The 120,287-nt window shown below is 37.8% G+C and overlaps 4 protein-coding genes across 5 annotated transcripts; 2 read left to right on the forward strand and 2 right to left on the reverse strand.

The window, feature by feature from the left end:
* Nucleotides 1–336: 336 nt before the first annotated feature.
* On the forward strand, nt 337–13,514 carry LOC148646407 (chitin synthase chs-2-like). The gene is made up of 19 exons (XM_088609838.1): nt 337–552; nt 976–1,111; nt 1,584–1,766; nt 2,125–3,188; nt 5,083–5,175; nt 5,619–5,786; nt 5,952–6,135; nt 6,556–6,657; nt 6,757–6,898; nt 7,296–7,496; nt 8,641–8,925; nt 9,017–9,196; nt 9,530–9,947; nt 10,368–10,393; nt 10,559–10,611; nt 10,807–10,917; nt 11,212–11,429; nt 11,744–11,848; nt 12,201–13,514. The coding sequence occupies exons 1-19, from the start codon at nt 518–520 to the stop codon at nt 12,262–12,264; spliced, it is 3,768 nt and encodes a 1,255-aa protein (XP_088465964.1). The 5' UTR covers nt 337–517; the 3' UTR covers nt 12,265–13,514.
* Nucleotides 13,515–18,980: 5,466 nt separating this feature from the next.
* chs1 (chitin synthase 1) lies at nt 18,981–34,765 on the forward strand. Its single transcript, XM_088610550.1, has 19 exons — nt 18,981–19,119; nt 21,472–21,607; nt 21,881–22,063; nt 22,966–24,005; nt 24,329–24,424; nt 25,002–25,160; nt 25,335–25,482; nt 26,182–26,247; nt 26,584–26,818; nt 26,979–27,179; nt 27,699–27,983; nt 28,496–28,675; nt 29,006–29,528; nt 30,345–30,430; nt 30,799–31,142; nt 31,311–31,421; nt 31,872–32,086; nt 33,313–33,376; nt 33,923–34,765. Exons 1-19 carry the CDS (start codon nt 19,073–19,075, stop codon nt 33,992–33,994), a joined length of 4,191 nt encoding a protein of 1,396 aa, XP_088466676.1. The 5' UTR covers nt 18,981–19,072; the 3' UTR covers nt 33,995–34,765.
* A 3,950-nt stretch (nt 34,766–38,715) lies between these two features.
* Nucleotides 38,716–42,376, reverse strand: mpc1 (mitochondrial pyruvate carrier 1). Its single transcript, XM_088609658.1, has 5 exons — nt 42,167–42,376; nt 40,848–40,851; nt 40,315–40,411; nt 39,628–39,760; nt 38,716–39,211 (listed from the first exon to the last, which is right to left on the reverse strand). Exons 1-5 carry the CDS (start codon nt 42,235–42,237, stop codon nt 39,187–39,189), a joined length of 330 nt encoding a protein of 109 aa, XP_088465784.1. The 5' UTR covers nt 42,238–42,376; the 3' UTR covers nt 38,716–39,186.
* A 3,170-nt stretch (nt 42,377–45,546) lies between these two features.
* On the reverse strand, nt 45,547–111,038 carry rps6ka2 (ribosomal protein S6 kinase, polypeptide 2). 2 transcript variants are annotated; one of them, XM_088609657.1, is made up of 21 exons: nt 110,368–111,038; nt 82,641–82,757; nt 81,808–81,889; nt 78,135–78,215; nt 76,582–76,661; nt 71,875–71,981; nt 70,818–70,855; nt 70,569–70,711; nt 68,599–68,669; nt 68,122–68,210; nt 66,578–66,642; nt 65,057–65,159; nt 61,171–61,301; nt 56,485–56,607; nt 56,022–56,111; nt 55,403–55,561; nt 54,799–54,960; nt 54,366–54,442; nt 52,632–52,749; nt 51,153–51,290; nt 45,547–50,610 (listed from the first exon to the last, which is right to left on the reverse strand). In XM_088609657.1, exons 1-21 carry the CDS (start codon nt 110,464–110,466, stop codon nt 50,485–50,487), a joined length of 2,199 nt encoding a protein of 732 aa, XP_088465783.1. In that variant the 5' UTR covers nt 110,467–111,038; the 3' UTR covers nt 45,547–50,484. The 2 variants fall into 2 exon arrangements, with proteins under 2 accessions (XP_088465783.1, XP_088465781.1); XM_088609655.1 differs by having other exon boundaries at nt 56,485–56,610; nt 110,368–111,033.
* Between the last annotated feature and the right edge of the window lie 9,249 nt (nt 111,039–120,287).

The raw sequence follows: 120,287 nt of genomic DNA on the forward strand, positions 1-120,287 counted from the left end.
CCCAGCGCTGTGAGGCAGCAACACTAACCAAACTCACTGTGAATCAGGGTTATTCCACCTACTGTATGAAAAAATAATTAACAGTGCAGGAAATAATCTGCCTCCCAAGACTTTTGTTCTTAAACAGAAAGCTGTAAGAATAGAGTTTTGCCAATATTGTTAATTTGCATTTAATTGTTTTAGAAATTTTATGTTCTTAAGTTTTGTAAATCGACATTTTAAAGCCTCTTTCCCCAGAAAAGGTAGAGACCTTTTCATACAAAAACACAAAAGACACCAGTTGTTGTGTGTTGTTTGGTATGACGTTCTTTAACTGGGTGTGAAATTCCTACACTAATACAGCAACTACAAGAACTTTGGGGAGGGTCATGTATTTTTATGATTATTTACATGAATATGAAAGGACACACCTCTTTGTGTACAGCATAATATAACCAGTTATTACAGATAAGAGTAGGTAAAGCTACTGACTGATACTCACACCAGACAAAACACTTGTGCGCAGAGTAGAGGAACTATGGACGATGAAAGAACGAAGAAAGAAGAAATAAGGTAACATCCATCTTATTCTTTAAGTATTAAGTTAATTCATGCATTGTATAATTATTAATATTATCAGATACAACAGCATTATCCAAATTTAACAGAGCTCTATAAGAAAAAGTTAAATACTGTAGAAAACCATGACCAAATCATAATAAATAATGAAAAAAGTATATTTATTTATTATGCATATATATTAAAATCTAAAATAGAATACATTAGTATTTAATTACTACCCCAAAGCACATGTTGTACAATATCTTAAGCAGATCAGAAAATGGCTTGATTGTGATATTGAATGATGGAGAGGGAATTCTTAATTTTATGACATGAAACATATGGGGGGTATCATCAGTTAAAACATCTAACAGCAATTATAGTATTTGTTCACACAATTATTTTACCACTTGACTGTCTCTCTTCATCAATCAGGCAGTCCTGGGATCACTTCAGAGAGGTGCGCGACATTCAGGATGAACAGAAACCCAGGAAGCTGTTCAGGTTCATCCACTATGTTATCTGCACTCTAATTGGACTGATAGTCTTTGCTCTTGGCTTTTTCAGCAAGGTAAGGCAGTTACTGTCGATACCCCTCAATCCACATGATATCATACCTGATTCTCATTAATCAATTGTTTTTTTAGGGTGGAAAAATTCTGCTTTGTTATAAAACAAAGACTCATAAAAAAGCAGATTTATATACTAGTGTTATCAAACTTTTGCACACACAGAGGAACTGTAAAATCTTTAGAAGTTTCTTTGTGAAAGAGGAAAGAAGTTACAGCAAAATCTCCCAAAATGCTAAATCAAACCTATTCATATTCTTTGGTAACAGCTAGTGTTGTATACACTGTACTTGAAATTTGGTGTAACACAAAGCTACTGTAATTAAAAATAAATTAAGTGCTAAACGTATTAACAAAAAAATTTACCAATGAATGAAAAAAAACAAATTCTCTTTTGACGGAATTTCAGTTTTGCTAATATTTGCCATCCTTGACTATAAACGAGACGCAACTACTGTGCTCTTTTTATTACAGTCCTCCCTGCTCCTCCTAATAACAGTGTCCAGCAGTTCTTCTACCACCATCTCAACAAGAGCCTTCGGACTCCTGCTCTTAGGCTGCACTCTGATCGTTCCCAGCATCCTCACGTTGGCCAAGAGCCTTTGGAAAATTGCCTTTAAAGACTCAAAGACACCCTCAGCAAAGACCATCTTCTGGGTAAGACAATAATCACCACAACAAATGCTACTGTCTGTTCTACTAATTGTATATCTGGATTATTCTTATACTCCATGAATTGGGAAACTGTAAAGCATACAATAGACCAGGTTATTGATCCAGCTTCTGAGTACATGTAATTTGTATTTCCATTTTACTATACAATACATGAGCACTTTTAAGAATCATTCAGAGTAGAGAAACATGCTGTATATAAAGTAAGAGTGGTGAAAAGTGATTGTAGTGATGTGTGTTTGTCTCTCTCCAGTTTTCCAGTTTTCTAGCAAACATAAAACCAATTTTTCCATATGGTCTACTGTCACAGTGTTTATTGCTACTCCTTGGTTATGTCTCCTAGGTGCTGGCAAGTGAACTTCTGGTGGCTGCTGGTGCAGCGATTCTCATTGTCGTTGCTATGCCTCATTTAGACATCCTAACGAATGTGATGATACTGAACGGTGTTTGTGCATTGCCTGCAGTCCTGCAAGTGGCCAGTCGGGCTGTAACAAAAGATAGCTACAGATGGTTCATAGCACCTCCTCTGTTAGCTGTTGTCCTGCTGGTAGCTGGTTTTGTGTTTCTACTTGTTGGTTACCAAATTGAGATCAGTGGGCAGAAGGCCAGCAGAGATATGTACATGTATGCTGGCCTTGCTATAGGAGGGACATTGATCGTTTCCCTTAACTGGTGGGAGAATTTTTCAACCAGGTTTGACATCAGATTCCTTCGGGGAGTCATTAAGGACATCCACCACTCCAAAAATGTCTGCTATGTCATCTCCAGCACTGTCAGAATCCTGGTCACTGTGGCTGTTGTCGGGATATATGTCCCCCTGTCAGGACAAGACTGGGCTTCTGTCAAAGCAGTGTCAAGAAACACAGTCATAGTCACCCTGAGCCTGTTTGGCATCCAGGCCATTTCCTCAGCCCTCTGCCACTGGTTTGTGGTGGTGGCCTGTAAACTTCACGCTCTCCGGCGTGGCTTCATCGTGCCCACGATTCTCACGTCCCCGGCTGTGTTACTGGCTTTCGTGTTGGTGTTTGTGACACGTTATGAGACAGCTCTGAGCGACTCCGGTGCAGGCAATTTTTCACTGAGTTTGTTCTGTCAGACTTTTCGCAACTTCACAAACAAGGGGATTGTGGCAGTAGAAACTCTGACCAAGGACGTTACCCAGAGTATATGTAACAGGAATGCAATAGTTCAGGTGGATAAAGTGGGCTTGTCACTGCTGGCAGCTTCAGAATTCAGCTGGTTTGTCGGACTGCTGCTGTCCACAGTCCATGTCTGGGTCACCCCAATTCAGCGCATCGAGAGGACCTCAGAGCTCTTTGTGAGGCGCCTGTATGAAGCTGCCTTCATAGACCAGTCCCTGCTGCTCAACATGCGCTTTGAGATTCTGAAGAAACATTCAAGTGACAGGTAATAATAACAATAAAACTTTATTTTATATAGCACCATTAAAGGTGGCTTCTCAACCCTGCTTTACAGAATGGCAACAACAATAAATAAAAATAATACAAAAGATTAAAGACAATTACAGTACACATAGGAGAACCTGGATAGTGTTACTAAGCATAGTAGGAGCAGAGGGGTAAAGAATGGATCCAGTTAAGTAAAGGCTCTTCTAAAGAAGAAGGTTTTGAGTCTGGATTTGAAGGAGTTTAGAGAAGGTGGCTCTCTGATATCCTAGGGGAGAGAATGCCAGAGCTTGGGGGCATAACAGGAGAAGGCCCTGTCACCCACACAATGTAAACTGGCTTGGGGGACAGTTAGGAGACCAGAATTAGAAGGGTGAAGGTTGCAAGGTGGGGAGTAGGGTGATAGTCGTTCAGACAGGTTTTGATGTGCCGAGCCATGCAGAGCCTTATAGGCGAGCATGAAGATTTTAAAGTCCAAACGGAATTTGACAGGAAGCCAGTGCAAGGACTCCAGGATAGGAGTAATGTGAACACCTGGTCAGGATTCAGGATTCGCGTAAGACACGTCTCTTCACTCCAATATGATGGGTAGAGCAGTCAAGACAGCACAACACTCTTGAGCTTAGATTGTACTGTTTCCATGCGCTGGGTACAGTTTGCCAGTTAGTTGTCTGGGTTTTATTGTACTCTGTCTTGCACTTTCACTCCCCAACATACATATCTGGCCTTCTGTCATGCAGGATTTCTATGTTCTTTTTGGGATTATTTGAATATAGTAGGTTCAGGGATTACATCAGCCCCAATATACATGAACTTGCACTCTAATCATTGTGAGTGAAAAGTTACAGTATGGCTACTAGCGCATGTCTGAGAGTTATTTCATATTTAAGTCACTTCTCTGTGTGTGACTAATCATGCTTGAAAGAAGCTTTCAGGTAGGACAGATATCCCCTTACGGATACAATATGCAAAATAAACTACTTGCTAAGCTTTAGCCTTAAACGTAATTTGGTCATAAGTGTTTGCAGCATTACAGTATGTATCTAACAATGGACGATCCGTAAGGAAATGAGTGGAGACTTCCAGTGAAGGTTCCAGTTACATAATGCAAATTCTGAGGAAGGCTGTGAAAACACAACTGAGGACTCCTTGCTGTAAGGTTGTTTAGAACAGGACCCTATTTAGACGGTTTAATCTGGAAGTGAGTGGATTAGAACAATGGGGAGGAGACGAGGATCAGGGCAGGGTGACAGACAGGGGGGCGTGGCGATGGTGAACTGGTGCTCGGGGGGCGTCGCCAAGGCAGACAAGCCCAAGGAGTCCAGGGGGGAAAACCAGGGCGAAGTCCAAAAGTCCAAAATCGGGAAATCCAAACGAGACTAAAACAAGACACAGTTAAAACCCAGATCCGGTGCAGGGACTGGGAATAAAAGCAGGATCATGAGGCCAGGTGCTCTGAACCCCGGACTCAGCTGGTCAGGACGCTGGTAGGTGACCTATGCCCTCAAGCTGGGGATGTAGGGCGACTTGGTGGTTGGCGGGCCTCCGAGTGTCAGCCTTCCAATACAGAGTCGGGAGTAGCGCCAGGCCTAAACTGGGGCAGGATTGAGGGCAGGTGTGCGGAATAAGACAGAATGTGAAAAGAGCCGGAGCGCCCTTAAGAGGAGGGATTACGATCGTGACGCTTGCATTCAGTCTTTTATGAGAAATGCAGCAGCTAAAAAACCTTTAGAAATTTGTATTTATTCACCAAGCAATGTAAATGTCTAGAAAACATGAATCATCAAGAAGGTGAATACTAGATGTCCCAAAAGGTTATACAGATGACCTACATATTCTTTATACCACTGAATAACAGACATCTCTGTCTTGAATAGATTTTGTTGTCTCACCAGAGTTCACAAAGACCCAGTGAGAGTTTACCTGTGTGCTACAATGTGGCACGAGACGTATGATGAAATGACGAAAATTCTCATCTCAATGTTCAGGTAAAACAGTGGAAGGCAAATTATAACGAAAGAATATAGAAAGTTGTAGGACACGTATAGTAGAAAATCGCTAGTTTTCAAAGCTTTGCTATATACTCATTTCTTGGAAGGCAGAAAACTGAAATTTTAGATTTTGGAAATAATGGTAATGGTATACTTTAGAACTAGTTATGAAGTATTATGCTTAATGCTATCTTTGGAGTTTCACATTAGACAGCCTGCAATGTACTGTATAAAGTGATGTTCAAAACCCACAGAAGGTAGCATCATGCTTTGATCATCTCCTGATATTTGAGGGCAGCCAGGTGCAGACACTGATACTGAGTGGCGTGGGTGTGCTGGAGAACATTGTGCTGTTTGGATTGTGGGAACCAGGAACAACTGAAATCTGCACTGAGTGCACATCCACAGATTAAAAATAGTCTTCTGTTCTTTGTTACAAGGCTGGACAGACACAGGCCGAAGAAACATAGTGAGACAGACATGAACATTGAAGCCCACATTTTCTTTGATGATGCCTTTGAGGAGATCGAAGATGCTCAGGGTGTCAAGAAGCACTATGTGAATGGATACGCTGAGACCTTGGTGAAAGTTATCAAAGAAGTCTACTTGTGAGCACCAACCTCCGCCCTCTTTGTCAAAGACTATAGCTCCACTGGGTCTACTCAATTAGTAAAGTGCCACTTTAGTGATAAAACACATTTTTACTGGCTCCCCTCAATGCTCTTATTGACAAATAATTGGAAAAACTCTACTAATGTCTCTTGTTTTTACAGGGTGTTCAGTGATGAAACACACAACATATTTAATGGAGCCAAGCCCCTCTCTGGCGCTGGAGAACAGAAAATCATACAAACTCCCTATGGTGGCCGTCTTTGTTACAAACTTCCACGCGGAAACCTGCTGGTCGTCCACTTCAAAGATAAACAACTGATTCGGCACAAGAAGCGCTGGTCTCAGGTACGTCGTCCACATGTGACCCTTCCTGTTTAACTGTAAGGACTGGTGATAATGAAGAAGATGGTGCTGTGAGAATAGATTTATACTAGCACTAGAGGAAATGTTAATCCAGGTTTAATAATCATCTTTAGGTATTCTCAAATTATGTAGACATACAGAATGTGCTACAGTATATTAAAATCAGGTCCAGTGAAACAAAGTGGGATGATCCAGTTTTTGTCCTACACCTCCAAGATAGCAGCCTTTGTCATGATCATCTAGTCTCTGCATTTTGCACACATACAAGCCACTAGATTCTGCTGTGTCTTTGTCTGCCCCAGCCTGTGCTTGGTGTTGTGTCATACTGTATGTACAGTATATTATCTCCCTTTAGATAAACAGCATGACAGTGAAAACCAAACAGGTACCTTTCTATTTCAGATCATGTACCTGTACTATCTGCTGGGCTGGAAGCTTGACAGGAAGTACTTTGAGAAGCAGGAGAACGGCGAAGATGAGAAAACTCTACAGGAGCAGCTGAAGGTACGAATGACTTGAAAACACAGCAGAACCATGGATTTCTGGATTTCTCAGTAGTCGTAGTCCTGTGTTTCCTAAATCACTGCATCTTCTGGCCCACAGAAAGAAAGACACAACACATACATTCTAGCCCTGGATGGAGACACTGACTTCCAGCCTGCGGCAGTCATGCTGTTGGTGGATCGTCTCAGGCTGTATGCTGATGTGGGAGCAGCCTGTGGCAGGATTCACCCGACTGGCACAGGTATGAAGGGCTGCCTCTCTCGAGGATCAGACAGCTTCTCTGACTGCAGAGACAATGTCCTGAGCTCAGAGCGAGGTGTTCCCTGTGTTTTCATTCTGCCTTTATGGTGTTTAAAATTACATTTTTAAATAGTGTGACAATGCATATGAGCAGGTCTTTAAGGCATCATAACAAATTGAATTAACCTCAGATTTTGAAAATTATGTCTTAATTTTTTTATCTTTCTCTGTTCAGACAATATAAATATTTCTTTTGGAACCCCTCATTTGCATGTAAGAGCATATTTAATACACATTCATGCAGTCAGTTATAATTGTTGAAGCTCCAGGTATAAGAGTGGCTCTGCAGGGGTTTTATCCCTCCTGAGACGAAGCTGCAGCTGGTGCTGTTGTTCTAGGCCCTATGGTGTGGTACCAGAAGTTTGAATACGCTGTTGGCCACTGGCTTCAGAAGACAGCAGAGCATGTGTTTGGCAGTGTGCTCTGCAGCCCCGGCTGCTTCAGTTTGTTCAGAGGAGCCGCCCTCATGGATGACAACGTCATGAAGAGATACACCACCAAGGCCACAGAAGCAAGCCAATATGTGCAGTATGACCAGGGTGAGTGTCTCACAGGGGTCGTGAGGGGATCTCACATTTCCCAGAGTTTTACACAGCAGGTTCGTGAGGTACAGATACTCTTAAAGAGAGAAATAAATTAACCAAATTGGGCAGCACTGTGGCACAGCAAGCAATCAGTTTTAAAGTTAATTAATTCTGGTTTGTCAGGTTGAGAACAAATTAATTGATTGTCCTTATTTTACTTAAGAAATAAAGCAAAACAAAATAAGTATCTATAGCACTCAGATAATTACCCTATAATGTTAATGTGGGTTTTATTGAAAATTATTGAACACCCCCACTGATCAGGAAATAACAAATGACATCTATTGTCTTCTATAATTCTATAATTTCCCTTGAACAATTTTGTGCCTGTTGAATATATGTACAATAGCTTAAAAGACAAATGTTTATTGTACAAAACTAACACCAGATTCAGATCACACAGATTAAATTTGTAGACTCTGGACAGGAGGAATGAATTTCGGGGAACAGGAGATGACCAATCCAATCTCAGACATTCATTCTGGCCAGCACTAATTCTATAAGAGTTGATACAAAGTGAGACTGTTCCCATGAAATACTTTATTCTCCAAAGAAAAAAACATGTACTCCAAACTGAAGAGAAATAGAGACTACTATCGGTCCATTTACAGAAATGCTTTTTAAGACTTAGAGTGACAAATTGCAAAGCAGATTTACAATGAGAATTAAAAATCTCCACAAATCTGAAAAATACAACTCTTTTTGTTAAACTCAAGTATAGTCCCGTCAGTGCTCAGTAGTTGATAGGTTTTTGTCCATCAATGTTGATTCCAGTAGGTGAGCAATTTCAGGAGTTCTGGCTCAATATTGTCTTCTTTCTTCTCCACCTTCCCAAAGCTCTTCCACTCCCGTGTAGAGAGTACACATGAGCCTGGCTGGTCAGAAAGTTCAAGTCTCAAAGTTGGCCAGATTTCCAGTGTGCCCACTCACTTAGGGGCTGCTAACAGACCAGATAATGTGAGCTGCTCATACACACTCTGTCTAGCCACTCTGATGATCACTATTGAATTGTTTCATGCCATTCACTCCAGCGCCACATTGGGCCTCTAAGGAACTGAGACCATGAAAGTAACAAACTCATCCCAAACGTGCTCACCAGGTGAGGACCGCTGGCTGTGCACACTGCTGCTGCAGCAGGGCTGGAGAGTGGAGTACAACGCTGCCTCAGATGCCTACACCAACGCCCCCCAGGAGTTCAAAGAGTTCTACAACCAGAGGCGCCGCTGGGGACCCTCCACCCTGGCAAACACCATCGACCTTCTGGGCTCGGGCTCACTGACGGCACAGAAAAACAAGTCCATTTCCAGGCTTTACATTGTCTACCAGGTATTCACCATGATCTCCACCATCCTGGGGCCTGCCACCGTGTGTTTGATGATTGCAGGTAAAGAGCGCTTCACAGCACACGTGTGCATTTGCTGGTGTTCTTAACAGGAAGAAGGTTTAATTCTGTTCGCTTGATTGCTTGCCTGCAGGCAGCTTCTCGTTTGTCTTCAACATCAGTCTCAATGCGGCCCTTGTTTTGGCTATCGTGCCCCCTGCCATCTACCTGGTGCTCTGCTTCAGACTAAAATCTGACACCCAGATCTCCATCGCTGCCTTCTTGAGCGTTATCTACGCGTTCCTGATGACAGCCACCGTCCTCTCGATTATAGGTAAGTGATCCGGCAGGAAAACAGTGTAATGAGCTTCAATCAGATTTTTTTATTCAAAATGCTGTCACCAAATATTCAAACACACTAAGAAAACAGCACAATTTGTGCATATTTTTCAATAGAGCAAAATAAATCACACACAAAGGTTAAAGATGCATGTTTCTGATATGGTTGTTCTTCATTATCTTGTGATCTATTATGAATTATCCTGTTACTTTCCATCCCGCCATCAATTGTCAAGATAGTTGATTCATCACAATGTTCTGACTCCTCATATTCTCACAATCTGCATTGCAGATCCAGTGATCAGAACTTTTTCTTATTGTTCTTCAGGGCAGATGGTCAAGCAGCAAACCTTTGTGACTCCCAGCGGTCTGTTCTTCATATCTTTAGTCATTCTCAATCTAGTAACAGCAGCACTTCACCCACAGGAGTTCCCTTTGCTTGTACACGGGCTGCTCTACTTCATCAGCATCCCCAGTGGATATCTGCTGCTGACCATATACTCCATAGTGAACATGGACAATGTATCCTGGGGAACTCGGGAAACTGGCAGCCAGGCCAAGGCAGGCCCCCGCAGAGGCCCTCAGAAACATGTGGCTTTAGAAAAAATGTGCAAATGCCTCTGCTGGAACATCGAGATTCAAGTGAACAGAGATGAGAAAGTAGCAGCAGCTCCAGAGCTCCAACTACAAGCCCAGGAGGACAGAGCTGGAAGTGGAACTAGCCCATCAGAGCTCCACAACCTCAGGTGTGCAGGGCGTCAGATGGTCTTTCAGAACATCCACAGTATGTTTAGTGGCAGTGGTTTAGTGGTTTTCTTATTCTCTTTGCTAAAAACTTATTTTATTAAATTGATAAGTCCCATGCCGCCTACTTTGGTATTTTTAAAGTAAAACATACAAAACAAGTGAATTTTGTTTCATGAGTTTCAGAAAGAAAGTGTAAAGTTTGGTTGAAACAACAACACAAATATTGTAAAATTAATTTCATTTCCACAGTTCACTTCTTCAGGCAGATGAGATTTCTCAGAAAAACATGACATATTTTGTGAATGCATTAGTAAGGAGGATAAATAGGAGGGAATGAGTTTTGGAATTGTTAATGGTGGAATACTTATAATTTTGAATATCTCGAATGCTAATAAGTTATGTGTATATTTTTGTTTTAGTGATGAAGAGTCCAGCTCACTAGACAGTAAGTATGAAAAATATCTGCTGAATGTTATTCTTTAATGTGCTAGCAGATTATTCTTTAAACCAAATTAAATGTCATTTTTGATTGTTTAGTTTGTCACACTGTTTTCTTCTCACATTATTATATCAAGGTGCAATTGTTTAACCTACCTGTGTTGTTTTGAAGGTGGCATGTCAAAGCTACAAGTCAATCCAGATGATCTTCATAGTCTTGAAGAGGTGAGCTCCTTGGGTTTAATGATTTTCATTGTTCTTTCCCATTAGCTTTACATGATTTGTCATCTCAGGCAGTTTGTAAAAAGTAACCATGGACCGGCAGATTTATAGCAGTAACCTGATGGAACGAAATTGGTTGATTCCATAATTTTGCATGTATTTATATTTTTTTCCATTTGTTTCCTTATTTGTCCCTAGGATGAAGTGCTCTTCTGGGAGGAGCTCATAGAGAAGTACCTAAAGCCACTGTCTGAAGACAAAGCCAAGCAAGCCCAAATTAAAAAAGACCTCAAAAGCCTCAGAAACAAGGTACAGCTCTGCACTTTGGACTGATCTTCTGCACCAGGAAAGGAGAGATAATTCAAATATAGCTTGCAAAACAAAACAAGTTTGACTGGTACAACAAACTGACTCCCTGTCATGTGGTTCTTCCAGAGACAATCCGTAGTTGACAGCACCATCTTTCCCTACAGGTCACAATTCATCATCCACTGGGTTCAGTTCCGTTCCACACATTACTGTTTTACCACTTTCAAGTTTCTGTGAAACACATATATTGCATTTACAGTAATCATGGGTCTTTTCTTCTCTATTTCTTTACAGGTCACTTTCGCTTTCTTCATCATCAATTGTTTGTGGCTGGTGGCCACATTCTTCCTCCAGGCTATTGGCTCTCCAGTTATTATCAGCACTCCAAAGATTTTATCAAATGGATCAATAGCAAAAGACCAGAACATTTCTATAGATCCAATTGGGTTTATGTTCCTGTTGTCCTTTGCTGGCCTGCTGCTCATTCAGTTTATTGCTATGGGATACCACAGGTAAGTCAGTTACCTCTTCCACAAGAGTTTAAGCATTTTATTATTTTTCAACATCCTATTCTCATTCATTAGCTTCCCATTGTGTGAGCACACAGTACGATTTTTATGTTGCTCACCACTGAATGTAGGTCTACCAGTTTAATGGAACAGCCATCTCAGTAGGTTTTGCCCTGTGAATAAATTAGTAAATTGAAGTAATTACTGCCATCTCAGTTTGCATCAGTTTCAATGTATACAATTGTAATCAGATTACTCTTGAGATCCTTGTGAGCCTTTTATTAATTTAATGTGTTTGTGTCATCTGATTCCTACAGAATCTACACACTTATACACTTCATAGCCTATATAGGAACAGAACTTAAAGAATCAAAAAGAAACTTGTCCCAGACGTCCCTGGAAAACGTGAAGGATACTGAAAGGTAAAGGATTTTCTTACTTTTTCTGTCCGGTTTGCAGTGTTTTACACCTCCAGATCAAGAAGAAATCAGAAGATGTTGAAATTAGAAGTATTAAATCTGAGCAAATCATGTTTAAACACCATCTTCCAAAACCAGATTTATTTAAACAAAATGGTTAATTGAAAGACTGGTTTGTTTGTTTGAACAGTGTTTACTGCAGGTTTGGCCAAAGGCAGAAGCACATTTTCTGCGCAGTTCCACAAGATTTAAAAGAGAAATGTGTATGTCAGTGAAAAGTGTATCATTGCAGCATCATTGATATCGCTTATTTTCAGAGAAAAAGATGAATGTGAACCTCATATTTCTCCTGCAGTATTTTTTGTAAATGGCTGGGTTCAAGATCTCTTCAAGACTCCAAGAACTGCGTGAGAACCTGATGGCAGCTCTGACAGTTCAGCTCTGTTTAACTGAGAGTCCAACATCATGTCAATCAGCTGCACCTCCTTAAATCTCTTTCTGTTGAAGCACAAAACACCTGAAAAGAATCAACTGCCCTGCAGGCTGAATTAGACAAGTAACTTCCTTGTTTGACCAGTAGTCAAAATGAAGCTGAACAATGAGACCAAGTACTGTATATTAGTATTAGACTGTATTTACAGTACTTATTAAGTAAGTATATATTTTGAAGATTATATGTTTATTTAATATTAGTCATCATAAGCCATGCTGTATGTATTGTTTTCTCCTATTCTCTAATTGAACAACGTTGGTTTTTGTAGAGCTAAATAACTGTGAGTCTGTCAGGAAGTATTGTGTTGTGTCAAAAGGTAAATTTGTCAAATACTGACGTGTGTTTTCCTGCATAACCAAAGACAAAAAAAGAAGAAAGTAGCCTAGTGCTGAAAATGTCCTTTATCACAGATAAAGTCCTTCATCATATTCTTGTATTCCATCGAAGAGAAATACAGTTACTTCAATTGAAAGATTATATACACTACATGTAGAGTACTCTGTGCCTGTCACGCCCGACATCCCTCCCTAGAGGGCGCTCCACTGCTCCCATTATTGTCCGTGTGATTAAGCTCTCCAGGTGTACCCTTTTAGCGTTATTATTTAAAGACCAGCTCCTCCAGTCCTCGGGGCTCATCATTAGGGTAAGATGTCGCGAGGCCCGCCTAGCACCAGGAAACCCTACGTCTGTCTCCTGAGGGCACAGGCCTCATCCCCGACACCTCCCGCTCCCTGAGCCCGGGGTCTGGAGGATCTCGCCCCGTCACCCTTGGACCTCCATGTTTTGTTTGTCCGTGTGTTCCCCCCTCCCGGGGATTTTAACTTTGTCGCGTCCCAGGATGGATTTCCAGTTGATGGACTTTCGGACTGTGCTTTGACCTGCCCTTGGACCCGTTTGGATTTGGATGCCGTTTTGTCTTCCCCGTACACTGTCTCACGGACTCTCACTATTATTTTGTGCACTATTAAACCCCTGTGTGTTCCTTTTTACCACGCCTCCTGTTTTCTCCAGCTCTTACCGCATCGCATAGGGTCTTCTACAAGATCCGACACGGATTCCAGTCCGTGTCCGTTACAGTGCCATAGAAATAGATGTTGTATTTTTATCTCTTTGTATGTTTTATGTTCCATATGTTTAGATTTAATCAAATATTCCATGATTTATGTTTTGAATTTATAGATATGATGTGTTTAAGATTTCTTGTCTCACTGATGGCAATCTCATTACTGTGCACACTCTTACTGCTCTACAGTAAGTCCATAGTAATTTTTTTTTCACAAAATTTGAAGACGTATCTTAAAAAATATTTTTTCACATCATTTGCAAAATCTAATTCTGAATTTCAGGTATTTTAGTTTTCAAAGAGTCCAGTTGGTAAAGTGAAAATGTTGACTTAAAAATAGGTGTGGTGAAATGATTAAGGATTAAGGTCTAGAGATATCCTGTAGATATTCACCTTCATGAAAGTAAGCTGGAAAGACTGGATAGTGTCCCAGTGCTCTTATCCACTTCAGTTTGTTTAGGACTCCTGAATCCTGATTGGATTTATTGACTTTTAAATGTAAATAAGTCGATTTGTGTAAGTACTGTGGTTTCCAAATATTTACTTTTGACAAATTATCAAGTGATAAGTTGAAAACCTGTGAGTCATGATTAAAACAGCTACAATTCACAATTTAATAAATCGAAATATTTATTTAAACAGTATTGTTAGTTAGCACCCCTTTAACCAGCAGCCTGTTCAGCGGATCCAGTAAACTACACAAGATACAGGAGATGGTGACGTTCCTTGTCTTCTGGTTGCATTATGCACATTTACCAATAGGTGGCTCACAATACTGTTCAATACTGTTCACAAATAACTCTTCTCTTCTTGAGTTTTCTATGTGTAGATTCTGGCAACTACCCAATCCTTTTGATCCCTATTCAGTCACCATCCCCTACTGTACCTGCTGTACTAGACCTCTGGAGGGGCAACAGAGCCATCACTCAGGAGCTCTCATTGTAACTCATGCTGACTGGCGTGCACCCTGGTTGACTCAAAGACCATCTAACCCTGGTGTCACACATTGTTTCAAGAATTCAAATCGTAACTTAGAAATGCCATCGCCAAAATCCAGACTGGTGATTCCCAGAGCAAAAGGCTCGCCCCTTTGTGCTCTGAAGGATCATCTTTACTGGTTTATTCTTTTGGGAGCCTGTCTTTATTCATTATTGACAGTACCAGATTGTTTGTTTAATTAAATTCTTTATCATGTTAAAAAGAAATAGATAATTGATAGGGAGGAGATGCTATTTATTGATCATGATACAATTAGAGGCCTCTGTCCTCAACATCAGAACCGTGCTGATAATTTTGTTTTTTATGATCTTTGGAAACATGATGCACAGGAAAGCTACAATTTCAGTATCACTTATCCTTAATCCTTTGTTGCATATGTTGATTTCAAGCAAATGCTTGTATTTTTCTAAGTGCTTTGTAAATCTGCTGATTTTCATGCTATGAATGACAGAAAGTTATCTGTCATTCTGGGAGGGTGCCTGTGTAATATCTTCCAATATCGGCCCTTGAAGCAAGGTAAGGTTGCCATTGGATAGTATTGAGTCCAATGAATACTACCGTGATACAAAGAGGGCTGTAATTTTTCATACACTACTACATCTTAAAAATCAGGTGATTTTACTTCAATGATCAATTCAATTAATTAATCCAATTAAGTCATTTAATGCTTACATAATTTCTATTAAAAAATTCCACCTCATGCGAGAGGTGGAATGAAAATGAAATGGCCCTACAGTGATAGAACTGCCCATCCCTTTACATAGCTGATATATGATATGGCTGTGTGAGGAGGCAAGGCAATATCAAGGCACTACTTCCTTGTAAGTTAATGAATTGCTATGAGGTACATCAGTTAATCAGTGCTAATCAGTGCAATCTGTTTACACATAGATGGGATGAATCTCTACAGAAACTCTCAGACAGCTTTTACTGTATACATGTTTTTCAGTCTTCCGTTTCCTTCTGGTTATAGCTACTAACCCATTATAGCAAATGCCTGTATCACTGTACCTACAGTATTTTCTTCCTGAAATCTTTTAGCAGAGAGTTTCCTTACTGAATCTGAAGAACTGCAAGGAGTGGCACCTCCACACTTTATATATCTCCTCAACCTTTGTATCAGAGGAGTCTGTTCTGTTTAGAAGTTCTTGAACCACTCCACAAGAATAGAACATTTCCTCCCACTACTAAGCCATCATTTTGGACAATGTACTGAAATACTCTTTTTTTTCAAAATCGTGTGGTGCTTCTCTAAATTCTGAAAGTGAGGTGGCTAGGCGCATAAAGCTAAATCTTTAAACAACCCAGGTGAAAAGGAAAAACACCGTCTTTTAAGTGAGGTATTTTTAAAGACAAGTGTGTTGAAGCTTATTCACATAAAATATGCTTCTTGTACATACAGTATATGTCCTTTCTTCTTGAGAAATTTCAAATTTGTGGTGCTTGAAAGTACTGGTTGAGTGACACTCAAGACCTCCAAGGCAAAAATCATAATCAAGTTGCCATAGTGGTCAGCATTGCTGCCGCACAGTGCTGGGGTCCTGTGTTTGAGTCCTGGGGTGCAGAGAGTTTTCTCTGGATGCTCTGGTTTCCTATCACAATCCAAAGTCACGCTGGTACTGTAGGTTAATTGGTTCTGTACAAATTGGCCCGGGTGTGGGTGTGTGCATGTCTGCCCTGCGATGGACTGGCATCCTGTCCACGGTGCAATTTGCCTTAACAAGCATTGCTTGCTGGAAAATGGATGGATGGATAGTTCTGGTTAGATGAGTGGATGCAGTTGTTAGAAGTAATTATGTAAATAAAAGTGGAATGAGCAATACATTATGACAAAGGGACATTGTGACCACATTTGTGTTGCTTTGTTTTGAATTATGTATCTTAGAATGCATGAAGAATAGAAATTTGAAATGTAATTGTAATCAATTCACTACATTTTATATCTTTGAGGTCTGAGAAAATTGGAGAAACCCAGGAAGTAAGAATTACTGTATTTCTGATTAATTCAACAGAGTGACATGTAACCCAAACTATGAATATGGATTATTCTTCACCACAGGCCATCGCTGGTGTATTTCCAATGATTCAGGAAACCTAAAGCAATATTGATTTGTACATGTCAATGCTAACACTTCTGCCATGAACGAAATAACCTGGCTGGTTGCTAAGGGCTGTGGAAGTTATAAAACTCTCCATTGGTTACAGTAGCTAGAAAAAGTAATTCATGCATGTTTGTGCATGATATTGCAAAAGGTTCTGACATTGTTAAACTGGCAAAGAAGCACCTTATCGGTTGCTCTATTGCATTCCCTAAATAACAGTGTTTGATAAAAGACCATTTTTGGTTTTATTTGATCCAGATTTTCCATTGTCCACTGCTTTGTGATTTCAAACCTGAATTAGATTCCATCTTCTTCATGTGCAGGCCTGTGAATTTACTTGCCTGTGATGTAGATTTCAGAAAACACAAGAACAGATGTTTGACACAACTTCAAGATAAATATGAAACTGAGGTTACCACAGAGTGCTTTATATGTGATGTCAGCCTTAGACCTGTTAAGATTTTTTTTGTTAGACAAACTGTAAGACAATCCTACAGCGCACAGGCTGTAATAAAAGTTTAAAAAACAAAGTATCTGCCTCTAAAAGAGTTGCAGCAAGGGCATGGCACAAAAATGGATCAGTGACAGAAAAAGCAGAGTCACCAGGAGTCTGACATTTGTTCCCAAGTACAGTGAGCAAAGGACAAGCCTGAACAGATCAGAGCCTAAAGAATGTGAACATGGAGGAGTTCGGAAAGTATGATTCAGACCCTGTGTGGGGCTGGAGTGAAAGGTTAAAAGAGAGTGTGTGAGTTCTGTTACTGAAGTCCAAATCGTAAGGCAGTGCCGTGGTCAAGAAGGAGGGCAGAGCTCAGTAATCCAGAGAGCAGAGTCTGAAAACCTAATCCGATCCATGAGGCAGGTGCAGAGTCGCTGGGGAGGCTAACTCAGTAAACCAAGAGTCGGGAGAGATTTCCAAATCCAAATCGTGAAGCGGGTCCGTGGTCGGTGGTGAGGCAGAATCCGAAAACCAGAATGTTGCTAGGCAAACAGGCGGAAGGAGTAGCTCTGGTGAGTGAAACTCAACAGTGAGCATGGAAAGGTGCAGCAGAAAGGTTTAGGTGGGGAGAAAGGGGAAAAGAGGTTGGATAATTGATTAATTGTGGTGAACAGTGCATGTTGGAATGTGGCGGCGAGTGCGTGGATGCGTCTGACAGACCAGGGGCTTATACTGTAAGTCAGTAACAAGACCAATATGTGACTTTATAGGCAACCAATGACAAGATTTAAGAATAGGAGTAATGTGTTGCCACAGTCTAGTGTGAGTTAGAAGCCTAGCTACACAGTATTGACTATTGCATTTACAAAGGAGAGTGTTAGAGAGCCCATAGAGTAAAGAGTTGCAGTAATCAAAGCTTGATGTTATGAATGCATGAATCAGGTACTCTCCATCTGACGCTGATAGAAATTGCCTAATGGTGGCAGTATTTCAAAGGTGAAAAACGACTTCTTAATCAAATTTTCACATGGGGCTCAAATGAAAAAAGTAGGTGAAATAAAATTCTCAAAGCTCCCAAATTCCTGACGGTGGCTGACGCATGGATGGAGAAGCTATCCACCATTACTATGAAACTCTTCAACTTTTCCAGCTGACACTTGCTGCCCACCAGTAAAATGTCTGTTTTGTCACTATTAAGATTCAAGGCATTCAATGTCAATGAGAGTTTGATGTCACGCAGACAAGAGATTGGTGACCAAGGTGGGAGATCAGAGGGGGAAGACAATGTAATTTAATGTAAATCAGAGAATGATCTGCATAACAGTGAAACTGAAAACCAAGTTAGTGTATAATGTGAATGAGAGGAGGAATATAAATAATAAAAAGCAAATGGCCCAAGACTGAACCCTGCGGCACACCACGAATAATTGGAACCATGGGGGATGTATGAGGACCAAGTGAAACAAAATGTTGTCTATCAGTCAAATAAGAGTGGAAGAAAGAGCTATCAGGGGCTTTAATGCAATGAATTTATTAATAACAGAAAAAAGCATTTTGTAATTTACCAGCCCAGAGCTGAAGATATAAGAAATGTTACGAATTTACAGGAATTCAGATATTTCTTTCTTTTAATCTGCATCTGAAACCATTGACCCAATGACTGTGGATCTATACTGCAGTGGTGTGAATTTGAAACACTTACTTACTATGGTAAACTCCTAAATTTCATCATGAAGTTGTTGAAATTTTTTTACAAATTAATTTTAAACAATCAGCCATTGTGGCTACCATTTTTCATGTGACCTTATGTGCCAAGTGATTAATACTTTAATGATAAGAGTGACATTTGCTGAAACATTTTTTTATTGGAAAAGAAGCTGGCTGAGACACAAGGAAGTAAGGCTCATGATTAAACTACAATAATTCTCTTTCACACGTCTGGTCCAGACAGCTTCTTTCAACTGTTCTCTCGTTTGCATGAATATGAACAGTAAAGCCAGACTTTGACTGTGGGAGGGTCCAAGCAAAACTGATACAGGGTTAACAGCCCACTTTTAATTCCTTCTCTACTCTCACACCACACTCCCTGCAGATAGGTTACTGTATGGAACAGGACTAGCCGTGTCTAGAAATGGAGGAGCTCAAAAACAGATCAGTGAAAAGAGATGGAAGGCACAGGTCAGTTTGTCTTATGTTTCCAATTTCTTTGGTTGCAGCAACCGTTCTGTTTCAAGGATCATGGACAGATTATGGGGTTTCACCTTCTTGTCTTCAGAGTGAAATCAACAGATAAGTAAGATGGTTGTATGAACCTGTAGTTTAATGGTACTTCAGAATCAAAGCCAGTTTTATCATAGTAATTCACTGCTAATAAATAAAATAAAAAGAACAGTCTGCTTTAAAAGCTACAAGTATTTTGCAGATGTTTGTGCAGAGAAGTATTATTGTTATTGCAGATTAACTTCCTTGGCAGTGGGTAACACTGCTGCATTGTAGTGCTGGGGCACTGGGTACAATTCTTAGGGTGCTATCAGCGTGAAGCTTGTATGTTCTTTCCATGTTCACATGGGTTTCCTCCAGGTGCTCCATTTCCTTCCCACAGTCCATTGAATGGTTGGCTAATTGGCTACTGGGAAAACTGACTTGACGTGTGTGTCCTGCGATGGACTGTCCAGGGTGTATCCCACCTTGTACCCATTACTTGCCAGGATAAACGCATAATCAACAACCCTGTAGTGGATAAAGCAGTTAGAAAATGGATGGATTATTTTTTTAGCGTTCTAAAGTAAAATATTTGTATGAAAAATCAATAATCAAATAATCGATTGATTTGAAAATGGATCAAATCAATTACTTGTAAAAATTATAGAAAGAATAGTCTAGTATGTGAATATAGGACTCAAATAAAAGTCTTAACCTTCATAATCCCATGTTAAAGTACAGGTATGTTCAATTGGATGGTTTTAACAGTGTGGAAAAAACCTCAGTATCTCAGTAAATCTCAGTATCTTTGTAGTCAGGAAGATTTAGCTCTGAATAATTCACCAAATTGTTTGTAGATTTTGTGGTTGAAAAGTAATAGCTTGTAAAAATATAATTACTTCTCAGTGTTTCTGGATCACTATCCCATACATTAAGGGATATCTATAGTGTAGTAGTGCTTTATTTCATTAAAAAACTTTCAACTCTCATAAACCTGAAGTTCAACATATAATGTAATGTACAGTTATACCTAAAGTACTGTACGTTATATAATATTATGCCCATTTAAAATACACCATTTAATATACACCACATAAAATAATGTATACCTAAAGTATACCATTTTATAATGTACACTGGAAATAAAATTAATAAAACGTTCAGCAAATATTTATTCTTTATTACTGAAAACAACATTTATGCAAGTTTATAAGTTCTTAATGTCTAATATATACCTACAAGTAATAATTCTACAGCATACAATAGGTATTTATTACTGTTAATAAGGAATAATGAGAGCAGGGCAATAGTGAAGTACTTTAGTAACCTTTGTACAGTACATTAGCTATCCATGACGTGCTAAGTTCTGGCCATAAATAACTGATACTACAGTATCTTAATATGCTCCTAACTTATAGCATTTTCAAAGTACTGTTATATAACTAGACACTCAAATTTAAATGGAGTTTATTTAACTAAAGTGTGGGAGGGATGACAACAGCCACGCTCAGTCATCCCCAGCCGTCAGCGATCAGAGATCCCTCCCTTCGTCCTTCCTCCACCGAACGCTATAAATACCAAACGCGATCTCTCTCTCCCTCGCGTGCGACTTCTGCATCCCACCTCCACCCCAGCTCCACCTCTGCAGCTACTCCTTGGTCACCCTGCAGGGGGGGGGGGTCCTGGCCTCCTCGTCCTACGGCCAGGAGGTCAGCCCTCAGCCAAGCGGGCTAACCCAAATATTCGCTCCACAATAGTTTGTTATGCTTCGATTTTGGGTGTTGTCATTCCTCGTGAATTGTACACTCTCCTCTGTTGTATTGTGTTTGCAAGGTGGTTTCAACAAGTAAAAGAGAATGATGTACAGTGTTTCATATACTGTATTACTGTGCCTGTACCACAATACAGGGCTCTTATCATAAAACAGGGGCTGTAGCTAATGGACTAGATAGATAAAAAATGGCTTCATCTTATTAGTAACCATTCTTATGTTCATATGTTCTTACAGTTGTATGTTATAGTAGTGTAGGTATACCGCTTACAATATTTGTCTGCTTTTAAAAAATATCTAAACCATTCACAAGGTGTGGAATAAAGCCCACTGAAATGTTTTATTACATAATAGTCTAGTAAAACTAATTAATTGTTGTAACCACCAGTTTTCTGTACAGCGATGCAGTCGTTAATGAGTAGGGAAGCACCATTTCATGCCCAACCACAGACCATGGACTTTAAAGCTGTCCTCCTTCCCCTATGAGGCTTAAACCTCCTATAAGGTTTAAGGATGCATTTTATTAACAATCATACATTTATTCCCTTGCTTCACAGGGATACATGGGATCCTTTCCAATTAAATCCTATTGGTGCAGAAAAAGAGCAAAAAAGAAGATGCTTCATTTTAGCCCAGCATCTGGTGGCTGTGATTGTCGGGCTCTTTGTCCTTTTCTGCTTAGTTATCAGCAAGGTAAGGAAGATTTCACAGTGCAGAAAATCTAAGTGAGTTAGACGTTTCCTGCAAACGGCATTGTTAGTACGATAACAAGAAACAACAAAAGAGTAAACAAAGCTCTACCACAAACTTTCTCTCTCAGATGTAGCAAAATGAATTACAGTTTAATATAGTGTTTTCTCTCACAGATACACACAATTTATCTTTCTGTCAGACATCTGCTAACTAGCATCTGCTAACTATAATCAAAAACTCCACTCTACAGTATGTGTGTTTTCTCAAACGCAGGGATCGTTGCTTGTTATCTCCATTTTTGCAAGTCCAAGTTCTCTGAGTCAAAGGGACCAACCATTTTATATCCTCATGCTGGCATTCTGCTTGATAATACCGAATGTCCTCATTTTCCTGAAATCCCTCTGGAAGTGTGCGTTCAAGAACTTTGTCTCCCCAAACATGAGGACAATGGGATTGGTGAGTTTTCATATTTGATTTGATGTTTCTTTTCATTTCTTCTTGTCAAAGCCTGTTACCTATCATAAGATAAATTGAATTTGAAGCCCAGAATGGAAGAAAATTTTTACCTGACCAAGGTTAAAAGCAAAAAGAAGTGAAAAGGGACATACAGTACTGTACAAGTGACATGTATGCACCATGGAACTGTCTTCCACCGTATTTGTTCATATACAAAAATACACAAAGGCCATTAAAGCAGGTCTGATTTTTTACAGAAAGGTAAAGTGATATTGGCAATGGCAGTTAATGGCTTAAAGGAAAAAGACATCGACAATTACTATACAACCATCTGCAGTCAATTTACTGTATGTAAACAACCGAAAACCGGAAAATAAGAAAAATAAAAAAGGGGTGAAAAGGTCTTTAACTATTACATATGATTTAAAATGGGAATGTCTCCATGCATTAAAAGGAAAGTGCACATCCAGTGTGATGTGAAACATACAGTAGATCCTGAAATATAAATGGACACAGAAACTATTGAGGCTTCAAGATCTTGGGATGACGTGTGGTCAGAATAACAATAACTGACAGTGACATAAATGAAGAAAACAAATTTGGTGTCAAATCAACCCTAAACTTTGTCCTCTACTGCAAAAGAGGAATTTTAGACATACTGTACCCAAGAAGACTTTTAACATTCATGGTAACTGCTTTTTTAAAAGATAAAAATGTTCAGAAAAGAAGTTGAGAAAACAATATTCACAAAGTCAACAACTGCCTTCAGCAACAGGGCTCTGACCTTTGAGCCCTAGCTGGAAAATGTCACATTGTGTCCTAATATTGTTACGGCTAGATTGCCTTGTAAAAGTAAAAGTACAGTACCAATTGAACGTTTTATTTGTTGTTGTTTTTTTCAGGTGTTGCTAATTGAAGCCTTTGTTTCACTAGGAACATCTCTACTTGTGATAGTAGTCATGCCTCATTTTGATGTCCTGACGAACCTTTTTATCTCTGGAAGTGTTTGCTTTCTTCCATCACTTTTACAAGTCGTCTTCCAATTACAGAAAGAGAACTGGAAAATTGTGTTCCCGGCTTGTTCCGTCGTACTTGTGCTGATAGGCTACGTTCTCTTAGGAGTAGATTTTTACATTAGAAAAACTTCTTATGTGGCTAATGATCAAAATATATATTATCATTATGTAGGGATTGCAATTTTTTCATCCATATTAATTTCCTTCAATTGGTGGGAGAACTCCCTACAGGCTATCGATAAAATGAAGGACAAGCTGGCAGAATTAGATAGTTTCCGAGACTTTATGATGATAATCTCCAGTGTTCTGAGGACAGCTGTTGTTGGTGTGGTGTTTGCTGTTTATTACCAAATTGCTTATGATGGAGTATGGTCTTACTTCAGCAATATTAACAGTGACACACTCAATATAGGGGTTGGGCTGTTTTTCTTACAAGCTTTTTCCTCTGCTATCGGACATTGGTTTGGGGTGGTGGCTTGTAAGATTCACGCAATCAGAGGCAGCTTTGCTCTGCCTGTTGTCTTGACAACACCCGCTGTACTCATTTCGGCTGTGGTTATTTTTCTTACAAAGTTTGAAGAAATGGACAGAAGGCTGGAAATAGCAAATTTCACAATATCAACATTTTGCAGAAAGCTAAAAGCAGAACGAAACATCACTACACTAGATGAAATTTCCAACAGCATTTGCAGAACCCCAGTGCATAACTATTATGAGATCTGGCCCATCAGCGTGCTCGGGGTGGAAGGATTGTGTTGGTGGATGGCGCTGTTGTGTGGTACCTACTATGTCTGGAGCCTGAAAGTCCAGCGAATTGAAAGAACATCGCAGATATTTGTTCGCAGGCTGTACGAGTCAGCCTTTCTGGATCAGTCACTTCTCCTCAACACCAAGATGAGAGCTGTCAAAACCAGAAATCAGGAAAGGTAAACCACACATCTGAACTGGTGCTGTTACAAATTGTGTGTAGCAAAATTGTGCACACACAAATAACCGTGCGATTTGTCTTACCTTGTTTTGTGGATGGATGATAACAGCTGTATGTACTGTTTGCTGTATATGTTTTGCTATTGTTTAATGGGAAGATTTTACTTTCTTTAATTGGAATTAAACTTTGTAAAAAGTTTTTTTGATTTGTGCTTATAGCAAATCCAGTACTGAAGAATTGAGAAACTGAAGCTAGCAAGAATACATTGGTTGGACTTTCACACCCAGAATCCATTTAATGTGTATTTTTCTTTTATTGCAGTCAAGATGAAATTGAAAGCTGTGTGATATACCTTTGTGCAACTATGTGGCATGAAACATATGATGAAATGCTGAAGATCCTTACATCAATGTTTAGGTAAATTAGTGGCCATTTTTTAAGAAACAGGATAATTGTAAAAGACATGGCATACCTAACATGTTACATTTTAAATAAATGAATTGCCTAATACCATCCATTATCAAAAATCTGCTGGTGCCTGGGTCACAGTAGCCCAGAACTCATTAAGCACAGGGCCCCAGGTGGGATTACACCACAGACAGGGTACCACAGAGGACACAGGCAATGAGCAAAGCCAGCCAGTCTTTGAGAGGTGGGAGCACCCAGTGAAAACCCACATGGACTCCACACAGAAGGTGCCAAAGACCAGAATCAGAGCCGAGACACAAGAGCTTACTGCAACACCACAGTGACGCGGACCTTTGGGTTGACTGTATACTGTACATGGTCAGAAAAAATGGAAGATATCTTAACGTGATAGGTATAGAGCAACAACATTAAAATTCCTTTTCAGCACTTGAGTAAAAAACTATTTCTGTAAGCGGAGATATCCATTTTGTAAAATCTAACTACTGACAGACTTTCCTACTGACTTTCCAGTTTTTCTGTACAATAATATCTTCCATGACTTTCAATAATTTCTTTTTTTTTTCAGATTGGACAGATACAGAGGAGATCCAAAAGAGGAACATAAGGATAATTTTGACTTTGAATGCCATATATTTGTGGATGATTCATTTCAGAAAGACAAGGAAACCAAGTTTGTAAACACATATGTGAATGACTTAATGCATGTGATAATAGAAGTGTTCAGGTACGCCGTTCTTTTCGTTTCACATATGTAATCAATTGTGTATCTCAGGGGATAGCTCAGAAATTCAGAATTTCACAGATTTATTTTTAAATGCAGCCATTGTCAAAAATAGCTTTTGATTTTCTGGACTGATTGTTTTAAATGACAATGTCATGCGAGTGGTATATTTTGTAGGGTATTCACAAACAAAGAGCCCGATGACGTGTCTATCATTGAAACTCCATATGGGGGAAGACTGATGTTTGTACTTCCAGAGGGAAACATGCTATATATTCACCTTAAAGATAAAGAGCTGATCCGTAACAAGAAGAGATGGTCACAGGTAGGTATCACTTTCTTCTTTTCATTGCAAAAAAAAATAATGTGCAAATGTTTGAAAGCATATTTCAAGTGATGTTTCATTTCACGTTTTATTTTTTCTGAGCCTAGCAATGAGCAAAGCATAGTTGTGTTTTAAATATATTTTCATAGAACAGTAAAATGCTTTTTTCTTTTATATAACAAGTCAGTAGAAAACAAATTCCTATTTACAATAGTGATCTGGAAGCCCATATCTGTGACAGGGTTTTTACTAAAGCAATTTCTGTGTAGTTCCTTGCTCAAGGGTACAGAATCAGCCTCTAACTCAAGACTACATCGCATTATCTACCAGTTATAAAAGTCCAGTGCCCTTTGCATGCCCAGTGGGATGTTATCATTTTTTCATTTAGACTTTTATAAGATAGAAAGGCAATACTGAGATAAAATATCAAAGTCAGTTATGACATGTATTAATATAATTTGAAAGTTGCATTATGTACTATTGAAAGAGAAACAAGCATACCAATGGTAAGTCATGAGCTAAAATCAAACAGGGTTTCATATCCACTACTTCAACAATTCAGTCAAAAAATATATTTTACTAACTGAAATAGTCAAAAGTTTTTCTGAAGCCCTTATATTGTATTTAGATATGAGAAGAAAATGACGTGACAAAATGAATATAAACATTCTCTAATTGTCTAACTTTTATTTGTTTCAGATAATGTATATGTACTATCTGCTTGGTTGGAAAGGCTATATTTCAAAGAATCCTTCAAAAATAAAGGTAATTTTCTTCATGTTCGTTGTTTTTCTCATGGTAACTTTTTCTTAATTGTGGAGAACTTGTCATAAAAATAAGACCAAAACTGAAAGATAAAAAATAAACCACACCACTAAGATGTTCATTTTACCAGTCAGTAAATTAACTGAAAAGTGTTAGTGGGTCACTCAGTTCTACTGGCATGTAAAAGAGAGTTAGGGCAGAAAAGGATGAAAACTTTTTTTTGGTGTATAGTCCAATTTTCACATAAACTAGTCATAACCAGTACAAATGGCAAGAGTTATGAAATCCATTCATTCTTCTCCTTACTTTATATAACTTGTTTACTCTCCTACACAGAGAAATGACAACCCCTGTCGTGCAAGCCTTATATCCTTGGATGGAGAAAGTTTCCTTTTGCCAGGTTGTGATAATGACAACAAGCGAAAATTCATCTCGGATGAGAATGTATACGTCATGGCATTGGATGGGGACACAGACTTCCACCCCTCTGCCTTAATCTTGCTGGTAGATCGTCTTAGGATGTACCCTAACGTAGGAGCAGCCTGTGGAAGAATTCATCCCACGGGAATGGGTGAGAAAAATAAAAACTATCTCCCATCTATCTCCTTTTCTCCTGAACAAAAAGTGTGACATGGCCTACTCTATGTACTGCGTGGCCTGTCAGTCCCAGCTTTGTGAAACGCTCAGGCATTATAATCTAGGGGCATAAATGTTGCCCCTTTTCTTTCCAGGACCAATGGTGTGGTATCAAAAGTTCGAGTATGCCGTGGGGCACTGGCTCCAGAAAACAGCTGAGCATGTGTTTGGATCTGTGCTCTGCAGTCCAGGGTGCTTCAGTCTGTTCCGAGGATCAGCAATAATGGATGATAATGTCATTAAGAGATACACCACCAAGGCAACAAGGGCAAGCGAATACGTTCAATATGATCAAGGTAACCTTTTTTATTCTTTTCAGATTTGTATGTTCTTAGTTTCTTTTTTTCTGAATCTCTTTTTGTCTTAATTAAATTAAGGAGCAATAACATTGACATTGACATCGCCAATCAAGGCCTCAGCCTGAAACCTCTAATCGCATGTGTTTGGGCGGATTCCACATGGTGGGTTAGATGCAGATCACGGTGGAATTTAGTCAGCTAGTTTCCTCGCCCGGCCTTCCAAGCAGTAACCTCTGGGGACCTGCTGTGAGTGTGCAGTGACATCAGAGAAAGAAGCACTGTTCACCCAATCTGTGCTGATCCTGTTGAATGCAAGTGTGTGAGTTGGGGTTAGTGTGGTCCTTATTGTTACTCATTGTCTGGCTTGTATTGGTAATATTCATACTCAGGGCCAGTAGTGGTAGTCTGATTTGATTAACAGTGGGCGATTCCAAACTGGTAGAGTCTAAAAGTCTAAAACAATTGCAATAATTCAATAAAGATGAACATTGAGATTATTGCTGCTTGTCTTCGTAGGTGAGGACCGCTGGCTGTGCACACTGCTGCTGCAGCAGGGCTGGAGAGTGGAGTACAACGCTGCCTCAGATGCCTACACCAATGCCCCCCAGGAGTTCAAAGAGTTCTACAACCAGAGGCGCCGCTGGGGGCCCTCCACCCTGGCAAACACACTTGATCTCCTACACAGTGGAAAAGAAACCTCCAAAAAGAATACCTCCATTTCCATGCTGTACATTTTCTATCAGATCTTCACTGTGGGCTCGTCAATTCTGGGACCTGCCTCTGTCTGCCTCATGATAGCAGGTATGTGTCACCTTGTTACTCTTTTCTGAAATGCTTCATTTTCTGGAGGTTTTAATTCTCAGTTGTTTTTTTCCTAAACCTCTTTTAGCATGTCAGCATTGTTTCAAATCAGACAGCTTACTGAAGAAGATCTTCTGTTTGCAATAGGACTTGACAGTATCAAGAACAGGAACCAGGAATTTGTCTGGGTCTGAACACCTGGAACAGAGAACTGTGTCTCCACGGTGGCTGCGGTGCAAAACCCAACACCCAGCGCGACATCGTTCAGTGGACTTGCAAAAGAGAATAAAGCCAGAATTTAACGCACACTATCTTCTTGTTCTGATATGTGGGCTAATTCTTCAGCCAATAAATTAAACTGTTAGATGGATCATTCGATTCCTGAGAAGCTTGTTTTAGGTATAAAAACATCCTTGCATTAAGTCAAGAAAATGGCCTTACTGTAAATGAGGTAAAAAGTCTTATCTTTTTTAAACAACAACAGAACAACCATATTCTTCTTTTTATTGTAGGTGCGTTCACATTTGTGTTTGGAATGGAGGGAACCCTGGCCATCATCTTAGCTGTCATCCCTCCTGTAGTGTATTTAATCTTGTGCTTCACAACCAAGCCTGACTTCCAGATCAGCGTGGCAGCCGTTCTGAGTGTCATGTACGCCTTTCTGATGACAGCCTCTTTCTTTTCGATTATAGGTATGTAATGTTAAGCTTGTGTTAACATTCTTAGAGCTGACATTTTGACAACTTTCTGATGGGGTGCTGAGCAATCAGTGACATTGCACCTTGACAATCTAATACAGTATTGGTTATCATTTCAATTTTTACATTAAAGCAATTAATCTGTAGTGTATGAATTGCAACCTATACCCACAGTAACTGTTTTTCCATTATTTTTATTACCATATATTGCACTGTGTGAAAAAATGTATCTGTAAATACAACACATACAGGACCACACTTATTTTATATACAGTTTTATTGTAGCAGTATTTGACTGTGATTTTCTCTACTTTTTTTCCCCAGGTGAAATGGTGGAAGAAAAGACATTTATCACACCAACTGGTATATTTCTTGTTTCCATGAGCATCTTGTATTTTGTAACAGCCATTCTCCATCCCCAGGAGTTCTCAATGATAATCTATGGGCTGATGTACGTCATCTGCATTCCAAGTGGTTACCTCTTGCTGGCAATATATTCATTCGTCAACATGCACATCGTGTCCTGGGGAACCCGGGAGTCTAATCGGGACAAGGAGGAAGGGAAATCCGTCGGGGTTCTTTGTGACAGGACATGCAGTCTGTGCTGCTGGGATCTGCAATTAAAAGTCACGCAAGAAACCCAGGGTAATGTCCTGCTGCAGACCCAGCCGGCACTCCCCCCACAGCAGCCTGCGAAACAGAGCCAGCCAGACAGTCTAGAGGGCCAGCAGCGACCTCCACAGGTCTCCCAGCCCAACCAGCAGAATCTCCAGCACAATCAAGCCGGCCGGACCCAGCACGCTGCTCAGATCGCCTCTGACAATGAAGATGAGGAATCCACGACAAGGTAAACAGTGTTTAGGGAAGGCTGTTTTGTCTGGTTTCTGACTATCTACTAGACTACTTTTGATAGCAATTAGATTTCTAAGTACTGTACACTCATACCCCGGTATCCGAACCTAATCTGATCCTGAAAATCTGTTCGGAAGGCAGGAGACTGTAAATCGAAAATAGAAATTCCATTATTTCTTATTGGGAAAATTCCATCCCGTTCTGATCCTGTAGCTAGGAAACCTGAATTAGTAGCCCTAATCTTTCAGGAGTGCGATGGCATCTTTAATGACCAAGTAGTCGGGTCTTGATTTAATGTCTCATCCAAATGGTGGCACCTCTTCCAGATGATTGGATTCTGATTCATGTAATTCCACTTACAATGTATAATTTGATTTCATTATAGCTAAAATATTTATTTAGGTTTTTTAGATTTTATGTTAGTTTTGGTTTATTTTAATTTTTATTTATTTATATTTAATATTTTTACACAAATATGACCGTTTCTTAGATCGTGCTAAAATAAGTACAACTGATTTGGAGTTTAATTTAGAAATTTGTTGTGTACTCCAAATTTTATTAAATCAAAATGCTTACATTTTAAAAATGTTTTATTACCTCGGGGTAGATGTTATGAAAATAAAAAACAGGTGCAGCTGTTTGTTTAAAAAAAGAGCTTGTTCATTTTTAGCCATTCTTGTCTGTAAACATGATTTCAAAATGAAAGTTAAAATATTGACCCCTGCAGTTAGTGAATATAATGGAACCCGTTTCTTTTGTGATCTAATTTTTCCTGCCTTTTTAAATTTAATGTCTTGATGTTTCAATGTAGTGAGAGCGATGAGGATAACAATAAAAAATACGATGATGAAGTCTATGATGAAATGGATGAAGAGATCAAAGACGTACCTGAAAGTGGTGGGTGGAGCATTTAAATATAAAAAGCTTTTAGTCACAAATACAATTCGTCCTGTATTTCTTTCTCAATCTCGTGGCTTAAAAATTAAACAAAAGCAAAAATAAAAAAAACAAAATAACAGAATTTGAGGCATGCAAATATTATATGAAGTCATTTTGAAAATAGAAAATGCCATTACTCTAAAACATGGAGAACAAGACAGTGAAAGTTAACTTATTTCATACACTTCAGGCTGACTTTATATCCCAGCATAATCTAGTGGCAAAATGTGCAAAAATATTTAAAATAATGATTTTTTAAATAATATATATTATAAATATAATTATATTATTAATATAATATACATTTATATTTTTTTTTTCCAAAGCTTGGGTTGTACCTGTGAAAAAAGAATTCCTGAAGAAGCTGTCATATGCAAATATGAAAAGAAACCTGCAAGAACAAATAAGGTACACGCTGAGGAATAAAAACCAACACGATGTCTGTGAAGAGCTGGTCCAGACGCTGACAGACACTGTGAATGGAGAGCTGAAAGACAAAATCGGACCAGAAGATGTGCTAACTGACAGCCTTTTAGAAGAGTTGCAGCATGTTCTCAATGAAGACGCAAGAAGAACTCTGAAAGTAAATAACGTGGAAAGACTAGAAAGAAGGGTTAAACGAGCCATAGAAAAGACTTTGACCGCCCCACAGGTGGATAAGTTGTCTGAGGTAAGCCTTTCTGCACGTATTATCTTTGTGCGATGGGACTTTTCTTCATCTCAAGGTTGCAGCTTTCAGCTTTGAGGGAGTGTAATGTTGAAATTGGCAGATCGTCTTCCTGCAGGCACTAAGATACAGGAACATTTGGTTTCAATACTTGCCTGTGTGTTTTCACAGGATGAATATGACTTTTGGCAGAAGTTAATTGAACGATACCTGGCTCCTATAGTTGACGACAAAGCACATAAGGAAGAAGTGACTAGAGAACTGAAGTCCCTCAGGAACAAGGTATGACAAATCGGGATTTTCTGTCTCTAAACGTTTTTAGGTCATAAGATGTGTTCAATTTTAGTCCCTTGTACCTTTTTCAGTGTTGTCCATGTGTGTTTGTGGTTATTACAGTCCAATTAATTCCACTTTCTGTCTTGCTATTGGATCTGTAGCGTCAATATCATTCCCCCATGTGAACTTGCTCACGATGCACTGGTCTCAGTACAACTCCTTACGTACAGTATACAGTAGTTTCTTCCATTATGATGTTTGTTTCCTTAAAAAAACTCAACCATTTCACTGAGATTTGTCGGGCATTTAAAAAAATGTACTAAAAATAAAGTTTGTGACTAAACAAGATTTTGATCCTTCAGCAAATGTAATTTGCATAAATACCAAAAGAAATTGATAGAAATATGCATCACAATTACTTGTGGATGTGTCTCACAGAGCTTATTTCCCTTTCAGGCAACATTCCTGTATTTTATCGTTAACACCCTGTGGGTGGTGGCCACATTTTTCCTTCAAGCAATCGGTGAAAAAATCACAATCAAGATTCCTAAAGTGTTTCCGAATGGCACTTTGTCAGGTGATTACCTGAATGTTGAGCCTTTGAGTCTGATGTTTCTACTATCATTTGCTGTCCTGCTAATTGTTCAGTTCCTGGCCATGCTGTATCACAGGTAATGTTGGTTTTAACATTAAGCACTTATGTGGTGAAATCAAATTCGTATTTGGAAATAATACTTTTGTATTTATTTGTAGTATACTTTAGGGCTTAGGAGTTGCATGTCCTCATACTCTGCCAAAGAGAGCTCTTTGTTCATGGTACCTGCTCCATGGCAAAGCACTGCTTGATTCTGAAAAGCTTTCATAGTCACTGCATGCCTAGTACACTTTATTAAACACAGATAAAGAACACAGTAGCGTATCCTTTCTCTTATTTTCACTCCTTAAGATGTTTCCAAGACAATGAGAACTTCATTAATTATGTTCTAAAAAAACTAGTAATATGGGTTTTCTTTAGTGTCTGCCTGTGTAACAGAAAACTGTAAAAAGCTTCATGTTCCCTTTAGTAACAATCTTTGGAAGTTCACCCGTAATTACCCAGGTTGAGACTGCAGGAGGCAAGCCAGTATAGGGTAGTTTATTTTTAAATTATCTACCATATAGAATAGCTTATTTTTAACATAAGTTTTTATTGAAAAAAATGTCACACTTACAAAAAGATAAAACATGCTTGTAGAGGCCATTTGGCTATTTTTAAGCTGCTTCTTGTAAGAAACAAGGATATCAACTTAAGCAACATGACTGGGTGGCTTTTTTAAATGTTCCACTATCCTTTGTGTGAAGAAGATGTGAAGAAGAAGTTTCTCTTCTGAATGCAATTAGCTGATTTCATGGCTAGTTTTTACCTGTGTTCTCTGGTTTGTATTCCACTCTTGATTATGAAGAAAACAAGTGACTGGACCTTGTCTGTGAGGATTCTGAGCAGGTTCCCATATACTGTAGATATTACAATTATGCAGTTTAATTGATTAGACACACTATGTACTGTAACTGAATGCTCATGTACTGTAGAACACATAACCCTTGTTTTGAAGATGTAAGTAGAAAGTCAACAAAAAAAAAAACCTAAGTCTCCTTTTCAGGAAGCTACATCTAGCTCAATGTTTCCCATATTATATTCATAGTTCATGTTTTTGCTACCTGCTTGTGATACCCAGCACTTGTATGAATCATGAGCCTTCGGCCAAGTGTTTATCCTTTCCTGGGTACATATAGCCTTGTTTATTAAGATGCTGTACCTGCCAAGATAGATAAAATAGCTTTTAGGCTGCAGTTCATAGTTTTGGGGTAGTGATTATATCTGACATAAAACATTTCTGTGTCCTTTATTTTTTTCCAGAGTGTATACCCTCATCCATGTGGTGTCCTATCGAAGCACAGAGAAAGACTACAAGGTTGACGAGGTATGTAGAATCACCTTTATTCAAATATGCGTTAATTTAAAAAGTGCAATTTTCAGTTTAAGTATGTGAGACAGAGAGAGCTTAAGGTAATGGAAATTCTGAAGTGACTATCACTTCTCCATTCTCATAGAATATCATGTTTCACAAAACCTAACATTGACTTTAGATTCGTTCTGCTGTACCAATAACTTTGCTAATTCGTTAATTTGCACAGACATAAGTATGAATCAGGGAATATCCCTGTCCGAGTCCAGAAAGAGTAGGGACCTCCGTTTATTAATTATTTTGTGAGGATTTTGTCTTAATTTTTCAAACACAACAAGCTATTCAGATAATAAGAACAGAGATCAAACTAAATAAGACTTAAGCCTGGGACACCATTATATACACTATAAAGCCACGTGAAAATCCCACATTCAAATTTTCCAATTAATCAATATCAACAGCGAAAAGGTTTCACATTTTAGTCTTTTTCCTAATTTGAGGTAGTTTTGGCCATTCCACGGCAGCGTACCAGTAGTGTACAGTATTTATTCATTTCCACAGGATGATGATGATGGACTGACCCTTGAAAACTGCATTGCATCAGGTCTTGTAATTACCAGTGACGACCTGTAGAAGCACCCAGCAAGGAGTTATTGTTACAGACTGATACTTTGCCTGTGCTGGTGTTCCCCTGTGTGAAAAACTTTCTTGAAGAGCACTTTATTATCAAGTTTGCATTTAAAGACATTTCTGTTATTAAAAACCATTACACACATTATTTCAATTCATTTACATTTTTTTTTGGAGTCATGTTTTTTGATCCGTATTTCATCGCATTTGGTTTGGAATGTGAAGTTTTAAATGATCTTATTTAGCTAAAAGCCATTAGTGTATCTGCAATTTCTCACTTAAATCACAATAATTCTATAATAACATTATGATGCAAAAAAGTATAATCAGGTTACAATGAGATTTGCTTGTTAACTGACTAAGGATAATGGTACCATACACCAAAGTTGCAAGCTAAATAAGACATTTCACAAGTCAAAGGAAAACCTTACTTAAATATTCCTTTATTGAAAAGATTTTTTCTGGTAATTGTTTCACATGAAGTTATAGTTCCATGATTAACATGGTCAAAATGGTGAGGCTTTTCACAACAGTTTTTGCTCTATAGCATAGCTCCTGTATGATTCCTAATTTTAGTGCAATAATTGTTGTTAGGGGATATTTTGTTTTGGATTTAAGTGACAATTTAAATCTTGTGTTATTTAATACTAACTTTTTTAAAGAGATATGGAATAACTACTGTATGATGTGTGCACTGTTGTTGTATTGCAATGGTTTGTTCCACATAATTTTTGAAAACTTGGTGTAGTTAATAAAATACTTAATTGTAAATGACTGCAAGCTACCTGTTTCTTTATTTGAATGGCTATTTCAAATAGTGCTTGATTAGCACATCATGGAAACATAGTAGACCCATAGTATGATTGCTACTGTTTCGGTGATACTGACATCTGCAAAAGGGATAAAAAATATCTGCATAACTGTAAATATTCTCCATGTCTAGACTGAATCCATTTAGAGGTCTTATAAGGTATGTTATACATCCATTTCTTCAGCATTATATGCAGACAATTGTAGAATAATTTATTGTTAGAAACACATTCCTAGGAAAAAAAACTCATCTGTCTTAATAGAGCACTGTCCTGTATGATTAAGACTAAAAAGGAACAGGAGTTGTGTGTATTGCAGAGAATCCTAATGATTTCAGTTGCTCAAAAGTCATGTGTGGATTTGATATGATGATTTTAATTAAGGTGGTAATTCTTTTTAATAAGGTACCAATGTTGCTGTTGTGTCATGAGGCTGAATACGTTTGCAAGTATTCAAGCAATAAATAAATCAGTTCCCATGAGTGACTTAAAAGGTTCTCAATTTTTCAGTGCTGACCTATCTCTCTTAATCAATCAACAGTAACAGAAAATACTTAAGAACAATAGCAACAACACACACAGAGAAGAACATCACATTGTCTTAGTTTATGCAACACCTGATCTAGTCAGTTTCAGTCTTTAAGAATGTCTTATTTGTGTGCTCAGGTATAGCCTTATCTTAACTGTAAAATTACTAATTTACATAGAGACAAGTGTTATCAAAAACAATGTCATAATAGATACCGATGAGTTAAATGGAGTACAAAAGCCACTGCAATATTTGGCATGGAGAATTGAAATGGGTAGAAGGGGATGCATCTAAAGAGAAACACATTGTGTGTTCTGTATCTAGGGTTATTTATACTTGCATATACAGTACATAATGTAATACATGTATACTTCCCTTCTGACAGTTCAGATTATAATTACATGAAATGACTTGTCTGCAATTCTATCTTTCAAACAATTGCAAACAAGCAATCACACGCCGCTCCTAGTTCTAGATCGTGCAGCATTTCTTTTATTTGTAACTGCAAATTTTCAAGCAGCTGTTCGTGAAAACTTTCCTATCTCTAAATTCATGGATTTCCATATTATACACAAAAGGCAAAAAAATGTGTTATACAGTATGTTATGTAACATTTCATAAGGTTCACCAGAAACAAAAGTAAAATGTGGCAGACTTTCACAAGATTCATGGGTTTCCAAGGATTGTTAGAGTGATAGCAATTCAAGTGCAGTATGAATTTGAAGAAAGTTGTTTAAAGAAAAAACTTTAAATGTTGCATGGATTCATCATCCATGTTTACAAATATCATTACATTATGGCTTATCAATACCCACTAATCAATGATTTTAAAAGAGATTAAGATAATTATCTCAATAATTAGCAACCCCCTTCTAAGCAGTTATCAGAGCTGCTTTTCGTCTGTCAATTCAATCTCATTAACCTTTACCTTTAGAAAGTTTAACTTTGCTTCTTCAGTGAAGAAGCCTCCTGAAGGCCTATTCACAGCAGCATAATGACTAAATGTACCATTGAACTCAATATTCTTGGCAAAATAAAAGCCATTTATAAACTTTAAAGTAAGATACTCATTCATTGGAAAACTAGTCAGTCATTCAGTGGAAAATGATTTGTGTAATATCTGTTAAGATGCAATATGACTAAAAAGAACAGATAAAGGTTTTTCTATGCTGAAAAAAGAGATTCTTTAATTTTCCTTCCAGTATTGAATGAAGCTTTACCCGTTCCTTTGCAGCCTACGCATGCTGACTCAGTCTCCTACTTTGACTAAAAAGCAGTCAAACCAGACAAAATGACCAGCTTGATCTGCACATTGTGTCCTTGAGAGTGTTAAATACTGCTTAGATGTAAAACACAGACACAGTGGCATCACACTTATACACATGCAAGTGTTGTTTTTGTTTTCCGTAATGCATAAGTACTTTGTGTTGTCTTTAAAGTGACTCCCATCCATTAGCATTAAGTCACGTTTTTCTGGTAAGGTTAAGGGTTGCAGAAACTCACAGCCTAACCCAGGTGCACAGGGAGCAAAGCAGGACAACACCCTGGACTTGGTGCCAGTTGCTGGTCCACTGCAGGGCGTACACACCCACACACAGAGACAATTAAGAGACACTGATTAACCCAGTCAGCTTTTCACCATTCACTATTCAAGCTGCAGGGGAATAAACTGGAACTTTGTTCTCCGGGATTAAACCCAGAATCCTAGAGTTTGAGGCCGCAGCACTAATCAACGTGCCACCATGCTGTCATGTGGCTGCTTTACAACACCTGGTGCTAATAAATGAGGACTTTAGACACTGTGCTGGATTCTTGTTTCCTTATGTAGGTCTTTTGCGTTATTATCGAAATAAAATTTATTACAGCTTTTTAATACGTTCTTCCTTATAGACATATTCATATTTTGTCCCCTGACATGATTGCATAATATTAGTAGCAATAAAATCTGGCTATGAATCAAAACGCAATATAATAAATTGCTTTCTTTAGTGGTTGCAACCCCTGCAACCCTGAATTGGATAAATTGCTTGGATGGATATACTGTATGTAGAAGATCAAATATAGTTTTATTCCCTGCTGAAAAGAGAAGAAAAGAAACAATGCTTTGGCTGTGGAACCTTCTTTGGGTGTGAAGAAGGCTCCACAGCCGAAACGTTTTCTTTTATTCTCTTTTCAGCAGGGAATAAACCTTTACTTCTCCTTTGCAGCCTACGCATGCTGGCGCGGCTACCTTCTTAAACTATATTTAGAAGATATATGCATTATCATACAGTACATCCTACATATTATGGCAGAATACAAATTACACTCCTAACAGTGGGGATATGAATATTGAGAATTTGTTCTAACCAATTACTGTACCCGACTCATTAGGGGTCTTTATATGAAGATTAGATTAAGAAGAACGCTGAATTTTGGCACTTAAATTTGTAGTGCTTTCCATCCAGAAGGAAATACCGCAGGAATAGACGTCTGAAGCAAAGGAACAACTTCAGGAGTTCAGGGGGAAATTTAAGGAAGCTAGCTAAACTAAACAGATCTATAGAATCAGGGCTACTCACACTGTATAAAAAAATGGGATTTTTGTCACAAGAAATCAAGACCTTGGTTAAACATTAACTGCAGGACCATACTTCAGACTCAAGTCATTTTTTACAAATTCAGCATCATCATTTTGCAGAGTTCTATAACCTCCCGCATGTCATAAAATGAATGATCAATAAAGTAAAGAGACAATGCATTATACTGTACTATAACAGGTAGGTGTAATTTGTGTTAAGTGTTGTCTTATATTATTAATAGTTTTGTTAATATTTGCCTATGAATTTCGCTGCACCACAGAATCAAGATCTCATATCCCTCAAATTATACCTTCTGCTTGGGTATATCCTTGATATTCAAGTTTATGTTTTACATTAGGTGACCGTTATTGCCCATCTTCCCTTTGTTATATGCTCATTTTAGAAAAAGTACTAATATAGAGTTTATACGTATAGGTCCCAGCGTTCCCCCAAACCACTCAAGAAATTTCTGATATCAGAAGAAAGCGCCCAAGCTGGTCATGTAGTAACAACCCAATTTTCATTCGACTTCTTATCCCAACACAACACTGACTAGGGCGCCAGTCTTACTTAAATACTCAAATCTTGCTTCATCATGATGTAGCGGTTATGTAATGGTTACGGACAAGAAAATAATGTGTAGCACTGCAGGAAAGTCAAGTAGATAAAAACTTTTTCAATATAATGTGGGCTGAATCAAGCTTTTGGGCTGTTGGAGCAACATTTAATTCATGGGAATTTGTTATTTTTAACATTACAAGTTATTAATCTCCTCCTCCATTACAGAAACTGTGACTTAACTATTTAAACACCAAGACAGAAATGTTTTATATTTTTAAATTAACTTTATTCAAGAATAAACCTAGAAATTTCCAAGATTGGCCTTGACTTAACATACAGCATAAATTAAACTGACCTTAATGGCAAATAGTAATTAGTCCATCAGCATGAAGGTTAAAAACTTCCAGTGTCAATGTTTGAAACATATTTAAAAGCCTTGTCATTTACTCTGCAAATGGAAAAAAAAAAAACTACTTGGAAAAACTAATTCACAAATCATATGATTATACTAACGTACTTGAAATGGAACCATTGAACAAAAACTCATGTCAACAAGTGAGAATCATAAATTACATTGCGTGATATACTGTATGCCTATCTTTCAAAACCTTGAAAGATGTAACAGTCAATTTCTCAGTTCATGTGAGGTGCTCCATGCGAGATTAAAAATCAAATTGGCTTGTTCTGTTATTTAAATTGCAGGTCATTCTGAAGAAGTCTCAAGGCCCCATGTCACTAACTGGCCTGTTTCTTCTCCATTCTGTAAAAAAACAATTAAACATCTTTATTTCATACTGTCAGCCTAACATCCCCTCTACAGCAAATACGGTAACACATGCAATACTGTACGTAATAACCATTGATAGATTAACAGTCTCAGATAAAACAAGTTTAAAGGCTACAAAATAGAATAACAAAATATGAAGTGTAAAATTTAGTTTTATTTTCATTTAACAACTTCAACTTAAAACGTTTTAAAAGAGCAGTTCCCACACTTTATTATACACAGAACAATGTTTCTACTCTAAACATTTATTCTTGCATAATCCTACGAGTCTGCTCTAAAACTCTTAAGACTATTATTCAGCCATGCCTTGGCTTAAATGTTTCTCATCGTAACCTCTTAGATGTCTTTAAACCTGACAGCTCATGCAATGATTTAAACCAGTTACTTACTTGTATTTAATTAGTCTCCCGGCCTGAATGAGCTGAGCAGTCTCATTTGTGATGTGGCAGGCAAACAGTAACCAATTCCTGGGCTGCACTTTGTAGGCAAATCTCATGAACAGGAGGGAGTAACAGCAAAGAGCTGGAAAGGCAAACATTTATTGAAGACCAGAGCTGCAGTTCTGAACTTCACCCTCGTCAATCACTACAGCAATACAGTATGTGGTGGAACAGAACCACTAAAACTTACAGCACTAAAGCTTAGGGTGCTTTCAGAATTGGCTGCCCACTAGTTTGTCAAGTATAAATAACTAAGGAACAGGTAACGGGTTTATTCCATGCTGAAAAGAAAGGAAACGCGTTTCAGCTCTAGAGCCTTCTATGTTGCGTTTCCTTTCTTTTCAGCATGGAATAAACCTGTTACCTGTTCCTTTGCAGCTTACGCATGAATAACTAAGTATGTTCGAAGACTTTATTAAAAGAAAAAATGTCTTCTGTAGCATGATCAAGGAAACAATGGAAATATTTGATGTATTTCAGCAAAAATATATTCTGACCTCTCAAAAATAAATACAAGGGATTAGAACTGAAAAGGCTTTAGGTTAAGGGCTCTCAGGCTGGCTCTAAGCTCATATCTGACAAAGGTTATCCTGGGATGCTCTACGCACAGCTCTGTAAATGTGAAGGTTTTCTCACCGAAGGTCATCCTGCCACTGATAATCTCTGGGCTTTTCTTCATGTCAGTGATGGCAGCAATGGGAAGCCCCCAGTTAGCCACAGGTCCCCAGAAGTGCTGTGATTGGGGAGAAAAAGACACTGGAGTGGATATAAAACCCCAGGAATGTCTTTCACCGTTAACAAAACAAAAAACTACTTCACCGGCACAAAACACACAGTAACTAAAGTAGGCAGACCAGCAGACTAAATCGTTGACTCAATTACGTAGCCTTATGCTGTCATTTTGATCAATTGCATAGACAGACCATTTCCTTACCGTGCTGCAGTGGACGGGTGTCAGAGAATGTTTTCATCAGGTCATATTGCCCGAGGGAAAAAAACAAACAAAAGAGGGGGGAATTAACTTTTTAGAAATGAGCTCCAGTTTCAGAGAAGGCCATAACATATCCCACAGCTCTGGGGTAACGACTGAGAAACCAACGAGATACAGTACTGCTCTGAGTTTCTAGGAGACTGTGTAACTTACCAGTGCTTTATTTTCGCTTTGATACAGTACTTAACATTAATTCAGGGGCAAGTTTTCTTGTATGTGAGTTTAGAAGAGGGTCTCCAGCTCTGGTCCTTGACAACCCTAATCTTGTCAGACTCAAAGGTCGCTTTAAATCTCTTCAGCTTTAAGAAGAAGAGGGACATTTGCAAACTGCTGACCACTGATTAATAAAGCAAATCAGTTGTTCAGTTAAAGGAGATCTGGCCAATTAGGACTGAGAGACATTCCTAAATTTGAGCACGGTTAAAATGCCCCAGGTCTTTAGAAAACATTGTTTTAGTGGTTACCAATAACATTTGTTGATTTGGGCTGTCTGGGACATTGGACTGGAGACCCCTGGAGTACAGTAATACAAGTATGAAGAAGACCAAAATGATGTTACCTACCCAGAGTACTGAAATACAGTAGTCAGGGTAGGTAGGGCCTGCAACTTGAATACTTTTCAGTTCTGTTTTTGTTGAAACGGCAATTGGTGAATATCCGGATATATTTAACATCAGCTCCCTCTAGGGGATTCTGGTTTAACGCACAGCTTCAATAACACAGAAACTGGCCCTGGTGCATCGTGTTTAGGCACTTTACTGTGGATGCCATTAAATCTGTTATGTCAATTGCCAGGGTAAAAGTAATACTCCATTTCTTCACTTTTCCCCCCGTGATTTCCGCTGCAGATATTAATCATTTACGCATTGCCTACAGCCAGGTAACATTTATACACACACCTTTTCAAAGCGGAAAGCAGTATAAACATTTGTTGCAGGAATGCCAAGAGAACAGTAATGTACAATTTCTTGTTGTAGCACAAGTCGAATACAAACGATCGATAAAGGCAATGCTAAAAGACACTGTCAGCTGTCCGCTTGTAAGAACAATGTCAGGTGAAGCATGTTCAATCGTGCCAGCTTTGCTGGAAAACAAATGAGCACGTTAGCAGCACTACTTGAAAATGTTATCAGGTGATCTTTCATATTAACACACTAACCACCATTGTGCGTTATGATTTAGAAACCCTGAATATTACAGGCGTACATTTTCCTTGGTTTGCATCGCGTAAAAAAAAAGCCGCTGAAACTGCACCCAAACAACCCGTCCCTCAAATCCTGATAACTTCATATATACTAATAATACTCCTGGAAATGTTAAGCCATTTGCCAAAAATCCAGTGTCCCAATTGCTCACTAAAACATGAGAGTGCTGCACATGATAGCAAGCACTGCCAGGTAAGTATCAGATAACCGGCTGTGGTACAAAATCAGAGAACGCCATGACCCACAAAGGGACGCGTCTCCAAAAACGCCTTTCAACCTCAGACTCGCATACCTCGTCAAGTAATCCCTGAACTCCTTGCTCCGTAGGTGATCAACCGCTTTGCGAGCCAAAACACCAGCCATAGTCTCGGTCGGGGGAGGTTACGGAGGGACCCTTCTCACGCAGGAAAAAAATCAAAACAAGACGACCGACAACACCGCTGGGCCGAAACTCTCCTGGCTTTCAAAGCAGGTTGACATTCAGCACGACATTCCTGTTCCGCCTTCCGGCAAGTCGGGAGATACGGCAGAAGCCCGAGCAATCCGATCGTATCTGAAAGGCCATTGGCTGTTGCTATGCGGTAAATCGATTCGCAGCGACTGTCGTTGTTTCCCCTGCTCAGAATAATGGAGGGAGTGTCCCATTGTTAGCTGTGATTGGTCCGGGGTTAACCAATGATCTGCGCGGCACTGAAGGGCAACAGAGGACGAAAAAGGTTTGAAGGCGTGTGGTGGGTTACTGGGACGTGTAACCTGTAATTATATTTAATTAGTCTTAATGCCTGGTTGATTTCGACATGAGTTCACCAAGCACGCAGTTTTGTGCAGATGGGATAAGGCGCTGTGGCACTTATGACATTTTGTCATGCTGTTTTCGGTGCAGGGCAGGCGATGGTAAATTCGTGTAAAACCGGGGGAAAGCGCTGTTGATGGGTATGTGATAAAAAAAAAACACGACCAATTAAGACTTTAAATAATACGTGCCGAAATTCCACAGATGCATAACGTTGCCATAAAGCATCAGGATACACGTCAGCGTTTTCTAAACACCAATAAACATTGGTGTTTATGGAATACTAACACCGGAATGGCAAGACGATATCAGTTCAAGGGTATTGAGCAGCCACTTTATCCAAAGGGACATACTGTATCTATTCGTTCGTATACTGTAAGTTACCGTATGTGATCTACTATTTATTGCGCTGTGTAACAGATCAATAAAAGCAGTGAGTGATGACTGTATATACTCCCAGTTTACGTGGCGTTAATTGCAACACACAAAGGGTAGAGAACTACAGTAGGTGCCGATGTCTCCACACTACTAAATAACTAGTCTCAAAGTAATTAGTGCGAAGAGCAGCGAACCAAAACTAGTAGATACAGTATTCCACATTACTGCTGCCCCCTGCTGTTTCTGCTGAAGGAGACTAATACCGTAAATGTTTGACTCTTGGAGGTGTGAAAAGTACTACTGTACTTTAACAAATCCATTAAAGCTTTCGCTGGCCTTTTTACGAACACTAGAAGCTGATAAAAAATATTGAGTACATTAAAGCGTTCATCTGACATCTCTTATAATACAGACTGATACATGTGCAACTCTACTGTTTCTGTAAGTGAAATCATGGAAGTTTTTTTTATCTATAAAAATGTATATTCATATACATTATTTCATTTTCTTGGGCTTAGATATGCAGGCTACAGTGTAATTCAATATTTGTAAACAAGTTAAACTATATGGACATTAAATATAGGGAGTAAACACTGACTCTCTTTGTTTCATATCCTGGAAAGCTGAACAGACTTCTAACTCCAGCCTGAGTATACAGTGCATATAAAGTCAAATTCAGCAGCTGTGCACAGCTCATCAGTGGAGCAGAGTTGACTTTGGGTAGTGAAACCGGTGGTAATGGATTGATAGCCAGACACAGGCCTAACCGTGTAATCTGAACGTTAATAGGATTAAATCCTTAGTTAAAGGATAGTCCACATGGAATTATAAAGGTAGGTATTACTTAATCTATTAGTTATTTGTACTGAGAGTAATGGATACAACCAGAGTATATGATATTGTATGTTTAGATTTTCAGTAGGCTGTTAACAAAATGCGTATTGAAAGATTGATTCTCAGATTGCAGGCAGTAAGCATTCCAGACAAGGCATGTGTTAGGGCTCAGAACTGGTTTACTGACAGTAAAAGGAGTGAATACTCATATCAGAGTAATGGAATTAGTGAAATGTCTCAAGGATGTTTTCAAGATAACATCTCTTTCTGATTTAGGTTACGGTACAGTTAGCAAAGCAGTTAATGTTACTGTTGATACCAAAGGAGGAGGATTAGCAAACACTGCAAAATCAATCAATCGGATCAGAAAGAGAACACCTTTGGGACTGGGTCAACACCGGGCAGGTGACATCTGATATAGACACATGTAAGGTGTTGCACGCCGGTCGCGGAAACATAAACTGTGAATGTAAACTGGGAAACAGAGCTTGAGGATGCTACAGTACATTTTGGAAAAAGACTTGATTAGAACACAGAAAAGGCTGGGAAGGAGAGGAAGCCATTTGGATCACCTAGCCCATTTGATAGAACACTGTTGATGTTTAAGATATCTCTGTAGAGAAATCAGTTAACTCTTTAAAATTAAAATTGTAGAATTTAAATTAGGGGATGTTATGTTAAAACGGTACAATGCACTCATAAAACCCCATTTAGAATACGTTGTAGCCACTGTTTACAATATGTTGTTTCCATTTCTGTCCTCTTGGTTGTGCATCACTTTTGATTTTGAAGACGTTTTTCACCGATGAACGTGATAAACGTTCCACACTTTAGGGATCAGCCTGAAGTGAATGCTTTATACTGTATGTGCTCTGACTTTGGTGAAAACCAGTTCTGTTTTAAGAGTAGCAGATGAAACTCAGCGGACTGTAGAGTTTGAAAACTTTGTAGTTCAAAGGTGAAGGAATCGGAAGGTTAGTTGGTTAAATATTTGTTTCCTGTTTGACAAATATTGTTATGCTCTCTTAGCTAGATCTGTCTTATTTGTTTGAACAGGACCAGGGTTACAGAGTTCCTTTTTGATTGTTCTTTAGTCATCTGTTTGCTTTATAAGTCAGGTGAAACAAATAGAATGAACATTATAAAAACTACAGATTACTGCCCAGAACCCTGAGGATAGTGCATATACCCATATATTTAGACCTAACATGTAATTAGATTGTCACGAAAGTCTTAATAAAATGGAGATAACCTAAATGAACACAAATACATAAGATAAATTTGGATTATATCCAACAATCCATTTTCTAACCTGTTAATCAGATTCAGGGAGACAGGGGAGGCAGAGACTATCCTGGCAGCCAACAGGCGCAAGGCAGGATAGCCCTGGACAGGATGCCAGTTCATCGCTGGGCAGGCAGACACAGACTCACCAGGGCCAGTTTTCCCGGAAGCCGACTGACCTACCAGTACAGTATGTCTTTGAACTGTGTGGCGAAGGGGCACCTGGAGAAAGCCCACTCCACCAAGGGGAGAACATCCAAACTCCAGAGAGATGGAACCCCGAGTCCAAAACTGAACCTGGGTTCCCAGGGCTGTGAGGCAGCAATGGTGACCACTGTGCCACAGTACATAAAGCCACAACATAAAAAGAAAACACAGCATAATTGATTTAATTTAATTTATTTATAAAGTTTTGGCATGCTAAGCCATTGCACAGCAAAGATGGATATCTACAGGGCTTCTACACTATTCCTGAAAACAAACATCACTTAGAAATACCTGCAGAGTCCCAGAAGCAGTTTCTCAGTAGACTGTATTGAAAGACCCTCAGCATGCAGGTAAACAGATTGCAAGCAAAATCTTCTTGGTGCCTTTAAATCAAGCCACACTGGAAGCAAAAACACTGTTCTAGCTGAGGTCCTTACCTGGAACAGTCTATGGGAAAGTTAGAACAAAGTATTCCGCATATCAGCGCTTGTGGAATATACAAAGTACCAAGGTTTTTCACAGTGCTACAAAAATATTGCACCTCTTAAAACTTTTTTTCTTTTAAAAAAAATGGTTAGTTGTCCAATAACTTATATAGGTTTTTTGTTTTCAAACGCATTAATACATTTTTAAAACAGACATCTATGGAATTAAGCAGGAGGTTACTTTACAAATATTTCAATGCTCAATAAAACACAAATCTTGGAAAAAACAAAAACAAAAGATGTGGATCAAGGGTCTGTGTGCAATAACAGTGAAGAAAACAGGAAAGGAAGAACAGCAAAATAATGACCATAAACTGAGACTATACATGTCATTTGTTTTCATACCCTTGATCTGTACTTTTTGTTTAAAGCTTTATGTCTTTAAAACAAGGTTTTATGTTTTCCAAATTGCAAGAATTATATTAAAGCTGGGATAGGAACATTCTACAGTATACAGTATGTTCTCTTTTGAGGATTGTAATCATAACACTCAGTCCTTCCCTAAATGAAAATAAATGGATCTATTTACACTAGATAATGGGCAGTTTACTGTTTTAAAATGTGGATTAGCCAAAGCTCAATGTTGTAATTAATTGAACAAGTTACTTTTTAAATAGTCAAATTAGAGAGGTTAATGCTACTGTTCACCATGTGTGGTTATGCACTGCTGTGCATACACAGTGACAGGTTAAAAGGCATCAAGTTTACGTTTAAAGATAAAAACGTTCCACTTTTCCACTATTGTAATGTTAAAACAGACAGCAGTCCTATTGCTTTGGTGTGGATTTCAAGTATTTTGAAGCAGAGTGCATTGTTTGCCTAATATTGCCTTAGAACCTTTTGTGTTAATTGAAAAAAAAAAATCAAATTTCAGTTAAAAAAGAAGCGGTTACTCTTTATATGCTGAATAATTGGGTGAAGACCTCTGAAATTCTGTTTCTGTCTGGGTTTCTATGTCAATTGGTGAGCAGATCAGAAAGCCTGATGTATTGTAATGGCCACAGACTGCAGGAGTGACATTTGGGACACAAACAGACTGGGTGGTTTAAAATGAGGAAAACTAGTACTAACAACGGCATGGGAGACTGCAAGGTCCTGCTTGTCGGACAGTGGCGCACTGTCTCCTGCCTGCATGAGCCATATACAGTACCATTTGCTCCTTGCCCACTCCAGGAGACTATTAACATGTATATCCCAGTGTGGGCCTGGAAGATTGACTTGTGTCAGAGTGATCCACGGCACTATGAGCTTCTGAGTTCTGGCTGTTCTGCTATCTCTACCTTAGCGCACTGATACTGGAGAAAGTTTACTGCCGCTGAAGTCCTTCTAATGAATGTCACACACTCTAAATCCTTACAATCCAAAGAACTATGGTGTCTGGGTTTCTCGGTAATGTACTAATAATGTACTTCTTTTGGATAGCCAAACTGAAATTTCAAGTGCTTACGGTTTCTGTGGTTCTCCTATGCATCAATGTTGCTTGGATTCTAATTCAAAGATCCATCTCTGCATTTAGCTGCACAAACCTTGAAATACACACATACCCCAACTGACCCAAACTGAAAATATAATGCTGGCTCTACATACTGTAAATGTTTTATCATGTAATCCTTTCCTAAGCTGTGATTTTTTAATTGAAAAAAGAGCAACATAATATTAAGAACATTTACATATAGAGAATGACCCAAATACATAAGTAAATCAGTAAATATATAATAGGTAACTCTACATATAAAGTGCACTTGATTTACAAAGTAAATTAGCAAAATCACATACCGCATACAATAGTATCATCAAGATACAAAATTTAAAATGAAGTGAAGAAAGACATTCTGGCATTCAGAAATAGTAAATTTTGCAACTAATTTGCAATTGTGTGTTTTGTTAATAGGACTAAAATCAGTTGATGAGGTTGATCTCCAGCTGTTTACGTCATCTGGCAACATAGCTCTTGAATGCACAATAAATAAATCCTGAACTACTCCAGTGCAACCCCAACAGCGAAGTACAGAAAGCCACTGTATTTAAATGTTCTAACAGGGCCCAGCTGAATGGTTCACTTCTGTGATTTGGCAATAATAAGTTAAGGATTCGTTTTTAGAAATTTGGATACACTGTTTCTTTTGCTAACGTTGACCTTTATACAATATATATTTTACAATTTTACAGACACAACCAACATTATACAAAAACATTGTTTTGTGTAAATGCAAAAGGAAAATGAAATAAGGGTTGAGGAATAAGGTCTTTGGAAGCAGCCATTAAGAACATGTTGGAATTATTTCATACCTTGATGTTGCCTTAAAGGTCTAGCAGACATTGCCTTCATGCAGTTCATGTTTTCATTATGAACATGAAAATAGCCCAAAGTTAAAACTGCTAAAGCAAGCAGGTGTCTGTAATTTAAATTAGATATAGTAAATATAAACAAAGTAAATGACACCTTTGAGACGGAAAGCTAGTATACTAATATAAAGAACACCATGTTGAAAATGTGTACTCTTTGAATTTGGATAGACTCTGCATTGCTTTTATACTTTGCAAAACAGCCCTCTTTCCTTGATGGAAAAACAATTGAAGGTAAGTGTTCTGTCGATCAGGTAAGGCATATATTCCAGGATTTGCTAAAAATAGTTCTGTCTGGTACTATCTCAAAGCATATAATTTTGTCTTTTATATCTCTACTGTTGTGCACACATTTTCAGGGATTTGACATGCATTAGGAGATTTACTACATCCTTTTCCATTCTGCGTCTTTAATCAATCACATATTGTTTCACTTCAGACAGCATCCTACGATAAAATACTGAAAATGCGGCAATCTGTGTATTGTAATTGTGTTTTATCATGTGTATTCTTTTTATTTATTGTTGTCATTCTGTAAAGCGCTTTGAGAAGCCACCTTTAAAGGCGCTATATAAAATAGTTTATTATTCTACTTCTACAAGGACAGCTAGGACATTTTATAGAATCTCCTTGTATGAAGACACACCTAGGTATTTTCCGGTAACACTGCACATCAGCATCCTACTTTGTTCATTTCTACCATTTACGTATCACACACGTTCTACACAAAAAAGAATATTAATCATTATCAGTAGAGAATTCATTGGAGTAAGGAAAAAGTAGCATTTTGAAGGATAAAGGCCTCAGTGAGAGTGGGTTGAGAGTACTCTGATGTGGCCTGAGAAGGAGCCATTATCTCAAGTGCAACTGCAGTTACTGTAGGTCTGGCTCAGTCCACTTAGATAATGCATTAATAGTACTTTAAATATCTTGTTAGAGTTTAGGAGGTTTTTTAATGCTATAGAATATGTGCAGGTTTGCTAAATAGGAAAAACATCTATATTCAAATAAAAATTATATATAAATGCTTAAATTTTCCTCTTTTTATCAGTTTGGATCAAACCTTTGGAAGTTGTTGTCTTAGCAGACCAGTGGGCTGTTTGAGCCAGATGTAATGGCAAAGGCTGCACAGAGCATATGGATTGGTACCAGTTATGTTGGTGTCCACTAAGCCCCCTAAACTCTTTTCTTTTTTTTGTCAGAACCAACTACTGTACTGTGAAAGCAACTGAACAAATTGCAAGTATCTTCTCATGCCCACATACAGCACAAATGTGGAAGATGTGAAGTAAAAACAAAATCATAGACTCTCAGTTTTAAAACAGGTACATGTGGAAAACCGAAATACACATTGAAAATGATAAAACTTGATTTTCTCTCATTATTCCACAGACAATTAATTCCTAACGCCCCCTCTAATGTGGGTCTTGAGTTACATACAGTATTCTGAGGGCTTTATCATATACATATAAAATTGAAAGAAAATGATGAAAAATGTTTTTACTTCCCAATGAAACCCTTTTGTTCTGGCAAAGCCATTTATATATACAGCGTATACGAAACAATGTACAGTACATGATACTTTCTGCCTGTCTTGCTTAATGGAATTGATTCACGATGTGTTCGTTTGTGCTCTTGTGCATTAGCTATAAGGAAATGTTGGCTTTTGGAATGCTGCGCGACATCATTCCTATTTGTGAGAGGTACAGAGGCATTGTGTAGTGTAACAATTATAAAGCTTTCTGGCCTGTTTTGAGGGCACTTGTTCATTCCCTGCTGTAAAATAATGAAGTCCTAAAAAAGCTTCGATATTAGAAAAAAAGGTTTGCTCAGCCCATACATTGTATTAGTGGTTGTCTCTGAACAGATTTGACAATCATTTAATTTTTGCTGTAAAATGTATAGTTTGAAGCTGCCTCTTTCTGCCAGGGAGATATTAAGGTATTTGTCCTTTTTAATACTCTCTTTCCCCAGCTGTGTTACCAAGCTCAGAACTGGACAAGCTGAAGATGTTACTGTGAGAACGGTGAAGTAAAACTAATAGAAAAGAAATAGTAACTCCACTTTTACTCTGCTGTGTTTAAATGACTTTTCTGTTCCATATCACTGAAATTGGTCTGGAAATTTGGTGTTATCCAGGAACTGGTTTGAGCTGAACAGGAATTAGGGAGAGGACAGAATCCCAGGGTCACCTACAGTATAGCAGGGCTCTGCTTTAGTCTGGCGGAGACATCCTTTGGAGTTAGGGCACTTGACACTTGATGCTGTTCTGCTCCAGGCCTGCTATAGACGCGTTGAAGTGAGTCTTTTCATTCCTCGTCTCTGGGCCAGACTGGATGACAGCACTGGTTCCAGTTTAGGGGCCTGAGGTGAGCGGTTCAAAGCAAAATACGTTGCTGCCATTGCTCCCTAAATAGAAGAAAAGAGGGAGAAATGTTTTTTTTTTTAGAAGTCGTGACATTTCATTACTGCTTGCTGGTAATAGACAATAGGCACAATAGACAGCCTAAATGTAGTTCGAGTTAAAACCGTAGAAGGAACAAAGGAAGAAAAGACAGAGGAAAACGACAATGTGAACCATGAATACACGAGTACGTGTTTTTGCACTGTACAGAAGATGGCAGCACCAACTAATGTAGCTCAGTTAATATTAGGATGAATCTGTATGGCTGCATGGTGATATTTAACATCTGATGGATTGGACATCCTCCAAGAATATTTCACAAGCCTGAATTTTGTCTTTGAAAGGATTTGTGTCTGCAGGTTATATTTTCACCTCTGTTGTTGAATTTCTTGAAAACTGCAATGAAAAGCACTGATCCATGAAAACCAAATGCCTGCCGTGTAGTTTGAGCGAGGTGTGCGGGGCTGTTTAGCTGCCCGGAAGCTCAATTTCGTGTCCGAGTGTCTTGATGGCGCAGTGAGACAGACTGAGCTGCCAGAGGTCGTACCTTCACCAGGTGGACGTCCTGTCGGATGAGCTGGCTCTGTGACAGGTAGTCCCTGTTCACTATCCAGGGGTGCCGGAGTACCTGCGGGGCTGTTAGCCTCTGATGGGGGTCCACGTGCAACATTTTAGACACAATGTCCTGGGGAAACAAATAGAGTCTCAAACAAAGCTAGCGTTGAAGGCGCACCTTCAGGACCATTCTAATGCACCGTGGGTCTGGATGCATCGGAGAAATGGTTTTTAACAGTAGAGAAGTTGTATTAAACAGTCCAAAATTTTCCATTAATTTTGGAAGGAGAATTAGTTATTAGAATGGAGCTAGTTATATTTTTATAACAAAGTACACAGTATTTTAAGGACAAATCTTCAGTCATAATATTTTTTATAATATGGAAAAAATACAATCCTTCCATTGTGAAAGCAGACAGTCTAACACCCTGCATTGAATAAAAGTCAGTTGCACTTCACAATGCAATTCTGTGGAAAAAGTAGGTTTGAAAGACTTTCAGAAAATTACTGGGATAATGAAGAGTGAATGAATTGCACAATAAAACCTACAGTATATTACCCGGGAGGACCACAACAAAATGAAAATAACTGCTAGTGTTTCCAGAATATACCCTAAACCTCTACACTATTGTTTCAATTCTGAACATTTGTCAGCCTATGAAAGCTAGTCTAAAACTACCTATTGTATGGTTAATTTGTTTCTTTTCCATCCATTAGCAGAAAATCTGTGCAGATTGTTTTTTGTCTTTTTTGCTAATAGTAAGAAAATATCTATCAGATCCAGGTGTGTGAAGACAAAAATATGAACATATGTTTGAGGTAGTGATTTCCTTTGCTTCTGTGAATTCAGAGAAGGGTGTCCTCCTCAAACTTCCTTGCTTACAATCCATTCTTATATGTTTTTTTAAATTCATGGGTGAAATAACTAAGATGCATCCACCTGGGTGTAACAAGAAGAATGACCATGATTTTCTTTTTAATGGTAAATATTAATGATCTATTTTATATCTCTCCCAATTTGGAATAACGGGTTGATTATCAGTCTGGGTCACTGCTGCAGTCTGAACCAGCATGAGGGTAACAAAAATGTGTGCAGTTTTTCCGCAGGACCACTGTGGAGCAATTTTGTGTTTGGCACTCAATGAGGTCCACACAGCCATCCAGCAGTGTCTTTTGACACATCCCTCACCGACAGCACAGCATGCTCCCCTGTGCCTGACAGGTCTCTGGGGTTGCTGGTACACTGAATACCAGGGATGACCTATGCATAACCAATGTCCAAGAACACCCATTCCAGGCAATACTTGACCAATTGTGTTTCACAATGGGGTGAATTTCTGTTGCTGTCAACGGACATCAAAATCTAGTTTTGAGCTCACTACATGGATGACAGTCCTGAACCTGCACTCTGGAAGAGTACCCCCACTAAGAGCCCCCTGCTATTCTTTTCATGAGAACACCTCTGAACAACCTTTGCTGCATCGGAGACGGTGTCCCAGTTTCCACCAGAAAGTGCATATTGCCCACTTCCGATGCGTGCCAAGATTTCCTCTGGAGTGTCGTCTGGTCCGTTGGCAAAGGGTGTGAAGCTGTTTCGAAAACAGACAAAAGAAGAACTTTGAGTATGAAACAGAATTGTACTGAATGTGCCTGTTACGATGAGTGCAACTTCCCCATGGAAACAGTAGATAAACTCGAGTCAGGTTTGATGGTTAAATGTTTCACAGAGGTGTAGGGACAAGGGTGTTCTGAACTGCTTTCCATTTCTGGAAGTTATGAACTGAAGTTTGAGAGGGAGTAACAATGACAAATCCATCTCACACATCTGTTCCTAATCACCATCATTACGGAAATCAGCTATACTGTATATTGAAAACCCCAAACCCCTTTCGCATTTCTCTCAAGCTTCCCTTATTACAGCAGCCTCTTGGTTTATTCCTTCTGAATGGGGTTCGAGCCTCCTAATCCTATGGCCAGGAGGATCCCCATTAGCCACCAATTATCTAATTTTTTAAACTAATCATCACTCTGGGCTTCTGTTTAGACAACTAGAGGTCTTAATCCCTTCTCTAGGAGCAGAATGGCTGATGAACTGTTTGGAACAAGAATTTCAGTGTTACAGATAAAGAAATGTTTTGGGATAATAGTTGAATCCCACATACATTTGGCTTCCAGAAATGTTTATCTTAGAACGATTCCCTTAAATTTCTTCAAATCTCTTAAATTGTCCTCAACATGCTGCTACTGTATGTGAACATACTGTATCCTACTTCTATACTTATATAACTCTTGTGTCTGATTTGTCCAGGGATCACTTGTTTTTTTAAATAACGAATTTGTAAAAACATGTTGAAAGTCTTTTGATGTAGTTTAGCTTTGGAAACACAGTAGGTTTGCTCTTCTTTTTTCCCTGTTCTAAACAAGGATATTCCTTGATCTGAGTACTCCTGCTGAAAGGTAACTCCAATCTCAGGCCCTCACAGGAGCAGAGACAGATCTAGTTGATTGGTCTGACTGACATGATGTTTATGTTACATTGGGAGCTTCTGCAATCCTCTGGTACCATTGCTGGGGGATCACTGGTTTGACAGTATGGAAGTCTCTTCTGCTGCTGCTCAGATCTGTGTTGCTGAAGGAAGGAAGGGTGGAATTCAAGAGAATCCTGGAGCTCTGAAATCCTAGGAGACTAATTTGTTTCAGCCTCTGGTTTACATGGGGATCAACATGTCATATTTTTACAACACAAAAGTTCTTAAACCCTGCTTTTAAAATCACCAAATGACCAAATGCTGTGCTTCTCCTTTGGTACAGGAATGCATGAGAATGCATGAGATACGCGCATGCAATGTCACAATTTCCTAAACTGCGGAGGTGATCATCTGACGTCGGCAGGTGCAGCTGATCCCCGGAGTATCATTATTGAGGACAGTGCAGGGTTAAGGTTATATGTTGGGTTTGTTTATTATTTTTGTCACCCTTCTTTATCCCCAAGCAGAATACATGGAGTAAAAAAATATATTTTTGAACTTTGATCATTTTTCAACCTAAACCACCACCACTAACATTGCACACTATAGAATATTTGGACATGTGTGTGTATAGTCCAGCATAACCTGTGTTTCATGTGAAAAAACAACTTTTGTTTATAACCCAGTGACAGCAGCAGCTATTTCACGCTTTCTGTGTCTGGGTTAGGAAGGCTCACCCCGCCAGCATTGTGTAGAGTAGAATCCCCAGGCTCCAGATGTCACAGGCAGCATCATATCCCTGCCGCTTGAGCACCTAAAACAGAGTGAAGTATTCTCATTATCCTGAATTGAGGCATGATGTTACTGTACATCTCACATTTGATTCTGGGTAGGGTGCTAATGATGCATATTGTAAAACAAATATTTTGCATAAATATATTTATTTTCTCTCCCCGGTGTGACATTTATAGTGCAGCTGGAAATGTTTAATAGTCATTATTTGTATTATTGTTCTACGGTGGTGCTTTCTGGAGGATGTTTATTAAGCCCAGTTGCAGTCCCTAGTGCATGCCACCAGGGGGAGCAAGTGTGCCATGCTCTGGCGATCCCCCATCACCAGTACTGCATCTCCCAGTTTTAATAGGATGGCTCTACAGTTGTTGTGCTTACCTCGGGGGCCACAAAGTTTGCCGTGTAGCAGGGCGTCATTAGCAGACCGTTTTCGGCTCGCAGCTGTTTGGCAAACCCAAAATCACAGATTCTTATAGACTCTGGGTCTCCAGTTTCATCCACGTAGAGGATGTTGCTTGGCTTTAGGTCTCGATGGACAACCTTTGAGAATACAGAAATGACAAACACTTTGCGAATACCTTTCCATCCACTCATCCATTTTCTAACTGCTTCTCCCAGTTCAGGGACGGGGGGAGCCGGAGCCTATCCTGGCAAGCAACAGGGCCAAGGCAGGGTACACCCCGGACAGGACGCCAGTCCATCGCGGGGCAGACAGACACAAACACACGCACTCTCACACCAGGGCCAGGTTTCCCAGAAGCCAATGAACCTACCAGTTTGTCTTTGGATTATGGGAAGAAACCAGAGCACCAAGAGGAAACCCACTCAAACGTGAGGAGAACTCACAGTCCAAACTCCACGCAGCCAGCATCTCTAGGTCTAGAATTAAGTCTAGGACCCCGGTACTGTGAGGCAGCAATGCTCACCAGTCCACCACCGTGCCGCCTTGCCTATATCGGCTAGTCATATTCATCATGCTCACCCCTTGTGAGTGAAGGTACTCCACCGTCTTCGTAATGGTGCAGAGGACCGCACTGGCCTCCCTCTCCGAGAAGCACTTCTGCCGCAGGATCCTGTCCAGCAGCTCCCCTCCCCTCATCAGCTCCATCACCAGATACACGTACTTCCCGTCGTCGTAGACCTGCAGGAGAGAGCGAGACGGGGGCTTCAGAGGAAGCCCAAAGCAGCGAGGGATCGTTTTCCAAAGACTTCTGGCGGACCAGAGCTCGCCTGAAGACACAGGTTTTTTTTTTTTTTTTTCCAGTTTTTCAAATTTTTTTAATGATCGTAAGTTTTTTATAAAAAGTCAAACAACAGCCACCAAAATTTAATACTAAACTGAACAACCTCTCCTCCTGCCCACCCCAGCAAAGACCCCCACTAAACAGGACAAAATAAAAACAAAACCCCCATGACTACAAACAAGGATAACATAAGAAGACAAATCAAATATACTGTATACAGCCATCCATTTTCTAAGTGCTTCATCTAATGCAGGGTCTCAGATGCTCATCTATTCATTAATTTTCTGCACTTGTAGCACAGCCTGAATCCTTATTGTATAGTATGTATGGGCAAGGAGTGACTTTTTAATTACATACATCTTTTAATGTAATGATGTTTGGATGCTGTCCATATCGTAGGAGGATTTCAATCTCTTCTGATGGGTCTCTCTTGCTCCTGTCGATTATCTGCAAGACATGAGGCCTCATCAACAGCTCTGGTCTTGATGAAAGAGTTCACAGATTTTCCTTCAAGCGTCTGCTAGTGTCTGCTCACCCTCTCAGGAGTTGGGCATCAGAATTTAATAATTTTATATTTATAAAGTACAATGTCATCTTGCATGAAATTGCATAGAATCATTGGGAAGTCCTACCTCTCAAAAGTTATTTTCTCATGTTAAGTGATGTCAAGCAACATTTTCTTAATTGAATGAAAAATTTAAACTGATACTGTATATTATTTTACTTGCATTAACATTGAAAGTTCTTAAAAAGACAAACCGTATTGCAAGAGCACTAATGATTCTAGAACTGTATTACAGTTGCACTGATGATTTCTTACTTTGACAGCATACTCCACACTGGTGATTTTGTGCACACACCGCTTGCACACAGAATATGCTCCAATGCCAATGTCTTCTTTGATTTCATACCCATCTGTAAAATGAATATTGTTCCCATGAAGCTGCTGAAAACCAGAGAGAGAGAGAAAAGGAAGTGAGACAGAGCCAGGTGAAGGTACAGGGGACTGAAAGAAATATATTTTTTATCAGGAAAAAATATTTTTTCTTGAATAGGAAAAAAGAAATGAAACACGTTAAAAGATAGACGCGGCATTTTACGAGTTATCAAACTGTGTTGATATGTGCACCGTCACCTTGAGTATTTTTTCCCATCTTGTTTTGGATTTCTGGAATGTCACAACTCACTGTCCCCTTAAGCCCATCCTTGCTCTAGAGGGGTCCTGTCTCAGGTCTTCAGTTGCCTTTGAGTAATTCTTAGTGTGTGTCAAAAGAAAGGTCTTTTAATAAATTATTATAATCTTTTCAAAAGATAAGAACATTAAGAACTTTTCTCCAAATGTAAGAGGTGAAATGCTATATCATAAAGAGCGAATCATGCAGAATCTTACTGGCATCAGCCATTTATTTTAATTAGGTTATCATGTAATTCTTGTCTCTTTTTGCAGTGGAATCAGTGCTAATTAGTACTTTAACTACAATTAACCTTACCTGGCAAATAGTTATCTGCTCATCCCAATTTGTTTGTGTAAATCAATATTCCTTTGAAATTATTTTGTACTGTAACACAACAGGGTTCAGGCAGGCGCCCTGGCTGCATTAGGTCGGCCCCCCACCATTGGGGGCTTGAACCCGGGACTCTTGTGTCACTCAACAGGGACCCAGCCCGGTGAGCCAGAGAGAGATCTCTCTACAGCTCAGGGGCTGTGGTCCCGCTATCACAGGGAAGGGCGGCGACGTCACCGCTCTGGTAAGCCGGCTCTTACACACCCTGATGGCCGTATGCATTACAGTACTAAACAAATAAGCTTGTTCATCTAATAGAACTCAGTCCTGGGTTTGCACTGAGAACACTCTAAATGGTACAAATGAACTTAGTACACTAGCTATAGACAAACTGTGATATAATCCAACATTAACATACAAACAGTACATATATACAGTATACAAACATAATGCACAACCACTGCAGTTTATAATGATGCAGTGACAAAATACATTACAGAGATGAAAACAATATCACTATTTTGTTTTTGATCTAATATAAAATCTTTCAGCAGGTGTCTGTTTTTTAAATTTCTTTAAATGTGTGGAGCATGTGTGTATTTCAGAGGGGTTTCTCCCACTTCTCAAAGATAGTTTGGACTGTTCTAAGCTGTGCCTTTTCCCTGACCCTGGTCCAGGACCAGAGTGGGTGTCAGTCCTTCTTTTTACCCTACTCAGGTTTCTGCAACCTTCAGCAAGGCAGGTGGCCTTTTCATAATGCATGGATTAAATACATTGGAAATTGTTTTTTTAATGGATCTCCAGTTTGGAGCTTTTGACAGTTTAAGATAAGGCTATTTCTGGCAAGACTTCTATGGGATGAACATGGAGAAGGAGGAGCAGTAGACACGTGCCTCTGGCAAACCTGCTTGTCAGAGCCACTCAACTTTTCTCAAACTGTTACTGTAGCTCAGCATTACCCGACAGATGAGCTAGCACATGGTGAATGAGCTGCAGGTCTCTCATTCGTGTGGCTGCAGACCTGCATGAGCTGCTATTGCAGTGAAAGCCAAGGAGACCCAAGTTGACAAGATCCTGCAGTCCCAGCTGACTGTCAGATATTCCTTTTAGTTCTGTTGTACGATATGTCTTCATACCACAGACCAGTCCCCCTCCTGCTGTTTGGGGCAGGCTTTCCAAATCTGATCAACCCTTCACATGGTTTATACTGTACCTGTGCAAAACTCATGATCATACTCATGAAATCTTGGGGGTACCAATAAAAACAATTCAGATTCAAGTTGCTGAGATGTTAGTCTGTCAGCCGGATGGCCTGATTTACAGGAGCAGTTAGCCTGGAACAACCGTGTTTGAAACTCTGCTCAGCAAATTCAGTACTGCACTTACAGTATTTGTTCATATTGAACTGAGGCGACCATAAGAATTGCTTTGATTTTTCAGTAATCTTGAACTTCAGAAAACTGTCATGCTGTGCTATTAAAACTTTCAGTGTTTGAAACTCCCAGAGCTATCTTAAGCTAAACTCACATGACCTCATCTGAGAGTTCCAGTTTTCTTCTAAATCTAATTCATCCCCATCTTAAAACCCCAAAAGGAAGGAAGGGAACAGAAAAGCAGTAATCAAGTCTATATCCTTGACACAAACTGCAGGAGAGATTATCATACAATCTTTTCGTTTATGTCACAATATGTGGTTGATTATAATTGTACCCCCAAGCTACACATTTATTATTGTTATTATAAAAGGAAAGGGGAAGCTGCTTTCAGTAGATGAAATGTTGTTTTTTCCTTCCCTCAAATGCAAGCAAAAATGTGTTCTTTTACAAAAAGCCGTAGATGTTTGACCACATCAGTTTCAGGAGGCAATAGGCTCATTTATTGCCACTTTTAAATGACCATTTAGTGCCTGCTTGTTTGTACTTCACCTACATTCACTCACTTATTTTAAATACAATAATTTGCCTTTCCTCCTTTGAACATAGAAAAGTTTAATTTCTATAACCTGATCCATTAAAACCTTACATTGCGATTTTAAATCAGTCCAAAGTGGTCAGTATGTTTGTCTACCAGACAAAAGAGAGAAAGGCTTTAAGTGAATGTCTGCCATTTGAAAAAACTATTACAGATGCTGGCAGGTACAGGTACCAGAGATATAAAGAGCATACCTGGAGCAATTTCAACAGATAGCAGACAAAATAATAGCTCTTTCCGTGTTGATGAGCACAAGGAAGACCTATTTAAAACCGAAGTCATGGCAGTGCAGTCACAGACCCTAGTTATTGCTAATCCTGAACTACCAAACCTGAATTCAGATAAGGACGTCTAGAACTACAGTATAGGTAACTACAGGTCCACATCTCTCTTGTCATGCATGACCAGGTAAAGTCTGTTTTTTATTTTGGATGGGGAGAATGATGCAGTGGATTCTCTCAAACACTAATTGCAAGGCCAAGTTTATTATTTCCTGGTTAGTAATATTATTGCCTCCTTCGTTTATCGTGTATGTTTCGTGCACATGAACCATGGCATAAAACAGACCGCAGAGATGTACTGTATAGTTGAATTCACAGCTTCCTCTAATGTACAGAGGTACTTCTAGGCTGGAAGTAGAGTTTTTCTGAGCACCTTTTAAACCATCATTTTTTCTGGAATTGACCCTTTTCATTACCATCAGCTGTGAAGTCTTCACAGTCAAATGATGAGTCTGCTCCTGATGTGTTTGTTTAAAGATGAAGAAATGTCAATGTGTTGTGCAGGTGTGGTGTTTACAGCCATGCGTTGCTTTCAATAGATCCTTTAGTCTTTCATTTGTCCATATTGTATGTTCTTAAAATAGACATAAAATAACCATTTCTTAGCAACAGCAGGCACTCTGAACGTCTTCACAGAGACCGTAATTTGAATGTTATGCTCTTCTTACCACTACATGATTAATGACTCCACAATCAAAAGTAGAGGAAATATTCACTTGTTTTCCCCCTTCGTAAAAAGTCACGGACTTTCTAAAACGTTTAGTATGTTTGTCTCTTTTGTGTTTGTTAATCTTAAACATTTTTAGAATTTTAGAAAAAGGGTATGTGTAGAGTCATGGAATGTCATATGAGTCAGGGAATTGGTCAGAAAAACCTTTATGTCCATCACAGCTTTCTGAATTGCTCTTTCCAGGAATCAATTTGAACGCACTGAGAATATCAACGGACAGCCAGTTCTAAAATTCATTTCCTGGGTGTAAAAAGGTTCTTAATACATGTCTCCTGTACTGTCTCCATATTCCATTTTCAGAGCTTGGTCTTACTCAGTAATTAAAGGTTATGTGTTCAGTTGTTTACAGCACTAAGGCAGACAGTGCGTGCCAGATTAAATTCACTGACATTAAAAGGCTAGTTATTACTGCCCATAGACAACCTGCATATACACACCTGTCTGCATTTTACTGTCCTGATGTGAAGCACAATCTTTCATGTTACATCATCTGCCTTGTTCTAGCACTGCATTTAATTTTACTTGTTGTGTAGCTCATGTGTGGGCTTGAAGTGAAATTCTAAGAAACCATTCCAGTAAAACAGCCATTAAAAAGAGGCTTGCCGTAAAACTGTTCCAAAGTATTTTCAAGATAAAATCCTTTAGTACAGTACATATCGACAGTAAGTTGTCACACCAGTCAAAACCTTATTTCCATACTTAACAGAGGATTAGATTGGAAACATTCCTCTAAAGCTGTGCAAAAGTAGTGATTCTCATTTTCTGTCTGTGAGGAGGCACCTCTGGGGGAGTCAAAGGCAGTGCACTCTATTCTAAGTCTCATTTTTGGGAAGGTAGTGCAACATCAACACACACCCCCAGCTCATTTTCCTGCCTTCTGCTCTGAGGAATCCTTTTCCAAAGCTATTACTGTTAGAGCAGTGAACAGCCCCAGATCAGGCACCTCGAGTTCAGAGCGTGACAACTGCTTTGCAGGATATACAGCAAGTAAGAAACAGCGGAAAGCTTCTTGGAGTTACCTGCACAATTGGGTTCACCGTGTTCTGTCGGGTTTCAGACTGAGCCTGCTCTTGTCCAAGGTTAGACGCAACGAAACTGAACCCTCTGAACAGCTGGTGAGCGTTGGCGCTTGGCGGAACTCCTGGGGAGTCTGGAGAAAAGGAAATGGGGAACACAGGCACCGCTTACGAAAAAAATAGCAACTGAGATTGGATGACATAATTAACACATCAGCAGTAGTGAGATCTGCTGTGATCTTTGAACACTTTGCCTTGAATTGATACCGCCTTAGGTGACCCTGTATTATGTAACAGTAAGCAAACATAATTTACATTCTAAACTTATAGACAATTTTGTTTATATTATAGTTACCGTAGTAGACTTGTGCTATTTAGATATGTTTGAATTAAATAATTAAAATGATGATACTAATTCATGGTATAAATCTCCAATGCAAGATTATCTGAGTTATCCAAAAGTTAGCCTGTCAGATCTGAAAACCTATTCTGATGATGCTGCTATTGTCATTAACAGTAACAGTTGTAACATGTAACACACAAGCAATTCTTGTGAAAAGGGTTACTGTTTAGTTTTAGACATTAGTCTCTGAATGGGTAATTTTGTCATTGCTAGATTTATTCCAGTTTGATGGTGCACACACAATTATTACGTCTGGATATGCATTTTCTTTTATATCAGTCTATGTAGTATGAATTCATCAACTGAAATACTGATACTGAAATCAGAATTTACACAAATTAATTAACCGAACTTCAATTAAGCCATGGTCAGGTCGTAAAGATTAGGCCCCAGTTCAGGCACCTCGAGTTCAGAGCGTGACAACTGCTTTGCAGGATGTACAGCAAGTAAGAAACAGCTGAAAGCTGTTCCCATGAATTCGACGGCTTGGCAAATTCCAAATGGATTCTGAAAATACATATTTCTCAATGTAGGTTTATTGTCTACTATACTGTATATTGAATATTGCAGCACTCACTCAGAGCATTCCAAAACTGAGACCAATGAACAGTTGTAAGAAAACCTGTACAACTGGTAAAACCATTACCAACTATTTTCTCATTTAACATGCAACTAGATGTATTACTGGAGTCAATACTGAATGGTTCTTCTAAACCAAACCCTACTCTGGCCTGAAATCTAAGCTCTTTTTAATACCAATTTTACATAATTTTTCCTCCGATTCAAATTTTACCTTAAGAACACAGATTATTGAAGAAGATACATTTCCAACAGTGTTTTTCAGTGGATTTGATTGTTCTAAACTCATTGTCAAATCTGGTGACTGGAGACCTTCAGAGTCTCACTGAACGATTGCTCTGTTGAAACCCCAGCTAGGGTTAGGGTTAGCATTCCCACACTATTAGTTTTTACGCTCAGTGCTGGATGTGGGGTCCCAGGTGAATTTAGGGACGAGTGATTATTTGTTCCTATCTTTAACTTTTTTTTTTCGGAGACTTTTTTGTGCTTATATTGTATATTTCACCGTTCAGTAATCGTATTCCAAAACTGAGTCAGATCAAAAGTTGTGACAGCAACTGTTCTTGTGAGTATAATGTCATAATTACTAAAAAAAGTCACTTTTTTTTCAGGTGCAGGCTGTCAAGGTAAAATGTCCAGGGAAGGTTAGACAGAGCCCAAATCAGGTGCTTGTATCAGCAGTGATGTAAAATATAAAAAGCAATTCTCACAGGGATCTGTGGTTATCTCTTTTTTTTACACTAGTGATGATACATCTTCACATTATCAATCTACTTAAAGCCTCCACTACTCTTTCCTGCTATTATGATAACTATGTTAATATGTTATCTTATTAATATGGTATGGTTTGTGCGAGAGGAAATAAGCTTGTCATTGGCTTTTTATATAATTCAGAAGCTTCACATACAGTATCTGTTTACAACAACTCAGATTTAACTATACATGAATATTATTGTGAACTGTTTCAGTATCTAACAGATTAATTTCACCAATCAAGTGTGTCTGATGTTCTATCAGGTCAATTCTATGCTATTAATATGATTAAATAATTTGTTCCTGTTTACACGTACTGTATGGTACATGAAGCTTTAAAACGTTTTGCATCATTAAATGTAGATGCATCATTAGCAACTGTTAGCTCAGCACAAAATGACAATATTTCCACAGAAGATCTTAAATAATTGTTTTTGCATAAAGAAGAAAAATATTACACCTAAAGAGTAGAAGAATTAAATGTCTACATTTTTTTAACAGGTGTGTTGACAAAGACAACACTTCTGCTTCGAGCAATTTTTCTTCTTTGGATCTGAAACCTGACACCTAATTCTTCATTGTCCCAGTCAGTCTGCTCTTAATCCTCTCTGTGTTTCACTCAGTTTTCCCTTGTTTATTACATGGGTTTAGTCGTAATCTCAGATGACAGATGCAACAAAAATATATTCAGATAATCTTTAAAGGCTAACCATGAGTGAATGCTTAAAAAGGGGCATTTCAGACTTTATTTTTTTTAAAGATTAAACATTTTTTTTCTCATTTTTGTTGTTTTATGTGGAGCTGATCTAAATCTTCCTTTCTGCATAATTAAACATATTAGCAGTTGTTTGTAAGCGCAGATAGTGTCAGGAAAGCATTAGATTGGTGTTATTTAAAGGGAACAGAAATATATGCTGACTTGAAACGTTATTAACATGGTTGTTAGTAAGGACTGCCCTGTCAATATATTCGGAATGTAGTACAACATGGCAAATCATTGTGTTTGAAAAGCTGTCTAGGTCTATCTGTTTGTGGTGTTAGTACACATAAGCAATAATTCGCACCAAATGAAAACAGTACAGCTTGCAGGCTTCAGTCAGACGGGGTAATAAAAGTAGATTATCCGTGACATCACAGAGCGCTTGGAGAGAGTGATCCTCTTCAGAGAATGACGGGAATGCTCCTGTCTGTTATTCCAATGAGACAGCTACCCACAGGGTAGGTTCCTCAGGTACACGCCTATTTCAAACTAACTCTTTAATGTTGCATGGAGCAGAATTTCACATACAGTGCGAAATTCTCACAACAATTATATTCATAATACAAAGAAAAGCATGCCACTCCATATCTGATACTGTACCATGCATGCTAATTTTGTATTGTCTTTTTTCACAGGTTTATCTCATTCTGTTTTCCTTTTACTGCTGTTACTGCTAATGTTTTCTTTTTTAATTCCTTATTTGAGTCCTTGGATTTTTTCTGATGAAAACACAAAGATAACCTAAGAGGTGTAAAGAAGGTAAACGTTTCCTCACAAATGACCCCCTCTTGTTTGTAACCTTCTTACAGTATGTTCCAGAGAGAGGTCTTCTGCCCTGGTGCTGCATTTGGCTTGCTCTGTCAGGACTGTGAACCCAAGAGGCACAGTATGAGCAGTATGTGTGTTGTGCTGGGGGTTGTGCTTTCATGGACCCTGAACAAAGGCATTTAATGTGATATGAGGGTTGCATCTGCTCTTATGTTCCCCCTGGGAACGGTCTACATCAGACATAAAAAAGAATACCTTACAGTAAAGTTGTAGTGCACTGTACTGTATCATGTTTATCATGTTTTAAATTTGTATCAAAATGTGATGACTCCATCAAAGACAGGTTTAGTCCTGAAAGTTGCTGATGCTAGTTTTTAATTTGTCTAGCAATTCCCAATTCACAGTATCTCCAATGGAGATAGGCAGTTTAATTCCCATCTTGGCTCTCCTTGAAGTGCTTGTACTATTTTATGGCTTATATTCAATTCCCACAAAGGGGCCGAAACAAACAATCTGAAAGACTTTTCTGCTCCGCGCTGAGCAATAGACTTGAAGTACCATGAGTCTCCACAGAGTTCCAGAGCTTTATGTTTCAAACACTTGCTCTGCCTGCGGTAAGGACTTACCAGTCGGTGTGCGGGAGGTGAACTCGGGGTCAAAGTGGAAAGTATCTTCTGGCCGGCCAACTGCTGGCTTGAAAGGAGGTTTGATTTCTTTCCTGTACAATTTCTTTTTGTGTAAGCATGGACGTAAAGAAAAAGAAATGCATTTTATTCTAGGTATTTGTGATTATCTACAACAGAACAGAGAACAAGTAGTAAAACAGTATTGTTTCATTAATTAATTAAGGATTGTATTGTGACACTGAGACAATGTTGCTGCGTTGCTGCAGCAACAAAAGTGAGTTAATTTTATTGTATTTCAGTGGTTTGCCTAGTGGACAGTAGGTTTGATCTCAGAAATATCACACTTTTTTTTCATTCATCCAGAGTTTCATGATAGGCTGCTCTATGGTAAAGTAGAAATCTATTTCCGTTCAATAAAAAAAAGTTCCAAAAAAAGTCTAGAGCATACCTGTCACTTACTGCACAAATATTAATGAAAATGCACTGAATTAATGTAGAAAACAGAATGAAGAAGCTGTTGGGAAGAGAAGATTATCCATATGAGATGATGTCATTTCCTCACACAGAAAATAAGAAATACTATGAAACCCTTTTCTTCCTCCCACCCCTCCTCCGCCCCGCCTCCAGTCTCCAGATACCGGGGGTCCCAGTATCCTCGTCCTGTGGCCAGTGGGCCAAGACAAATTAAATGTGACTAGAACACCAATAAACCTTTCAACACATGCTGTTTCTACTATAATGGGCCTGTATAATGGAAGTAAGGGCCATTTTTAAAATGAATGCTCTTTAATTCTCAGTGAAGTCAAATCTTATTTAAATGCACACATTGCTTGGGAAGGTACACATGCAGATGGATATTGTCTTAACAAGACTCTACAATAAATTAAGTTTCCTGTGGTTTTTGTTTTATTTTCTATGGGATTGTGAGATGCGTTACTTTCCATACGTCTCTGTGTATTGTTATGATTTTATTCCATGCTTTTATTGCTCTTTATTCTTTATCACGAGTGGTGCAGGGTTCGCAATGATGTTGTGCAGAGATGGAGCCCTGGGCTCAACTCCCAGGGTACTCTCTGTGTGGAGTTTGTATGTTCTGTCCACATGTGGGTTTTCATCTAGGGGCTGCGGTTTCCTCTCCCAGTCCGAAAACTGACTGGTAGTAATTGGCTTCTGGGAAAACTGGCCCTGGTGGAAGTGTGCGTGTGTGTTTGTGTCTGTTGGCCCTGTGATGGACTGGTGTCTCCTCTAGGGTGTCCCCCACTTTTCCTGTGCCCCTGAACCAGGAGAAGTGGTTAGATGAGTAGATGAGTGAAGCCCTATGAGTGTTGGAGTCTGTGTGTGCCCTGCAATCGACTGGCATCCCGTCCAGGGTGTGTCCTGCCCAGGGCCCTGGTGGCCCCATGACCCTGTACTGGATTAAGTGGTTCAGGAAATGGATGGATGATATGACACAGTGAGCACTCATTAGAATCCACCAAGCCTGTTGTTCAAATCCACTCTAATAAAGCAGGAGTTACTCACATTCCAGTCTATTGTTCCAAAGAAAGGGTGCCTCTTAATTTCCTCCACTCCATCAGGTCCTGCACCTTGGGCAGAAAATGCATACTGTATGTTCATCACATTAATGGGCAAACTGGAACAATGCAATCTTTCGAGAAATATTCTAATTCTAATGCTGGTGTTTTTTACATTGAGGACAGGGACCTTGTTTTATCATATGACTGTACTGTAACTATTGCTAAATGGCTCTGTGGCTAAAGGTTGCCGGTTCAAATCCCATAGCTGGCAGAGTAATCCTTCTCCGTTGGGCCCCTGAGCAAGGCCCTCCACCCACGCTGCTCCAGGGGCGCTGTATAAATGGCTGACCCTGTGCTCTGACCCCCAGTTTCTCTTCCTGTCTGTGTGTCTCATGGAGATCAAGTTGGGGTATGCGAAAAAGACAAATTCCTAATTCAAGAAATTGTACAGTATATGGCCAATAAAGTGATCTTATCTTATACTTAGTGTCATTCGAATTGCACCTGTTAGATACAGTACTTCTGTGTTATGAGAGTAGCATTTGGTAACATGAGTTGCTTTCATAGCCTTTTCAAAGTACTTGAACAGTGACTGATATGACGAGAGATGAACTCCAAAATCATTAATTTAATCTGTCTGGATTTTCCACTGACCTATTTTGTTAATTGTATTAAATGGTACATAAAATTTCCTGGTCCGTGTTCAAAGACTTTCTTTTCTGTGTCCTAGTATAACACAAAGCACAGCAACAGCTGAACAAGGGAGACAAATTAGCACTGCCAAAGACCAAGACTTTTCAGATCACCACGCTGTGGGGGTGAAATAGTTATTTAACACGTCACATAATAACCAAGAATTAAATCACAGAACAGAACAAAAAGCAATTGGAGAAAAATTAAATATAAAATGCAAAACATTAAAAATAAAAAAATAAATAAAATGGAAGCATAAAATTCATAAAATATGGTTTTCTTTCATTTTTATATATGCCAAATACTGTACTGTATATCCAATAGCATGGCTAATTAGCACTCAGTCATCTTTTCATGAGAAATTCTGCATGTTAGGTATACGTTACTAACCTAATGTAGATACATGCATGTATTACAATTCCTTCCATTAAACCTGCTCACCATGGGTTTTAATTTTAGAGACATGTCATCCTGATACACAATTGCATATAGACAATACATTCTGATAAAGGATGTAAGATCTGTTTGTAATTTCCCTTATCCATGATATTTAATTAAACTAATGTTAAGTAAAGGTGACTAGGAGCAATGGAGCATATTTTCACATTTCAAATAACTGTTGGTAATTGTCATATTCACTGCTTTTTAGAAATCAGTGCTAAAGTAATTTTTTCAGTATTTGTGGAATTATTTTTTTCTGCTTTAATTATATTTTTTGGTGAGCTAAATGTAGATTTCTTGAAAAGTGCTCAAAAATAAAATACAATATTATTAAAGTTTATGACTAAACATGATCACCTAAACATTAAATATGCTTGAATATAGATTTAAATGGCAGCATGTTTTTCTACATACCTAGTCTATTGGTGGGATTTCTTTTAAAAAGTGCTCGTAGCAAACTCTGAACTTCTGGACTTAAAAACTGAGGCATGCCGAGCTTTGCTCTGGAAAAAAAAAAGAAAAAATATTGGCATTAGATTAAAAATTAAATGAAATAATAAATGAAGAGCCAAGTATGAGTATGTACTGCTACAGTGTCCCCGCGAGGATCTGAATATTTATTCAAATATGGAGGGGGAAGCAGGAAATATGAATGAGCAGAATTTTTAATAAAAGGACTAAAAAACATTTTTTGAAAACTTTTTTGCACTGAAATATACATATTTTAGACATAATGTAATTTAGTTTCTCAGTATGATACCTCTGAGATGTACTGTTGTGTACATGCACAGTAGCAGGAGCATCTGCACAATAATAGGTGCAGACAGGTATAAGTTATTTTTCTGCCTGCACAGCAGATCTAATTTTGTGTTGTACTGAAACCAGACTTACTTGAGAATTAATGCCATTGTCTCCTTTCTGTCCTTCCCTTGGAAAGGCAGTGATCCAGTCAGCATTTCAAACTGAAATTTAAAGAAGGTGTTTATAAGGCTACTTCAGATGCTTTATTGCAGGAATGATGTAAACTGTAATAATTACCAATGTGTTATTACCTATATTACATCCCTTTAAATAACAATATTCTTTCTTGCTTGTAAACTCCAACCTTTTAGTAGGAAACTAAACTGAAGTCTCATGATGTTAAAAAAAAAAGTCAGAACAACCGAGTACAAGTGAAGTTCTTGGAGGTTTTTCTATGTATTGTCATTAAAAGTGAGACTTGCGCTAGACTGTTTTGGATCTACAATCTTGTTATCTTTTATTTACTGTTTTAGATTTTCACATACCTGTAGTATAGCTCTGCTATTAATGTAACAAAAATGGAATATTATTGTAATGTAGAATTACATTTTAACTAGAGTCAATTTGAGTCACCTGTATCGAAATGTGTGAACATAGATGTCCAGCAAGGCTTATTGTTTTAAGATAGTCATTACCTTCTCACTGTTATTAATCGGATGTGTGCTGGGCAGCACTTGTTGTAGAAACTGCATTAAGCTACAAGCTCCCCGGCTATTCAGTCCTCAACTCCAATGAAACTGAGATTTTACTGGCTGTGCTATTTTCGCTCTGAGATTATTCTGGGGGCAGATTCAGAGTTCCTGAACAAATGTAATAGTATTTTTAGCAAAGAAAAAAGAAGGGTAATGAAATAATGTATGTAGTAACCTGCAGTGTAGTATACGTAAGTTCTTCAAGAAAGAAAAAGATCACATGGATTTTTTTTCCCAACGGTATCTTGTAATCAGTCAAAGATAGCTTTCTAACAGAAGCAAATTGCCTTTGATTGCACACCACTGCTAGTCGGATGAAACAAATCATGTTTTCTATTCCTATGTCTGACAGATGCTGTGTACAAACCACGTGTTGCCATAATTATACAGGCACATTTTTCTGCATGCTAATATCAAAATCTGATGGGGTAAACATGGGTATACCCAACAGAAGAACAGTTTAATATCTATCTTTATAACAGCAGATGAAAAATGATACTTAATAACAGACTATTTTAAATAGCATGCAGCAAAGTGATTCATTTACATTTTTGGTGCTACTGCATGTAGTTAAGATTTGAAGTGCTTAAAAGCATAAGCACTAATAATAGGTTCACAGGCCCACAAGTTGTTCATAAACACGATGTTTAGTGAAAACAGAAAAAACAAACTGATTATAATGAAGACTTGTTTCTAAGTGTACTTAATTATTTTTTTATATTATAGTATCATTAATTATTTAAATGACTTTGACAAAGTGTGACATACTGTAACTTTACACAGTATACTTATATCCAGATTGATCTTTTTCTGATAATTTCTTTATGTCTCACTGTGCGTTAATACATTATGTGTTGGACTAGTAGTAAGTTACTAGGCAGTTGTCCCACCCCTAAGTAGATGGCAGCCCTCAGGCTCCATGAGCAGTCCGTTGATCTGACACTGATAGGACACACCTCCAGCTCAGATTATTTCCCTTTTGGACTGAAGAAGAGAGTGATCCCCCTACAGATCCCCCTACAGTACAGTATGTCCAGCCTGCTGGTTTTGCTCTTTTCTAACTTGTTTGTTTAGCATAATCGGAGCAAATCTATTTTTAGTTCTTTTGCATTATGAAATGTTCTCCCTTAAATCCCAGAGTTTGCCTAACATTGTATCATTTTTGTTTTTGTGAGCGGATTTCTCTTCTGCCCTGAAATGATATTTGCTTTCTAATCCCCTAAGGGTATATCCTTTCACATGCTTAATTTCCTTCTTCTTGTACATGGTATTCACTATTTAGCAGCTAATATCAACATTTTTTTAGTCAGGGCAGATTTGAACAAAGCTTCTGCATGCAGCTTTTGGCGCTTGTGAAAAATGACATACCATTAAAACACCAAAGGACCACCAGTCTGCACTTTGTGTGTGTCCTCTTCTGTTCACCACCTCGGGGGCCATGTACTCTATTGTTCCACAGAACGAGTAGGCTCGCTTGTCATGGTCTATTGCCTCTTTGCTGAGACCAAAGTCTGAAGGACAGGAAAGAGAAAAGCACATTATAGCAGAAACCTCTTCAGGCAGCAAGCATGATGGAGGATGCTGCAGAGAAATCTACATCCACAGCACTGCGCTCACCTGTTATCTTGATGTGCCCCTCTTCATCGAGAAGGATGCTGCAAAAAGGTCAAGAGCAAGGAATTAGAAATGAGTCTGGCAAGATGCAAAGAGTAAAATTCTGTTACTCTACAAAAACTGTAGCGGGCTTCTGATAGAAAGCTTCCTCTGAGTAATTAATTACTGAGACATAAAAGCAATTACTTGTTTATTATTTGTTACCATGCTGTGCTAGAGGAGAAAAAACACTTGCCGTGTGTCACTCTGTAAACTGGTGTTGGGACCTGATTTAATACTGATTTTCTTGATAGTTCTCTTCATAATTTAAAACCTCACCCTTATCAAATTATTCACACAACACTAATTTTATAACAGTATTATTAGCATTTCATTTTTTTCTCTAGATCTTTTTAGATTTTCTTCTCTAGATGCTTTGCTCTCTAACACGTATAAATTCCTACTCTTACTGTATTTGCTAGATTGGCAGGATCCCTGAAATGTGGTTAGCACTAGCCTCCAAACATCAGTGATTAACAACTTGAAGTAATAAGCGCCTAGTTAATGTAGTGTTATCTTTTGAAGATTCAATGAAAGGATAGGTGCAACAATTAAATCAATACGAGCATGTCTAAAATAAAGAAATCTCTATTAAAGTGAACAGTACTGGACAGCTGTTACTGAGGCAGAAAAAGGCACAAAGCTGTGATATTAAGGAGCACATGAAACTGTTCTGCTCAGAATTATCTAGGGACTGCTCTCCTTATCATTAATTATTCCTGCTGAATTACAATTTATAATGTCTCTGTTATGCAGTGGTAGTATAATACAATGTATTTCATCTGATTATTCATGCAAAATCTGCAGGCAAAATGCCATTATAAGGCAGATTATTAACACCTCTTGTACACTCCTGTTTCCGATACTGAAACAGGTGATCCAAAATAATATTCTCTTCACAGTTCCATACATGCACTATAAATTCTTTGCCTTCAAATTTTTGTTGAGCATATAAAGATTCCTGGAGGTCTCCTGGTTCATTGCACTGCTGAATCCAACATAAGACATAATTTATTCTTACTTTTCTGGCTTCAGATCCCTGTATATTATCCCAAGACTGTGCAGGTGGTCTAAAGCCAAGGCCAGCTCAGCTAGGTAGAATTTGACATCTTCTTCTGTAAACATCACCTACAGTAGGTAAAAAAAAAAACAAAACAGATAAAATGTTATTCCATTCTGTTGGCTTAATTACTATGCTCTCCTCCCCACTGAGAGCTGATGTGTGGTGAGCGTTCTGGCGCACCATGGCTGCTGTCGCATCATCCAGGTGGAGGCTGGACACTGGTGGTGGTGGAGGGGATCCCCGTTACCTGTAAAGCGCTTTGAGAGGAGTGTCCAGAAAAGCGCTATATAAATGTAAGCAATTATTATTATTATTATTATTATTATTATTATTATTATTCATGTATTTTCTAACCCCTTCTAACATCCAGTTCAGGGTCGTGATGGAGCCGGATTTCATCCCAGCAAGCAACAGGTGCAAGGCAGGATACACCCTGGAGTGGACGCCAGTCATGAAGACACAAACAGACACAAACACAAAGGTTTCCCAGAAGCTGATTAACCTACTAGTAAGTCTTTAGACTGTTGGATGACACTGGAGCACCCAGAGGAATTCCAATTAAACATGGGGAGAACATACAAACTCCTTGGGGTAAGTTTGTTACCTTTAATGCTTAAATGGTTCATATGGTCCAGTGATTGACATCTAACTGTATTTTCCATCTACAGTTTATATTTATCCACATTCAGTCAGCTTGTCCTGGCCAGTGTCAAGGGGTAGCTGCATTTTTATGTTAGTAAATTATTGAGAACTGCAGATATATTACAGAAATGGTATTTCAATACTTCCATTTGTGTCTAAAATTGTATTATGTGGGATTTTCTTTCCAATGGGTGGAGAGGTACAAACAGCAATATTTTCTGGCATCAAAAACAGCAGCACATCTGTCTGTCATGCATACAGGTTTCTGAGTGTTGGACTGCAGCCCGTTCCTAACAAAGTCAAATCTGCTACTAGTGTTGTTCCAACTGCTTTAGTGAATAAACGTCTTAGTTTGCTTGAACAGACAATTATCAGCTCTCCAGTTGCTTGTAAGTAATTAAAAGACAGAACCTACTTGCAAACTCAGTCAAAGCATAACATTTGCACAGATGGGTGCATACAGCGTCTAGGCGCATTAAAAAGGTGGGTTTTTGAGCGCTTGGCAGATGAGTTGTTTTTTTCTCACAATAAGCAGCTGATGGAAGTGAGAACTGAAGCTTTATTTGAAGGCACAGATGTTCCCATTTATGTTTACTAAAAGGCTAATTTTAGCAAAGACTAGATACTTTTAGTTGTAGCCTCTTGCAAACGTCATACAGGAGACACTGGCATCAGAATTGAAAGTAAAAGGTAGAGCTGGTGATGAGAGAAGAAAATCATGGTTAACATTCTGCCTCCCTGTTGAGATGAATTAATTTGACGGTCAGCAACAGGATGAAACGATGTTACTATTTGGTTTATATTTCTTAATTTCCAAAGTGAAGAAGAACCAGGAATGGTACTAATTAGCTATTGGAAGCACATTTGAGTGAAAAAAACACAAGCACCAGGTTAATTATGTTGTGTCCATCTTAATAGAGTTTTTAATCTACCTTAATGCAGCTCTGCGTGAGTGATGTATTATCCCACCGCACAAGCCCTTGTGCAATTAATCAAAGCATACACCTCTTAATCTACCTGATGGTAGCAATCTTCACAGGAATGTGTTTGTGATAAAGTGCCTGTTCGCCAAGCGTGAAACAAATTTCTTCAACGAATCAACATCCGCAAGATTGCAGAAAACTCATATCCTGTGTGTGTAATGGGACTGGGAGGAGGAGACTAGAACAGCTGACTGTGTCAAAGACTTGAGGACGAAGGGGGTCAGGGCAATCTTGACCTCTGCTGTAATCTTTGGCTTCAGCCCTTCATTACTGAAACACTTTTCACCAGCAGGGTCATTGAAGTAATCAATGTAATTAAGAGTCCATATACTAAATAAACTATTTGCAAGTCTACAGTCCTGGAATGGTCTGTCAGAGGTGCAAAGATGCATGAAAGTTGTTACTTCGTGATATAAGGTCTGTTCAAATTTCAAAACCCAATTCGTCTTCGGGTTATTGTTCCAGCCATGGTTTACCGAAGTCATAACTGAATTTAATTGGATGGCAAGTCATTTTCAGCTCTGCAAAAGCCGGAAGTCCGGGCTTCCCAAGTGGTTCAACTAGGAAAAGGCCCTCGCCCCGATTGCAGTAGTTTTATGACCATGGGTTCGAGCCTGGGCCTGGCTCGTCAGGACCTGACTGTGACCAGAGTTCCTCAGGCTTTGGGGCACAATTACTTGAGCACAGAGACAGTACAACTGCAGCCACTCAGGGAGACACGCCTCTGCCAATTGGAGCCAGAGCCAGTGCTTTGAAGGTGGGTGAGTTGGGAGACTCTGCCCACGCCTTCTCATTTTCCCCTGTGTGATATCCTGGGGATCATAGCTACAAGCCAAGATGCGAAAACCACATAACTAGCTGTTGAAAACTGGTAGAGAATAAATAATATAATTATTGATCCTAATTTCAAAATAAAACTTGAGATTTAACTAAATTTTGAGACCACATGTTTAACTCACAGCCACGTGCACCTGGAAGTGCACAAGTATAGAAATGAACCCACTGTTTTCAGTGCTCACCTCTTCACATTCCTCCACCCCATCTTTATGCTTGCAGAGGGCAGCTCTGTAACTGGTGCTGGGGGTACAAATATCCTTGTCATCACTGATAGCGTCTCATTCCCTCAGCCAAGTGGGAGTAATGCAAAATCTGTATCTCAGATTGTTCATTCTACTCAAACACTGAATGCTATTCATGGTCTGAAGCTATTGAAGAGAGTTTAACATTTAGTCAACATCATTAGTTTAAGGTTTGGACTGTATGAAGTTCAGTGGGGACTTGATGCAACACATCATTACCTTTCCTTCTCATAGATAACAGTAATTGTAATGCACACACATATATCTATATGTATAAGAGTTCCACGTCCTTGTTCTGACATCATCCTGTAAAATGATTTTCGCCATGAGGGTCTGTTTCCAAAGAAAGAAAAGATAAACTGGTTTAAAATGATAGCTTTTGGTGTCCGTGATATAAGTCTAATTAAACTGATACTAAGGTTTGTACAAATTCATCTTGGAGAGGCATAAGCAATTAAACATGTTTCATACAGTATGTTTTAATGCCTTTCATTTGCAACAGAATAAAAGAAAAATGTAAATTAAGATAATTGACTAACATGCGTTGCCAGTTATAAGCTAATTCTCTAATAATATATCAGGAATGCTTTGAATAACAGGTTTTGTTCTCATTAAGTGCTCTTTTGTGTCTTCCTTGAGAGGCCCACAGATGGAAGCAGGGATCTCCAATTAGCAAGATCAGACAGAAAAAAAAACATAACCTCCAATACAATCAGTTAGCTTCATTTGAACATTTTCATAAAGGTCGCTTAAGCACTGTTTGTATGTTTTAGAAAGCCAAGAACAAATCAGTATTCCACTAATTAAATTCTTGTGGCCTATTTTAAATCACCATGCAACAGTTCTATTGAGTTTTTGGTTTTTCATTATTAACCACACAGTAGGTGCTAAAAACTGTGGACATTGCATGATTAAATTGCATTCCAGCTCATATTCTCTCAGCAGAGGATTCTGACCCAGGAAGCACATTTGTAAAATAATTTCCATCAGGAGCAGAGTAGGTTGTTTTTCTTCAGACTTCAGGCTACGTACAACTGATGTCATTTTACAAACATAGTCTGTTATGGCATTTTTTACACACTCAGAATGGAATAGCCATTTCTTCCTAGAAAAAAAGGATTTGGAAATGTCTTTACATTTATCCATGCCTGCTCATTTACTGTACTTCATAGTTTTTTGTATCTTTTATAGTAAAGCTCAATATTTCTGGATTTGCATCAAGAGAGATGCTGGCAAACGAGGAATCAAACAGCTTTTTGTCAGTGCATTGAGCAAGTACAGTACCTTCAGGGATCTTATGAATATTTTCAAGACTTTTATTAAGACTCATTATTTTTGCTTTTGGTTATATTGATGTGCATGGGCCCTTCCTATTTGTCATGCTCGCTGGGTTGGGATTTAATTAATCACATTTTTGTAGGATATGTCAGTTAAATGGAGAATCAATTACTGATAACATATTGTGTTCAATATCTGCTTACATAACATCACAATGGCATTACTATGCTCAAGGCACTTTCTGTAAAACACATTCACAACTGAATGAGCAAATTAGCTAATTTTAATTAGAGATTCCTTTTTGATTGAGAACTCAACATTTTATCATGGGATTTGCAAAAGTGATTGAAATGATAATTAAATTTGATGTGCTGTATAGCGGGTTCATTGTGTTCTAATTGCAATCTGAGGTCTAGATGTGAGTCAAAGTTAAGTTAAAATTTAATTTTGTTGCTTATTATTCTAGCATCAGACAACATCATTTCAATGTATTGTATTAAAAGTACCAATGTTATGCATATAGCTTTTTAAACTTGCAAAGTTGATTATTTTGCAGTGTTTTAATATGTAGCATGCAATGCTATTCTTGTTCCATTCATTTTACTGGTCGAAGATTTTTAAGATGAAAGCATAACATAGAAAGCAATACATTTTAGACTGTCAAGCTAAACAAAAAAACTGACCTCTTTGGATAGACGTGTGAAAAGATCTCCACCTCTCAGAAAATCTAAAATAAGGTACAGCTTTCCTTCAGTCTGAAAGGCTGTAACAAAGAAATACAGATAAATGGCCAAGTTAAATGTTTCAAACCTTATTTAAATCAAAACAAATTTCCAAGCGCTAAAAAGGTATATACTTATGAGATGTTTACACATTACGTACTTGATTTTGAGAAAATACAGCTTATACAAAAAAAATGCAAAAGCTGTTTTGGTTAGTTACTTAGGACAGCCATAGAAAAAAACTGGAAATGGAGAATTCTTGACAATCTTCCAGACAGACAAATTGTTTCTCATTTTCTATTATAATAGGGTGAAAGAAGGACTACAGTATGTATGTATATAACCACATTAAACCCATTAAGAATTTCTCCAAAGGAAGTTGGTGCTTAGTCATCTGCCTTTGTGATAGCATGCACTGGGACAATGTTAGGTACAGTATGTTTTTCCCATCTGTTTTTTAAAGACAAAGGACTCATTCGTACTTCAAGGCTTTAAACAAGCCTGAAAAGATTCCGTTACTCCACCTTACAATCACTAAATAGCAGAACCCTCTACAGAGGTTTGCACAGTAAAATACAAATAACATGTCAGTGATGATTAAGACTAGACTGTAGTTCTGTTAAATAGGCCCAGTCGTTGATGAAAAGAAAGAAATCATGACACAGTCAGTTAAGTAGAAAACAACTTCAATGTACTGAATGCAAGCTTTAAAAAGCTGTGCCAGTAACACATCTGACGATTTCTCATAACATGAATGGAAAACTAACACTGCATTAAAGCGATCTTTAGTAAAGCATGCTGCACATTGACATAAAAATATTGCATACTACATGTGTTTCCACATGGACAACTTATTCTATGTGCAGTAAACCTCATCTCTAGATTTGATGGCTTATTTAAGACTTAAAATTAATTCTTAGTGATCTGCCAGTGACTGCCTAGTAGCAGTAGCATCCTGTACTAAACTATGAGAAATAAAAGCAACATGCTGTGTAAATCTGTTGAAGAATACAGTCCAGCTACTATTATGCTCTGTGTACCTGATGATGTACTTTTTCATGCTTCACATTTTACATTTTGTTCCTTAATTCAGAATAAAGTGTTTGCCATGTGGATTCAGAGTCAGAGAGAAAGGACGACTTATTATTGTACTTGCCTCTCTGAAGAGCCATCTACGGTTCATGTATGTGAGATGCAAGGGACATTTGTATTAAGTTACTGTGTCAAAAAGAAATGAAAAATTCCAAAGCCTCATTTTACTATACTTTTTAGGGTCTTTGCCTGCCTTTTCAGTGAAAACAAGTTATAGCTTTGCTATATTGTCGTTTGTTATTTACATGCATAACATGACTAATCCAATAGACACTGTAGTCTCATTTGAATACCTCTGTAAAAAAAGTTAAACACAGCTCTCCAAGTAAACACATCCCTGTCTTTGGAGATGGCTGGACATGATTTTAATGCTTGCATACACTTAATGAAGAAATAAAGGAAGACAGAGATGCATTACTCACCGTAATGAAGTTTAACTATGAATGGGTGATTCACTTCAGCCAGAATATCCCGCTCCATTTTTGATCTCACCCTGTCGCGAACTGAAGAGCGAAAAGAACAATGAAGAGTAAAAAGCACATTTAAATCGCAACAGGGGCCTCGTGTGGGCTCTTTCTTTAGAAAATCTTGCATTCTGACAGACATGGGATTCGGAAGACATGAAGGGAAAGAAAATTCCCTTCCTCTACTTCACAAGACATAATATGTCTCCCAGGTGTGTGTGCCTTGGCAAAGCCTGTAAAGATAGGTGAAGCCTGAAAGCAGAGTGATTTCTGTGTAGTGCCTTCATTAGGACAGAGGACAGCAGGCTCGTCTTAGCAGGTGGATGAAAGCAACCTGCCAAGACTCATGAAACCTGTGCCTCTTCATGAAACTGATTGCAGTCCTTGATGTGATGAAGTATTTGTAACAACACACACATGCTAGGTCAAACAGCCTCCTACCATTAACTACTTGTTTCATGTTTTGCTTTGTGCAACTCAAGAAGTATTTGCATATTTATAAATAACTAAAAACTAAACATTTGAATATGAACACATCCACAAATGACATGGGAAACTAAACACACGTGTTGAAAATGAAAAATGATAGTGAAAGTGATAAAAAATACAATTGGTGGCTGTAAGGCTTTAGGAAAATATGTTTAGATTCCTTACAGAACTTCTTCTATAAATTACTGCATTGATCCTGAAATTGGATATATGTTTCAATATCAGTTAAAGAGATGGTAATTCGAGGACAGTAAATGAGATCGGTGCTGCTCAGTTCTAACTGGAACCTTATTCAGCAGTGCTAATTGATGCCTGTAATTGATTTGTTTACTTATTTAGACCTTTTTCTGTACTAGACCCTGGCTTTAAAATACCCCAGTAAGTCTATATGTTTTTCAACCAATTTAGTACAGAAATTTATTTGAGTATATTGGGAATGTTCTTGTTTATTTCTGACTGACAAAAATCTTAATACCTGATCAGTTAATGAAAAACAAACTTGGATGGGAAGTTTCGCAGTGCTGTTTTTCCTTCTGCAATTTCTTATACTACAGCTGGCCCAGGTGCTAAGAGCAGCTCTGAAACTCAGGAACTGGCAAAGGGTGATTGATACCCAGTACAAGTCATGTACTGTACAAGATTGAAAGAGCTGAAAGAAGACTTAAATTCTATAATAAAACAGAAATCTGAAATTGATTCTCCTGGCTGGAGCAAAAAAAAAAGGCACAGTTTATTTTCCCCCATAGGACCAGGGTTGGCACTAGAGTACAAAAATACCTAAACTCTGGGTTCTCCTCATTGTTTGCTATATGTGATTATCTCTGAAATGAATTTCTTTCAGGTCCCCCATAACACTTTTCTTGTATAAGCAATATGCATATTTTTTATTTACCATGCAATGAGACTGCTGCTGCTAAGATGAATTACTTGCTGCTACCTGAATGAAGTGCTAATGGCACTGTGCGCACAATGCTTTAATAGGACCTGTCTTCTCTCTCGATGTGACACTGTGTGGTAGTAACCATGGTTACACCTGCAGTGTAGGAGGTAGGTCTCAGAGGTTACGGGGGCACTGTTGGAGCAGAATTACAGCTATTATACGTCTTAACTAAAAACTGCTGCCTGCAGAGGTACTCTAGGTTAGGTAGGTGTTAAAGACCAAGACTGTGCCCTGCAATTTTTTTTCTCTCCTTTGTTTATCCTTAACATAAATTTAACAATCAAGCTGATGTCTCTACCAGATATGACAAAGAAATCTGTGATTACAAATAAAGGCACTGAATGGAACTTTATTGATTTTTAATTTCTGCTGTATGTCTGAAGGCACATTTCCAGACTCTAGGGAAGAACAGAGAGGTAGAAAATATATATTTTACACTCTTCTTTATGGAGTGTGTATTTTATTTTAATATGAATACAATAATAAATGCATATTATATTTAAAAAGGGCTTTTCATCTCAAAGGATCCCAACAGGCTTCCTGCACCATAGAAAACATTTAGAACAAGCCTCACAGAACTGTTTTTGTGAGCAAAAATGCAACATCAGTTGATATTGTTTTGCAATTGCATTATTTTAAATAAAATATTTAATGATTTTTATACCTCTCTACACTCTTCATATACAGTACATGTACAGTACGTCCCATCTTATGTCAGGGTATGATTCACACAGTCTTATGTGAACTAAAATCTATGTAAGTCAAAACACTTCACACAGCTATTGTTACTCTTGATATTATTACAGTACAGTACGAATACAAAATTACACTTCTACAAGATAATTTACAGTATACTTGAATAATTAAATTGTATTCTTGATGAGTAATTGTATGGAGCTTTATGGAGCATAGCACCAACACCTTTCATGTCACTAGAACGCTTTCAATCACAGCTAAAAGGGCAGAAAAAGCAAACACTGGAGAAACACAACAGAAGTTATTCCAGACAACACACATTTGAGAAATGATACACACATGTGGCACCATGGAACAAGACTGAGGCTGCACACAATTTTCTTTCATAAATTCAGATTTATGTTAAGTCATCAAATATCCATATTCCCCTTCATTCACACTCCTGGCCTTTACTGTCCAGTATGTGCCAGTAGCTTCACTACCCACAGTATAAATCCTTAATACTATAACAGGTACTGAAATGATTCATTCACATTTGGCCCAGAGTATTTGGAATGGTGTATTTGGAGTCGAAATTATGCTTTTGGGTGATTTGGTTCATCTGCGACAAAACTCTCTGCTGCATACAAAGTAGCTCCAGGACCTCCTCCTTTTAGTAACTTGTACTTGGACTGCCATCACTTGTGGTTTGCTGTTAGCCAGTGTGTGCTGTTCTTGTGATGTGTCGCATTATTATTTGGGAAGATGGTGAAATTCAATTCCCTTGATTTCGCAAGGATTATATCACAAAATGAACTTCCAATTGTGATTTCGTGGTGCTAATCTTTTATTTTGTTTCTAAGTTTTGCTGAGGGATAAAATCAGAGAATAGTCTGATCAGTATAAATCAATGTGGCATGAAATTTGAAAGAATACTGCTACTGCTCATTTGATTTTCAGGCTTTAATAGGATAGCCAGCGACAACAATATCATGCTCCTCTGCTAGTTACGATATCATCATATACAGTCATTATATAATGGTGGACTTTGCTTTGATAACACTGGCCACTGAGCCATTTTCTAAGGCTCTTGCTTTTTGACACCAATGCAGTTCATTCACAGATGGTGACTCTCTGTTCAATATTATGCCTGGAAGGTTCTCTGCTAATTAAAGGGCCTGCACTGCTTGACTGAATCATAAAAAGGAAATATTCATTCTCATAAAAGAGGGCTTTAAAAGTACTGTCTAAAAAGAAAGAGAAAGAAAGCTGCATTAATTTAATTTACCGTCTTTCATCATTTCAGATTCCTAAATAAGCAAACTGAAAGTCTGGCCTCAGGCAGCACTTAAACTGACATGCTGTATGATTGTTACCACAATGATCTCTCACTCTTATACAATGCTTCCAAGTCTCAAATGAACCACAGTATACAGTAATGTTACCTCAGAGAAAGACAGAGATTGAACTATATTTCACTTTCAAAATAATTCTCACATTGCCTAGAACAGCCTTTGTTTCCAATACCTTTCAGTGTGGCTTTCTTCAGTACCTTCATAGCATACAGTTGTCCTGTGTCAGTGCCTTTGATTTTCCTCACCAAAAACACCTGAAAATATGACAGAAAGAGCACAGAAAATGAGACTGCATATCCACAGCCATCTGACATTGATTCTGTCATTCGTATGAACCACATTTCTGTCTAAAATTAATTAAAGAGAAGATGTCAAATGCTGTGTTACAGAAATCCAATGAATCTGTTTAAACCAGGGCCAATGTCCTCTGTCAATAACATGAAAAGATTAGCTTCTTACAAGTATGCTTGTAGGCTATTTCTTGTCACATTCACCGACATATCATTTTCAGGAACCCTCCTGAGAACATACAGTACCTGTATCAACACATCTTTTTATCAGTTTCACTTCTGTACTATAGGCTGTTTGAAAGTGACTTAGGTTACCTGTCTGCAGAATAGCAAGAAAATTGAATTTGACATTTGCTACTTAAGCAAGCAAACAAACCTAACTACTCATAGTTAAATATATCTGATAGGCTTTTTGGAGTTATTCTAAGAGACGGATTTTTCAGTTTGTGATGTAAATCATTTGTCCTTACTTTAGGGGTTTGTTCTTTAGATTCAGTTATTTAAAAACAAAACCATTTAAAGATACCCTAAGGAAACCCTTTCGCTGACAGGCAAAGCAATAGCCTTTCTACTTTAGTTTATTCTGTATATACTGTACATGTACGTTATGACATTATTAATGCTTGCTGTTTTCACTATTCTATGTCTTCAGGGTGCTGTGGAACATGTTTGATGACAACAATTTGATTATATAATGTCACATTGAAAGTCTTACCTTTCCATAGGAACCTTGGCCTAATACTTTGAGAAGCTCAAATTGAGAAGGGTCTGCTTTTTCAAAACCTTCTTTTACATGGTGACTAATGTCAATTTCTTTAACAATACCTTCATCCTGTAAAAAAGCAGATAATATTTTGATATAATCAGTGTGAAATTATTTGAAATGTAAGGTATATGCTGTAAATACCCGCAGAAGAAACACAAATACATAATGCTAACTTTTAGTTTAAGTTTAAGGTGGCAGAAACAGAGTACAAACACACATACTGTCCACTCCCTCATATCTGCCTCCACCAGTCCCTAGCTCATAAGGCGCTGGGACTCTGTGAGTGGCATGAACATGATGGGAGATGTATTCCAGTATATTGTGAAATTCCCCTATTCTTTCCCAGGAGTGCTTTCTCTTCAGCATGTGGTAAGGAACTGAACAGTATGTTCCACTGTTCCCACCAGTTTTCAAAAAGATCTGAGGATTGCTCCTTCCAGTGAAGATGTAGAGGTCCATGGGAATTGTACACAGAACTAGAAAAGAGGTCTTGCTGGTGCAGTGTACAATTTTAACCCGTTCAAACACTGTAAGCCAAGCCGCTTCTTTCTTCCACTTCTGGATAAGAGTTCACAGATTAAATGTAGTGTATTTTCCCACTCTCACATTTTCACCATCAGTCTATCTACTTGATCCTGAGTATATAATGTGCTAATGTTTGATAAAGTTCCAGGATGGTAAATAGATAGAAAACAGAATGGTGAATACTTAAATTGGAGTGATTTAATTAATACGGTACCATAGGTAAAACAATACCATGTTTACGTGTTGGTTTTACATGTTTCACTAATGGGATGTGTTGAATTTATTGTATATCTAAATCTACTCTGAACAAGCTGCAGTATGTCCAAAATTCAGCAGCCAGAATCCTGACCAGATCTAGTGCAAGTGTTCACATTACTCCTATCCTGGAGTCCTTGCACTGGCTTCCAGTCAAATTCCGCGTAGACTTTAAAATCCTCATGCTCACCTACAAGGCTTTACATGGCTTGGCACCTCAATACCTGTCTGAACTTTTATCGCCCTACTCCCCACCTCGCAACCTCCGCTCTTCAAATTCTGCCCTCCTTACTGTCCCCCAAGCCCGTCTACATTGTATGGGCGACAGGGCCTTCTCCTGCTATGCCCCCAAGCTCTGGAACTCCTTGCCCAAGGATATTAGAGAGTCACCTTCTCTAAACTCCTTCAAATCCAGACTCAAAACCCTCCTTTTCAGAAAAGCCTTTACTTAACTGGTTCCATTCTTCACCCCTCTGCTCTTCTTAATACCATCTTCCACGGTCTCCTCTATTGTTATTGTTGTATTGCTGTAATTATAATTGTGTCCTGTCTTGTGAAATTTTCTTATTTAATTGTTGTAGTCTTCTTATTTATTGTTATTGTCATCCTGTAAAGCGCTTTGAGAAGCCACCTTTAAAGGCGCTATATAAAATAAAGTTTATTATTATTATTATTATTATTATTATTATATCCTAGTGAATTTTTGAAGGCTTACTTGTATGAAAATGTTTTGATGTAAAGTTTTGGGAACAATTTTTAATAAATTCAAAGTGAAATACTTTTAGCTTACTATCATCAAACAAACCATTCTAGAAAGTTCTGTAGTTAATACTTATATAAATGTTCTGATAGTGCATGTCACAATACTGAGACTCATGGGTGTGGGTCAGCCACAAAGGAGATTGCAAAGTAGAAGGTTTTACAGCCTTTCTAACTGAGAAACTGTTAATTTCTGTCCCATTATGTCCTCTGTTTACCAATCTGTTCCAATGTAACTGCTGTTAAAAAGCAACTAAAATGACACAGATGGCTTTAATTAGTCATGATGTATATTAGTTCACTTTATCTTACAAATGGTGAGTTCAGAATTTGTTTTCCTGTGGCACTGAATACATTTTGAGACTAAAGTATGCAATACTTTAATCCCAGAGAAGAAATATAATCAACACATAGAAGACCACATAGAAGACATAGCTACCTTAAATTAGTGTGATTAAATTCTGACTTAATACAGTCAGGCACAGTGTGGTTTTAAAGCAGAAGAGACATGGCAGAGTCTTGTATCCTGTGCACACAGATAATCACGCATACACCGAAATAAGGAAAGGATAAATATCCTGAGACTGGTACATTTAACTAGTAATTCATTAAATGCAAATACACATCTTTTTTTATTTTAAATAAGTACAAGTGACTGACATAATTTATATTATATGTCAGACAGAGATTTCACAGTAGAACTTCTAGTGCATTGTATTAATTATTTCCATTGATATGTTCCAATTCCAGAGAAACATCATGTCAGTTCACTCTGAATCCTGAAGGACATGTCCTAATTATAATGACTTCAGCAATACTTCACTGCTGCAATGTGATTCGTACACACACAAACACACATATTCAGTCTTCAACAAAGAAAGAAAAATTGCAAAGGTTTTCAGAAATGTGATGGTAAGATTATATAGTAGAATAGAATTTTGCTTCACATATTTTTCATTTTGCCAGGTAATTTTAAACACTCCAAGATGTCATGCCCCATCTTTTATTGAATTAAAAAGCTTACACAGTGTTTTGGGTCAGTTAATTAGATAAAAATGTCAAAGTAACAATAATGTTATTACATCAGTGTCAGATCTATCTACTCGTCCCTCCATGCCTTTTGATTGCAATGATATTGTACAGTACATGATGTGTCTTATGATTTATTTATAACCTGGTATGTTTATTTACTTGAAAATTATAAACAAAAAGTGTTCCTTTCCTTTAATAAGCTGCACAGGAGCCCCAGTGGATTTTAAACAAAACTATTGTGAATTGTATCAGGCTTCATTGAATGCAGTAAAACTTGCACATTGGTATACACACTGTATTCAGAAGCTCACAAAATCATTTTCATGTAATACACTCCTGTCTACTGCAGAACACACAATCCTGCTGACTTTTCCACTAGATGAGTTGGTGCAGAAATCATAATCAATATCTTTAATATACTGTTAAAGAAGTTCTTGTTTTCTTTTCAGTTTTGTAAACTAATAATGTAGCACCATTACTGGAAATGAAAGACAAATTCAATATTCAGTAACCCCTCTCCAGATATTCTGTTAACCCTAAACATTTCTGTGCATGTTTAGGTCCACTGTTTGTGGTCTCTAGATGTACTGTATGATGTTGAATAATATATGTATTACTCTTACATTGTAATAATTTAGGATGTTAAAAGGGGACCTTGAGATGCTCTGTATTTTAAGAGGTTGTCTTTTTCACAGGGTAACCACACTAAAGCTGTAAAGTACTTTTAACCCACAGCCACCAAGCAAAAACTAAAAGCTCTAGAATCTCAAGAGGATTGAAATGAAATTAGAAAAAAAAACTGCCCTGAACAAGTAACAATCTCTCGTACATCTTTATAGTGGTGCCTGGAGTCAGCATGAAATTTATACTTGTGTTGCAGGGATATTTATAGCTTCATCCTGGCTGAGGAAAAGTGCTGCTTAAGCAAGCCGATAGCTGAGTGTGCCTTCAGAGAACAAGAGTCTAGAACAGATAAAATAACGTATTCTTTGAGTATCTCATCAAATTACCATCGGTGAAATAGCTTTGTTCTATTTCGTTTTTAATTGCCCAGTAATATGAGCTAAGCAGGAGCTTTTTTCTTCTGTTCCATTTCTGTTTCTCCCCATTTTTGTCATTGGTAACTTACAGTTTTTATTCTACACATCTACAGTAAATGTGCTAAAAATCTTATTTTATTGCCACCATTGTTAAGAGTCAAAGTTTTGCTGATTTATTTCTTGTATCTATTACAAATATTAATAAATAAAAAAAACATGAACAATCTTTATCAAATAAAAACTAAATAGCATATTGTTCACAACTGTTTATGCATTTACGGAATGTATATAGATGTACAACAAAAATGCAACAATTGTTTTTCACCAAAATACTAAATTTCATTTACAGTTCAAATTGTGAGGCAAAACATTTGTTAAATTTTTTTTGTAATATTGTTGCTTGAGATATGGAATACCGAGTTCAAATAATGTGATTTAATAAAAATACCAAGTGCTTAGTGTTTGGTATTTGGTCATTTATAATACATGATTTTATTTAAACCAAGAGCATCTATAAATACAACCAAGTACCAGTGATAGTTGCTATATGCATATTTAAAGGTCTTTCTGGCCTGTCTCAGAGAGATGTTACATAGAGAATGAAGTGTTCTCCTTCAGGAAACATCAGACTAGTCCAGAAACAAACCACACAGCGCTAGGATTACAATGGCAGGTAATCAATAATAATGATAAGATTATGTTCTCGTCAGCTTTTTCTCTGAGCATCTGAGGAAACAACTCACAAACACAGGAGGCTACTGTGACCAATCAACCCTTGCCAGTCAGCTGCAAAACATCCCACAGCAGTCTGTCCAGAGGCTGATCAGGTCCTTGCACAAGCATTGCAAGAATAGTGTTAATAGTTGAGGATGAGCACATATTATTGTGATTTTGTTTGATGTCTATCTTTAAAATATTTGTTAAATCCATCTGACCTAAATCATGTGTTTCTTTTGTGCACCAATATGCTTTTCTTCTCATGCCAATCAGCAATCACAGGGTATTTCTATTGTGAGAGTTTAAATCGGACATCAATGTTTGCTACATCACAATTAATATGTAACTCACATATTGTACTGGCAAGCTAAAAGATTCAGGCACAAAGTCAAAGAGATTACAGTCATTAGTGTGGCTTTATATTAGTTTATCATAATGTGACTATGTCAGACAATCTAAAATGCAAATGTGTAGTAGGTGTTCCTTGGTTCCTGTCAAACTGTACAAGATGAAGGTGCAAGAGGACAGTGTATGTTTTATGAATATTCTGATCTACTCCTACAAAACAATAGGAGCATAATGCTTGGAAAAATAATGACACTTCTGAAAAAAGCAGTTAATATCAGGATATCATTGATTCTTATGTTTATTTTTTTTATTCATGCTGTATTGGTCCAGCATACAGTAGTGGTGGAAGTGGGAGGGGCTCTCCTGTGCTCCAGAATAAGCAGACCAGGGCCCCAGTATGGTGACTGAGACCACTGTACTACATGAGGTGCTGTCATTCATTGACATGCTACATTGTGCTGTTGTTTCCAATGTTTTTCTTTCTTTTACGCAAGCAGATACCAGTTAATCCAAATAGATTTGGATGGTGTAGTAGTACAAAAGGACAAAAAGTAGCCCTTTAGCTTTATGGATATTCTGAGAGGATCACATGATGATAATGATGAGGAGCACTTGACAAGGAGTCAATTAGATTTGAGAGGTAAATGTAATAGAATAGCTACAGTACTACTGCACTTCACATTGGATGCTCATGTATAGTTTACCACAAATGGTTGTGATCAAACTTTTGAAGAATCTGATGTGAATTTAAGACTGCTTATGGACAGGCTTGGAGGATTATTCAAAGTCCTAGTGAATCATTAGACTTGTTGTTATGAAGATGAACAAAATACTGTGATTATGTATTGGGGGTAAAAAGGACCATTTCCTTTTCAATATGTTCCTATACATTATATACCTGTACATAAATGTGCAATCAAAAGTCAGTTTCATATGGCTTAGCTGGGTCAACCAGCTGCATTACAATGGATATCCCCTGAGAAATACACTTGTAAATTGGTATATTTTTCATGATAAAATTTAATAAATTAAAACCATTAAATGTTTCTCTTGAGCATTTGAATATAAATGTCTACACACATATAGGTACCAGTTGAGAGAGAAAAAACCTAATTAAAGGAGTTTTCAATGCATTTCTGTTCCTACCTGTGCCTCCTCATCATGAATTGGTCACCTAATGAGAGCTGTCTAGAAAGAAATAAAGCACAAGTTGAGGAGCATCTGTTTAAAGATCTGCATGCTGAAGTACTTTTCTTGAACTACAGTACACACTCAGGCAAAAACAGGTAAACAAAGAAGTCTAAAAACGCAGGACAATTAAAAGCATCAATTAGCACCAACAGTTACCAGCACAGGTGGAATGGAAATCGAGAGACAATGGCCAGGATTGGCAACTACAAGTACATCATTTATTCTGGCTTTTCAAGACTAATTAAAATTTAATTCGATTTTGCTAGTCTGAGATACAAAGTCTAAAGTCCAACTCGTCACAAAATACGTTTTCCTCTGCAGTTTTTTAAGTGTTAAGGCTTTTATTTTTGGCAAAAGGATAGTTCAGTTAGTTTCACTCTTAAATTCTCTGCATTAATTAAACACATAACTTCTTTAAAGAAACAGAATTCAGTTTTATTTATCTATAATTACACCCCGAGGATTAAGATACTTGCACATCTGCAAAGGAAAGGGGAGCTATTTAAAACTCTAATTAATTAAAGGATTTCAACACAGACATGTGTTTAATGGAATTCCATTATAAGCATATGGTCTATCTACAAAATTGAGATACATTCACCTTTAAAATGCTAAAGCACATAAGGCCACAATGATCTGGCAATTTGGTAGCATGACAGCTGGTAGCTTAACTAAAAGATTGTGAAAATAAACAAAACACATGAGGTAATTAAGTCTCTGTGCATATTTTAACACATTCAAGAGCAATCTGTTTCATAACATGTTCAGAAAGAAATGTGTAATGTACCGCAGTCTTTTCATATAGACCTTAACAAGCATACATCAGTACAGTGTACCAAATCTGATAACACAATATTGTTTTCTGCTTGCCAGGATTATTAAAAAAAAAACATTTTGAACCAAAGAAACCTCTCTTATAGGGTAAGGGCACCTACAATTGAATTTTCTGTCTTTAATTCACATAAAATGAGACTCATTTTGAAAATGTCTCAGTATGTCTCTGATGTATTTTATGTTTAGCAACAACAGAATAAATATTTTTAATTACCTTTGGGCATTTAATTATTTAATCTAATTAATTATGAAAGAAATTGATTAACAATCAGTTAGAATGTGATAACATTTTTTAGCTGGTTGTTAACAATTCCAATGAGTCGAAGTAAGAGTCCACTAAGCAGGTTAGTGTTTTTGCCAAAGTTTTACAGTATTTCTTAATTCTAGTATGAAAGCTGAAACCCTCTTGTGTCTTTCCTTTGAGCTGCAGGTTTGAAAAAGAAAAAGCATGCCCTAAAAGTCCTTGCACCAAGAGTTTGCTTTTCAAAGCAAAATCCAGTGCTGTTGTTTCCTGTTTTCACTTGCTTTCTTTGGTGTACTGTAGTTCAGTTTTAAAACACTGTCACCTTGAGCTCTCTGCAGAAAGTAACCAACCTGCCAGGAATTAGTCACAATCCGCCTCTGTTTGGCTGTCAAGGATAAAGCCTGCAGAGACTGTGTAACAGCCACTCACACATTTAATTGCTAATTGCTTTCTACACCATAATCAGTAGGATGATGGTTGCAGCTAAACCCTTAACTGTAAAATAGAATTAATCTGAATCTGAAAAAAATCTGAAAAACAAGACAATGGCAAGATCAAAGGACCTCTTCAGTCAATGCAGTGATATGAAGAGCAATTTCTAAAATGCATTTATTCCTGATCCTGCTGCTTTTTAGTGGCTTTGATTATTTCTGCAAAAGTAGTTATTAGATTAAGTGGCTGCACATCATTTATAAGATAGAGGCACTGAGTAGATTTTTTTATGATGGATTAGACCTGAGAACTCTCAGAATTGTATCACATTCTAGGGTCTAATTATAGTGACCAGTTGCTTAAGTCACATGTAAAACAGTGGTAATTTCTAGGAAACAATTGTGTATGTAGAATATCTTGCTTGATAAGTTCGAGGCATGATATTAATTTAGTATTAATGTTAAATCTAAATAGAGATGTTAGACCATATACAGGTAGATGTTGTGCATGTATGCCCAATATGTTTTCAGTACAGAATGAACTAATAGATTGCAAACAGTAGAATTATTGTCAGATAATTTTGTTTATTTTGGTTAGTTGTGCAAATTCACACAGAATTGAAAAACAGACTTGTCTGTGAATCTGTACTATGTTTTAAGACAACAGAATTGTCAACTGAAGAAAACTTTAGGGCTTATTATTCAGATCTAAAGGACAATATAAATACCCTGATCTAAAATAACAGTAAGGAATGTTATGTGAATGACATCATGCAGTGTATAATATTGCTGTCAAAAAAACACAACAGGAATTCTTCATCATTTAATGACAGTCTTTCAGGTAGCTGTTTTTGCTCACAAACAGGACATTCACCTGAAGTTAGATGGTTCTGTAATAGGGTTTCTACTGCCCCTTACTTAAAACGCTGAAGCACAACATTCCTGCTGCACCTTAGGCAGACGCAGTGTATTATTAACTGACTGAGGTGCTTTTCTATAGTTAGAACAGTATGCATTGGTTTAGCAGTAGTAAATGCTAGACTGGATTGAAGGGGTAAGAAGTGGTTTTAAACTATGTATTAGAATCATGCTTTTGTGGATGTGAAATATCCAGTACTTGAAGGAGTAAACTTTAGGAACTAAAAGGGAAATCAGAATTACTGTTGCTTATTTGCTTTTCTTATTCTTGTTGTTGTCTGATATTCATGATCTGAATATAAGAAAAGTGTGATAATGAAACACCAACCTTTATTCTTAAGGTTTCATGTTATCTTGTAGCTATCTGACACATCACACCCCTTAACAAAGTACAATCTGTTATGCAGCTCCTACAAATTAGCATCACAACCACAATGGAAAACCAATTAAATTGAAGATTAATTATATAAATGTTAACCACCTTTTATTATTATGATTATCTCGGTGTACTGGGTTATTAGAGTATCAAAATATGTATCTCTCTGCTGACTACTTGATAAATTACAGAGATTCAAGCAGTTGTAGTCCTAGGACTTAAAATGCAACATAGAAAGATAAGGAACTAATGAGTAGAAAGTTATTACTTCAAGAGCCTTTGTCCAGATGGAGAATGACTAATCAATCAGGAACAAATCCTACAGTATCCCATGGACACAAAAAGGTATTTCAAGGATTTGAAACAAGATATATCAATCTTGTTAAAAGAAGCTAATATAAAACAAAATAATAAAGTCTAGTTAGAAGCCTCACTTAAGCCTTTGAATGAGCAAACCACCATCTGGGCCGAGAGTAGATCCTTACAGTACTCCCCTATCCAACAGTCTGCCAGGGTCAATCTGGACACAGTCAGACATTATATCCATAGTCCATAAGGTAGAACCAGAAGTAACACAGTATCAGTCATGAATGCCTAGCACTCCAGACATCACGGGAAAATCCAATCTACTGCATCGAATGACCCAAAAATATACTTAAGTCACAGTTCAGTTATACTGTAGGTCATTCGGAATACAAACAGGAGCTGTTTTAGTACTATAGATTGATTTAATCTCATGTTTGGATCTTTCCAGATAGAATTTGCACTTAAATGGGCTTTCAGTTGTGAAGCCACCCACCTGTCTCAGTCCCTTATACAAAATCGTGGGACTGAAGTAGGCCAATACTTTTAAAGAATGTTGTTGTCGAGATTAGTTTTAGTACAAGTGAGGGGATAATGGTGGCTACTTTGAAAGACTCAGGATCTGGTCCATAAATATTTACGAAATAATAAGAAATAGGGGTGGCATAGGGGTGCCATGGCTAACACTGCTGCCCCCTCAATGCTGGTGAGGTAGATTCTGGACCTGGGGTGCTATCTGCATGGCGTTTGGATGTCTTCCTCGTGTTCGTATGGGTCTGCTCTGGGTTCTGTGGGTTCCTTACACAGTCCAAATACATACTGTAGTGGTAGGTTAATGGGCTTGTTGGAAAACTGGCCTTAGTGTGTGTGTTTGTGCCAGTTGCTGGCCTGGGTAGGCTCCTGTTCCTCCGCCACCATGAATCGGAAGAAGGTTTTAGAAAATGGATGGATATTAGTATTTAAGGTATATAACAAAATAGGACCTATAACAACAAGTTGTGCCTTCCAAAGAGCAGAAAGGAATGAGTCTATAGGACAGATGGTTGTCCTTAGGAAAGAAAACAAATCAGCAGCATTAAGGACTGTTACCGGTGTGAATCCTGCACAGCCGGCAGTCAGGAGTCCTGTAGGTGCTGGCTGGGAGTTGGGAACACCAGTGGAAGTTGAAACATCTTAAAACATCACCTAAGATAGATACTGTAATTTGGACACTAAATTTGAGACATATGAATGGGAAATTACATTAGGAAACAACTGAGTTTCTAAGGTCAAATACAGAACTCTGGGGTTTTCCTGATTATAACTTCTAATGTGGGAAAATAAGTGTTATTTTTCTGTAATGATTCACTACATCTTCTCCAATTTATGACCAATAGATTTCGTAACACACAGATCATCACCCAACCAAGGAGAATTTCAGTAGGTAACAACAGTACCTGTCTTAATATGGGCCAGATAATACAGTATTTTACAAAGGGAGCAGGTCTGAAACTTCACATACTGTACCATACTGTAAAAATAATCCTGGTTTTGATAGTCTGAATAAAAGCAGATACAACAAAGGTTTCTTAATTTTCATAAGCATGTACAGTATGTAAAGTATGTATGACTTATATTGACACAACATTTAGTATTAAGGAGTAAAAAGTGGACTTAAAATTTATTGCCACTGGCACATTCTATAGACGGTATCTTGAGTGAAACTGATTGAGTTTCGTAGGCGTCAAAGACATCCTATATGAGTTCAACAACAGAACTATCATTCCACTCTCATGCATTAATCAAGGTTAACACAGATCAACAATGCACTAACTAAAATTCGTTTTCGAATGCAACACTTGAGCATGGTAATTATATCACACTACAGTAAATGTTGCGTCAAAAACTAAAATTTGGAAATACTGGTTATACAAACAGTAATCACACACACACATATGTCAGCAAGCTAAAATATTGAAAGTAAACATATGACTGAGAGCAAAATTAAAATGTAAATAAAGCATTCAGATCTTGAAGTTGAAATTACAGTTTTAAAAGATAAGTGGTCTGAACATTTTGCGGAGTTGCTCAAATTCAAACAATTACAGTGGTTCATCCTGAGACAAACCTGTCCGTGCCAGACATCACCTGGGCTTGGGTGCAGCAGCCTTCACTTAGTCATTTTTAAAATTGAAACTTAATGATTGCTTTTGAGTTTCAGACCTCTGTAATGTTACAGTATATGTGAGAAATCTATAATCTTTTTTATTTTCGAAATTGAAGTCAACATGTAATCAGCAGTCTGAGAAAAAATCATCATTGAGGGCTTAGAAATTTATAACTGACTTCACCCCCTCTTCCCCAATCTATCGGGACCCTGTGGGTCAAAACATTGAGAAGTTAACATCAAAATCTTCTGGTAGGTTGGCTGCAACCTCGGCAAAAAACAATCCTCAAATTCCGTGCCGAAAGGCAGCCAAAGAGAACTACTTGTGGGTACTATGGAAACTGTTGCTCTAAAAATAACATATATAAATACAATCTTAGTTCCTCTGCTGTCCGTGTTGTTATATCACATCAAGAGAAGAAGAGGAGGGTATTCATCACTCATATTGATATGGTAACAGCAGTATTGCTTGGGTGAACCGTATGTCCCCCAATTTTTTTTTTAATTTAGAAGGAACTACATTTCCCTGCCATTCCATACATTTTCATTTTTTTAACTGTCACTACATTTTCGATACTGAGTTTACATTTAAATCCACTTCAACATAAAATGCACATTTAGTGGGTTTTACTTTGTAATATCCATGGCGGAAGGGAAGTGATGATACAAGGATGTTGTACCATTAGATACAGTACATTAGGGACCATTATATTCTACTTTGATTATTTGATCTTCCTAAACTACAGTTTCAAGCTGTAATGATGTCAATGAAGCAGATTGACTGCTGTAGTTCTGCATTATACAGTACATACCTGTATACTGTATACCATACTATAGTACAGTATGTACTAATAGATTACACTAGAATATATACAACAAATTTGGAAATGTACAGTGGTAGCACGTATTTAGACTTCCAAATGATTAATTATGCAATGCCGCTCTGTTTGAGTATCATGCAGGTTTCTTATATATAAGTAGAGGTTGCATCTGATTTTGCACTTTTTGTTAATCCCTGATTATGAATGACAAGAACCTTGACAACAGACGTATGAATTTGTGAACTCATGGAATCCAATGTGATGCTCCATAAGCAAAAGCACTTGCTTGGCACATTGGTTCAGATGTCACTGATACCTTTACTCTTAGGGATCAAGTGATTCGCAGCACCCATCTGTGGGACTTGGCAGCTACAGTACCTGTGAACTTGCAGTGCTATCAGTGAAGGTGGTGTCTCTCCATTCGATGCTCTTTGTGGGCACTGTAGGACAGTGTAGGGCACAGCGGTGATATTGTTCTGCTATGTGCTCCTTGTGGAGCCATGTGCATGTGGACACCATCCATTACCACCAGGCTTGTTTGAGGGTCATAATAAGAAAGACATGATGAGCCACAAATGGACAATCAAAACCGGGGAAGGATATGGAATTCTATTGAGTGACTCCATATGTATGTGCTCCAATAAAAGAAAGAAGGAACTTGCTCTGAAGACAGTATGGTCAAGAACATTGCCAGATAAATTATTGGGCTCTCAGGTTCCATACAGGCTCCACAATAACTAACTCTAGTTGTACAATCAAATATAAGAAAGTTACAATTGACCTGAACACTTCTACCCAGGTGTAAGAACACAACAACACAACTGTATGACTTGGAGGAAATACTTGTGGGATCAGTTCCGCACAGCGACAACTACGCCAACTAACATGGTTGACCGAAGGACCCAATTACAATCAAAAGGAGATCGCATAACCCAACAGTATAACTAACCTAGCCCCATGGCGCTACGGCCCTTGTAGAGCCCAGGCCTCCTCCACGCGCCTCTTCGTCCTGAGCTGGTATTCGCCATCCTCTCACTCTCAACTTTCTGAGGTCTTCAGTATGGTTCTCCAAATTCTCTCTTTCTCATGACTTCCTTCTCACCTCTTACGTCTTGGAACAAACAAAATGAAAGACTTGAAAACTTTGGTCCAAATAGTGTGACACTTTATTGGAGTAAAACATAAGGGTCAAAAAAGTAATTCGCAAAGAAATTTAAAAAGTAAATGCAGTTAAAGGGAAGAACAACCAGCACAGGTCCAAAATTATTTTAAAGACCATGAAAGAGTTAATAAAGAGCAAAAGCCAAAAATTGCTAAAGGAAGGATAATGTCTCAGAGACTACAATGCAATTATTTAGAAGATGAAAGGAAAATAGCTATTTCTCTCAGGTGTTTAGCAAGGATAAAATTTACAATACCTCACACTGAGGAAAGATAAAGCTTTGTATTTATAATACATGCATTAGAGAGGCAGAGAAATGGCAGGTATAGGACCTCTTTCACAAGCTTATCTGCCTGATGGTATCCTGTGAATTGAATTAAAGGAATGAGGCATGTTATTTATAGATCATTAATTTATAGACCACCCTGTAAAAGTCACTCAAGTTAGGGTGACATACTGTACCATTGACTGGAAAATTGCAAGTACTGTATGGCACAAAAGTGCAGCAGAACTGAGCCATTGACATAATGTGTCATGTTTTTATTACATCTAAGGTTGTACAGATGGTAATTATCATTTGTATTCTATGTTCTATCCTCATTCTAGGATAATGTCAGACCAGACATTAAACTGAGGTCTTGCCTTTTTGGTCATTAAAGATCCCTGGGCACAGTTTGTAAGAGTAGGGGTGTTAACTCCAAAAAAAAATAAAAATTCACTCAGGTTTGTCCTGACCTTCCTAATGTTTGCCCTTAATTCAGTCGGTGAAGTAATTTTTCATTTGTCTGCCTGATCTGATGTGCAGTGAGGTTGATAATGCAGAATGGCTGCTATCCATGACGCAGGTGGTCACTGCACATCAGTGGTGCAGTAGATGAAACAGGCCCCCTCCTATATGAGCAAATTGCTTTGGCATCCTTTGGAATGTAAAATGGCACATACTGTAAACTGCAAATAATTATTTTCATCCTTCTTATTATTATGACTGCTTCTGTCATACTACAGTACTTTATCCAATGTAACTTACATTTTAAACAACTGTATTGATATATTTCAAAAATCAGTTGATATTTGATTCAAAATAGCATGATAACCCAAACAATCCCTATCATCCCTGCATTTTTGAATCCCATTTTGTTCTGTGGTATGTTTTGCCACAGTACATTAAACCTTTTTTCTTGTGTGTTTATAGAATTGTTTATTTAAATTTTCACCCTACGTGAATTTTTGTATTTGCTTTTTGAGATATTGTAACTCCCTTGAGAAGCAGTTTCTGGATCAAGGAAGTCTCAGAGGCTCAGAGGAAGAAGTTACCGGCTTGGAAATATAAATTGGCTATTTAGTGTTCAGACTTTCTCCACTGCAGGTAAATCTTACCGTATTGCTGTAACTCGAATTGGACTTAACAACTTTTGTATCTCTAGTCTCTGAATCATTCTGTTGTTGCCAGATTGTATCGAGGGGTGCATGTTAAATTCCCTTTGGAAGTAATTATTAAGCCTGAGTTTTTTCCTTATATTTTTACAATTCTTCTGCCCTTGCAAAAGGCCTACCTTTACATGTTTTCCATAAGATTATGTGAGCTAAAGTTTTAATTATTTTTCATTCCAGAACAGGTATTAATTCCTCTTTGTGTTGATTTTTTTTGCTATCTTTTACTGATTTGGACTGGATGATTTTCAGAAACCATTGACAGGATGTTCGAATGTTTAGTGGGATTTTTATGTTGATTTTCTTCTTTTTCTTTCAACAAATTGACAATAGCCCTGCAATGACACAGTATGATGTGTGATCAATCAACATCTGCTATTAGCAGCAGTTGCTGATACGATGCTTCTGATGAGAAAATCAGTGATTTAATAGCAAAGATGATTGTGAAAGACAATCCCCTGCTTAGCTCTGTAGATGATGAGGGATTTTAAGGAGTCATATTTTTTTTTCAGCCTGAATAAAGATTCTTTATGTGCAGAAAAGCTTTAAGAGGCTCAAAAAATGTACAGCCACAGAAAAATCTTCATGCATGATACTAATATGACATGCATGGTACAGTGCTTATACTTTATATAATCCTTTGACTTCTTGAAGGATAAAGTGTTTTTAGATTTACTGTCTGAAATGTAAGTTGTCACATTAGACAAGTGAATAGTTGTACCTATTGCATTTGGTTTGTAATACCTAAGGTAGAAATAGAGAATTGCAGGATCAGGTCACCCATAGAGAGACAATGGAGACGAATTTTCTAGCTCAAAAATAGAAATGGTTCTGAGTCTAATGCTGGTATCAGGCATGGGAATAATCCCTAGAAACAACAGGCAAGGCAGGTGCACAGCAGCAGACTGGTACATTAACGCTGGTTAATGTCCAGTAACCCCATTACACAGGATAGAAACTCTAACAGATATGTACTGTACTTTTAATGAGATAAACTGCTCTCAAAGTTTCAGAGTTAGACATTTTATTCTGTCAGGACATTGTATTTGCTTCAGTTTATTTGGAATTCTGGGTCCATACTGTATGTCTTTTCAAACCTTGACAAGATCTGATAAGTCTTAACCAGGAAATGATCAGGTTTAAAAAAACGCGTGTTCCTGTGTCTGCCCAATGGAAGTGGTAGAGCAGATGGCCAGACCACTTATCAGCCAGGAAAGTTTCAGAAGATGACCAGCTGCTAATGAGGAGATTCCATTTTTTTTAAAAGAAGACTCCAAGTGACATATAGGGTTGCAAAAAAACATAGAGTAGGAAGGGAGACAAATGACAAGACAAGAATGAGTTACAAACAACATCACATCTACAATACACTACTGGCTTCCTCCTTGATAAATCAAACCCTGTTACTGAAGGAACTTCATAAAAAGAGCTGTATTTCCATATCGGCTTCCATAAAGTTTCTTTTTGTAAATCTACCAGTCGCAGTTTGTCACGCCTGTTTATTTGGATACATTGTTAGGAGCTAAACATGAGTTTAGAGGTCAGATTCACATGTAGAGGATTATTTAGTATGTGACAGCAGTCTCACCTGTCTGTATAAATATGTCCCTATAAGACAATAAATGATGTTACCTTTGAGTACATTAGGGTGGCTTAACTAGATGTTAAGGATCTAGTGGAGGTTAGACATATGGTGCTGGGCCCAAGAACTCTCTGCGGTTGCAAATATTAGCCATAAATATTAGTTGGATTGTTCACCCCGGACTCACTTGCCCTGGACACCTGCTCACCTTGGACACGCCCCCCTGTCTCCTGACCCAGTCCTGCATGATATTTTTCCCTATTGTTTCTTCACCTTCTGGATCGTGTCGTCCGCATAGGGCCGGGAAAGAACTGTTCTTGACACTAGTAGCCTCACTTGGTATTCCCTGATCTGTGGGAGCATGTTAATATGTAGCTATTATACAGTATATTGTTTGCACACAGGTGCTGAGATTTATTTAGACTTGAATATGAAAGTAACAGTGTATTATACCATTATTGTAACACAGATAAGGGTAAAATGCCGGGGAGTCTCTTATTTAAACTCAATCAGCAGCCATGCCCAGTAGCACAAACTCAAGATGTATGGTATGATGTAAAGATGTGTTGGCATAAAGAATAACCTAATGCACTGTAAAATTGTAAAATTGCTTTACAAAGTGGTGTGGCAAACCAGTGCTATTTCAAAAGGCCAGCACCTCTGTAAAAATGCTGAATTATGAAAATTATTAAAACTACTGAAATATCAATAAACATCTTTTCAAACATTTTCATTGGTTGGTCATGGTTGTGCAATCTGATGTACACTGTACATTGAGCAGCTGCATATACATTCCTTTCTCGATTCTAAAACCCATAATACTTTTAAAATATGTACTGTATACGTGGTTACTAAAATTAATGCAAAACCTGAAACACTGAAATATAAACATCATGTCAATAAGATATGAAAGACAAATGTTTTTTTTCAGGCCATTGTTCATGACAAGGCTGATATATTAACGCTCTGAGACTGGATCAATAGGTCATGTGCCCTCAGTGCAGCATTCTGATCAGTCCAGGAGCTAATCAAGGTTAGCCTTAATTGCTTTAGTTTACATTAATGAATCAACCCAAATTATGCACCATGAAGTAAAACAAATTGGTACATTTACAAATGAGACGAAGCAAGACACATCCCCAATCTGCTCTTGTCCCTAGAAATCAAATCCCACAAATTGCCCCCTCTTGTAAAGCAAGAGATATATGAGAGATCAGGACCTTAAAGGAGAAAAGCTGTATGTTCCCTGTGGTCCCATGTGTAGGTGTATCACATTTAAAATGCTCCATGGTGCACTGTTTTTAAGATACAGATTTATGTACAATATGCCCCAGTCTTGTCAATACTGTCCTAATGATTAAAATGTTATAATATTCAAATGTGTAAGTAAAGTATATATTCTTTTGACAGTACAAGTAAAGGCCAGTTCCACACTGAAAAGTAGAAAGAATGAACACAATGGAACACAATGTTCAACATGAGGCTATTGGACCTTTTTCAGGTGTGAGGGGGAGAGAGAGGAAGGTAGCAGGGATATAAATCACACAACGAAGGACAGAGCAGATGATAATGGGCGCAGGTGAGAAAGAATATGCAAATGAAAGAGAATCTGTCTGAAAGGTGTGAAAAGATGTTCCCTGTAATTTGAATGGGGATTATTATTATAAATTAGTGTATTGTTAAGAGAAGGGGGAAGTGAGATCCAAGTTGAAGGGTAATACTGGCTTTTATTTCCTGAAGTCCTGGTAAAAATTGCAGACAGGAAGGTCAGTGAAATCATGGCTGGATTCTTTTGAAGGGGTTAAGTATTCTATTTGACAAACAGCAGGGTTTGAAAGATTAATTTGTTTTATTCACGGTAGGTTTGCACCAACTGCTCTGATAGTAAAACACGGTCAAGGAAGGTGCAGTGAAAGTTTTCCTACTTGGCAAATGGACAAAACATAAGCATTTTGAGTAATCATATCTTTCTGACCAAGATTAAGCATAATCTCAGAAGATTACAATCCTGTAGCAATAGACAATCAACAATAGCATTGCAGTTTTACTTTTCAATGTTTTTTCCTACCGGGAGCAGAACGAGAACTTTCTAACATTAATTACAGCACAGATGACAGCTTTATTGGTGTGTAACTTGCCAGCTGCTTCCCATTCTTATGCATCAGAGGACAGTCTATTCCAGACAGAATGTGCATTATTAGACTTGAAGCAGAGTTCTCAGGTTTTTGCTTTTTATTGCACTCCCTTTCTTCCACTGCTTATATGATTTTGGGTCACAGTGGCCTAGAGTCTATCCCAGGGAGCATTGGGATACACCCTAGACGGGATGCCTATCCATCACAGGCCACACATGGACACAAACACATGCACACTCAAATCAGGGCCACTTTAACAGAAGCCAATTAGCGTACAGCACTATAAAGTCTTTGGGGGGAATGCTGGAGCAAACCCAAGTGAACACAGGGCACAATTCCACTCAGAGAGAACCCTAGAACCCAGTGCCCCAATGCCGGGGGTCGGGAATACTAACACTGCATCTATTGCCGCCTTATTCATTTAGTTGCTATTAACCCATTTTCCTTGAGAATGTATAAAAAAATATTGAGGATAAAATGTTGTCCATGTACAGTAACAGTAACATAACAAATTCTACTGAATACTGTATATGCTCACTGGGCAAATCATTCGCTTTAAACCAAAGGTACAGGGTGGGCTTTACTTCGAACTGTTGGCTTGATTACAGGCAGTCGCATGCTGGAGAAGAGGCAGAAAACAGATTCAATTTTTCCATTGTTATTATATTGTGATCTGTCGCAGAATAAGATTTCCTACTCAAGTTGTACTTTGCCTTTTCTCCCCTCAATGCATTCATCCCAGTCTTGCAGCAAAAGCAAAAGTCAGAAAAACACACACATGGTGATCTTGAAAAGCAATTACTAAAACCTATGAATAATTTATAAAACAATCACAAATGGTAAGATCTAATTTCCAAGCGTACTTCAATGAAGTGGAAATGATAAAAATAGCATAAATTCAGTTAACAATAAGTAACTAATTAAAGTTACTATTTAAATACAATTAAAATTGTGTTTGTCTCATGTATGTATGGTTTAATGTATAGTATTTTATTTTTTAGTCTTAACAGTTATAGATTGAATAAATTCTTTTTTTTGTCTAAAAAGTCAAAGAGAAGGCTGTGACTTAAAAGCTACCAACACAAAGCTATGGAGTTTTCCTTCATATTATTATTCATACTATTATTTTGTCCTCATCATATGAATCAGGAAATGAACAGAGAAAATCTTACTGGATTAAAGTTAGGGGCAGGCAGTTTCTCAAAATGGGTGAGGACTCATTTGAAGTGCATGGGCAAGGTCATACAGGATGATGCCCTAGAATGATGAAATGAACACCCACATTTACGAGCAACCTTTATTTGAACAATTCGTGAAACCAGCATAATCAAAGGGTCTAGATATCGGTTAGCATGTCCTTTGACATTATTGCTTGTAACAGTGAGAGCTCTGAATAGTCGAGATTCTGTATTGCAGCCAGACCCTCTAAAATATATGTCTCTATTACAACAAATCCTCATGTTCCCAATATTTTGCCACCAGGTAGTAAGAATATCAGTTATGTTTTGCTCTTGCTGCTTAACCCAGTTTTGAAGCTAATAGAAAGCATCTTGTTTCTCATTAAAAACAACCTGGAGCCAATTTGTACCTGCAGCTGGTGGATGCCTGATTATTGTTATTAAGGTCTTCCTTACTTCAACATTTGACATCCTGGTGAAAAAGGTCAGAGAAACTATTCTTAGAAGTCAATTGTAAGCACACAATCTCAACAGAATCAGTTTAAATAATTCAGAGGACAGCCAGTTGCTTTCATTCAGGTCAGAGTGTTATATTTTATATAAAGTTTGGGACAAAAACGTACTGTAAGTGCAAAATCAGAGATTACTTTATCATGCTGTTGTGGATTTTGTGTTGTCTAAAGACAGGAAAAAAGTGGTTTCTATGGACTTTGACTACAAGCAGACAATTGTTGTACAATACACTGTACACCTTTTGCGTGCTTATCTTCTTTAGCCTCCTAATATCAACCGCTTAAGAATAAGAGGTTTTTCCCCTCAGATTCAAAACCATTGTCCTTTCCTATATCCGCTCAGCAGTTTTGGAAATCAAAGGAAATAGCTTAAAAAAGGACAAATATGAAAACAAATTCTTAAGTTCCATAAACAGAAATGGAAAAATAAATGATTGCATAACATTCATTTTATTGTCTCATTTTATTGTTCCTTTAAGCTTTTCTCAGGTCATGTGTTGGACAGATTAGTACAGAACTATGGATTGTGTTGTGTAGCTTTAAATTACAAATAGTGTTCTGGCTACGAAGAAGAAGGCTGATTAAATTGAATGCATATTAGCAAAGAGATTGAACATTCAGCATCCTGGTCAAAAAGGTCAGAGAAGCTATTCTTAGAAGTCAATTGTAAATATAAAATCTAATCTCTGTGGCTTTGATTTATTTTTTATAAACCACATTTTTAAATGTTGTGCCAACAGTTGCGGTAGAAAAATAAATACATTGATTCACTGATCACAAACACACATCTTTCACAACATCTGCAACACACAGCCAGGTACAGTAGAGCATATCAGTGTACTACAAATTTGCTTTCCTGTTGTGAGTGCCTAAACACTTAGCACAGGAATGCAAGAGGTTTGAAAAAGTAATTAAAATGTTTTGAAGAGATCGTAAAAATGAAAATGACTTTAGGTTGCAGAAAAGCATACATATAACTTGCAGCTTGTTACTGTTTTTCAATTCACATACAGAATTGATTGACATTAAATTATTGACAGCAGGCTGCTCTCAGCAGCTTTGTCATCCAGTACTGACAAGAGCTCTCTTCTCTGCCCTTCCGTGACTTTGCCTAGAAGCTATCAGCCAGTTAGATTTTTTTTTCTCTTGTATGTCAGACGTCAAGTACTTTTTGTCGTTGTCTTACTTTTGTTTTCCTATGTAATTCAGGTGCTCAATCCTTTATCTGATTATAGTCTGGATTCCACAATGTCAGGCACAAAATATGCTTCCTATTGAAGGAGATGCTCTCAAACAAAAAAGAAACCCATGCCCACTCCTGCTTCCTTCTGTTATGACTACTCTTTCAAAAAAGGTTTTGGGTGAAGAATACTCTGTCCAGTGGCAGACAGTCAGATCCCTTCTTGAAGAGAATAAAGAGACACAGTGGCAAAACAAGACAAGAAACTTCCTTTTAAAAAAAGGGAAAGAATAAATCAGAGCACAAATGCAGTGTAAGCATTCTCCTGTGGCTGAAACAAACTGAAACGAGAGGACAGTCAGTCGATCTTGCTCGCTGGGTAGTTTAGTGGCTAAATTAATCTGAATTTTCATCTAGACATTTCTAGACAACCAGACACTGGTTGAGAGGCTTGTCCCATATGCCCAAAACTGTTATTCAAAACTGACCATAACATTTTAAATGGAGTCTTACTAATGTGTTATAAATCTCGAGCACGATCTTCCCTGATTAAATGTCACACTTTTTGTTATAAACTCAAATACATTGTCTTGACCAGCACTTGATATACGAATAAACTTAAACACCCAGATCACTTTATACTCAGCATCTGTGAAAGCTCAGTCAGCCCCTGGAAATCTACATTCAAATCAGTTAAATTAACTGCTTTTCCTAACCATTTTATTTAAGTTTGTTGAACCACAGTGGTAAAATACTGTAGAATCAACAATTTTTTAAAGACACTTATAATTTGCTAACGTCTGGATATTCAGTGTAAGTAGCTAATTCTACCTCTAATTAGCTCTAACTGCTACCTGACAGAAACGTTGAAATTATTTTTTACTTTTGTACCTCATGTATTTTCAGACTGCGATATGCACATAATGACATAATGAGAGCACAATCTGTACGTCAATGAAATTACATTTCAGCCTTGCTTTCCATTTCCTTTCTTCTAGGGAACACATTGATGCAAAGTAAAATGCAGCTCATTCAGAAGATAAAGGGGAGGTTGGATTTCTATTATTTAACTAGGGAAGATTCACTTTTGATCAAAACACAATTTCCTTCATGTAGAGAGCTTGAATAACTATAAAAAAGCACACATACATGCTCTGCCTTGGCTTTCTTTTTAACGTGTAGTACTGTATATCATCTAGCTTATAATTTGCTGATAATTTTTGAAATAACAAGCTCAGCTTCTATTACAGTATAAACGAATATTAATAAATGTTTAAGGCCATGATTATAGAGAATCATGGTTAGCTAGAATCGGCTGGGTTCTCTCTGGTTCACCATGATACTGTTTTAGACTGTTGGTTTAGTCTGGTTCCTGAAAATGCATGAACTGACGATCGGTTACATTCTCGAGAAGAACTGACTGAGATCTTCAAATCTTTGTTTCCTTGCTTAAGGTGGAATGGGCTGCAGGACGATGCCATGCAATGATAGAGTTCTAAAACACAGATCAAGTAAAACGTTTCACAATCCCCTTTTCATTCACCAAAGGTGATTTTTGCCCCACTGAAGGTTTCACTACACAGCAGCTAGTACAGCACATGCAGAATCCGTCGGTTTGCAATGGCAGCCTTATACCCTATAAAAAAGAAGGCAACTGGAAAGTCGATGAGCTAACGCAATGAAAATCAATGAGAATAGCTAGATGTGTCATGGAAAAAGTGAGCAACATTAATAAGCTGTGACCTCAAATTCACCAGTAATGGCGTTAAGAACCATTGATGTTAGGAGTGCATCCAAGGAAAGGTCATCCTCAAATAATAGGAACATTTGCTGTATCACAATACGTTTGCTGTATTTTTCTTAAAGAACTGCCTTTAAGGTCATTTCACAATTTTAAATTCAGAGCTTTTATACTGCAAGTGAAAACGACATATAACTTGTTTGCATTAAGACATTTTCTATACAAATTTCATAACCTATTTTTTAATGTTAGTCAATAGTTTTTAAAACACTGCCCTTAAAGTGAATTTTCTGTATTTTTGATTTACATAATTATTTCAGCAATGCCATTAAACCTTTAATTTCACTCCCTGTAAAATGTAGAGTACATTAAAAAGGTTGTCTCCTGCATGGGCTTTTTTCTTGAGCATGTCCTATCAAATTGCATGTTTGGATTAAAAAAGTGGGAACTTAATTTCAATATGTTTTTGAAGTATTGAAAGCAAAGTACATGACAAAAGATTCACTTTGTCATGAATAAGAAAAAGCCCCAAAGGCACTTTACAGACAAAACTCTCTATTGTGATTTTACATTTACAATAACCAATCAAACAAACAAAGCTTTAATTTCATGGTTATTAGCCTTAAGGCATTGTAAAATAAAACACACATAGTCATAGAGAAAAAAAAAAAGTACAAGAACAGTAAAAATAGTCATTACAAGAAATCCAATACATAAAATGAAGTTCAAAGGTCAGAAAACACAATTCCTTTAAAGCTGTTTCCAAAAAGTCCCTCTCAATGGATACATTAAGGTACAGTAGGTGGAACATAAAGTGCATAGACTGAAATAGATCTACCTCCAATATATAAGTGAACAGTAAAACATTTTTTTCTAAATCTAAGGGCAGTGCAGTGAAACTTGAAGAGGAGACACATTCAGCCATTTTCTCACCACTTCTTTCTAATTCAGGGTCGCAGAGGAGCTGGTGCCTATCCTGGCAGCAAGGAGACACATGACTGCGAATTCTGTGAGCTTGATTCAGTGGTACAGTTCATACTGTAAGCAGCAGAGTTTAGTGCAGAGAGTCAACCTCCGTATCTTAGAAATGCCTTCAAAGTGGGCCAGAGACAAACGGAAAACGTTACTCCTGTAGAAAGCCATTTTATTTGAAATATTTATCTAGTATGCCAGAAATTGAAGAAATCAGATTTGGAAAAGGCAAGAGTGCAGAAGTTTCTCAGAGAGGAAGCAGATTCTATCAGCGATTTATTTATCAACCTTTATGGCATACTAAGAATAGCAGCACTTATTGCTTGATTTGATACAAGACATTTAGAAATAAGATATATTTTAATTTGAAAACTGGTTAAAGTTTATATTCAGCTCTCTTTTGGGCATGCTTTCAATCACAAAACATATTTTTTAACTTTTGTAGGCATTTTTAAATATAGCCCAGGTTACTGCAAGATCACTTACTGTATCTCTTTCTATGTAGTCTTCCCTTTATACATCCTGAATGTGTTGTTTTTAATGAAAAGTACTTCATGATTGTTTCAAGATACCTCAATGTTGCCAGTCCTATAGATTTGGTGAAGAAAGCAACATAGCTTTCGACTGAAAGCAACCTGCCTGTTTTGACTGTGCATGAGGCAGTATCAAATGTGAAACAAGTAGTGAGTTTTAAACATTTCTAATTGTTGAGGTGATGAAATCCACCCTCTCTCAAACGTGAGATGCAGCTCTGTTTAGTCCAATGATAAGGAGAATGATAAAATTTCAATAATGAGGAGAATTGCATATACTGTATATAACTACAGTATATCAAATAATTATCTCCTGGATTGAATGGTATCCTAAAGCATCAATGAAGCAGATACTGTAGGTACAGTGGGTAATTCCGTCAAGCTACACAAAATGGCTCAATAGACAAAAGCTTGTCCTGGTTTGAAGGTGTGAAGCATTCAGAGAGCTCAGGACTCCGAAACCCAGAATGGGATGTGAATCCGTCCCCAGCAGGCCTGACTCACACAGCTGGATGGACTGGATCAACTGGGACTCAGGTCCCCCCATCAATGTACAGAACAACAGCAGAGTCTGCAGCAGAGACTCGAACCCACTGCCTACAGCAGCCCAGGGAGTTACCCACTCTCATACATTCTCCCCAGCAAAGCAGATGCTGGCATCCAAAGTCATTCTTAATGTATCATCTTATCTTGTCTTTTAAATAAACTGACCCACACAGAGTTGGAATAAAGTTTGCAACCTTTATATATGTGCTGTGCTCTATACTGAAGTCTGATACAGAGGAGTATATTTTAAATGAGACGAGTTTTGTGTGAACTCTTTGGGAAAGAGAGAAATTGTGATCTGCTAAAAGTAATAAGGAAAAAAAACGTGACTAAACTGTTATGTGTTAGTTTAACAAGTTATTTATCTGTATTACACATGCATTCAGTTTCTTAATAATTTTACTAAATGTATTTTTAGTTATTGATTGTATTTTGTTAAGGGATTTTATAATTCTGCGATTAGCCACATCATTAATTTATTAAGGTTTATTAATGGTACAAAGCACTAAAGTGTCACAGTAAAAGAGAGTTCTCTCAAAAGAATATTTTTTTCCTCAGCCTAAACCCTGCATCTAATACAGTAATATCAAATTATCAGCCACTGTAATGCACCCAAAATTAAGTAACACAGCAATCCATGTATTAACCCTTAAGCCATTTACAGAAAACCCTCTGATTTTCCTCTCACCCGTTTATCTCGGTGCTACACTGAAAACATGCACTCATAAAATAGTCTGAAGCACGTCAGAAAGCACTTGCTTGGAAAAGGTCAAAAATGTTATTTTTAATGGAAGTATAAAACAGTTTAATGTAATCAAAGCACTTTCAATCGCATCTTGAGTTCATTACAGAGCCCAGCTATGTAATGCAGAAGGAAACTTGCAGTGGTTTGCTAGTCTCTTCACTCCTTTGAAAGCTTATCACTCAACTCCCCAGGCACGGCAGCACATCTAGTCTGTCACATCCAGGATTCTGCTCTAATTTATAAGAGCTTTAATTGATCATTCCGAAAGACAGGCAAGTCACATATTGGATGTCCAACTTGTTGGGACACTTGCATTTTCAGCATAAAGGAACTAAGATAAATGGGTTGGTACAGTACCTTCAAGGACTTTGGAACCTTTTGCACCCAAGAGTAGAGTGTGATTTATTTGTTTAGGATACTGTTTTGTGTATCTTGGACACAACAGATTCATAGCTATTTCATCTTCTGTTTTTACCTGTTTTACTGTAATTTATTTGTTTAAAGCAGTGCATTGACAAGATTTTAAATTCAATAGTAAACCAAGAGCCTCTTCTACTTATTATTATAAAAGAATAAACTAATAACAATTAGAACAACGATAATTAATAAATAATATTTTATGTACAAATTATTATTATAAATAATGATGAATAAATAACACATAATTTCAATGGTAATATTCCTTACAAATTAGTACTCTGACTGGAGTAAGTGTGAGATTGATAAAGCAAGTGAGCAGAGGGGAAAAATCATGGTGACTTATAGGGAATTAAATAGTATGTTGAACAACTTATTTTGTATGAACAACTTATGTTGTATTTTCTGATATATACTGCATATAGTAAGCAGAATTATGACTGTTGTCATTAATTATGTTCTTGAAATAAAAACATGAAATAAAAAAAAGTTTTGCCTTTTTGTCTGAGAAAAAAATCTCACAACTTCTTGAAAGCCAAATAGAAAAGGGTACGATCAAAATATATTCATGTGACATTAATATGTGTAACATCCTTTTACGGGAAGAATTTGTCATTTGTGTCGCAACTCTTGTTCTGAAAGCTGTCCTCAAAACTATCGGGCTGCATAAGTTTGAAAACTTTCTAAATTAACACAATGAATACATTTTTTGGTTCCTAGAATTTTAAAACTTGTGATGTTAGTGGTTATGGCACCCTACAGGAAAACTCTTGCCCCTCTTTGTCAGACACATTAAGTCTGCTTTCCAGAATGTTAATGTTAATTTTAGCTGTTCATCTTTGGGGGCACATGAAAGTTTACTTGTTTATTTTGTCTTCTGTGGTTGATGCTACATTATCTACATGGCAGACATACTGCACAAATTATTCATATTTATTGCTGTTTTTTTTTCATTTTTCAGATTCTAGTTTGAAGTATGCAATATCAGTCATTATCAAAAGCTTAATAAGGCAACCTGCATAGGGACGGATGTAGAATGACATGGTATTATGTTTAGCCAGACACAGATAAACTTTTAAAATTTATTTTACCCTTTTACATAACATAAAACCCTTCATTTAGAACTGAACATAATTCATCTAGAATTATATATAATTCAATTCATCATTTAGAATGAAAACCTGAACTGCTGTTACTTTTTTTAGGATCCAGCAATAAACTATTAAAAGAATGCCCGGATAAGATAAAAGAGCAGAAAAATAACTTTACAACAATATTGGTTCCTAAGACAATTCATGAAATATGCTAAGTTCTGAGAAGAGGAATACAGAGATACATTCATTGAAATATTTCTGGAATATTGGACTACTGTTACTCAAACAAATAACAGTCCGTTTGACCTTTGGCAAATGCCAGTCCAAATACCTATCCCACACACCTGCCTTCTGCATTCAGAGACAGGCACTTTCTCAAGCGTCAGGGAGTGAGTCCTGCTAAACTAGGCTTTTACAAAGACATCGATGCTGTCATCAGAAAACAAAAACAACAAAACCCAAAAGTCTTATCTGTCTGCAGAGAAAAAAGAAGTACAGCAGTACACACCTCTAATTTGCAGAGACTAGAGCTCTTGGACCGGGATTTCTTGCGAAGGTAGACAGAGAAGAACCTCCTGACCGTAAATTTCCGCATGTTCATGTCCATTGTTCCTGGCTTTTTTTCTCTTCTCCCTTCTGATTGCAACTTGTCTTTGTCCCTAAAACAAAATCCAGATCAGCAGCACAAAAGGGATTTATTCTTGCATCGCTGTCACCTTCTGGTAATCCATAACGCAGAATTGCAGGCAGAATTAGAAATGACTGAGCAAACCATTAATGCTCACAAATGTGTTCTCCTTTTGGTGCACTGCTCTGAACTGGAGATGCCATCAAAGCCAGCACAGTAGTCTATCTGTTGTCCTCAACACCCAGTGCTTCTCTCTTTTTTCCGCTCTCAGCTCTTACGATGCAGAGCTGCAATCTAAACTGCTGATCTGCTCCCTCCTATGCCTAAGGTCTTGTTACACCCAATCAGACCCAGCTTAAACTGCATGCACAGCAGGTCTAAGCAGACGAAAGCTCCCATCTCTCAGCCAGCAGCACAGCTGACAAGCCCACATGTATAATAGATGTCTTTCTTCCTCTTTCACCTTCCCAGAGCTCTGCATCAGGGAGTCGTCGAGACACGACAGTAGCCCCATGTGCATCAGAATTTCAGAAGCAGAAAGCTTTAATGAGACCGGCATGAAGTTTGGGGGAGGGGGAAAATAGCCTTCTAAGACCCTAATTCTCCTGGGAAGAACAAGCGGGATAGCATTTCTCATTGTGTGGTTAAAAATTTTCATTACATGCTAAGTATAAATGGGAGGACACAGGCATGTTCTTATAGTTGTAGTACTGTATCTACAGTAAGTCACCTGGTGTAGAATGCGGCGTGAGGAGGAAATCGGCAGTAGTGGTGATAAAGATGAGGTGCTGGTCCCATGACCGTAAGATGTAAAATACAGCAGTGAGTTTTTAATACACACTGCTTTGATAGTGAAAATGCCCAATAGAGCCAAGAATATTCTAATACTGTGGGAAATTAAAGACTTGACAATATACAGTAGCTACTGTACATTCAGCTCACATCTGAAATGGCAATCTAAGCTTTATTACACTGTAGGAATAATACTTCATGGATCCATACATTTTGCCAGTTTAAAAAGAAAGAAAAAAGCAGAAACATATTGATTTTTTATTTCCGAAATTCTAGAATTTTCCTGTATTGTAAGAATATCTTTAGTATTTAAGAGTTCACTTTGGTGTTTTGGATTTAGATTCTACCCTCGCTCATGTGAGTCTTCATGAGACTAGAAATCATGCTGCAGCAATAGTTCTAATGGCTTCTTCTACAAAGAGATCAAGAACTAGACCCCTACAGCTCCTCCAGCTACCCAGGAAGCTTACCTGCATAACTACAACACAGAAACCAAAAAAAACAACAAACGGCAAAATCTGGTCTCAGAATTACTAAAGAGACAATAAGGTATATTAAGAGAATGGAGTCACAAGTTTAATAAAATATTGTGCACTTTTGTAAACTAAAGAACAGTCTCAACTGGCAGTTCTTTAAATGCTAATCTGAAACAGTCCAATACAAGACCTGGACAGAATGTTACAGGTGGTTAGGAAAACCTCAAAATGCAATAGTTACCAGTCTGTATCACACAGACAAAGTACTAAATATCTGAAATAAATATCCTGAAGTGTAATTTCTGTCTTAGTATTATAGTAAGACCCTGAGTTTCAAAGAGACTTACTATATCAAAGAGTAGGGGCTGTCAACAGAGCTACAATACTTAGACAAGGCTGTGGTTACAGAATAATAGTGTGCTAATCCATAATTAGCATGAGATGACCCAGCCTTACCCACTGATCCAGCCCTTACCAAGCTATTTATGCTGGTAATCTGATGGAGGGCAGTATAGGGTGTCCCAGAGTGAGGATGCCATTCGTGTGTAATACACCCTTCTCATGAGAGCCCATTCTCATCCGATTTGCTGCATGTAATTGAAATGCAGTGAAGAAACACTGAACTGAACACTGCACTGTTTCCAATAGGGATTTGTCACCATAGTAGTCAAACCACGACAGGAAGCCAAGGTGTTGCAGCTTTGGGAATCAGTTCACTGACACAAGCAGCATTAGACCATCATGCATCTGCTAGGCTACTCGTGATAAGTTTATACTCCTACTACTGATCTGCCCTGCCTGTTATCAACAGAAAGAAAAAGTTATTTGTGCCTCTTCTTTTAGTATTTCCTTATCAGAACAGTGAACTCAAAAATAGTAATTGTTATTGCAGATGAAAAGAACAAGTAACTATAAGATTTATATACAAATATTTATTGAAATCACACAATAATTGTTTTATAATTTATGTATCAAAAGAGAACACAAACTGAAATGTAAAAATATACAGTATTTTTTCTTTTAGCCACACATTGTTCTGTACTGATAGTTCCAAGTGTTATTGATTAATAAATTCTGTTGTGCACAGTAATTGCTGAGATGACATATTCAGCTTTTTCAGAGTAATTGCTTTGTTCCAGGAGTTTGTTTTTCCCTCTTGTGCTTTCTGTTGAAACGAATGAAAAGAGTTTAGTGCACGTGCATTTCAGAGATTTATGGACACACAGAAAGTATCACATTGTGAAAGACTTCACAATAAACTATTAGGGTTTTTGTCTCCCGTCTTTGTTCTCCTTCAGTTTCTACTGTAATCTGTTATACTGAAACCATACTACTTGTGTGAAATTTACAAGAAAAGAGTCAAAGGCTGGTTCATTATCTCGTACCCCTCTCCATCAGGCGAGTCAGATGTTTCCTGTCAGCGCAGTGTCTCTGTGTTACATACTGTAAGACAAGCTGTTCTGGGGCAGAAATTATGTGCCCAAGAGCAATATAGTGTACAGCGTAGCCAAGTGGGAACACAGAGGTGATCAGGTCTGCAGGGCTCCAGAATGGCACAAATCTGAGACAAGAAGCTGCACGGTTGTAGATCAGCCGACTTTCTGTCAAATTTAGATTTATACTATCAAAACAAGGGAGCTGCGAAAAGAAAGAAATTAAAGAAAGTTGAAAACAGGACCAAAAATACACATTCAGCCACATTTCTTTTTTGTCTGCAATTTTCTTTTTAGTTTTTCAAAAGACAACAAGCCATATACAAAAAAAAAACTACCCATAACCCCAGCAATTGCCCCAATCTACAGATGGACCCCAGAAATGTAACCAAAAAACAACTGTAATGCCATGCAAAACAGATTTGACCATTTCAGCAGCAGTCCAACACGCCTCCACCTAGAGTAGAAACTGGCTTATTACATTTTAATCATAGTAAGGAGACCTGATTCCAAACCCATACAGTAGAATCCATAATGAACCACGGATATTTTCATTTGAGTCAATCAAAAGCTTTCTTAACACCTAAAAAAGGGATTGCACAGGAAGAAGCAATGTCTATAGCTACGTGTTTAATGTTTAATGGAATGTCTATACTGTAGATACGTGTTTAATGTTTAATGGAAGTCGTCTTTTTAAAGAGAGTCTGTCTGATCATGATGCACTAATTTCTTCATGTAGGTCTCCAAGCGGCATGGTAGTATTTTTGCATACTGAATGGTCTCATAGCAAGTCAGACAAGATCCCATAGAGGGCAGGGTCTTTCTCCAGTAACACAGATACAGTATAAAAGCAGTACTGCCATCTCTTTGAGATAAACCCATCTTGATATCACTTTGTACATTTCAAGCACAGGGAGAACTAACTAAGGTCAAAAAGTCAAATACAATTTAAGTGGAAGGTCATCAGTGCCAGATAATTGAAAACAGGGATGTGTGGAATATAACTACATGGGATCTGGCAGCAATACTCCCCCTGTCAACTGAATGGCTGGAATATCTGAAACGCTGCTGCACATGTAATCTGACATGTTCTGGGAATCCAGTTCCAATAATTTTACTGCAGTTGGAGTCATGTAATTCTGAAGCACATACGACTGAATTCAAATTCATCCCACAGAATGCAGGAGACAGAGTAATGGGTCAAATAAAGAAATTCTTCCAATGTAATATTAACTTTGGAATTAAGTCTAAAATGATACATCTTGTAATAGTGTGGGAATTAAAAATTTAGTAGGTAAGAGGGCATATGAGGCCTTATCAGTCATTATACATTTGCAGAAATTTGCATAATTATCTGATAGCAACAGGGGTAGAACTGCAGCATTGAGCAAAAAGGAGAAAAGAGATTGGGAAGTAAAGAAAACAAATTCTGGAGCATGATTTATGACCTACAGGTTAAAATTAAAATTCTCTGGATGAAGGTTTAAACATGTGGACAGTTTCTACCACACCCAGAGCAGTTACTGACTGCACTGTAGATGTCACAGGCATGAGGTTCATCTTCTTCATCTTTGACCTGACAAATACAGTGTTGTTCGGGGGAGGGGGTATTAGAAAAAAGGGAGCAGATGTTCAGTATTGAACAGTCCCGCCTCTTGCATCAGTACATGAATAAATAAACAGTACAGTTTATTACAGTAAATAAAAGATCCCCTCGAATATCAAGCAAGGTCACGGGTCTTCCTTCATTTTCTATGAACAAATTAATGGGTGGCAAATAAATAGGCAATAGCTTCAAATACAGTAATCTGCTAAAACTACAGACAATTTAATATTTCCAAAGTGTGTACATTAGATCCAGTGGCTATTTAATATTAATACTGTATTAGGAGAAGGTATAGCTGATGATCAGTAAAAAGCACACGAAGCCACTAGCCATAATCCGCATTTAGGAAATGCAGTTACCCAAAACTGTACCTACCACCTTTGAAAGAGATGGAGAAGAAAATTGCTTAACTAAATGAATTAAAGATCCATAGATCTATTTATCTGGGATGAAATCTAGTGTTTATGTGGATTTATGTAGATCAAATTACACAAGTTTTCAGTGACGACGCTAAATGCATGAAATAAAAGCAGTGTAAGGGGGACGCAGCTCCCTTGTGAGACATTTTCTAGGAACAACAAGATGGGGCAGAAAAGGAAATCACTTGACAAAAAAGCAAAGATGAGTTTGTGACATTCCATAGGCTGGCTGCATGACCAAAATGGCTTGATGTTGGACAAAGTTCTAAATAGGATCCCAAGGGAAAAGATTAGGCCAAGGCTGTCCAATCCTTGGTCATGGAGGTGGGTGTATCTAATGGTTTATATTCCAACTCAGCTCTAAATGAGCTAAACTCTTAATGAGGTGAGTACTGGCTTAATTGGACCACTGTATCAAATTCTTCTACTCTTCAGCTGCTGCTACACTGAAGAGACCTTGAATACCTGCAGACACATCTGCCCTCCAGGACCAGGACTGTACAGCCCTGGATTAGGTCAAGAAGGAGATCTCCTGCAGGACTGGAAGTAATGTCAACAATTGAAAGGGGTTGCAAAGGTGACAAGAGTGATGAGACGTGAATACAGTAAGTAAAAATTAAAATATGTGTATTACAAACCTATAAATACATATGTAGACATTTAGACAGTTGTCTTGTTTACAATAACACAGAAATAGAGTCTGAATTAAAGATGATAGTTGTCATGGAAACAGGAAAAGTGACATTTTAATTACATACTTGTTCTGCTTTAAGATGTCATTTGTCTTTCAGAAAAAAAAATCATTTTCAAGTACTAAGTATGTTTCAAGAAGTGAAGGTTACCTATTCCAATTAGCTTTAATCTCACGAAAAAGGGCAAAACAATCCCTTTGTTAAAATTCCTTTTGCTTTGATTTTTTACGTATCTCCATTGTCACCACCAGATAGCAGTTTCAAAAGTCTGAAGACCACGTAGGAATCGAATAATCAGTCATTAACAGTTTGCATTAACATAGTATTGAATTTGTGACTTGCATTTACACCCACATTATGCTTTATTTGGAACAAGATACAGAACTAGAAAACTTACCTGACGATTACTTAATGTTAATTTTGATGGTCTCAGCAAAACTAATTCTACAGTTTTTTCAGTTGTAGTTCACAGCTGTTTCAAAATAAAAATATATTGCAGCAATCTACTCAAAATCACATTTCCAGTAGACCACAGACAACACAAGATTGAACAGGCTTTTTCATTGACACCAGTATTAACATAGTAAACCAAAGAAATCATAAAAATGACTTATGTTTTTTTTTTAATTAGTGAGCTTTAGAGAACAGAGAGAATGAAAATAGTACAACACAAAAATGAAACAGTAGTGGATGGTGAAGCCAGCCATTTTGAATGGCTATCGAAATCCGACATATGACAGATTCTTTGTGTAGGAATGTGTGAATTCAGAGATTTTAGCCAGATTTTAAAGTGTGAAATTATCAATTTGAGAGAGAGCCAGACACCCACAAATAACATACTGTACGTAACAGAGAAGTAAATATCAGAGAACAGAAGCACAATAAAAGAAAGCAGGCTTGAATAGTATTTGATAGCCATTATTGATTCCCATTAAATATACTTTTAATATAAGCAGATAAAGTGAAATTCAGACTCAATCACTCAACTCAGTATGCAGTACCAGAAGAATACAAAATCTTCTTTAGCTAAGAAGTGATGACTAATCTGGGTAGTTCTTCTACGTAAATGATATTTTGTGAACAGTTTGCACTTTACTTTCCTTAATAACTAAAATGCATTAATCTTCCATATCTTTTATGCGTAAATAGTAAAATATATTTGTGCAAAGAACAGGGGATTGGTTAAAAAACTAATTAATATGGCAGTTAATTCCTAAAGGAACAATCAAAAAAAGCAATTAGTTCTCAAAGGTTTTGTAAAGAAAATACACTCCTTTCCTGTTACTGATTTACACAGCAATGAATTGCCAAGCAGGGCTTATGAATTTATCAGCTCACACTCTCTGATCATCTGTCTTATATTATAATAAACTGATAATAATATCACACAAATTGAGCTCCTTTTCCAATCATTTATATCCGATTAGTTGCTGGACACTAATCTGCATGTATCATTAACATTTGCAGTTGTTGGAGAGGATGCGTTTTGCTGGAACATCTGAAAGGTAAGTCTGTGGTGCAGAGCACTGGGGCTCCTGAAAGTTGCAGGACAGCACAGGGTGAGATGGCCAAAGGAGAAATCCACAGGTTATGAGTATTGCAGGCACTTTAAAATAACGCACTGAGATTCTCTGTTCCAATGACAGCCCGTAGAGCAATCTACTGTACGTGTGACACCAGTGTCAATTTAAATGGTATAGAGGTAAACCATCTGCAGCAAAGTTTTAGGATTCATTTACACTTTTCAGCAGATTTCTTGTCTGTGAGACACTTTAATCGAAGCATGACATGTGGCTGTGGAATAGTTTCTGCACCAGAAAGAGAGAATGAAAAGATTAAACCTTTTGCCCTTGCAAATATAATATATATATAATATATATAGAAGCACTGAGTTAATTGCACATCGCATTTGTTATTTTTCCTTGTTATAGTCCTGAATTGATTAGATTGATGTTAGAATAATAAATGGAATTTCTGATTAGTTAATAGAGTTATCAGGTTAATGACCTTTACAGTATGTTGCTATTTTATTGTATAAGAAAGGTGTTAGAAAACCTGTAGTAGATATTTCTATGATGCAATCAATCTGGAATTATGTCCTACTCATAAATATTACACATCTGCACCACCAATTTGAAAAAAAGCTTTCATCCCCCACCGTGTACAGATAATATATCTTGTTTTTCTTCTGTTCAGATCTTGAATTTCTTGACCTGAAAGTGCATACAGTAGCTGAGCACAAAGCATTCACATTGTTTAACCGATATTGAAGAGATATCTTTTGTTCTTTTACTACCTTTAGAGTGTTGGTCATTTCAACACACCAATTCATTCAACAAACACTCCTGGCTAATAAAAACAACATTCTGACCTCCCATTGGAAACATTCAAGACTTTTGACCTTTAGGGCACCTTTAATTATTCTGATTATGGGACGGTTTTATCTTCTACAGTCTTAAAACATGTCTTTTGCATCCTCACTCTTAATGGAAATAAAAAGAAAGAGCTGACATTCTGCAAATGCACTGATTTTTATATTTATTTATTTTTTACTTTAGAATTATATGGCAAGTACACGTAAACATCTTGATGTGCAAGATGTTGCATTGACTCCTTTAAACATGATCGTTGACTTCTACCTTAGTACTTTAGGACCGATCACTTACAATTTAATTTCAGTCTGAAATAGCAGCATATCACTGAAGGCAAGTGAGGACATACAAATGAGAACATATGCCAAAAAACAGATACAGTTACAGATACTATCTGAGACAGAAGCTGTGCCTGTAAATGCTCACATATTGTCTTCTGCTCCTTTTCAGTTTGAGCCTCTGAAAGACACTACTAGAAGTGAGCCAAAGAGAACTACGCATCCAAATACCACCACATAAGCAAAACTTATGACATCGCATGACCTTGATGTTTTAACTGGTTTTAAAAAAAACTGTCCTTTAAGTAAACACGTAAAGTTTCTTGTCTTTTCCCACTACAATGTTCACACTTTACGTTGTTTCATATTGGCTTGCTTATCTTCTGCAGAGACATAATAAGCAACACACATGATGCCAGGCTGGTTCTGAACCAACACCACTTTTCTTCAATTCCTGCTAGATGCCATACACTTGGGAAACGAGTGCAGCTGTTTCCCTATCACAGCTCCACAGTATAGCATTGCATTTAAATATAACAAATGCAAAGGCATGTGTTTATCAGAGTAAACATATGGCCTCTGCTGAAAACATCCTACAGTGGGTGTTTTGAATGTAGGGTCTAAGGCAAATAAACAAAGCTTAGATGTAAGTCTGCGTTTGCTAACTATCAAGCTAAACTTGAGCAAATTTTAAATAAAGGAGTTAATTTTCTATTAAGAGGATATTGACAGTTCATCTAATAGAATTATAGGCTTGTGTACTGTGAGATAAATTTGCAGCTCAGACAACATGGGTTTGCATCAACAGGTAGGATAGGTGGCCTTTCCTTACTATGGGAATCTAAGCACTTAAGTGTTTTAAATACAGAACCAGATGTGTTCAATTTATTGTGTTTTCCTGTGCATAAAGACACCTGGTAGTTGCACTACTGGTACTTAGTTTGCTTCTGCCATCCTCATCCTCAGCTCAGTGGATGTCGGTGAGTTTTAGCCTGATGATAGGCAGGGGAGCTGCTGGTGTGAAGATGAAGTATTTGAAAATACTTTGTGAAATGAAACAGAAGTGTTGCCTTGATGAGCTATTCTATCTAGATCGGGACACAGCAGGGGGAATACACCGGCAGCCGTGAGGAAGTACAGGGAACAAACTCTGTGCCGTTCAAGGCCACACAACCACTCCTTGGGATCTTCCACAACAGCAGACTTACATCTGACATCTCAAGAAGACAGAAAAAAACTTCTATGAAGTCAGTTTCTCATTTTCTCATTCCTTAAATACAGTTGGGCCATAAATAAAATATTACTTTATTTCAGATATTTCAATGAGTAGACATAAACATTTGAAAACATAATGCTGGCATAGTCCATACTGTTCATACCTTTCTGTATAAATAAGGCACATACATACTGTATACATATGTACTATTTTAAAAGAAACACTCGTAAATGTATTAAGAACGCGTCTCTTTCATTAACACAAGTTAATGTAATTAGGTTTTAATAAAGATAATAATATGATTCATGCAATAAGGAGTATGCAGAAATATCTTCACTGCCTACCCAGTAATTTTGTGCTCAGTATTAGTCATTATGCTGTTGGCCCCATGCAGGTCTTTGTCTGTTCAGTTACAAAATAGACACAAGCAGTGCCTGGTTTATAAAGAAACGCCTTTATTTTTCACTTTTCACTTGAAAACGTTCAATTAGAAAAGATATGCAAAATCAACAAATA

Source organism: Lepisosteus platostomus, chromosome 17 (genome assembly GCF_059453375.1).
Source record: "Lepisosteus platostomus isolate fLepPlt1 chromosome 17, fLepPlt1.hap1, whole genome shotgun sequence".
Lineage (NCBI taxonomy): Eukaryota > Metazoa > Chordata > Actinopteri > Semionotiformes > Lepisosteidae > Lepisosteus > Lepisosteus platostomus.

Excerpts from the sequence above, each read along its gene's own strand:
- LOC148646407 (XM_088609838.1), top strand. The coding sequence starts at position 518 with ATGGACGATGAAAGAACGAAGAAAGAAGAAATAAG. Across the intron at positions 5,787-5,951 it reads GTTATCAAAGAAGTCTACTT|GGTGTTCAGTGATGAAACAC; the intron begins GTGAGCACCAAC and ends TTGTTTTTACAG. Across the intron at positions 7,497-8,640 it reads ATATGTGCAGTATGACCAGG|GTGAGGACCGCTGGCTGTGC; the intron begins GTGAGTGTCTCA and ends CGTGCTCACCAG.
- chs1 (XM_088610550.1), top strand. The coding sequence starts at position 19,073 with ATGGAGGAGCTCAAAAACAGATCAGTGAAAAGAGATGGAAGGCACAG. Across the intron at positions 24,425-25,001 it reads ATCCTTACATCAATGTTTAG|ATTGGACAGATACAGAGGAG; the intron begins GTAAATTAGTGG and ends TTTTTTTTTCAG. Across the intron at positions 29,529-30,344 it reads GATGAGGAATCCACGACAAG|TGAGAGCGATGAGGATAACA; the intron begins GTAAACAGTGTT and ends GTTTCAATGTAG.
- mpc1 (XM_088609658.1), bottom strand. The coding sequence starts at position 42,237 with ATGGCTGGTGTTTTGGCTCGCAAAGCGGTTGATCACCTACGGAGCAAG. Across the intron at positions 39,761-40,314 it reads CAGTGGCAGGATGACCTTCG|CTCTTTGCTGTTACTCCCTC; the intron begins GTGAGAAAACCT and ends TTGCCTTTCCAG. Across the intron at positions 39,212-39,627 it reads GGGAGACTAATTAAATACAA|AATGGAGAAGAAACAGGCCA; the intron begins GTAAGTAACTGG and ends GTTTTTTTACAG.
- rps6ka2 (XM_088609655.1), bottom strand. The coding sequence starts at position 110,466 with ATGGACATGAACATGCGGAAATTTACGGTCAGGAGGTTCTTCTCTGTC. Across the intron at positions 76,662-78,134 it reads CATAGTTAAACTTCATTACG|CCTTTCAGACTGAAGGAAAG; the intron begins GTGAGTAATGCA and ends TCTTTGTTACAG. Across the intron at positions 65,160-66,577 it reads TTGGAACAATAGACTGGAAT|AAATTGTACAGGAAAGAAAT; the intron begins GTGAGTAACTCC and ends TTACACAAAAAG.